The 144,179-nt window shown below is 41.6% G+C and overlaps 1 protein-coding gene and 1 long non-coding RNA gene across 5 annotated transcripts; both read right to left on the bottom strand.

Moving 5' to 3' along the window:
• Window positions 1-79,251: 79,251 nt before the first annotated feature.
• Window positions 79,252-86,972, bottom strand: LOC140844273 (uncharacterized). Its single transcript, XR_012122422.1, has 3 exons — window positions 86,744-86,972; window positions 83,320-83,407; window positions 79,252-80,524 (listed from the first exon to the last, which is right to left on the bottom strand). It is a non-coding gene; the product is annotated as an uncharacterized lncRNA (long non-coding RNA).
• Window positions 86,973-91,231: 4,259 nt separating this feature from the next.
• EHF (ETS homologous factor) lies at window positions 91,232-132,444 on the bottom strand. Of its 4 annotated transcripts, none has more exons than XM_017666702.3 (9): window positions 132,277-132,444; window positions 111,482-111,581; window positions 107,468-107,713; window positions 105,215-105,277; window positions 102,515-102,583; window positions 102,321-102,389; window positions 97,167-97,229; window positions 95,715-95,910; window positions 91,232-95,615 (listed from the first exon to the last, which is right to left on the bottom strand). In XM_017666702.3, the coding sequence occupies exons 2-9, from the start codon at window positions 111,576-111,578 to the stop codon at window positions 95,516-95,518; spliced, it is 903 nt and encodes a 300-aa protein (XP_017522191.2). In that variant the 5' UTR covers window positions 111,579-111,581; window positions 132,277-132,444; the 3' UTR covers window positions 91,232-95,515. The 4 variants fall into 4 exon arrangements, with proteins under 4 accessions (XP_017522191.2, XP_017522193.2, XP_017522192.2 ...); XM_017666704.3 differs by having other exon boundaries at window positions 97,167-97,226; XM_017666703.3 differs by having other exon boundaries at window positions 132,286-132,434.
• Between the last annotated feature and the right edge of the window lie 11,735 nt (window positions 132,445-144,179).

Here is a 144,179-nt window from a genome sequence, read left to right as displayed (position 1 = left end):
GGATCTATATTTTAATTTCCATTTGATACCTCCTAGGTGTAAAATTTATGAACCAGCACATTAGTTTTTGTCTGGATGGCTGTAATGTTCTCCTAGCTGCCATGCCTGCCATTTGGCGTCAGCTCCCAAATCTGCCTACCAGGCCAGGTTCCCTTTCACCCTTTCACAAAGCAGAACTCCATCCATGAGAAACAAACAAACAACAAAAACCCTACTAAGGAGACTCCAATTGTGTCCCATTATCCTTTGAGTAAAGTCAAACCTGCCTGGTCTCACATCCAAGGGCTCTCATTACTCTAACTCAACTTTCTTTCCCCATTTGTTTCAGGCATCTCCCTTGATGCTGCTGATGACAGTGCCTTTGATCTCAGGCTGTTTTAGGACTCTTGCCCAGCGAGTACCATCTCACTGGACTGTGTAACCCATGGCAGTGTCTGGCTCACAGTGGACTCCAAAGTGTTTGTCCAGTGGTGCTGCCTTGCGTAGAACTCATGGCTCCAACTGCAGACCCAAAAGCATGCCTGTAATGTCACTGCTGTTCTCCCTCTAGCTGCATAAAAGTAGGAGATTAAACCAGGGGAGATTTCTCTAGATGACAAGATTCTGTGATTCTGGGATTTTACCAAGTCCACTGGGTCCAGAAACTCCACATGGCTCATGGCACGGCTCCACCGACACCAGGGGGTTGAGAGGTATAATGGAAAGAGTGCAGGAATGAGAGTCAGTTGTCCCAAGTTCTAGTCTTCCTTCTACCATTCAATATGTACCCTTGGGTAGGTTCATTATTTGAGCCTCCCCTGCCCCTTTTGGGACTCTAGGATGGGGAGTGACGAGTGACCTAATGATCATGGAGATCAAACCTAGAACCACTCAGTGAGACTGAACTTCACAAAACAGTAAGCTAGGTTTGCTGTTCCTTTTTTGTTGGCAGGACCTTTGCCCTTCATATTTTCCTGCCTGTGCATTCAGTGCTCCTAGCTACAACCCAACGTTTCCTGCCCAAACTGTCAATGCCAGCATCTAGGGCATAACTGGACCACCAAGTTCCTGCCAGTAAGAACCTCACCCAGGGGTGGTGAAGAGTTGGTCTCTAGTAACATATTTGCTTAAAGCGAAGACACAAACATTCCGCTGGTGGTAGAATATCCACCTAGCATACAACAGTTACAAAATTGGCAAAAGTCAGACTGCATTTTTCCATAAAGGAAATAAAATCTCTATCTCCATCGCAGAGACACAAATCACTTTCTAGCTCTATGACTTCATTTTTCCTTGACTCTATTTGCTTATCTGTAAAATGGGACTAATAAAATGTCTATCTCAAAGGCTTTTTTATTTAAAAAAATTAAATAACTAATGTAGAACACTTAGAATTATGTCTGGTGCACAGGAAAAGCTCAACAAATCTTAGCCATTATCTTTATCCTCATTAATGCCATTAGCAACTTTTTAGGGGATGCAGATAGCCTTTAGGGATGTGGGCTCCACATTATATTCTATAGGTTTTACATGCTTACCAAGTTCACCAAATAATTTCATTTTCTCACCCTTAAAAGCACATTCAAAATGGAAACTGCCTTTAAGTGCAAGCAGTCTTTGTTCTCTGTTTTCTTGGAAATGTAATTTTTTAAGTAGAGAGTTCATTTCTTTGGTCTCCCATCCCTTAGGTCCCATTCATGACTGTCCCCCATGGGTAACAACAGAATTAGGCAGTGGACTCCTTGTACCATGTTGGGAAGAAGGGAAGTGAATTGGCAAACCTTTGGGAGGGCAGAAGCTTAGCACTCCTGTATGTGCCCTTCACGATAAGTGAAGGAAGGAGCAAAGAGAAGAACAGTGGCCACAAACAAAAGCTGGAATTGTTTGAGAAATGGACCCTTTTCAGAAGCCTTCAAAGCCACCCTTTCACAAAGCCTGGCAGGGATACAGTATCGAGCCTGGGTGACAGCCAAGCATGGCCTTAATTTATTATTGCCAAACTGTTTGTTGTCTTTATTTGCCAAGACTTACTAATTGAACTTTTGTTGGTCTGGCTGCCCCTGCAGAGAACTGGAGCTATTGTTACTGGCTCCATGAGTCCTTTCACGGAATGTGCCAAAACTTGACCCAACGTGTGGCTGATTTTCCGTCCCTCTTTAGTTGCTCTTTTTTTTTTTTTATCCAGGCTGTTGTTGTTTTGTTTTTGTTTTGTCTTTTCAATTCCAGCTCAGAGTAGGTGTTTGGCCTGAAGTAGAATGAAGTTCACTGACCCAAGGGGACGATCCCTAGCTGAGAGATCAGGGAGGTTTCCACAAAGGCCTGCATGGAGGTGCCTTCCTTGATGGATCCATCATGCCTTCAGTGACAGGCATCCCCCCTCAGCTTTTGCCACACAGGGAAGGGAAGCTGTGGATGAATGGTTCTCAAAGTGTGGTCCCAGGAGTAGCATCAGTCTCCCCTGGGAATTTGTTACCAATGCAAACTCTTGGACCTTACTCCAAAACTACCCATCAGCAACCTGTATTTTAACAAGCCTTCTGGGTGATTCTTAAGTATGCTAAAGTTTGATACTAGTGTTTCAGGCTGGGGTTTCTCAACCCCAACACTGCTGATAATTCGGGCTGGATGAGTCTGTGCAGTGGGAGCTGTCCAGTGTATTGCAGTATGTTAGGCAGCATCCCTGGCCTCTACCCAATGGATTCTGGTAGCCTCTCACCCCCACTCAATGTGACAACCTGAAATGTGTCCAGTCCTTGCCAAATGTCCTAGAGTGATGGAAGTAAAAATGTCCCTGATTGAAATAATGAGCAAACTGCTTGTGGTCTCTCTGGGCTTTTGCGTTCTTTCTACCATATTGACAAACAAGTGTCACACTATCTGAGAGGCTCCTTAGTAAACTGTGGGTAAAACTGCAAAATTTCCAGAATCTCTCACCTGGCCTTAGTGTATCTCCATATCAATAGGTGTTTCCAAGGGGTGGAGAGAAGTAGTCCATCTCCATACCAACAGCTAATAACAAGGGGGAGTGAGAGCATATCTGGACCAGAGAGGTTGGGTGGGGTCCCTTTTTCTACAGCTGGGTCATGAGAGACATGGGTGAGCGGAAGTGGGTGACTGCTTGGTTTCTTCCACTTTATTTCTTCCTTTGAATGATTGCAATTTCAAATGTATTTTGCCCCAGGATTTGCCCCCCAGAGTTACATCTGCTGGTAGTTGGCAGGACCTCTGAACCCGAAATCTGTCTTCATGGGTACAACCTTTGGGCAGGCTGCCCCTAGAGATGGTAGGGAGATGCCTGGAACCACCCCTGTGGATGATGGGAAGGCCCCAGTGGCTGCAGCAGTGGAGTGTGCAGCTTCAGCTGAGAGCCCTTATCTCTGGGGCTTCCAACTGGGGAGCCCCTAATCAGGAATTGGTCTACAGTAAAGCACCTTCCTAGATGCGTGATGCCTTCCCCAGAATTGGGGAAGGGTGGAGACACTGGAAACTGTGGAATTAGCCCTCCGCAAGACGAAGACTGCTTAGAGGCTCTGAGTGGCCGTGTAGCAACTGGGATTGTGGAATGTCTGCTTCTCGAGATAGTGGAAAGGGTTATTGAGGGAAGAGAGAGATTTTGACAGGAGAGAGACATGCTTCAGCATTGCTTGGAGGAGTTGGGCAATGACCTAAGGGATGCCCTTTAGAAAGAGAGACAGTTATTGAGAAGACAGGTCACACTCCTGGAAGATATGTTAGCAGCAAGGGAGGAGGCATTAAGAGAACCCAAGTTGCAGGAGGCCATGGGGGAGGGGAAGGAAGGAGTGGTGCCTTCAGCCCCAGAGATGGTAGAGGAGATGTCGGCAGAGGATGAGAGGGTGGGGCTGAGAGCAGATCTATTGGTGAGGCCACCGCCTGAGGCACTAGCCTCTCCCTTATTAAAGGCCAGCCCAGTTGTAATTAAGAAAATAAAAACTCAACAACCACAGGCTCCTCAGGAGAGGAGCCGCTCCCTCCCCAGGTTGTGGAGCACTCCATGCTCTGCTCCTACACCCAGGATGAGCTGGTGGACATGAGCGTCCAGTTTCGGCAGAAGCTGGGGGATCCTCTGCCTATATGGCTTCTGCTTCGCTGGGATACGGGGGTGGAAAACATTGTTATGTCAGATTCTGAAATGGGTAGACTTACTTCCCTGATGACTCACCCTTCCCTCTGGCAATGGTTACAAAGTGCCTGTCATACCTCAGGGAATCAGGCACTTTGGGATTAGCTGACAGCAGCCATTAGGGCAGTTGGGCCTAATCAGGGTGATTTACCATATTTTCCCAGTAGTTGGAAAACAAATGCAGAGCTCCAGCAGGTATTATGGGAGTTGGACATGAAAAATATCTGTAATATGGACCACCCCCAGGGCCCTGATGAGGAGTTGTTCACTTTAGGAATGAGAAATCTGGTGCTGCATACAGCTCCCCCATCTCTCTTTGGGTCCCTTGTGACTATTCTTGCCCCCCACATAAGGCAGCCCATAAGTGAGGCTACTTGTACTTTAGCAGATCTGGGGGAGGTTGAAACAATAAGGGCACAGAACTATGGGCTATGTGCCATGTCCAAGCTGTGTCCCTGCAAGACTTCCTGGGGAACAGAACTCAGGCTCCATGTTGGCCCTCACCCCTACAGGAGGATGTTTGGGTGTCATGGTTCGATTGAGGGGAGGGTCAAGGCCCCCAACTTGGGGGACATGGTGGGGACTGGTGGCCACATACAGAATTAGCAATTAACTGGTCCCCTGTGAATGTACAATGTGTCCTGGCACTGGTGTGGACAGAGGAGCTGAGTATTCTCTGATTTATGGCAACCCTGAGCGTTTTCCTGTGACCCCTGCTGTGATCGATGGCTATGTGGGTAAGGCAATTAGAGTGAAGAGAGCCCAAATCCCACTGGGGTTGGACATTTACCCCCAAAGGAGTATACTGTGCACATTTCTCCCATCCCAGAATATACTTTGGAGGTAGATATCCTGCAGGGCCCATGGTTACAGACCACTGCAGGTGAGTTCAGACTTGAGGGTATGTGTGGTAAAGGCAGTTCTGAGGGGGCATGCTAAGCACCAGCCTGTAGCTCTTCCTATACCTTGGCAGGTGACAAATACTGACCAGTAGAAATTGCCTGGGGGAACAAGGAAATTGGAGAAACTCTACAGGCGTTGGAGAAGGTGGACATCACAAAGTCCACTCATAGTCCTTTTAATTCCCCAGTGTGGCTGGTGAAAACGCCAGACTGCTCCTGTCGTATGATTGTGGATTACAGAGCATTAAATAAAATCGCACCCCCTTGGCATGCTGCTGTCCCCTCTATAGGACACCCTCAGTCATGAACTAGGGCTATATTATTATGTTGTGGATCTTGCTAATGCTTTCTTCTCTATTACATAGCACAGGTAAGTCAGGAACAGTTTGCCTTCACATAGGAAGGCTGGCAGGAAACATTCACTGTCTTTCCACAGGGATACCACCTCAATCCCACCATTTGTCAAGACTTGTAGCCCAGGACTTGGCCACATGGACGAAACCGCAAATGGTGTGGCTGTATCACTACATTGATGATATTATGCTCGTGTCTTATCCTCTTGCAGATTTAGAATGGGCAGCTCCTAGACTGCTGCAACATCTACAGGAAAAAGGATGGGCTGTGAATAGCACCAAGGTTCAGGGACCTGGTTTGTTAGTAAAGTTCTTGGGGGTTGTCTCATTAGGTAAAACTAAGTTTATCCCAGAAGCAGTCATAGACAAGTCCAGGCTTTCCCTATCCCTACCACTGTGGCAGTATTATGAGAGTTTTGGCATTTTTTGGGCCACTGGAGAGTGTTTATCCTGCACTTTGCACAAATTCTGAAGTCCTTATACCACTTGGTACAAAAGGGCATCAGGTGGGACCAGGAGGAAACATGTGCAGCTGCTTTTACTGCTGCTAAGCGAGGAGTCGAGGCTGTACAGGCCTTGAGTGTAATGGATTCATTAAGCCCTGTGAGCTAGACGTTCATGTAACAGAAAATGGTTATGGATGGGATCTTTGGCAGCAGCTTGAATGGACATGCCAACCTATTGGATTCTGATCACAACTATGGGAAGGAGCAGGGGTCCAGTACACCTTGGTAGAGAAGCAGCTGGCTGCTGGGTACCAAGCCTTGCTGGCTACAGAGCCCTTCACCAGAACAGCTCCAATCAAGGTAATAACAACCTACCCCATCGTGGAGTGGGTATGAGACTGGATGCAAAGGCCAAGGAGTGGCATGACACAGATGCCTACACTGGCCAAATGGGGAGTATATCTGCAGCAGCATAAGGCTCTCTCTCCTAGTCTCTTAAGTGGAGAACTCCAATGCTTATTGGGGCAGTGATGTATACCAGTGGGAAGCAGGAAGAACTTGCTTTTGATCCAAGAGTCCTTATCAGGAGAGAAAAGCCCCTATACCTAAAGATGCTTGGTATACAGAGAGCTCCAGTTATGGGAAGTCTCTGAAGTGGAGGATTGTGGCTTTCCATCCTAATACTGAGACAATATGGATGGAGGATGGAGAGGGGAAGAGCAGCCAATAGGCTGAGTTGCAGGCAATATGGCTCATGATCACCCAGGAACCCTCCCCTATAGTTGTCTGCACTGACAGCTGGGCCGTCTATCAGGGCTTGACCCTATGGCTACCAACATGGTACTATACCAACTGGATGGCTGGTCACCGGCCCCTTTTGAGGGCAAGAGTTGTGGCAAGACCTATGGGCCTCTGGTCAGACTAAGATAGTTACCATATATCATGTGACTGGCCATTTGACTTTGGCATCCCCAGGGAATGATGAAGCAGACACACTGGCCCAGGTGCATTGGCTAGAAGGAAATCCTGCCTGTGATGTAGTCCAGCGGTTACATCAGCATTTGCTGCACGTGGGGCAAAAGACAATGTGGCTGTAGCCCATCAGTGGGGCTTGCTGTTGACCTTTGAATAAGTCAGCAGAGCCCGGAATGAGTGCCTTGTGTGCTCTAAGAAGGATTTATACCAAGTAATGTGGGAAAATAGTAAAAGGGCTGATACCCCTTGTCAGCTGGCAAACAGACTATATTGGGCCTCTGCCCATATCAGAAGGTATCAGTATGCCATGACTTGTGTGGACACAGCTACTAGATGCTTGGTCACTTTTCCTGCACACTGTGCAGATCAGCAAATGACCAAAAGGAGCCTAGAGCATCTCTTTGTAGCCTATGGCTGACCACAGGTGATTGAGATCAATCAAGGCATCCACTTTACTGGACATGCATTACAAGAATGGGTGCAGCAATTAGGAATAAAGTGGAAGTTTTATGTACTATATAACCCTACTGGGCAGGCATGATAGAGTGATACAATGGTTTGTTGAAATCTGGCCTGAAGTCTGACACCAATAGTCTACGGTGCTGGTCAGTTCATTTATGGACAGTCCTACCGTGTTTGAATGAGAAGCCCTGAAAAGGAGCCTTGAGCCTTGTAGGTATGCTAACACACCTTGCTGCCTCTCCTATATAACTGTATGTGCAAACCAAAGAGGAGTTATTGAAGCCAGGATATGGCCAGCAGAGCAACATCCTGCTGCCAGCCCCTACTGCATTAAACCCTGGAGACAGTGTTGAGTGGACATGGCCCTAGACATTTTAACACAAGGACCAGCAATGGCTGGCCCTTCTGGCACCTTGGGGAAAATGCCTGGAAGCTGGCCTCCTGTGTGTTCCTGGAGTAACAGCAGAATGGCCCCCAAAGATCATGGTAGTGTACCCAAAACATCCAGAAGGTAAGAGCATCTTACAGGGAAGTTTTGTTTATCTTTATGGCCAGTGCATGTACCTCCTATAGCCCTATATATCGACCCATCTGTAACTCCCACAGGGAGGGGGTGAAAGTCTGGTATACTAGACCAGGACAAGATCCATTCCTGCCACTATCCTATCACAGGACAACTCTCTTGCATGGATCCTACTTGATGGACAAGATTTGCCTATGATGCTGTCATTAAAACATGTATCTTACTGCCCTTAAGGTTATTTTCTTCTACAGTCCCTGTGTTGTGGATGCGCCCCATGGCTGCACCTGCCGCATGATGATTGCTCTGAATTTCCTGTCTGTTCAGCTACTGACCACCTGTGGAATGAGTGAGCTTTGGACTAAATCTGCATAGGACTTTGAATTTAGCTGAATCCTCCAGCTTGAGGATTATCATGATTTTACTGCTGTTGTTATTGTACATTATTAGTCTCATTACAGTGCTCCAGTTTTCTCACACAGGGGCCAATGCGAAGGATGGGGAGCAAGTAGATTGTGAGGCAAGATTTCCAGAAGGGTGGGCTGTGGGTAAAATTGCAACATTTCCAGAATCAATTGCCTGGCCTTAGTGCATCTCCATATCAATAGGTGTTTCCAAGGGGTGGCGAGAAGTAGTTATCTACATATCAACAGGTAATTACAAGGGGGAGCAAGAGCATATCTGGACCAGAGAGGTGGGGTGGGGTCCCTTTTTCTGCAGCCAAGTCATGAGAGACACAGGAGAGCACAAGTGGATGACTGCTTGTAAGAAATAAATGGGTTTCTCGCACTTTATTTCTTCCTTTGACTGATTTTGGTTTCAAAGGTATTTTGCCCTGGGATTTGCCCCCTGGAGTTATACACACAATAGTGAGCACAGAACGACATAACCACCTAACAGTATATGTTTTCCATACTTGATAAATCTTTCCTTTGAATCCACCCCCCTAGGCGAGAGCACATGACTTTGACTGCAAGAGCTAGTTCTGCTTAGCTTGCTTGGTATTCAGTCAAAACAAAACAAACCTTCAGAGTCTGGGCTCTTCCCATCTTCTTATTTGTTTGCTACCCCCAGGGCAGAAAAGACAGGAAATGAGTTTGGAGGTTCAGTGATATACCTACCATCCAGTGATGTGAATGGTACATACTTATATCTAATGTGCTAATCTTTCCATTCACCTTTAAAATAGATGATTTCCTTGTGCATTTTCAGGCAAGTGTTTCCCAACATTCATAGAGTTCCCATCATTGTTCTTAGTGTTGTTGCATTTGTGATTTGCATTTGAAGGGACCCAAGCCAGGAAATTTGTTATTAGGCTTTATTTCCCCCACTGTCATTTCAGGGTTTTGACAATGTTTCCACTTGAAGAAGCTGGACTTCTCAAAAATCAGCTTGCACTGACTCAGCCAAACCTCAGTCAATTGCTCACACAAGTGCTAACTAAAGGTCACAGTTTATTTGCTCATTTGGTTGGAATCTGTTGAGCACCTACTACATGCCAGCACTGTGCTAGATTCTCAAGATGTAGAGAAAGAAGCATAAACCTCTTCCTGGAGGGAGCTCACTGTCAGACATAGAAGCTATTTCAAACAGAATGCAGAATCTTTGGCAAGAGAGAAAAGCACAGAGCATCCTGGGAATATGCTTCCCTATTGAATCCTTATTGTCTGGCACATAGTAGGGGGCTTAATAAATATTTGTTGAGTGAATCTTAGAGGGAAACCATTCTACATAGACTGGGACAGTTAAAAAAAGGTCTAGCCAGAGAAAGTGCTCCTTATATTTTCAAGTAGAAAGCAAGAGTGACCCATGCAGAGAAGAGTGAAAAGGCTATTTAGATAGAGAAAGTAGCAGATACAAGAACAGTGGATGGGAATACACATCATAGTCATAGCCTTTGATGGACTTTAAGAAGGTCTGAATGAGTTTCCTGAAGAAGTGATTTTCTGGTTGTCTATTACTGTATAACAAAGATTAACCCAAAACTTAGTGGCTTAAACCAGTCATTTTGTTTTCATTGTAATTTTGTGGGTAAGGAATATGGAAGGTCTTGGCTGGATAGTTCATCTGTCATTCACTTGGCATCAGCTGGAGCAACTGAGGATGACAGTGCACTTCCAAGATGGCTTTTTCACTGATACCTCTGGGGCCTTGTGTGCCTTAGCTGCTCCTGCTCTCCCCATGGCTCATTATCTGGTGCCACTCCATGTGCTCTGCACTTCTCAAGACATGGCAGACTCAAATTATTTGGGCTTCTTACATGGCCTCCAGCTTCCCCCAGAGAAAATATTCCTAGAGTGAATATTCCAAGAGGCCCAAGTAGAAGCTGCCACTGGAATTTCCAAAACATATTTTTTCTATATTTTAATGATCAATAAAGTCACTGCAGCCAGTCCAGATTGAAGGGGAAGGGAGAAACCACCCCTTCCCTTAATGAGCAAATGGCTTGCATACAGAACAAGGAAAGAAATGTGGTAGGAGTCATCTTGGAAAAAAGCTTCCTCAGTGGGTTCTGGGATTGAAGAAGTGGGAACTGGATAAATGAGCCTGAAGGCCTTGGAGCAGAAAGCTAAGGAGTGAGAGAGATTTACCCTGAATTCTATTAGAAGCCATGATGAGGTAGGGCAGGGACATGGGACAAGCATAATGATTAACTTTTCCTGCCTATGATGAAAAATGCCAAGATATAAACAGCAGTAAGAATAGAAGGGACTTCATCTTAAGGCTAAACCAGGGAGTTAGGAAGTAAGATTCTTAACATATTCTTTGGTAATCAGCCAACAACTGCCCCTATCTTAGGGTAGGGCAAGTAGTCCTAAATGATATGTCCCCACTGCTTGAGGGTGGCCAGTATCTTAGAGAAGAACAGGATCAAGAAATTCCTTCTGTTACGTTTATCTTACAGAATATCTATGGACAGACTATGGATAATGACACAATGTCTCTCACCAGACAGAGACATCATGAGACCACATGTTAAGCCTAAGAGCACCCTCCCACCCCTCACTCTGCCCTTTGCCCCACTCTTGAAAGCTTTAAAAGACAGACTCCTAAGCCTTTGAGAGTTCCTCTTCTTTAAGGTTTCCCACACTCCCCTGTCCTTGAGTGTGTACTTTTTGCCTTCAATAAAGCCCTCTCACTGCTCAACTTATTGCAATTTGTCTCTGTGCTCTTTCAGTGGTAAATATTTGTCATTTTGCTATTTATTTAAATTTTCTAGACTTAAGCATAAGTCTTCACTCTCTCTGTTCTACTTCAGGAAAGTAGAAAAGGACTACTGAGATTTCTGATTTGGGCTTGCAAGTTCCCCTCACCTGGGTGATCTGGACAGGACTACAGCTATATTATCATGCTCTAAAATGTCTCCTTTCTGTGCCTTTGGGAAGCTCTCAGAACAAAATCTCACTCCATCCAGTTCTCTGCGGCTCCCCCAAATCCCGGGGTGGCAGGGCTTAGTTTCTATGCTGTACAGATTCAAGTGGACACTGGACGCCAGGTGACTTTGACTCCAGGTGTTGGCAAGGGATCTGCTCCATGCCAAGCACGAGTTCAATGAGCTTCCCTTTACTCCCTCTGTTCTTCCTTGCTTTCTGCTGCCTGCAAGGGCAGCTGCCACTCACTGCTACTTTCACTTTAATGAATACTTTCCTCACCTACACTTGTCTGACCCATTTGAGAATTCTTCCTCATTCAAAGTCAAGAACCCCCTTCCAGGTTGAGGTCTCACCAAGCGTGCAGGGAGACCTCACTGGATTGGATTGCCCAACAACAATGGAAGGGTTGAAGCAGCAGCATGGAGTTAAGGTATGGCATGACTGGATTCACTTTAGAATTATCCACCTCTGACAGCTGTGGAGAAGGGGGTGAGGTGGGATGGGACTGCAGGCAGGGAAGCAAATTATGAAGAGATTTTTGTAGTCTTAAAGCACACAAACAATTTGGGAGTGGGGGTGAAATTTGGCTGTTGGGCAGGGGTGTCATATAATGCTAATATGAGGAAAACCTGTTATCTGAGGGCTTCTGACACCTTTCCCCTGCACAACCAAAACTATCTCCCTTTAAAATGAGAGAAGAAAAACATCCTTTTTCCTTCCAGGAACTAAATGAGGGTGTGTAGAGGGGTGGTAAATGGCAGCTGGCAACTGAGCTTGCCCTGAGAGGCTTAATGGCCACACTTTTTCAGGTTTGTTAGGAGCTGCCATTGAGGAAAACAAACAGGACTGGTGTGAAGACAATTAGAAAAGGCCCTCAGAACAATGGCTCCATTTGGCAGCTGTTGCTCAGAGCTGAGTGATATAAACAAAAGAATTTGTTGAGCAAACATGAAAGGAGCCTAATTGATGCAATTAAGGTAAAATTAAATAAGGGAAGGTTTTAGCCTGAAGTTCATGGCAAATTTTTCACCAAGTTGTCACTGAAATAGTCATTTGGGGCTTTTAAATAAAGAAAAGCACAGGATGTGAGAAATTAGCCCAGTTGACCCTTAGGAGTGGATCAAATCAAGTGTGGAAATATGGACTCCACGTGTGCAATTGTTTGTCCCTGCCTGCCCAGTCTTGGGGTGGGTGGGGCAGTAGGCTGGGTTCCGGTTGTACTAGGGAGCAATGGGACAGAGGCAGCCACAAAGGGACCTGTTCCACAGGACCAGAATCTCTTGGTTATCACATTCTCTGTTTTGTTTACTTTATAACACCACAATCTGAGATTATCTTGTTCACTGTGTGCTTACTTGTTTACCATATGTCCTCCTCATTTGAACACACACACACACACAAATACACACACACACATTATGGAATTCTGGGTCTCCTTGGAAGACAGCTTTGGTAGTGGTTATCTGGCTGGGTTACGACCCCCAATTACTGAAACCCAAAAGCTGATGCCTAAAATCAATTCAAATAAGTATAGTTACTTAACAAACAATTACATAGTGCTTTTTATATGCCAGGTACAATTCCAACATTTTACAAATATCAACCTAATCTTTATAATGAGCCCATGAGGTAAGAATACACTTATCTTCATTTTACAGATGAGTAACAGCGATAGAAAAGTCAAAGAGGTTGTCTGAGCACAACGTGGAGGAGCCAGGATTTAAATCCAGGCATGGGGATGCCAGTAGCCGAACTCTTTACCCTTTCATTAGGCCCCCTTGGATTGTAGTCAGGAGGTGGCTCACAGAGCTGGATGATGAAGTGCTTTGGTGTAGCAAGTGGGATCTGAGTCCTTGGTCTGCTTCCCGCACAGTACAGCTCTCCCTGGCATTCGCTGCTAAGCACAAGCATCATCCTCCTGTCCTAGTGGTGAATCAGAGCAGAGACATCTAGACAGCCTGAAAGCACATACGATCAACTGTTGGGCTGACAATGATTAGAAAGTGGGCCTTTCAGAGTGAAGGATGAGTGCATTGTGAGAAACATTCAGCCCTTTACAAGTAAATGTATAAAATTTAAAAAATTTGATCAGGGAAAAATTTGGGGCTTAAAGAAAAAAAAAGACCACACAGATAAAATATACTGGTAAAAGGGAAAAATATAAACTTACAGTTAGAAATAATTCATCTGATTCCCTCTTTTCACAAATGAAAGAAAGGCCAAGATCAAGATTTCTTAAAATGTAATGGTCATTAAAAATGCTCAAGGAACTTGTTAAAAATGCAGTTACTGACCATTAATCCTTAACCCCTATCAGAGATCACAAATCAGTAAATATCTAATTCATCAATTCTAGTGTGAAGCTCAGGACTCTGTCTTTTATTGGCAGATTTAAAGATCAGGAGTGAGTTTTTGGGTGACTCATGCAGGTGGTCCAGGGACCACACTTTGAAATATACCAACCCAGTGATGAAGGACTTAGTTCAAGCCTCATATCTGCTCAGTGTCAGGTTCCTCCCACCTCAAAGCACCGGGGTCTTGTCTAATAGTGATGCCAGGGTTCTTGTTTGCGGAGTCAAAGAATGGATTTAGCAAACAGTCAAGGTAGGAGAGCCAGGTCAGAGGCTTTTATTGAGAGATACTGTGAGAGGACAGAGCTCCTGGCTCATGCCAGGAAGGGACAAGAGAGTCTGGGTTGGTGCATTGTCTAGGGGGTTTATAGGCAGTTGAGGATTTTGGGGAATTGAGGGCTTAGGGTGTGGGCTTGTACCACCTTCCCTGCCCTCAAGGTGGGCTGGGTTGTCTGTTTGCTAGGGCTGTTTACAGTGAAGTCACGGGTTATGCTGAGATACCCTTGCAGAACACTCAAACACTCCAGGCCAAGTTGCTCCTGGCCTTTTGACTTTTAACTGATCTCACTGAAGATTTCTATATTCCTAGTCTGGTATCTTTACCCTAGAGAATTAGTGTGACCTTGACTTTGCATAATGCTGAACACAGAGTTTCAATAGGGACTTTACATTGTTATGTTGCTTTGACTGTAAATATCCTGCCTTGTTTTTTCTGGAGGCCCTCACCCTACTCTGACTACACCCACGGTCCCTGTCTCAATAGGTTATCTTTTAAATAGTTTTTACAGATCTGAATTCACTTAGGCATTAAGGAACATCATCTATATCATGCATAACTTGCTTAACATAACATTATTTAATTCTTTTTTCCATGTTTACAATTTGAAAAGCTCAGTCAGAATGGCTAGTATCACAGAAAACAAGAAATAACAAGTGTTGGTGAGGATGTGGAGAAAAGACCCTCATACCATATTTTTTTCTTAGTAAGTAGAGGTCAAGGTTTATTACTTTGTTGATCTTTATAAAGAATCAGCTTTTGGTGTAACTGAGTGTTTTCTATTGTTTTTTAATTCAGTAATTTCCACTCTGATATTTATTTTTTCTTCTTTCTATTTACTGTGGATTTTATTTACTCTTCTTCCTTTGTTTCTTGGGCTTGAAGCTTCAATTATTAATTTTTAATCTTATTTTCTTTAGACTATAAACATTTTTTAAAATTTACTTTGGTATCCTTAATCTACAATTACATGAAGAACATTATGTTTACTAGGCTCCCCCTTCACCAAGTCCCCCCCACATACCCCTTCACAGTCACTGTCCATCAGCAGAGTAAGATGCTGTAAAATCACTACTTGTCTTCTCTGTGTTGTAGAGCCCACCCCGTACCTCCTCCACATTATACATGTTAATTGTAATTCCCTCTTTCTTTTTCCTGCCCTTATCCCTCTCTTCCCACCCATCTTCCCCAGACCCTTTCCCTTTGGTAACTGTTAGTCCATTCTTGGGTTCTCTGATTCTCCTGCTGTTTTGTTCCTTCAGTTTTTCTTTGTTTTTATACTCCACATATGAGTGAAATCATTTGGTACTTGTCTTTCTCCACCTGGCTTATTTCACTGAGCATAATACTCTCTAACTCCATCCATGTTGTTACAAATGGTAGGATCTGTTTTCTTCTTATGGCTGAATAATATTCCATTTTGTATATGTACCACATCTTCTTTATCCATTCATCTACTGATGGACACGTAGGTTGCTTCCATTTCTTGGCTATTGTAAATAGTGCTGTGATAAACATAGGGATGCATATGTCTTTTTCAAACTGGGCTGCTGCATTCTTAGGGTAAATTCCTAGAAGTGGAATTCTTGGGTCAAATGGTATGTCTATTTTGAGCTTTTTGAAGAACCTCCATACTGCTTTCCACAATGGTTGAACTAATTTACATTTCCCACCAATAGTGTAGGAGGGTTCCCCTTTCTGCACAACCTTGCCAACATTTGTTGCTGTTTGTCTTTTGGATGGTGGCGATCCTTACTGGTGTGAGGTGATATCTCATTGTGGTTTTAATTTGCATTTCTCTGATGACTAGCAATGTGGAGCATTCTTTCATGTTGGCCATCTGAATTTCTTCTTTAGAGAACTGTCTATTCAGCTCCTCTGCCCATTTTTTAATTGGATTATTTGTTTTTTGTTTTTTGAGGTGTGTGAGCTCTTCATATATTTTGGATGTCAACCCTTTATCGGATCTGTCATTTATGAATATGTTCTCCCATACTCCCTTTTTGTTCTATTGATGGTGTCCTTTGCTGTACAGAAGCTTTCAGCTTGATATAGTCCCACCTGTTCATTTTTGCTTTTGTTTCCCTTGACCTGGGAGATATGTTCATGAAGAAGTAACTCATGTTTATGTCCAAGAGATTCTTGCCTATGTTTTTTTCTAAGAGTTTTATGGTTTCATGCCTTACATTCAGGTCTTTGACCCATTTTGAATTTACTAGACAATGATCCAGTTTCATTCTCTTACACATAGCTGTCCAGTTTTGCCAGCACCATCTGTTGAATTGAGGACTGTATGATTTCCCCATTGTACATCCATGGCTCCTTTATCATATATTAATTGACCATATATGTTTGGGTTAATGTTTGGAGTCTCTATTCTGTTCCACTGGTCTGTGGCTCTGTTCTTGTGCCAGTACCAAATTGTCTTGATTACTGTGGCTTTGCAGTAGAGCTTGAAGTTGGGGAGCGAAATCCCCCCCACTTTATTCTTCCTTCTCAGGATTGCTTTGGCTATTCGGGGTCTTCGGTGGTTCGATATGAATTTTTGACCTATTTATTCCAGTTCATTGAAGAAAGCTATTGGTAATTTGATAGGGATTGCATCGAATCTGTATATTGCTTTAGGCAGGATGGCCGTTTTGACGATATTGATTCTTCCCAGCCAGGAGCATGGGATGAGTTTCCATTTGTTAGTGTCCTCTTTAATTTCTCTTAAGAGTGTTAGTTTTCAGGGTATAGGTCTTTCACTTCCTTGGTTAGGTTTATTCCTAGGTATTTTGTCCTTTTTGATGCTATTGTGAATGGAATTGTTTTCCTGATTTCTCTTTCTATTAGTTCATTGGTAGTGTATAGGAAAGCCACAGATTTCTGTGTGTTAATTTTGTATCCTGCAACTTTGCTGAATTCCCATATTAGTTCTAGTAGTTTTGGAGTGCAGTCTTTAGGGTTTTTTATGTACAATATCATGTCATCAAATAGTGACAGTTTGACTTCTTTACCAATCTGGATTCCTTGTATTTCTTTGTTTTGTCTGATTGCCATGGCTAGGACCTCCAGTACTATGTAAATAACAGTGGGGAGAGTGGGCATCCCTGTCTTGTTTCTGATCTCAGAGGAAAAGCTTTCAGCCTCTTGCTGTTCAGTATGATGTTGGCTGTGGGCTTATCATATATGGCCTTTATTATGTTGAGGTACTTGCCCTCTATGCCCATTTTGTTGAGAGTTTTTATCATGAATGGATGTTGAATTTTGTCGAATGCTTTTTCAGCATCTTTGGAGATGATCATGTGGTTTTTGTCCTTCTTTTTGTTGATGTGGTGGATGATGTTGATGGATTTTCGAATGTTGTACCATCCTTGTAGACTATAAACTTTTAAGCTACAAACTTTATAGCTGCTTATTAAAGATTTGATTACATTGAATTTTCATTTTTCTTTTAGTTCAAGATATTTTCTAATTTCTTTCGTGATTTCCTCCTATATCATGGGATACTTACAAATGTGTTAATTTCCAAATAGTTGGAAGTTTACAATATTGCGTTTTGTTGTTGATTTTAAATTTAGTTCTGCTGTGGTCAGAAAACATACATGTGATGATTTTAATTCTTTTATATTTACTGAAAAAAAATTTAATGGTCTAGATTGTGGTCTATTCTGGAGAAGACTCCTTGGGTGCTTAAAAAGAATGTGTACCCTGCTGCTGTTGGGTAGAGCGTCCTATAAATGTGTGTGTTTTGGGGTGGAGAGTGGGGGAATAAAATGACAAATAGGACATAATTCTTGCTCTTTAAAAGATTAGATCTTGTAGAACAGTGGTTCTCAACTCAAGGCAATTTTGTCCCCCAGCGGACATATGGCAATATTTGGAGACAATTTTGCATGTCATAACTGGGGGTGTTTGCTATTAGCATCTAGTGGGTAAGAAGCCAGGGATTCTGCTAAACATCCTACAATGGACAGGATACCCCCTTACCCATCCCCCACAACCCCCACCCCCAGCCCACCAAAACAAAGTATTATCTGGTCCAAAATGTCAACAGTGCAAGAATTAAAACCCCTGTTGTAGAGGATCTAGAAGGCAAGTAGTTATAATTCAAAGCTTCAGACTGTAATTTTCGTCCTATGGGAATTACTCACTGTGGCAGAAATTAACCAAGCCTTTAGCAGTTACCACATATCTCACAGATTTGTCTGTCTTTCCTACTAGACTGTGAACCTCATGAGTGTTGGGATCTACCCAAATTTTTATGGTGGTTAAAAGCAGAGGATCTGGAGTCAAACAAACTTGTATTTCAATCTTCTTCCTACATTCATTAGATGTGTGATTTAGGGCTAGTTATTTGACCTCTCCAAGCCTCAGCTTTCTCAGTTGGATAATGTATAATCTCATTTGTGACAAACTAATCAAGGAAGACACATCCTGGTACATATAATGTTACTGTTAACTGCAGCACCCAGTGCCATGCAAATATATGCAAATAAATGAATGAGTAATTGAGTCATCTTCTCTTGCCTTCCCTACCTCCACAATGGGGCACTGGCTATACAGAGTAATCCTCACTGGGATGAAGACTACACCCTCTTAATGCTGGACGAAGGCTTAGTTTCCAGGAAATGGACAGGAGTCCACGTAGGGCAAACAAGTGCAAGACCAAAACAGGCTAACTTCAGTTCCACCGTTTAGCCTCCTAGCAGCCTGCTAAGAAATGGTCATATGGGGAAGCAGCAAGGTTCATGCCCCAAGGCACCCCATGATCTTGTTTACCTGGCACCACTCTGGGCCATCTTCCCCAGTTTTGCTTCAGAGAAGCAGTTCTTTCTTCTTAATTGCGGTTGCCTGCCACGACACTCTCCACCCCATTCCTGAGTCTTGGGCACTCCCTCCACACGAGGAACCTCCCCCAGATATTCCCACTGTCTGTTAGGCAACGCTTTTTGATGAATGTAAAAAAGCCTTTGGACCCCTCCCTAAGTACGTCACTTCCTGCCCCATCTGCTTCTAAGAGAGCTGGCAAAGGTCACATCTGCGAAGCAGTTTGCTGACTTTCATAATGGCGAGTGAGGGTGAAGCTTTGACAGCCTGATTTCTCACAGTGTTTGCTTTTTAGGGAGGAGTTCATGTTGAAAAAAAGGACATCTGAAGCCTCCAAAGAACCCGTTGGTATATAAAGCAGGATTCACCTTCTGCCTGAGAATCACACCCACCGTCCCGGGAGAAACTGAGAGAAGATAGAGTTTAGAGGTGAGGAAGGGTCAAGTCCTTTTAACATAGAGTGCAGGACTCCATTTTACTACCCGGTTCCTAGTGTGCCTTGGGTTAGTAAACATCTCGGGGGACAAACACAGGCTAGAGCCATCCTCCTTTTTGAAGTTCATTTATGGGTCATTGATTGATGCCTTTAATCCTCATAACCAAAAAATGCCGTTATTGCCTTAACAGAATTTATATATTTACCTAGAAACTTGCCTTCCCTGATGACTGTATACAGCAGAGAGCAAGACTAAGTATGAACAAAGTGGTCTGAACCTAGAGGAAATAAAGATATGAGTAGCAGAGAGGATTAGGGACAGAGTATTGGCCTTTTTAAAAAAAAATCACGAAAAGGATTTTCCATTCTCTGTTGTTTTAACATTAGGGATTTAGAACAAATATTTCTACTTTGTTTGACTCCAAACATAATAAGGTAAATAATAAAAACTAACATTTTTGAATGATGATATGTCCTAGATACTTCTTAAATCCTTAACATGTATAAATTAATTTCACTCATTTAACAAATATTTCTTGACCATGTGAGTAAGGGTCCCCCCACTGCTCTAAGTTCTAGGCATATAGCAATAAACAAAGTTCTCGAAGATCCCTGCCTTCATGGATCTTACACTCCTTTGGGGGAATCAATAAACAAATAAATGAGCAGATTATACAGAAGAAAGAATTCAGGGCTAATGAAAAAAAGTAAAGCTGGGCAGCAGGATAGAGAAAATTGAGCGTGGGATGCTGCAAATTTCAATCAAGTATCCAGTGAACGCCTCACTGAGAATCTGTCATTTGAACAAAGGTTTGTAAGAAATTTCACAATTAGTAAGATAAAACCCAAATAATGTTGCAGTTGGCTGTTTTTGTTTTTTACTGAATCCATGACCAGTACCTTAAGCCCATTGTGAATCTGTAGGGCCTCTACATTTTGTAAAATGATTGAACCAGGGCCAAATACCAAGCAAGCCAAGCATGAAGTCACCCACATGGTCTCTGGTCCCAGTTCATGGTAGATGTAAGAGCTGTTGATTGGATGTTGCTTAGAGAGACGAGGGTATGCCATTGAGGAGGCATCATGGACTTCTAGAGGGGGTTTTCTCTAGATCCTTCTCCCCAGATGGATCACAAAATTTTCTCCTCTTCTTGTAACTTTCCTATTCCCCAGAATTGGAATTTCTTACTGATAGAACCTATCTGGATTCTGATACTCAGAACCTCCTTGCGTTGATAGGGAAGTATTTACATAGACAGCCATCTAGTCCAGGTGGCTCCCTTCTGCTGCTCTAGTTAGCAAAGATAGCAGAAATTCCCGTTGTCCCCCTCCCCTTCATTCCCGGCTCTGCCAGGCAGGCACTCACTCCCTAAACTCACTCCCTAACCTCACTCAATAAACTTACTCCTCCTTGCTTGTTCGTCTGCTGTGCAGGTAGAAATGTTGCAGATCCAGAAGCAGAAGATTTATACTGCTCCCCTTGCCTTTGTTCAGGGCTCACACCTTGGGAGATTACCCCCCTCTGAGCCCGCCAGTGTAAAAATAAAACCTCAACATTCCAAGACCTCCGACTGCCACTTGGTTCTTCCATCAGCAATCCAGTCTGGGTTTTTCATTTTTTTTCCGTAACAGCGTGAGAAAAGAACAGAGACCAGGCCTTCCAAGGACTCGAGAAGGTCCCAGTCTCTAAACTGTGAACTGCTCATGACTTTGCTTCTGCAACTCTGTTTGGCTTCCTAGGCTGTGGCTTTTCAAGTCCTTGCAGACCCCTTCCCTGTCTCTCAGCTACCTCCCCTCCAACACTGTCTCACTGCCCCAGCCCAGACCACACCAGCTTGGAAAGATGTGACATCAGTCATGCATATCTTAGTTTGACTTTTCAGTTCATCTAAGGGTGCACTCTCCCTTAAAGTTGATTGTGTTTTAAGGCTTATTTCGAATGCTGTGAGTGGAATTTTAACCATCAAGGAATCAAGAAGCAAGTAAGAAAAGGGACAGACGGCCCTTGGGAAGTTTTGAAAAATTTTCCCTGTGGTTGATTACTAGGCATCTTGCCTTCTCTGATTTGCATGGTGTGATGGTTTCCCCATCATGAAACACAGGAAGACCCCAACTGCTGCAATACTTCCCATGTGAGTTGGACAGGATAGAAGTGCTGGAAGTGCTTTTGCTTATTAAGAGACTGAATGGTTCTTTGCAAATTCAGTTTTAGGTTTCTCCTGCAGCTCTTGAGTCAATGAAGTTCACTTCTTAGCCTTTCCTCTAACAAGGACTTTTTAAATAAATTTACCCATTCTCTCTTATTTAAAAGATTTCTCTTTCAAACATTTATTCCCCTGCACTAATGTCTGCCTGCCCACTTTCTGGATCCTGGATGGGAGCAAAGCAGCACGTTAGGCACTGGGGGGATTCCGAAAGGAATAGAAGACATGCAGCTCTGTGTTGGCTTCTGACCCTTCCCTCTATGGCTTTTCCACCTCTCCACTGTGTTCCCTGCATTTCCCAAGTAAACTACTTGCATTCAAGTTTTGTCTCAGTGTCTGCTTCTGGAAGAACTAAAACAACGACACTGAAGAAATGGTGGAGGTGGGTTTGAACCCAGATGTCAAACCCAGTTCCTCCATTTACCAGTTATACGACCTTGGGCAGACCATTAACCTCTCTGAGTCACAGTTTCCTGCTCTGTAAAATATGCAACTCCCTCATGGGGGGGTTGTTGTGACTATAAAATAAGAAATTGTATATGGCACAGTGCCTACCTGTCATGTAGTAATCATGCTGTTATTATTATTGTCAACATTATTTTTACTGTGAATGAATGACAATAAGCAGATAATTGGAAAAGGGTTGTGGATTCTGACCTGTATCAGAACACCTTCTGCTCAAAGTATGTTTGCTAGAAGGTTAGCAAAGTCTTTGAAGATCAAGACTCTTTGCCTTATTTATTGGTAAAAAGTATATGGTATGTTTGTGTGTGTGTGTGTGTGTGTGTGTGTGTGTGTGTGTGTGTGTATGTGTGTGGTGTTGGTAGGATGCTAAGTAACATTCCTTTTAGTGGAGGAACTCATTGTCCGAAATCTTTCCAAAGGAAAGAGACCTAAAGGAATATTTTAATTACTATCTGATCTTGGTGGGTTTAATACAGCTGCTGCACAAGATTCATTTGGCAGGAGAGTGAAAAGCAGGTGAGGATCCTTCCAGATCCAAACAACAGCCACTGGAGTCCCAGAGGCTTGGTAAAGGAAAAGCAAGTCTTCCATTCTTTTGAGGCCCAAGTATTGCTTGCACACTCTAAGTGTTGGCAAATTGTGCATTTGAGCAGAAGCCAACAGAACGTCTCAAGTGTTAAAGCCAGGGTGCCTCTGAGTATCTCTCATCCCTCACTCTGACATGGGCTTGCTGGGATAGTCACTGAAGTTGCTAGGCCCAGAATCTTCAGGGAAAACTCTCCAGTCATGGGACTCTAAGAGAATCACTGAACTGTGTGAGACACCAAACCTCATGTACCCCTCTACACATAGTTACCTGATATATACTTACACAAAGTAGTGTGGATTAGATATTGTGCCTCGGAAGTACACAGTACATCTTGGAGGAGGAGATTCTCTAAATAGAGGATTATCTGAGATAATCATCTGAGATTTCTCTTTGTAGATGTTGCATACATGTCTCCCTGTACCAAAACCCTCACTTCCCAACTCCAGTGTATCCACTGAAAGATAGAATCTAGAATAGAGATGCTTGTCTCATCTTTTATTGGGTACTAGAAAGTTTATAACCTACATTATATTTTAATATAATCAAAGATTGTGTCCCACTAATCACTTCTGCTAAATATATATGGTTGAACTTATTTTTCAAGCTTCAGTGATCCAAGGATGATAAATTTATTTTCTTGCTCATTCATTTATTCAATAAGGACTTACTGAGCAGAGAAAATTTATGGGCATGGCTTGACTGTCTGAGGCAGGCTGTGGAAGAGGTTACTCAGGGAGAAGCTGGACAGGACTCTGGCATCCTCCATAATTCTGTAAGACCTCACGCATTCTTTACCATGCTTCCTTGATGTCTGCTTGACCTCAGGGCCACTCCAGTACTGTTATTAAAGGAAGGTCATCGAGCAACTTTACTCACTTTTCAATCTATTTCTACAGATAAATGGAAAACTTTCTCTTCCTAAGTTTTTCTTTGAATTATTTTTTCTCTCAAAAAGTCTGTATCTTGGTATAGAAAGAAATGATTTGGAGTTCAGCACTTTCCCTGAGAACAACTAAAAGATTAAATTCAAAATAAAACCTGAAAGATAAATCTGCTTAAATCCATCAGGGAGCCAATGAGATAAAAAGGATTCAGAGGCTAAGTTTGGAGAAAATGGAGAGAAGTGGAGAGGTATGTTGATCACCCACATTGCTCTTTCCAAGCAATTAGCATTTGCTGATTCTAGGCAGAAGCCAGAGGCTGCGAATTTAGGCTTTGGCCAGACAAGAATTTTCTGCTAAAGAGCAAAGAAGTCATCAGTTTTGGGCAGTCAGCACTTTAAAGGGTTGGAATAAGAAATGTAAATGTTGGGGATCCTTAAAAACATGCCCAGTTTTTCCCTAGGATGTTTGTTGAATTCTTAAGCTGTGTGAGCAGGCTGCTAAAAAGCAAAGGCAAAACTGGGAGCAGGGAAAGTAAAGTTCTGTGGTATCTTGGTTCTTAGACTGTAAGATCAGAATTCCAGACCATCCAAAAGGAGAAGCCCCAGTGATCAAAGCTATCTCTCCACTGAAACTCCTTGAGAGCTATTCCTTATGAAGAAGAATAAACTGGAGGTAGATGAGTCTCAGCAAGGCTCCAACCCAGGCTTGACTATCTTAGACCCTGACTGGATTCAGGTAAACAGTCACACTCTATTTCCTTAGATAAGAAAGGAAAACCCTTTCTGGAATTGCTATTATTTTTACATGGAGTGTGGCATGTTCTGGAACAGGACCACAGATCAAAAGTAAAGAAAACAAGCAACATAGACAAAGCAAATGAAATAGAGCTGTCTGTGATCCAGATATTGGAGCTAGCATATAATAATTGTGATTCTCATGTTCAAGGAAGTAGAGGAAAATATAGAGAAAATGGCTGAGAAGATGGAAAATTTTGGAAGAGATTTGAAATCTATAAAACATAATCAAATAGCAATTGTAGAATTGAAATATAAAATATCTGAAGTAAGTACTCAGTAGAAAGGTTCATTATAGATTGTACCCATGTAAGATAGGATTAGAGAATTGAAAAGCAGGTCAACAGAAATTATTCACAAATTGAAGCATGAAGAGGTGAAGATGGAAAATATAGAATGGAGTATATAAAACATGTGGAAGTATATATGGAGCACAGTGAAAAAGTCTAATACATGTATAATTGAAGTCCTAGAAGAAAAGAAGAGAATGAATTTCATGAATCAATCCTTGAAAAGATGATGGCTGAGAATTTTGATGGAAGGCATCAAATGCAAAGAACTCTGTGAATACTAGACAGGATCAATTTAGAAAATGACATCCAGACATATCAAAGTCAAACTACTAAAAATCAAAGACAAAGAAAATATTTCAAAGTAGCAAGAAAAAGGACACATTATTTTCAAAGGAACATCATTGAGATGGACAGTTAACTTCTCAAAAAACCTAAGGGAAGTTAGAAAACAATAGAATGACTTCTTTAAAGTAATCATAGAAATGACTGCAAACCTAGAATTTCATACAATAAAATGTCTCTCAAAAATAAAGATGAAGTAAAGCAAACAAACCATGAGGTAATTTTTGGCCATCAGGCCTGAACAAAAGTAATGCTAAAGGGAATTCTTTGGGAAAAAGGAAAATAATTCTAGATTTATGTCTAGAGTATGTCAATAATGTGTCAATAATTATGGTAAATATAAATAGATTATATATTCAAAATAATAAAGTTGTCATATTGTACTAAAAACAAAACCCAGTTATATGCTGCTTATAAGAAACATACCTTAAATATAAGTGTTCTGAAGCCTTGAAGATAAAATATCATGGGAAGATACATCCTCAAACACTAACCAAAAGAAAGCTGGACTATGTTCACTAGTACCAAAAAAACAAACAAACTTTAAAATAAAAGCATTGTTAGAGATACAGTAGGACAGTTCACAGTGATAAAGGGGTCGGTCCACCAAAGATATCATATTCTAATTCTTTATGCACTTACAACAGTTATTTAAAAATATATAAGTCAAAAATTGAAATAATAAGAACTAGAACATCCTCATCATAGTGGTAGATTTTAATGCATTTGTTTTGATAGCAAATAGAACAGACATAAATTTGGTATGGATATAGAAGCATGAATAAAACAATAAATTTGACCTAATTGAAATATATAATGTACTGCACCCAGCAGCCATTGAATATGCATTCTTTTCAAGTGTTCATGGAATATTTACCAAAACTGACCATATGTTAGGTCATAAAGCAAGCCTCAAGATATTTCAAGTGGTGGAACTAGTACAGAATATGCTCTCTGATCAGTGGAAGTAAGCTTGTAAAAATTTTTTTTAAAAAAGATAAAATGCCCAACTGCTTAGAAATCATGTACTACCTTCTAAATGATACATGGAACAAAAGAAGTGGCACAATAGAAATTAGAAAAAAAGTTTTAATGATAATGAAAACAATACACATAAAAACTTTCAGAATGTAGTTTAAAAAAGTGTTTAGTGAAATGTATAGTCTTAATGACTATTGTAGAATATAAGAACGGCTAAAATGCAGAGATCTAAGTTTTCACATGAAGAAGCTGGTAAAGAAATCAAATTATACCCAAACAAAGTAAAGAGGTGTAAGTAAAAGTACAGAAAACAAAGCAGAAAGCAAAAGTACAACAGAGAAAATTAACCCAGCCAAATGTTGGTTTATCGATTAATAAATTGATAAACTCCTAGCTAACTAATCAAGGAAATAAAAGAAAAAAAATGATCAGATCTTGACTGAAAAGGAGGAACATCACTGTAGAAATTAGAAAGACAGTAACAGTATCTTATGAACCACTCTACTTAAATAAATTTGACAATTAAGATGATAGGCAAATTTATTGAAAAGCACAACTTACAAATACTAACAGAAGAATACAGTAAAAATCTAAACAATCTTATATGTAACAAAGAAATGAAATCAATTATAAAAGATCTTCCATTCAGAAAACTTTGTTTTTGTCCAAGTTGGTTTCACCAGTTTATTCTTCCAAACATTTAAAGTGCCAATCAACTAATCATACAAGAAGGTTTTCTAGAGAATAGAAAAAGAAGAAACAGTTCCCACCTCTTTTTAGGGATACAGAATAACCTTAAAACTAAAATTTAACATGGAGTTTATATGAATGGAAAAATTACAGCCCACTTTCTCTCCTGAACATGCCTAGAAAAATTATGAACAGAATATTGTCTATTAGAATCTGATATTATGTAACAAAAATAATATATTATCACCAAGTAGAGTTTATCTCAAGCATTCATGTGTAGTTTAACATTTGAATATCAATCTATGCAATTTATGACACTAATAGGAAAAAAGGAGGAAAAAAGCACATATCATCTTCAAGATACAGAAAAGGCTTTGATAATATATAAAGTCAATTCATGACAAAAAAAATCCTCAGCAAACTAGGGATTGAAGGAAATTTTCTTAATTTGTAAAGAACATCTAAAAAACCGAGAGCAACCCCATGGCCAGATGGATTTACCTCGAAATTTTATCAAAAACACAGCAAAGATATAATACACACTTAAAGTTTTCCAAAAAATAGAACAGGAGGAATACTCCCAAACTCATTCTATGAAGCCAACATCACCCTAATACCAAAACCAGGCAAAGACCCCACCAAAAAAGAAAATTACAGACCAATATCCCTGATGAACATACATGCAAAAATACTCAACAAAATATTAGCAAACCAAATTCAAAAATAGATCAAAAGGATCATACACCATGACCAAGTGGGATTCATCGCAGGGATGCAAGGATGGTACAACATTCGAAAATCCATCAACATCATCGACCACATAAATAAAAAGAAGGACAAAAACCACATGATCGTCTCCATAGATGCTGAAAAAGCATTTGACAAAATTCAACATCCATTCATGATAAAAACTCTCAACAAAATGGGCATAGAGGGCAAGTACCTCAACATAATAAAGGCCATATATGATAAACCCACAGCCAATATCATACTGAACAGCAAGAGGCTGAAAACTTTTCCTCTGAGATCGGGTACAAGACAGGGATGCCCACTCTCCTCACTGTTATTCAACATAGTACTGGAGGTCCTAGCCACAGCAATTAGACAAAACAAAGAAATGCAAGGAATCCAGATTGGTAAAGAAGAAGTTAAACTGTCACTATTTTCAGATAACATGATATTGTACAAAAAACCCTAAAGACTCCACTCCAAAACTACTAGAACTGATAGCAGAATACAGCAAAGTTGCAGGATACAAAATTAACACACAGAAATCTGTGGCTTTCCTATACACTACCAATGAACTAACAGAAAGAGAAATCAGGAAAACAATTCCATTTACAATAGCATCAAAAAGGACAAAATACCTAGGAATAAACCTAACCAAGGAAGTGAAAGACCTATACCCTGAAAACTATAAGACACTCTTAAGAGAAATTAAAGGGGACACTAACAAATGGAAACTCATCCCATGCTCTTGGCTAGGAAGAATTAATATTGTCAAAATGGCCATCCTGCCCAAAGCAATATACAGATTTGATGCAATCCCTATCAAATTACCAACAGCATTCTTCAACGAACTGGAACAAATAGTTCAAAAATTCATATGGAAACACCAAAGACGCTGAATAGCCAAAGCAATCCTGAGAAGGAAGAATAAAGTGGGGGGGATTTCAGTCCCCAACTTCCAGCTCTACTACAAAGCCACAGTAATCAAGACAATTTGGTATTGGCACAAGAACAGAGCCACAGACCAATGGAACAGAATAGAGACTCCAGACATTAACCCAAACATATATGGTCAATTAATACATGATAAAGGAGCCATGGACATACAATGGGGAAATGACAGTCTCTTCAAAAGATGGTGCTGGCAAAACTGGACAGCTATATGTAAGAGAATGAAACTGGATCACTGTCTAACCCCATACTCAAAGTAAATTCAAAATGGATCAAAGACCTGAATGTAAGTCATGAAACCATAAAACTTTTAGAAAAAAACATAGGCAAAAATCTCTTGGATATAAGCATGAACAACTTCTTCATGAACATATCTCCCCAGGCAAGGGAAACAAAAGCAACAATGAACAGGTAGGACTATATCAAGCTGAAAAGCTTCTGTACAGCAAAGGACACCATCAATAGAACAAAAAGGTACCCTACAGTATGGGAGAATATATTTATAAATGACAGATCTGATAAAGGGTTGACATCCAAAATATATGAAGAGCTCACACACCTCAACAAACAAAAAGCAAATAATCCAATTTAAAGATGGGCAGAGGAGCTGAACAGACAGTTCTACAAAGAAGAAATTCAGATGGCCAACAGGCACATGAAAAGTTGCTCCACATCGCTAATCATCAGAGAAATGCAAATTAAAACCACGATGAGATATCACCTCACACCAGTAAGGATCACCACCATTCAAAAGACAAACAACAACAAATGTTGATGAGGTTGTGGAAAAAGGGGAATCCTCCTACACTGCTGGTAGGAATGTAAAGTAGTTCAACCACTGTAGACAATCCCACTTCTAGGAATTTACCCTAAGAATGCAGCAGCCCAGTTTGAAAAAGACAGATGCACCCCTATGTTTATCACAGCACTATTTACAATAGTGAAGAAATGGAAGCAACCTAAGTAGATGAATGGATAAAGAAGATGTGGTACCTATACACAATGGAATATTATTCATCCATAAGAAGAAAACAAATCCTACCATTTGCAACAACATGGATGGAGCTAGAGGGTATTATGCTCAGTGAAACAGGCCAGGCGGAGAAAGACAAGCACCAAATGATTTCACTCATATGTGGAGTATAAAAACAAAGAAAAACTGAAGGAACAAAACAGCAGCAGAATCAGAGAACCCAAGAATGGACTAACAGTTACCAAAGGGAAAGGGACTGGGCAGGATGGGAGGGAAAGGAGGGATAGGGGTGGGTAAAAAGAAAGCGGGCATTACGATTAGCATGTATAATGTGGGGGGAGCACGGGGAGGGCTGTGCAACACAGAGAAGACAAGTAGTGATTTTACAGCATCTTACTATGTTGATGGACAGTGACTGTAATGGGGTTTGTGGGGGGGACTTGGTGAAGGGGGAGCCTAGTAAACATAATGTTCTTCATGTAATTGTAGATTAATGATAACAAAATAAAATAAAATAAAATAAAAAAACAAGAGCAAACCACATAATCCATGATAAATACTGAAAGCTTTCCCCAGGAGATCAGCACTGAGACAAAGATGCTCGCTGCAAAATCTCTATCCGCAGTGCACAGGAGGTGCTAGCCAGTGCAGTTGGATTTCCATATGCTAGCTATAACCTAATAGAAAATGAAGCTCTAAAAAAATTACCTCTTACAACAGCAAAGAAAAACAAAAACAAAAATAATCCAAGTACCTACAAATAAATCTAATGATGTGTATAAGACTTCTACACTAAAACTTACAAAACACTGTTGAGAGAAATCAATGAAGACATAATAAATGAAGGAATATAATTTGAATTCATTATTCAAATGAGTAAACGGAAAGACTCAGTGTTGTCCAGATGTCAGTTCTCCTCAAATTGATCTATAGATTGAATATAATTCCAAATCAAACACCAAACTGATTCTGAAATTTATATGGAAATACAATGGGCCAAGAATAGATAAGGCAGTCTTAAAGAAGAAGAATAAAGACAAGAGACTTCCACTACTAAATATTAAGACCTATTGTTACAATTGATTGCTACTGGGAGAAGCATAGCAAAGAGACCAAGGCAAGAGAATGGAGAATCTGCAAGTAGATTCACATGTAATTGCACAAATATGATACGACAGTGTGGAGAGGGAAAGATGATCCTTTCAAAAAAATCCAGCTGGGCCAAATATATAGATAAAAATAAATGTTGAGCTTTCCTTTCTCTGATATACACAAAAGTCAGTTCCAGGTAAGTTTTAGGTTGAAATGTGAAAAGGTAAACAACCAAGCGTTTGGAAGAAAACAGAAGATATTATCTCCATGGCTTTGGGGTAAGTAAAGATTTCTCAAGTGTGCTTGATCATAAAGGAAAGCTCTAATCATAAAGGAAAGAATTTATAAGTTAAAATACCTTAAAATTAATAACTTGTTCAACAAATGACACCACAAAAAGAATGTAAAGACAAGCCATAGAGCTGGAGAAAGAATTTGATACACACATACATGTTTATATATGGAACAGGACCTCACATCCAGGAAATATCCACACCCTCATATGCAGGTCTAATACAGACCTCACATCCAGAAAATATGATAGATTTCTACAAATTAATTTTTAAAAATCAAATACAAAAACAACTTGAATAGGGTATTCTTAGGAAGATATCAAATGAATAATAAACATATGGAAATATGTTCAATTTCATTAATGATCAAGGAAATGTAATTAAAACCACAATGTGACACTGACTACATACCCACCACCTGGGATGGCTTCATGGCATGTGGCCTGTGCTGTCACACAGGGCTCACCCTTAAAAAGACCCTGAATTTGGTTTACTGTCTTTAAATTCTTAATAATTTTAATAAGGAGCTCTACATTTCTATTTTGCCCTACTTTCTCTGTGTAACTAAAATGAAAAGACAGACAACTGAAAATGTTGGTGTGGATATAGAGCAATTAGAATGCTTGTATACTCCTAGTGGATATATAAGGTTTCAACTACTTTGGAAAACTGTTCAGCAATATTATAAAAGTAAACATAGGCAGCACATATAACCCAGCACTTCCATTCCTAGATGTGTATCTAAAATAGATGTGTGTTTATATTCACCAAAAGATATGTCCATGAATAGTCATAGTGGCAGTATAGTGGCATATAGCCCCAGACTGGAAACAATCCAAATGTCAATCAATAGCAAAATGGAGAAATCCATTTTGGTATATATTTATAGTACCATACACACATCATTGAGACAACACAACAATATGAATGAATCTCACAATAAAAATTTGAGTATATAGGCTATGATTCCAATTATAAAAAGTTCAGAAACATGCAAAAATAAATAGTTTTTAAAAGTCAAAATATTCTTCTAGGGGAGGTAGAAATTGGCAGTGAACTTCGGGAGGGTTTCTGGGTGCTGACAGTGTTGTTTCTTGATCTGGGTACTGATGGCATGAATCTGTTCTCTTTGCGGAATATCATTGATCTGTACAGTTGATTCGTGTACTTTTTTGGTGTGTATGAATGTTATCATTCAACAAAATGTATTTTTAAAAAAAGAGCCAAAGCACTTGCACATTAAAGCTTTTGTTTTCATGAACATTTTCTCTGAACTAAGCAGTTTTGGAAGGCAAAAACTGAACATTGAATCTCAGAGCTCCACCTTTGCTAGCTCTTTGATCTTGGATAAGTTATTTAAACTTTCTGTGATTCAATTTCCCCATCAGCAAAAATGGAGACAATAATAGTACTCTTCTGGTAAGGTTGCTAGAGAGAGTAGATGAGATAATAGGAAAAATACTCAGAACAATGCCAGGCACTTAGGAAAAATTCAGTTAAATATTTAAGTTGTTATTTCTGCCATTTTTGCCCAACCCTCTTCGGACAATTGCTTCCTCTTGCTTGAGGAAGTAGAAATAAGAGATCATAGTATATTTTGAAGTATCATCTTGCTACATCCTTAGAATCTGAGACTTGATTTTTACAAAGTCTTCTTAACCTATGTACTTTGGATACATTAACATTCAAATGGAGAAGAAAATAGAAGACAGGATGCTTGGACCTTGAAAAAATTTCCTCCCATCACTCAGTAAGGTCCTTCCCAATTGAATCCCAAATTAGAGTCAAGTCAGCTTTCCAATGGTCTCTTCCTCAGAAAGATGGCCCTAAGGAGGTGATTCAGAGAACAGAACCTGACATGACCTCGTGTCCTTGGTGTAAATACATCAGTGATGCAGTATTTTTGCTGGAATATTTCTGCCCCTGAGACCTAACCCTTTCTCTGCTCTACCTTTTGGGAATTCTAAAACCTTAAAAGCTAGCTCTGTTCTGTTTTCTTGGACATTTGCCAAGCTAATCTCCCGACATTGAAGAGTATTGTGAAAGTTAAGCTGCATGACAAGGATAATAATTTTGCTCTACTCTATATGGCTTAGGGTCAGTACTGCCTTTATAAATTTGTGTGTTTTTTTTGGCAGCTGCCAAATAGTTTTTCTAGCCACCATAACTTTACCCCCACGTTACCACATCATTGAGCTATTTGTTCAGTTTAGTTAAGTTGGCTGAGGAATCATGCCAAAAATTGTTATTAGGGAGCTAATCTTATTTACCCCAAAGCACCTAAAGGATTCTCAAGTGGTTTTCTCTGAAATTTTTTTAAGTCTTAAAAAAAATATCTCATTTTTCCTTCTCTTGTTGAAGCAAGATAAAGAAAAAGTTCCAGAGATGTTAAGTCACTCAGTTATAGTTTATGATGGGAGCAGAACTAGAATCCATCCTGGCTCTTCCATGTCTCAGATTTTAAGATTTGTATTTTAGGTTTAAAAAAAATAAGGAGGTAAATGAAGAGTTGAGAGTTGAAGGTCTATTTTGGTGGCAAGTCATACAAAAATAAACATTATTTTATGTTCTACAATACGTCATATGAAGGCTCCCTTTGGGCCGTCATGGACACAGCCTGGATGAGGGAGGGAAAATATCACCTCCTGACACAGGAAAAATTATCCCTAAGGTGGTTGACCTTCAGAGGACAGACTGGAGTTGTGTGAGATTCTTTGGACCTGCCAGCAAGGACTTCTTAATTTCAATCATTTGATGAGCATGTCTGAGAGTTCTGGGCTGCTGGAGTCAATAGCTACGAGGTTTGCAGAGAGGGAGAACATTTCTCACCAGTGTGGGGCACTGATGTTTGGCCAGCTATGGTGACTCAGTTTCTCTACATCATAGTACCTTCCTTTCTTCCCTCCTGAGAGGAGATTTTCCTTTCCTGTAAACTACTCATCCACAGTTTTTCTGTATTGAAAAATGTCCAAAAGGTTCTGTTGATGTTTGTTTCTTCTCCAATCCACAAATTTTTCTTTTCAACCCTCAGAATGTAGAGGTTTCCCTAAAATGGAGGGGAAATGAAGCCAGTCTTTGGAACCACCACTGCTCTCCATGCTTGGATGGTTTGGAGTGAGGAATACGGACCCCCGTTTGTCTACCAGGGATCCTTCCATGCAGTGGGAGAGAACTGCTAACCTACATTCACATTAAGAGCCAATATGTATCCTAGAGCATGGACTCTTAAGGTATATACACCTGGATTTATTACAAAACATGTCCCTTTCAGCAAGCAACTGAACATCTTTTAGCCTCAGCTTCCTCATCTGTAAAATGGATATGATAATAATAATAATATTTGGTATAATTGTTCATCTCGAGGTGCTTGGGTGGGAAGAGAATAGAAATATCTCCATTTTATGGCGGCAGAGTAGACTGTGTTACAGTAATGTGATCTCCATCAGCCTGCCAATGTAGCCCCAGATCAGGAGAGGGGGCTCATGTCTCCAGACTCTTCATCCTTTTTTCTTTGACATGGAAGCAAAACATGGCTGGAGCTTTATCCTCCTGCTAATAACAGCTCCAACCCAAGTGCCTGAGGGCCCAATTCAATTGCTTCAGCTCTGGAACCAGATCACGACGTTCCCTGTTTCTGTTTTCTAAATACCCAGTGAGCCAATTTCCACTGTTATTTTCCTGGGAATTGGCAAGATGTGATTTTAAGAATCCTGCTGTGATGGAAAAAACAGTGGCCTATGGATTCCAGTGCCTGGACTTCCTTCTGAGTGGCAGCATGGCAGTGTCCAGAAGCTTAGGATTTAGCACTGTGCCAAACCAGGACATCTCAGTGTGTGGATGCAGTCCCAGACTAATTAGTAGTAGTAGTAGTACCTTTTTCCCTCTCAAAACTGCCCCAATGTGGAGTTTAAAATATGTGGTCACCCTAACTCTAGAGTCAGAATGCCTGGACTCAAATCCTAGATCCACTACGTACTATTTGCATGGCTCCATTGTGCCTCTTTACTCTACTGTAAAATGGAAATGATGATAATAATAGGACCCACCCTTGGGATTCTTGTGAGATTTAAATGTGTTAATAAAATGATCAGAATAGTGCCTGTCACATACTATATGCTATGTCAGGGTGAGCCACCATTAATCTCTTACTGGCAATACCAATGGACACCTTAGTCCCATTTGAAAATTTATGAAATGAGAATTGAGACATCTGCCTTCTTTATATTATTGAATTCTTTTGGGAGTCAGAGGAAATATTGTAGTTAAACATATGGAGCAATGAGTTAAGATATTACTGTTATTCTGGAAGTATGAATAATACAAGAGACAATGGGGTATGGAAGACAAAGCACTAAACATGTTTATGGGAGCTATGGATCCCTTTTCTCTCTTTTTTACAAATTACTCTTAAATTTGTAATTGATCAGACATTTAAAAATGCTATTTCTCTCCATATCCCACTCCCCTTCTTCTCTCATCCCATAGATAATCAGGTCTTAATCTTTTCATAGGGATGTATTATTGCAAAATAAGCATTGTAGTTTTTCATTTGTTGTGTTAACTGGTTTTATTTGTTAATTAGTTATATATCTCATTCGATTTCTTAAGATTATCACTGAACACTGTAGTTGTTAGGCTCATCCATATGTCATCTGAATGTGTAGTCTTTTGCATGTGATGACTGTTCAATACCCCACAGTGTGTGCCATGTTTTATCATCAGTGGATGCTGAGCTTGCCCCTAATTATCTGCCACCATAAAAAGTTCTGCAATAAACAATTAGTCATATGTCCCTGTATTGGTCAATTTTGCTGCTATAAAACAAAACAAAACAAAACACCTCAGTGTTTGTTACACTTTGTCACACTTACAACCACAAAGCTTCCTCTCCTGCTCATGCCCATGTTATGGCTGGTGGCAACGGGTCCCCTCCTGCTCCATGTATCTTCATTCCAGGATCCAGGCTGAAGGAACATCCTTATTTGAGACAAGCCCTGTTCCTGGCAGAGAAAAAGAGCAAGAGAGCTGGTGGAAACATGCACTAGCACTTGAGGCTTCTGCTCGAGTTGGCCTACATCACTTCCGCTCCTGTTTCATTGGCCAAAGCAAGTCAGCAGCCACGCCTGACACTGGGGCAGAGAAGTACAATCTCTTACAGCCATGTGCTGAAAATCACACGGAGATGGGTGGAGATGTATTGGAAAAGGAGAGCAAATAATTGAGAACAGTGATGCTATCTACCCACTTCAGAGTTCAATAAGAATTTCATTGGTATTTATGCCCAGGAGTAAGATTGATAGGCCACAATTTAATTTAATTAAATAACCCAGGTTAAATATTCCAGATACACTCTCATCAGGGTAATCATGTACGTGGCTTCCTTCTTTCCTAAACCCAACTAACACTTTCATTGTACCGCTTTCTGATTTTTCAAACAAATAGGATTAAAGGGATATCATACTGATTTGTTTATTTATTGACTATTAATGCTTTTGAACATTTCTTCATTTATCTATTAACTTTTAAAGTTTCTTCTTCTGTAACTATCCATAAGGTACTCTTTTCCCATTTTCCTGCATGGATTTCTCTCCTAGTTGAGTAGCAGATTATTACACGTTATATACAAATATCTTTTTGATTTTAGATATTACAAAACTCTTTATCTTTCCTGTCACCTCCCTATGTCCTTTGTTGAAAGGAAATCCTTATTTTTGTTCATGAAATCTTTTCCTAACCCAAGCTCACAAACACATTTCACTTTTTTCTCTAATATTGATATTTTATCTTTCACATTTAGATCTTTAATTCATCTGGAACCTCCTTAGGTTAGGATCTTGTTTTATTTTTCCCCCAAGTAGTGAAGCAGTTTCTTCTACTCCATCTCCTAAACAATCTAGGCTTTCCCCATAGAACTACAGTGAACCCTCTGCTATGTTCCATATACATGGATCTGACTCTCATCTCTCCATATTGCTTCATGGACTTAATTGTCTATTCTTGTTTTTATTACTATCACCTTGGAGTACATCTCAATGACTGGAAAGACAATTCTCCATTTTCTTCTTTTCTAAAGTTGACTTAGGTATTCATGGATCTCTTTTCCTCCAAAGACATTTTAGAATCCAATTTTCAAGATCCTAAAAAGTCCAGATGGTATCTAATTGCATTTAATTTATAGATTAATCTGGGAGTAATTATTACCATTATGATTGGAAGTTGCCTATTCGAGAGCATAAAATATCTCTAATCTCCACTTATTCAGATCAGTTTTTATGTTTTTCACTGGAATTCTGAAATTTTTGCCATAGAAGTCACATGTATTCTCGGTTAAATCATTTCTAGATACACTCTAATCTTTGTTGCTTTTGGGTATGTGCCTTAATTTGTATGACACTTGGATTCTAGATTTTGCTCAGTCACTGGTTATGCTGTATGACTTTAGGCAGGTCATTCACTGCTTCTTGGTGTCAGTTTCCTCATCCATTAAATGATGGGGTTGAAGCTGCTGGTCCTTATAGTACGACAGATAACAATAGCAATGACAAACGCAGATTAAAATCTCAAAATGTGCCTTTCTTTGCAGAGGGGAGTGACTACATGTACCACATGTATGCCTGGTACATAAGGCACCCAATATATGCTAACAACCACTGTTATCATGCCTATTTAAAATTGAGGAAGTAGACACTCTGGGAGGTGAAGTAACTTTTCCAGGCTCACCCAGCTACTGTATGGCTGGATTTGGATGGAAAAACCTGTAGATGAAACTCCTTGGAAATAACCTCTGTCAACACTACAACCCTGAAGTCTTGAATTAGTAGCTCAGAACTACCTGTCAATGGACTGCTTATCTTGACTGCCAGAGCTCGTTCCAAGCTCCTGAACCCCAGAAGTCATGAATAATGTCCAGGGCTTCATTGTGTGCAGGGCTGCTAGGGTTACCATCAGCTCCAGCTGCATGCGTTTGTTCTTGTAAAACATCATTTTTTTTTTCCTAGAAGTCTGGTGTGTTCCTGGATGCTGCTGTCTGATAGTGGAGTCAGATAACCACCTGGGAAGGCAGCCGAGGTTCCCAGGACAGGAAGTGGGTGCCATCCAGCCAGCTGGGTGAGAATCAATGCCCCTCTCAGAGTGCACATGGAGACTGAATGGGATCGGTGGAAATCTCCCTGGAAGGAATGTTTCTCTCCTCAGCAGCGAGGGCAGGTAGTGCTGAAGCCTGTGAAGTCCTAGCCTGTAGCCAGGTACAAGGAGAGAATGTGGTGCCCTCTCAATGGGTCTTCCTGCTTTGGGGTTATAACCCCTCTGCCAAGACCCTTCCAACTGCAAGAGACAGGAACTTAATAAAAACTAGCATAGGCTGGCTCAAATAAAAATGGAAATGTAATTAGCTCAAATAACTCCTGGACAGTTTTAGGTCAGTTGGATCTCACCCCCTTCTCTGCCCCATTCTGTAGGCGAGCTCTCTCTGAAGGAGGAAAACATACCTTCTGGCAGCTCCAGCTTTGTATCCTCCTTGAGATGGAGTCTCTCTTTCACACTCATGTCAATCTCTGTAAAGAACTTTGGTTCTGCTTGGGGTAGGGGTCTGCATGCAGAAAATGGAAGGTTGGGCCATGTAATTGGGACCAGTAGAGTGTGAAAAGAGCAGAGCCAAAAGGAAAAAGAAAAGTGGTAGATGTCCAATGCCCTTCTTACACTATTCATAGACCTGGTGGGCATGCAGAGCCCTAGCTGACTGTGACCTGTTATGGATCATTTCCTGCTACCCCTACCCTCCTGCCGTCCACCCTGTGCTGTAGATATTGGATCACGGGCTGTTCAAATCATGTAACACCTTTTTCTTCACATCTCTGAACCTCTGTGCTTGCTGTTGCTGAATGCCTTTCTTTTACATTGTGGTCAGCTCCTTACTAGAACTTTCTCTGACCCTCCCAGGCAAACTGAATACCTCCTTACAGCAATATGGGCCTATTTGTCATTTTGTATAGTAGTCAAAATTTTGGAGAAGGTGATATTTGTCTCCAGGTTAGACCTGAGGTTATTGAGAGCTGGAATGAATTCTTGTCCTACTGATCTTTGTATGAGTAGATACTGTTGTTCCCCCAATATCCACCTGCTTCTTCCTTTCTGCCAATCCCTAACTTGTAGCACTTTGTACCCATCTAACTACTGACTTTCTCAGCCTTCCTTGCAGCAGTAATGGGTATATGACACAGTTTCTGGCCCATGAGTTCCGCTGAGGGGTTTCTTCTGAGGTGGAGGCAGTCTCTGAAATAACTTTTACTTCCTTGTTAAAAGTGATCAGATGAGGGTGCCACCATGCTTTCCTCCTTCTTTCCTGCTTTGTTCACTTCATATTTGGAACTGCAGCAGCCGTCTTGCAAACAGCAGGACAAGGTCAAGGCAATCACCTAGGCAATTTTGACATGGTTGGTGTTCTGGGTCAATGTCTGTGAGTCACCTTCCTCTGGATGTTAGGTCAAAACAGTTTCCCCATCTCTGTGGTTTCCCCTCCATGTGAAACACTCCAGACTGTTCAATAGCCTCAGTTTTGTGAAAATCACTGCGGGAAAGGGAATTAAGGAAGCAGGCCCCAATCTGATTCCAAAGTTTGAAGAGCTGGACAGTGTCAAAAGGCATATAGATCTTATAAGTGACTGTGGTTATTTAAGAATCAAACATTCTTTTCTTTCCATGTATGTAGATTTTTTTTCTAACAGCTACTGAGTCCTAACAACTTAGTTAGAACTTAGTTACAAATATGCTTATTAAGTTGTATGGACCTAACCACTTAATAATATAACTGTGAGGTGTTACATTCTGCTTAGGACAGTGAAAAGTTTACTGACACACTAAGGGTGCCTTTACTGGGAAGGTTTGGGAATCTCTGACCAAAGACATAAATGAATAAACATAGAAGGAAGTTTACATGTGTAAGGTGGAAAGAGAAAATCACTTGAAAAATAGTAGAGGAATTATCTTATATTCTTCCTGTTTAAAAGAGAGTCCTCTTTACAAAAGAATCCTGGACGATTCTCCTTTTTAAACAAGCTCATAATGGTCACATGACCTGCCGCTGTGTTTATTTGCCCATGACTTGTGCTGCAGCTGCTGTGCTGCAAGGTCCTGGCCTCATGGTGCTTCCCTCTCCCACTCTCTTTGCTCTCTGAGAAGTGCGCCTCCTCCATGAAGCCTCCTGTGAGTCAGAGGAAGTCATGGTGTTGTACCTTCCTCCCCATCTTCTCAAACACAGGAACACAGCTCTCTGCTTGCACAGGTTCATAAGCTCAGGTGGTTCTGCTGGCTTCAGCTCTTACAGTGACTATATGCTTTTCTGTCTCCCTAGCACAGACGTCTCTGTTTCAGACTGTAAACGCTTGGGTGAGTGCTTGAACCAACAGAAAGCCAAGCTCACTTTTAAAAATTCAACAACTATTTATTAAGGACCTACTATGTGTCAAGCATCTGATGACTAACTTGCCAAGGATAGCCCTTGCCCTCATCTTGGCAGCCTGAGCTGATTCATAGGCTGTGCATGCCGTGCCCATACTGCTCCAGGGGTATGACTCATGTAGACAGGGAAGGTGGTGGTATGGCCTGTGAGCTGTACATCACGGCAGCCTGGCTGGCAGCTCTTATTGTTCAATTTCTAGTGAATGTGAGATAATTAAGGACCACTGAATGCAGTGATTTAAATTTAGGCTTTGGTTCCAAATCCCAGCTCAGTCATTTACCTGTAATGTCCCTCCATACTCTGAGCTGCTCTTTCCTCACTTGGAAAACATGAATTCTGGAGCTTCAGAGTATTGTTGAGAGGATTAAATAAAGTAACATATATGTAGCTCGCTCTTCACACTATAGCACCAGGAAAGGACCTGGTAAGTGTTAGCAATTATTATTCTCACTACTGTTAAATATTTAACAAAACTAATAGGGGTTATTAATTCCTAGGGATCTTCTGTGGGCAGGAATAACTCAAGGTTACAACATCGTCTTCTCCATTTTTAGGATGAGTCTGTTCACTGCTGCCCCACCTAGTCCATGGCCTAGCACGTAGTAGGTGGTTGATAAATCACTGTTGAGTTAATATATTAAATATTACATTTTCATAGTTCTTTGTACATTCAGTACATGACCACACTTTAAGTTTAATTCAATTTTAGTAATAATTGTGACTGGAGGTACATGAGAAGGGCCTCATGCTGAAGGAGGAATTGCTAGATTTTTGGTACTTTGATTCATATGCATTATTTCATTTAATATTCAACACAACCTTGAGCCCCATATTATAGGTAAGGAGACTGAGACTTCAAGATGCTCAGTTCCTTGCTCAGGGTCCCCCAGCTAGCAAGTGGCTGAATGAGTAACAGTAGTCACCGTTCAGTAAACATTCATTCAACTCCAGCTGTATGGCAGCTGGAGCTACGAACTGGAGTTCAGAGAGTCAGCGGGCAGGGGGCAAATGTACCTCCTTGGGGGGCACGTGACAGCTCACTTTTCTTGACCAAGTTGTTCTGCTGTAGCTTTATGCTGCAATATTTTCTGGTCAAACCTGAAAATGACAAAAAAAAAAAAGACGTCCATCTTCTTTCCACAGCACCTGGGGGGTCTGTGTGTAAAGCTAGTGTTAACAGCTGCACAGCGGAGGAAAACCCAGATGAGTGAAGCATTTGGCCGAGACCACTCAGTGTGTTACGACGGGTCAGTCTCGGGTCAGGAGCGCCGGCCCCAAGTGCAGGGGTGTAGACCGTTGACTAAAAGCGCAGGCACTGGAACCAGGCTGGCTGGGTTTGAGTTCTGGCTCCACCACTTAAACACTGGAGTGAGTCATTTAACCAGCCGGGAATTCAGTTTCCTCGTACGTAAAGTTGGATAACAAAAGTTAAGTAATTCACAACCTGGATGAATCTCACAAGCATTATGCTAAGAGTAAGAAGCCAGAACAAAAGGCTACATCCTGCAGGCTTCCGTTTATGACATTCTGGAAAAGGACATAAAACATATCAGTGGATGCCTTAGGGGAGAAGGGACAGGACTGATTATCAAGGGGCCTAAGCACACTTTCTGGCGTAATGGAGATATTTGATATTTTGCTTGTGGTGTGGTTATATATATGTATATATTTGTCAAAACCCACCATATTGTACACCTAAAAAGTGTGAATTCTACTGCATTTAATGATATCTCAATAAAAATGAGTTAAGAAAAATAAATAGTTCTTGGGTTCTTATCACCATTAAATTAAATAATACCTAAAGGCACTTGGGCAGCAGAGGAGATAGTCAGCCTAGGAGTGCCTTTCTTTTCTTTTTTTAAAATTTTTTTATTAAGATATTATTGATATACATGCTTATGAAGGTTTCACATGAAAAAGCAATGTGGTTACTACATTTACACATATTATCAAGTCCCCCAGCTAGCAAGTGTCCCCCAGCTAGCAAGTGGCTGAATGAGTAACAGTAGTAACCCATACCCCAATGCAGTCACTGTCCCTTCGTGTAGTAAGATGCCACAGATTCACTATTTGCCTTCTCTGTGCTACACTGTTCTCCCTGTGATCCCCCACACCATGTGTACTAAACATAATAACCCTCAGTTCCCTTCTCCCTCCCTTCCCACCCACCCTTCCACACCCCTCCCCTTTGGTAATGGCTAGTCCCTTGGAGTCTCTGAGTCTGCTGCCATTTTGTTCCTTCAGTTTTGCTTCATTGTTATACTCCACAAATGAGGGAAATCATTTGGCACTTGTCTTTCTCCACCTGGCTTATTTCACTGAACATAATATCCTCCAGCTCCATCCATGTTGTTGCAAATGGTAGGATTTGTTTCTTTCCTACGGCAGAATAGTATTCCATTGTGTATATGTACCACATCTTCTTTATCCATTCATCTACAGATGGACACTTAGGTTGCTTCCATATCTTGGCTATTGTAAAAAGTTCTGCAATAAACATAGGGGTGCACATGTCTTTTTGAATCTGAGAAGTTGTATTCTTTGGGTAAATTCCAAGGAGTGAGATTCCCAGGTCAAATGGTATTTCTATTTTCAGTTTTTTGAGGAACCTCCATATTGCTTTCCACAATGGTTGAACTAGCTTACATTCCCACCAGCAGTGTAGGAAGGTTCTCCTTTCTCCACATCCTCGCCAGCATTTGTTGTTCTTAGTCTTTTCGAAGTTGGCCATCCTTACTGGTGTGAGGTGATATCTCATTGTGGTTTTAATTTGCATTTCCCTGATGATTAGTGATGTGGAGCATCTTTTCATGTGTCTGTTGGCCATCTGAATTTCTTCTTTGGAGAACTGTCTCTTCGTATCCTCTGCCCATTTGTTAATTGGGTTATTTGCTTTTTGGGTGTTGAGGTGTGTAAGTTCTTTATATATTTTGGATTTTAACCCCTTGTCAGATATGTCATTTACAAATATATTCTCCCATACTGTAGAATGCCTTTTGTTCTGTTGATGGTGTCCTTTTCTGTAAAGAAACTTTTTAGTTTGATGTAGTCCCATGAGTTCATTTTTGCTTTTGTTTCCCTTGCTCAAGGAGATGTGTTCAGAAAGAAGTTACTCATGCTTATATTCAGGAGATTTTTCACCTATGTTGTCTTCTAAGAGTTTTATGGTTTCATGACTTACATTCAGGTCTTTGATCCATTTCAAGTTTACTTTTGTGTATGGGGGCCTTTATTTTCTTACCAAGTCACTTCAGTCAATTACATCCATGTTGGAAAGGCAACAAGAAGCCTGCAGAATGCTGGATGAAAAAATTTCTTCTTGAATGCCTAGTTTTTTATATTTATCACTTACTGAGAGATGAAAAGAGAAATACTAAATTCAGTGGAATAATTGTATAATCTTTTAATGTACCATTGAAAGACCAGCACCTATCACCAAAGTAAAAAATATAAATGGATAAGAAATTAAAATGGCAATTTAATTTGTAGTGTTTTCTGGCTGTGTATAAATAACTATTTATTTAAGAGGGTAAAAGAAAACAACAACAAAACACTTGGGCCAGTCAAATATGCAGGCTACTCTCTCCCTTTTTCCAAAACCAACATAAAGTTGTTTGATTTCTAGGACTTTTGAGATTGCATTTGTGTCCAAACTCTGTTAGCCCTCCAGCCACCCCAGGCACATAAACTTGACCCAGATACCAGAGTGGGATTGGCATGGACTGTGTTCACCTGCTAATGAACCATTGCTCTCCAGCTTGTAGAATTCTACAACCCCTGGAATTGGGAGGCAGACATGCTTTGGTCAACTTTCAATGTCTTCCAGCTATAAAAATTCTCCAGGCTGAAATTTCTCATGTGTAAAATAGGATAATAATAACAGACCCCACATTTTCTTTGTGATAAGCAAATGAAATCATGTATGTGACTTCCTCCCTATTAATAAAACAGATTCCCATGTAATCTTAAAAAATCATATTCTTGTTTCATTTATTCCTAAAGCACATCTGGTCTTGAATCTGTGTAATCATAGTGTCATATGCCAAGTATCATGGCCTGGTGAAGGTGCTATTTATTCATTAGAAGAGAGTTTAAGTAAACGTGAAATTATATCAAAGGTAAATTAGCTCAGAATGCTAAAACCAACCTCTTGCTTTTTTAGATATCTCAACAGATTTTCTGAAGATTTCTTTACTCCTATTATTTCATTAATTCATTCATTCAACAACAAATTTTTGATCCCTTCCATGTGCCAGGCAGTGGTAAGTATTAAGGGATACAGAAATGAATCAGACATTGTTATTTGACTCCAAAAGCTTCCAGGTGAGTGGAAGGAGACACGGGGCCTGTGAGACAAGCTGTGCAGAGAACATTAGAGGTCCACAGAAGGGTATGGTGGTTTCTTCTAGGGAAGAGTCAGGAAAGGCTGCATAGGCAACTGAGGTTGGACTTGAGTCATGGAAGATGAGTAGGTATACCTCAGAGAGGGTTGGTAAGGAAGGGAGCTGCATGCAGAAGGAGCAGCATACACAAAGGCCAGGAGATGTGCCATATGCTGGGTAATCTGGAAACTACACCTGGGTCAGGGTGATAGGAGTGTAGAGCACAGTGTGGTGGGCCAATGGGAGGCAGAGCCGAAAGTCCTAGACGGGTTCTCTAAGCAGATGCTGATCTGCTCATGAAGGGAGGACATCAGATGCTGCACAACGGTTGGTGACAACAGAAGAGGAACTCACTGTGTTCTAACTCAGCTGCCAACCATCCACACTGGGAGATCATAGCTCTGTTGTGTGTGATGGATCTAGATGTGGTTCTCCTGAGTTTACCAGGGACGCACGCAATTGGACTGATTTCTTCCTAAAGCAGGTCCTCACTAGAGACAGCACAAGGTGGAGGCTATTTTTTTGAATTCCGACACCACAGTTGACTTTTTCTTGAAAGTGGGGTCATATTACTTAAACTGTCTGCAAGTTCATTGCTCAAGAACAGGTCAGGAGTTACATATTAAGAAATAAATTTGTTTTTTTATGAGATGATGATCCACCTTTTTCCAGTAAGATGAGATGAGTTGTCAATAAGGGACCCAAGAGTTATCAAACACCGAAAATGTACTAGGTGCTTTTTAACCTGCTCTGTACCTCTCCTGATAATCAGATGTATACCTCTCTGATTCTGAAAGCTGTGTATCCCACCTTGCCTTTAACAGATCTCAAAGAGCCTTGGGCAGGATTTAGCTTTTCACTCCTAAAGAGCCAAAATGAGAGGGAAGTGGTGAGAATAAATGGTCTTCTCTCCTCCATCTCATCTCAGTTACTGAGCAATAAATACCCAGAATTTCAGGTTTAGATTCAGGTGAGGAAAAAAAATCTCAGCTTCGGTGCTGATGAAAGAGTATTGCTAATCTATTCTAAACCTACAAAACTGAGAGAAATGCCTGGGATATTTTGACTCCTATTCCTAAATGGAAAGAAGGAGCGAAAAGAATATACACTCAACTCTTGAACAACATGAGTTTGAACTGTGCGGGTCCACTTCTACTCGAGTTTTTTTCACTATAAATATATTGGGAGATTTTGGGGAGATTGGCAACTTGACAAACCATTTTTTTTTTCTTCAGCTTACTTCACTGTAAGAATACAGTATATGATACCTATTACATACAAAATACATGTTAATGAGCTCTTACATTATCAGTAAGGCTTCTGGTCAACAGTAGGCTATTGGTAAAGTTTTGGGGAAGTCTAAAGTTACATACAGATTTTTGACTGCATACGATGGGGCAGTCAGCACTCCTAACCCCATCATTGTCCAAGGGTGAACTGTACTCACAGATATAGCAACACTTTGGAACAAAGATAGATGGGAAAGAAGGTAGCAAAAAGAGCAGAGATTCATCTCTTTCAGAACCTATGACTTCTCTCATGGAGAGATTCTTCCCCCACTAAACAGTATTCTCTTTCTTAGGCCTTTGTGCTTTCATTCCTTCTGAGAACTTCTTTTATTCCTTCTTTTCATTCCTCTCTTCTCCCTCTTTCTTTTTCTTTCTTTCTATAGCTCTTTTTCCTTCAATCTTTATCTTAAAGTTCAAATTGAAATGCCAGCCTTAATCCCTGAGAGGCAGCTCTGTTTTCCTACCACCTCATTGCACAACCTGTGGTATGGCTCTGTGCCACCATTAGCTCTGTGGCGAGGTTTTACGTGGCCAAGGAACATCTTGTACAATGCCACTTTTTATCAAAACCAAATAGCATAACAATGCATACAGGGCCCCGTTCACATCAGCCTCATAAGATTTCACTATGATAAAAAAATGAAGTTGAAATATAAAATCCATCTTCATTTGAAAATAAATAGTCCCGTGCCTCTCCCTGCCCACCCCTCCCTCCCCAGTCCCTCTCCTAAGGCTCCCACTCCTCCTCCACTTGCTCACCTCCCCACCCCCTTGTCATCAAGGGTGGCCTTTGGCCTCCAAATGTTCAGGTTCCACCAGTCTGGTGACCCATTAGGGTGGGGCTGCACCACACTGGGGTGGGGCTTGAGGGGAGGGAAGGAAAAGGCTTGAGTTGAAAGCCCCACTGAAGCCAGGTTTGACTCCCCAACTCTCATAGTCCCCCCATAATTCTGGCAAGGCAGGAATGTCAGAAATGAGTGTTCGCATTGTGGGGATCAGAAGGAGTGGGAGAAAAACATCCACAGATGGAATTTTCAGCCCTTGGTTCAAGAGGTACCTGGCCTTGCTCATCAGCTTAGAGGTGACCTTAGCCAGAGACCTCCAAGGCCTGGAGAAGCACCTCCTGGACAGTCCAGGATCCATGACACGGACCAGGTTGGCATGGTATTAGATTAGGGAGGCATCTATGAAGGATGGCTTTTTCCCCCAACTGATGGCCTCCTAAATTATCCTTAACAATAGGACTTAAAGGGACTGAGATCTCCCTCTGCTTTGACATCATCCTGGCCTCAATGCCCTGAAGAGTCATAGGGCTTCCAACAGAGAGGCTTCCTGAGCTCTCCCTGAGCACGGAAACAAGGTCTTCAATGCTGGTGAGGTAGGAGGGAAATGGAGATGACCTGCTAAAGGCCCATGAGAAGGATAAATCCTCAGTTAGAAAGTCCTTGTTCTCATCCTGCAACCCTGGCTCAATACTTAGCTTTCCTACCTGTCTAGTTTGTGAATAACATTCATTCATTCAAGAAATAGGTTTTGGATTTCTACTGTATGTCAGCACTATTTTAGGCTCTGGGGGTAATTACACAAGACAAAAGTCTGTGCTTTCATGGCAGAGGAAGATGCATAAATAAATAAATTCAGGCAGTGAGAAGCACTATTAAGGTTTTTTTTCTTTCTAAAAACAATATGGGAAAGAAATAAACATGAGAAGTATGTTTCTGCTTTAAATTAGGGTAGAGAGGGATGGCTTCTCTGAAGAGGTTCATTGAGGTGAGACTTTTGTGAGGAGAAGGAGGCAGGGGAAGAACATTCCAGACATAGGGAATGGCAAGAGCTAAGACTCAGAGGTAGGTGCAAGCCTGGCATGTTGTAGAAATACCAAGACATTTCACTGAGGCTGAAGTGAGTGACAGGGGCATGAAGGGTGTGCGTGGAGGTTACAGAGGCATGGCCCACCCACCTCCAGCCTCTGTCCTGCCCCCCAGCCACCAGGCCTAGTTATAATGCCCTGTCTCTCGCTCATGCTTGGGTCTACCCTTTTAAAGTATTTTTGGGGCTGGGTTGGAGAGTGGTTTCTGCTGTCCAGAGGGACCTTTTGGCTCCATGTGGCCTTTCCTGGAGAAAGCCAGCCCCCCACCTCCCTGCCCACGAACCAAGCACAGAGATTAGTGAGTGATTTCTCTGGGTGTCAGCCCTTGGGTGTGAGACTTAAACTCTTAATTCCAAGCCATTACGACATGGGTATCCAATTGCGGCTGATGACTTCCAATGGTGTGCTTGTGTGTGCCAGATGTTTTGTCAATGAAGGATTTCTCTCCTGGCTTTGGTTTTAAGTGAGTCTGATGTTTGCTGAAACTCAGGTTTAATTAAAAACAAACCAGATGGGTGACAGAATGAAAAGGACATAAAATACCTCATTAAAAGTCTCCAAGGAAAGGTATATGGGCCCATTTAAGGAAAGGAACGTGCACACATTAGCTTGTATTATTAGAGTGATAGAAAGTGAAGCTGCTGAGAGCATGAGCTCTGGACTCAGCCATGTAGGGTGAAATCCCAGCTTTGTCACTTGCTGGACACATGACATTGGGCATGTTACTTTTCATTTTGTGCCTCAGTTTCCTCATCTATAAAATTTGAAGAGTAACAGTATCTTTAGTATGGTTGTGATGATTAAGGGAGTCAATACATGTGAAGTGCTTGGAGCAGTGCCTGGCAAGTTATAAAGATGAAGTGACTGTTAGCTTTTATTGTCAACAGAGCAATGTTGGCATGCTCCTGGGCCTGTGCTCACAGTGGCTAGGTCAGTGGGGTAGAGCAGGTGGGACCCCAAGGCTGAGTGTGAGCTCAGCACCCCAGACCCAGTGTGTTAGCTCAGTCTCTTTCTGGAATCATACCACACTCCTAATCCCAAATCATCAATCTCATAGACAAAGGCTTTTGGTCCCAGAAAGGAATAAATAAGATGTAGACAGTGCATCAAGAATCCATTTTTTCCTTCTGGAAAGAAAAGCCCAAGACCATTGTAGTGAGAGGGGTCCTTCTCCTGCATGAAGGATACTGCATTGCACCTTGTAAGGGAGTCCTTGGGCTATCGAGAGAAATCTAGTCCCTAGAGAATTATGTCAGGGCCTGTGCTTTCAAACTTCAAAAAAAAAAGTTTTTCAAGTAATTGACCAATGAAGTGAAATTTAATGAAATCTCAGCAGGAGCCCCAACAAATAAAATCAATAGAAGTGTTGAAGAGCTGAACCTTCTCAGAGACCCCTTTTCTGTCTGTGAAGGTCCCTGAAGCACCTGGAAAGAACACACTTTAAAAAAAAAAAAGCATCACAGGCTTAGCTATCACATGCCCCCAAGAGAAGTCTCCATCAGTTCTCTCAATTACTCTCCCTCTGGCACTTTTATTAATTTAATTTTTAAAATATTATGTTACATAGTTTTTCAAAATTTGTCTTATAATGGAGAACATCAGTCCCTGGTCTGCTCCTACCATTAAGTCACTCTGCCAAAAGCCAGTAACTCAACCTTCTCAGCTATCTCTTTGCGATTCACCTCTCTATCTTGAAATGACATGCTTATACTGCTAGTTCTTAGTTGTTCAATCTTAGATATTTACTTGACTTTCTATGTGAAAGATGAGCATCCAGCTCTTCATGCCACTGTTTTTTTGCTTGTCCTGCATCCTCCACAACATACACACCTCCCCTCCCCTTTCACGCACATATAACCATGTCAATTTTTCACTAATCCAATGTTAACTGTCTACTTCATAACATCTATAAAAATACTGTTCACAAATGAGCCACATAACGTATCATGATTATATTTCCTTTCTTGTATAATTTTTTCCTGTAGTTAACAATTGACTCATTTTCCCTCCGTGGTTCTGTATACTTAACATTAATTCAGTCTCAAAATTCTCACACACAGCTATAAAATTCTCCCAGCGAGTCAAACCCACCATATGATAAAGTATTCCATTTCTTTTTGAGAGAATATATCCTTCCAGGAGGCCTTTGATCTTGCTCCTACCCTCTAGATTGGTTGCTCTATAAGTTTTGCTGTGCTGCTAGTCTTTTGTTCATTGTCATCCTAAGAATTCCCTGAGCCTCTCTCCTGGGCTGGATTCCTGCATCCAGGATTCCATGGTTTGCTTTTCCTTGTTCAATGAAATGCACCCTCCATAGCTTCCCAAGAAAAGCTGCTTGGCAAGTGACTCTTTTGAGCCCATGCATCTCTGAAAATATTTTTATTATATGCTCACATGATTAATAGTTGCCAGGTCAATATTTTTCCTTACTGTCAACTTAATGGCACTTGTTAGACCCAGGTATTTTGCTCTTTGTTTGTCCCAGAGTTGAAGAATAGGTATGTATGTAACTCTATATATGAAGCATGATTCTCCATCTCTCTTGTGAAAGGATTCCTGAAGACATATCTGATTATGGGTACATGATGTGCCATGTATAGTTAGATAAGGAGAAAGATAAAATTAACACTGCTCTTCATCTACCATCTATACTGTCACTTAGCAAATGCTTGCATAAAAGTGCCTGTGGTTATGTGCCATGTACTGTGCTCGGTGCTGAGACTGGTTTTGATTTTGGATGATTAGTTCACATATATTTATTTTGACAGTTTCACACGGAGCCCTCAGGCCAGAATAGCAACACTAAGACTTTTCTTTCAAACCACTCTCCTCAACTAGGTCAGCTTCCCTTACTTTAGTCAGCAGAAGCCAAACTCAATAGATGAGCCTGCCAAGAGGAGGGCATAACAATGAACGCAGACTCTTGCAGGTGTCACTGGGCAAACAGTATACAAGACCTATTGTCTAGAATTGAGGGGCTCTGAGGGGTCAGGAAAAGCTTCCTTCACCTGCTCAGACAGGGAATGTACGGAATTTCTGTGCTATGCTCTGTGGGAAGTCAATAGACGTCCCAGCAAATGGCCTGCCCTTGGAGGGAATCTCAGAGCAAGAAAATGGTACAGAAGCTATAACAATGGCAACAATAACAACATAATAGTAGCTGTTGTTATTTTTGTTGCTACCATAGCCAGAAGGGAAATACCACTTTAATACGGCTATTTGCAGTGCTAGTACTGTGCTAGGGGCTCAACTATAGTATGGCATAATGCTCACTTCTGCTTTGGTTCTCAGACATATGTTTCATTGCCAGAAAGAGAAATTATAATAAAAGAATCCAACCAAAAGTCAGGGCTGCTGTACTTCCTTTCTGACCCTGCAACACTACTGGTAGAATTTATTCCAAGGAAATCATAAAAGATATGAAATGCTATTGCTAGAAATTATGAAATAATGAAAGACCTGAGAAAAGATATCATCTTAAAGATATTTACTGAAATACTGCTATAAATTTAAAAACTGAACATAGCCTATCTGCCTGATCAAGAATTTGGGCAGTGCCCTCATTCAGTGAAATGCCAACTAGTCATTAAAAATTATGTAAGAGAAATGTGCTTATTGATGTGGAAAGATGTTTATAATATATACTATTTTTCTGCAGGTATATGTACATATATACATATGTGGGTATATTATATGCATTCCAAAAAAGATAAATTGATAGGGAAAATACCAAGTTAAGAGTGGTATCAGGGAGTTAAGAGTGGTTATCTCTGGGTTGGTTTTCTTCTTTTTTTTGCTTTTCCACAATAGTCCTACTTTGCTTTTTTAATAAGAAAAAACAATAATAAAAACTGTTTTAAGTATCTGAGATGAGGAAGAAAGTAAAGGCTTTAGCAAGCTAAGGACAAATCTTGAAAGAGACTTCCCAAGATGCACAATTTCCCAGCATCCTTCTTTGCATTCCTCATTCCAGAATCTTATGGTTTCTGACTTGTAGCACAGACTTGAGCAGACATGGCTGCAGGTGGCTAGGAGATGAAGCATTAGCTGTGGTCACAAGCGTCCAGCCACCCACACAAGGTTGATGAGTCAGGGCTTGCTTTGTGCTGTTGCAAGAAGTATCCCGGCATGGAGCCTGGAGGTCAGAGAGAGGTCACCAGAAGCCCTTGCAGTGGTGCTGATCTGGTAGAGGAAGCTTTTCCTTAGGGCAGATTCTGGAAACCACCCCATGGTCCTGATCTGCCTTTCACCTGCCTTCCAATTAACGTACAGCTTAGGTGCAGCCATGCTCATGTTCATGCAATGGGGCACCATCTGCCCAACCTAAAACTGCTCATTCTCAGAACGAGATATTGACCATCACTGCTGTCTATTGATCACCTACAATGCACCAGACACCATGCTAGGCTTTATATATATTGTTTCTCAATCTGGCAATTCTTTAGGCCAGGCATTATTATCTCTATTTTTCAAAGGAGAAAACTGAGCTCAATGATTTTCCCAGACATCTCAAAGGAGCAGAGCTAAAATTTGAACTATGTCGGTGTCACCTCACGGACACAAGGCTGCTTTTCAACGCCTCCACCCTGCTGTCAGTCGCTTACATTCAAGTATCAACCATATGCTGCCTTTGGTGGACCTTACTGTTCTGAGCTGTGTCAGGAGCTGTGTCTTCCTTTCTTTGGACCTTACTAAGTGCCCAGCAATGTGCTGGACTATTGTGGATGAATGAAATCAAAGTTCAGTGCTGGACATTTTTAAGGAAAATTACAGATTTTCTCCCATCTTTCACTTCCCCTACCTCTTGCCCCATCAGCTCATATCAGCCTTAAAGTAGGAGTAGAGTTCCTAAATTCCTATGCTAATATTCAAAATCCTTCCAAAGCTTGTGGTTCTTCTTGGGCAAGGTCAAGGAGGACACCAAGATCTCCTCGGATTGTTTCCTTACCTTCCTGTCCTGCCTGTCACCTATCTCTCCCCATCTCAGTCCTTAAGCCCAGTCAGCCAGGGCTGTCATTTGTTCCTGAACATTCCCACCTCCAAGGCCATGGCCCCACCATGCCCACTGCTTGGAGTGCCTGACACTGAGGAGGCACTCAATAAATAGTTATTCAGTAAGTTAATGCGTGGTGAAAGGGAGAATGAATGTCTTCTGCTTCATCCAGTCAAGTCCTACCCTTCCTCCAGGTCGAGCTCCACCTGCACCATCTCTGTGAGGACTTCTGCCCTTTGCCCCAGCCCCCAGAGCAAGCTTGTCACTCAGAACACGTAGAATATGTGAAGTCATGGTGCCGAACTGTCACTCAGCATGTGCTGTCCCATATGTGTAAGGTGTTTTCTGTGTCCTCCTCTATGAAGGTAGGGAGTGTGTTGCATTATTTGGTGACTGGAGTCAGAGAGACCTGGGTTCAAGTCCCCATTCCATCATTTGCCAGCTAAGTGACCTTGAAAGGATTGCTTAATCTCTCTGAGGCTGTTTCTTAATCTGTTAAAAAGTTGTTATGAGACCTAATGCCTTTTCTTACAAATGTCGATGAGTCAAATCACAAACTAATATGTAAAAAAAGATCCCATTTGCATAAAAAGAATAATTTCTTTTTGTAAACTTACATATTTGTAAGTGTGTTTGTGTGTGAATGTGTGTTCAAGTCTGGAGAGACACATACTAAATTATTAACACTTAACAGTTAATCCCACTGTGACTATTCTGTATCATAGCTGTGTGTATGTCCTATTTCCTTCCCCAAAGACTCTAAGATTCTGAAAGGCAGAAACAGACTTTACCTGTTAGAATGGGCTAAATTATGCACTGGTAACCACCTCAAAATCTTAGATGCTGAAACAAGGTTATTTCTTGCTTGTGTTACCTGTCTGTTTCAAGTCTGGCAGGCTATACACATCAAAATCACTAAGGATGCAAGCAAGCTCTTAGACTGCCACCATCTTGAACATTATCAGGTAGCATGTTGAAGGGCAAAGAAAGAGAGACAAAGCATTTGTTCATAGCTCTTGGCCAAAACAAGTCACATGGCCACACTGAACTTCAAGTAGACAGAGAGGCTCAATTTTTTCATGTGCCTGGAAGGAACAAGAGTCCAAGTATCTGTGTAGTACTTGGCTGACTACCCAACTGACTTAACTGTTACATCTCTGCACCTGAGACAATGCTGGGCATGTCATGGCCACTCAGTTGACTTAGTTCAGTGCAATAGAATTCAGATACTGTTTGAAGCTCTGGAGAGAAATATAAAAATGAGTAAGACTTAGTCCATTTAATAAGACGTTAGTGAGAGAAAAATATACATATCCAAGCAATTACAATGGGTACAGTGGCACAAATGTTATAATAAATTATAACATCCTATGAAAGTGTATTAGTTTTCTATAGTTGCTGTAACAAATAACCACACAGTTAGTGGCTTACAACAGCACAAATGTATTTTACAGTTTAGCACAAGTCTCACTGCACTAACATAAAGGTATGGGCAGGTTGCTTTCATGGAGGTTCTTGAATCTGCTCCTTGTTCATTCAGTGGATTGACAGAATCTAGTTCCTTTGTGTTGTAGGACTGTGGTCCGGTCTTTTGCTGGCTTCCAGCTGAGAACTGTTTCCAGTTTCTAGAGGCCACCACATTCCTTGGCTTATAATCCACTTCCTCCATCCTCAAAGCCTGCAATGGCGGGACCAGTCTTTCTCATGGCACATCCCTCTGATCCACTATTCTGACTTTCCCTTATACTTTTAAAGACACAATGACCAGATTGAGACCATCCAGATAACTCAAGAGAATCTCACCATCTCAGGGTACTTAATTTCAGAAAAATCCCTTTTACATGTAAGGTAACATATTCATAGCTTCCAGGGGTTAGGGCATGATATCTTTGAGGAACAATTCATTATACTGCCTTCCACAGGGAATTTAAAAAAATGTATATACATATGCAGAGATAGTATGTGTGTGTGTGTGTATATATATATATATATATATACACACACACACACATATATATATATTTGTACATATTGTATATAAATGGCACATGTATATGTGTGTGTAAATTGTATGTTTGTGTATATATACATATGAATACATCACATATATTTACACATATATATTTAATCAAACACAGTTCGTTGTGACTGTGAGGAGTGAAAGATTAATTTCAAATAGGAAGACAAGGGCAGGCTTGAGTTGGGCCAGAGGAGTTTTACTCAAGCACCAGCAGGCGGTGGTGGGGCCGTTCCAAGCTGAGCACCAAACATGCGTGGAGAACACAGTGAGTCCATGCCTGGCACGCTCACAGGGCTGGGGTGCCTGTGGTGGGGGAGCTGAGCCATGTGAGCTGAGGCAGCACAGGAAGGTGAGGCCCAGTTCTGCCATTCAGCTGTGTGATGATGAAGGTACTCAGCCTCTGTAAATCTCAGCTGCTTCAACTATAAAAAGAAACTGCTAATGATAACATTTATTTCACAGGGTAGTTAGAAAGCTTGATGAAGGTTACATTTAAAGTGCTTAAAATTTAACAAAGGATGCTTAAATTATTACTACTAGCCATGTCCCTCCTGGGCTGTGGTTGGGCCACTTGCACTGAGGGACAAAATCTGGGAGAACCAGACAGATGGGCTGTGCAAGAGTTCTACCCAGCGTCCTCTCCTAAGTCCAGTTCCAACCTCCTGGTTGCTTGGCTGAGTTTCCCACACACCAGATGCCCTTGTGGCACCTGGAGGGGAGAGTATGGTTCAGTCTATAAAAGGTCTGTCTCCCTCTGTCCACCCTGAACTTGCCCAGCACTGTGGGTAACCATGAGAGACAAAGGCACAGGACCAAGACTGGTACTCAAACAAAATCATGTTCCTGTGTCCCGAAAGGGGGCTTGTGGACTCCTTAAATCCCCAGATGCTTTAACCAGTTTACTCTTCTATGACCCAAGGCAGTGAGCCTGGTATGTCTGGCCCTTCATTTCTCCATCTGTGAATTCTTGACCCTAAATACAGATGGGAATGTCACACATAGCTGCATTGGGATCAAGTGTTCAGAATCCATCTTCAGAGTAGTAGGGGAAGGACATAAATATGAATGTATGTGTATGTGGACATAAATACAGCAAATATGCATCACAGAATTACTGATTTTGATACCCTTTATGATCCTAAGCTTAAAAGCAAATGAAAGAGAGAAAGCACACGTACCAGAATTGACAGTCAGTGCCCAATTCTGAATTTGCTTTGCAGGGCTTTTGAGCAAGTATAAGCCCAGCTAAGTGAACAAAACAACGCTTCAAGCCCTACCTGCCCAGACAAACTAGGCAGCCGGTGGGAGCAATGTGTTTTATCTTCAGCACCCACACCCTCCACCGCATCTCTGACTTTTTGCATACTTACCAAAATAATAAGTAATAAGGAAATAAGGATTACTAAACCAGAAAAAAATAAGGCTCGTTTACAGACCCACCTCCTAGATAAAACCACAATTAATATTTTGTCAGGTCCTTCCCATTTTATTTCACACAAATACTCTTCAATTTACCCAAAACATAATGACTTTGCACATGCTATCTTGAGAAAATATTTATTAAGCCCCTTATGTTACCTCCCTGAACCCTAGTTTCCTGCTCTGTATCTCACAAAGTATTTATAAGTTGGTAATATAAATGTAAATATATATGGTGCATGTTAACAATTATCATTATCATAAACAAGAATCATAATTATTATTATCTTACTTAATCATCATAGCAACTCTGCCAAATTATTACAGATAATAGAACCAAGGCTCAAAGAATTAAGTCACTTAATCACTTACATAACTTGTAAGGGGTGAATTCAGGATTTGAATCCAAATGTATTTAGTTCAAAATCCAATCTCAATGCTACCTCAAATTATAAGGAAGGAGAGAAAGCAAATTTTCCACAGGAGATTTGTAGTCTAGGATAAGACAGTTTGCTCTAGAATCTTCTCAGGGCGTCAGCTAAACTGATTTGTAACTGGTTATGTACACCTGGATTAATTGCTCCAACCTCTGGTTTGGATAAAGATTCCCAAGAAAACCATGACTATTCAAGATGGCATCCCCACACCCTAGACACCCTCAGTCCTGTGTGGTTCTCTTGATTTCCAATCACAGTCAATTCCTTTTTAATAATAATACTTTGAGCACAAATAAGAAGTCTTCCAGTAAGCAACTAGCTACTCCTAAACCTCTTGTAAATGCTTTGGGATTAGCCACTGCGTCCTGTGTCTCCAAAGCCATGATTTACAAGACCTAATTGAGAACTGACAAAGTTCAACTGTCATTGTCATCCATGTGCACTTTATTAGACTTCTTTTGGTTCCCATGGGCCTCCAGACCAGAGTGGTTTGGACAGGATTCATCCCTCAGGTGGTCACTTTTCCTTCTCTACCTCACACATACACACATACACATGCACACGCACACCCCCTCACACACACATGCATTGAACCACCGTGAGTCATGTGTTTGAGTATCCCAAAATCTGGCATCAAAACCTGGGCTGGCCCAGATCACACCAGGGCAAAGGTTGGCTTGGCACACTTGGCTGTCTGAGGGATATGGATTCAAATAGAATTAATTACAGCTTCCAGCTCTTAGTCAGGGCAGGGTGCTGCATGTCTCCAGTCCCTAGAGACTGAGCTAATGACCAAGCCTGAGCAAGACAAGGGGCTTGGTGGCAGCATACTCCAGGAGGGCCGTATGAGCAACTTCTGCCCAAAGAGTCCCATTGCTAAAGTAGCTTGTCTACTGATGGTGATAAGTTGCCTGAAATTCTACTATTAGTACTTCATCCTTGTGGACTAAAACTTTGTTGCTGCAGAAGACCCTCTGTTTAAGTGAACATACCTGTGGCGGGAATAAAGTAAGGCCTATAGATCAGGAATGCATTAATGTAAATTATTGCATTGGACTACCTCATTATTTAACATGGTTCTCAGAGCACCAGCACACAGGTTTGGATGGGAGGCTTTGCCAAGATAGGTGGAGTGGGGAGCAAAGCAGTATGAGAGCATCGGACATTGAGGCAGAAGGTGAGAAGGCAGGGCTGACTTCAGAACCTTGATTTCCACTGGCTGGTGGTGGGTGGAACTGGGCTACAGACACTGCTGGGTGATCTTAGGCAGATTCCTGGCCTGCCTTGGTGACTCAGCCACACCCTAAAGGTGGTCAAAGTGACCTACTTGACAAGGGGACAGCTGGAGGCAGAATTAATGACTGTGAAGAAGCCTGAAAATACCTGGCCTGTTGACAAGCAAGGCATGATTATTAAGTCATTAAGAGGAGTGGTTAATTATCATTTCAAAAGTAGAAGGTGGCACCCACCTGTTGCCCTGGATGGGGAAAACCTGAGAGAACTTTGCAAAAAGATGGGGAAGGTGGAAGGGATACAGGTGTAGCCTTCACCACTTGCTCTCAGCCTTTCCTGGAAAACTGGGTCTTTCCGTATCCAGAATAGCCCGCCTATGGGACAATGGAGGCATGTATTAGGATGTAGCAGGAGCAGCAGTCTGGAATGGGTTTTTTGGGCTTCTGCCTGGGCTGTTGGTCTTTTCACCATGACCCTATCTGGTAATTAGGTGCCCGCAGGAACTGGGAATACCAAGCACTAGCAAGAGAACTGGTCTGCAGGGACTCCATACCTACCATCCTTTCTTGGATGATCCAAGTGGTAGGTGTGACCAAGTGCCCTGGAGACGGTGTAGGGAAGAGGAGACCAATTAAGGCGTGGCCCAGCTCAGCCACTAGAGGGGTATATGGCCTTGTGCAAATTAGTCCCTTAACCCCCTAAGCTCAAGTTTCTTTATCTACAAAACTGGGGGTCACAAACCCTATCTCAGCTTTCTCCTCCTAAGGCCGATGTAAAGACTGAATGAAACAACAGATATGGAAGTTCTTTGTGCAGCAGACAGTGATCTCTGTTATGATCTCTATTACTGTGAGCTGCATTGTCAAGGGCTGAAACAGTATTTCTCCCAGCTTTTTCAAACTTTATTTGGAAACGGTGAAGTCATTAAGTTTGACACAATAAATAAAGAAGATGCCTCTGGGGCGTCAAGTGAGGAAACCTTATTTGACCCAATGAATCTCACCGATAGACTGTGAGCTTGTTAAATTTTGAGAACTTGTCAGTGTTTTCATTTTAAAGGTTTTCCTCCTGAAGGTTCATCTTTAAAATGCCTCCATAACAGTCAGTGCAATAACCAGATGAAGGAGGGGTGCAGGAACTCATGAGTGCCTACTGACAAGCCAATGTATCTTGGTTCCTCAGCTAAGCCTGTTCTCTAGCAAGACCCTGATCTATAGGACTTGGTGTGAGTAACTTTAGATGAACGGGAGGGAGAGCTCAAAGAAGCAGGAGCCAGCAAATGTTGGGTGCCAAAAAGGTGCAGAGAGGGGAATTCTGCAAAGGGAAACATATTGCTACTATCAATATCAAGACCTGTGTATAATGCTTTGCATATAGGGGCTTTGGTGCATATTTCCTCTCCTAATCCTCACAGCAACCTGGTGTGCTATTATTTCCTCCTTGCAGAGAATAAACTGCTACCTAGAGAGCTTAAATGACTTGCCCCAAGTTGCAGATCCAATGTGCCACAGAGGCAGGACTCTGATGCAGCTCAGGAGTCTCTATTCTGTGCTCTTTCCACCACACCCTTTTACCTGCACTTCGCGTTTCACCTGGAGGGAATATTCTTTTCTCATTTAAATTCACCCATCCCTAAAGATTTTATCTTTCCTTCTCTTAGAGAGTGACTGAGACACTGGAGATACTCAGTAAGTAGCTGGCTCCCTTCCTCTTCTGTCCCTTCTTAGTGGGTCGCTGTCCAATCTGTTCAGTGGAGTACTAATAATACTTGACATCTGTGGACAATTAATATGTGCTGGGTGTTTTGCATATCATATATCTAATTCTTACAACAATCTGTAAGACAGACTCATATATCCTCAGCCTACAGAGGCAGAGACCAAGGCTGGAGAATATAAACAGTTTGCCCAAGGTCATGTAGGCCATCAGTAGGTGTGTTAGAATTCACACCCAGGTCTGCCTGTCTTTAAAGCCCACGAAAAAGGCGTCATCAGAACACAAAGACTAAGTGGTATCTGCCTCCCTCCACTTTTTAACTAGCTATTTTAAATTCCCTTTCACATGAAAGTTAAATCCTTAGAAACCACCTTTACTTACACATACTTTCATTCCTGTTTTCATGGGTCCTACGAGCAATAGTTTCCCTACATTATCTACCTATAAGTAGAATATCTGTTTCCTATAATGAAGGATGTTTTCAACTTCGGTAGGTAAAGTGGTACCAATTTATGCAGCTACCTGTAGTATATGATAGAACTACTGCTTGCTCTTTGCAACCAAAACCTGGCAATGTGAAAATTAAAAAATTTTCCCAGTGTGTGGTGTGAAATGGTACTGCATTGTTGTTTTAGTTTGCATTCTCCTTATGACAGATGCAGTTGAGCACCATTTTATAGGTTATTGGCCATTTGTGTTGCCTCTTTAGTGGAACACCTATTCCTAGCTTCTGACTGCTTTTCTATTGGATTATTTATCTTTTTTTCTTGATTTGTAAAGGTTCTTTATATATTAGACACTCTGGATACTAATTCTTAGTGGGGTGTATGTATAGCATATCACGATTCTGTTTTGTGGCTTGTCTTTCACTCTGCAGTGTCCTTTGGTGAATGTATTTTATTTTTAATTTATTGAATTAATCAATTTTAAAGGGTTCTGTTTTTTTGTGCCTTGTTTAAGAAATCCTCTGCCACTTCAAAATCATATAATGTTTTCTATTTTTAAGAGCTTAAATACAGCAATGTTTTTGAATAGTCTCATTAATTTTAGTAATTTGTTGATAAATGCTTTTGGTAGGAAATCACATTATTGACTAACAATAACATTTGTGCTTTTTTCAATACTCACATTCTTTACTTGTTTTTCCTGATCTACTGTGCTTACTATGACCTTGAGTAAAATGTTCAGCAGTGGTATTTTGGTAGACAGTGGGCACTCTTGTCTTGTTCCTGATTTACCATGGAATAGGATGTTAGCTGTAGGTTTTAGTTTGCTGTAGGTTTTTAACTTTTTTCAGAATAAGGAATTTCCCTTGTAGACTAAACTTAATAAGATGTTTTTTACATGCATATAGTTGAATTTTATCTACTTATTCTGTATCTATTGAGGATATCATAAATTATTTTTTAATCTGGTAATGTGGTGAGTTACATTAATAGTTTTTCTATGTTAAACCAATTTAGCATTCCTGGCATGAAGTCATACCATTTTAATACAGGTGGTTTACTAGGACATTGAATCTGTGTTGAGTTAAATTAGTTGTATTTCCTGTGTTTATACTGCATTTCTCTGATTTTGGTATTAAAATTTATACCAGCTTCATAAAATGTATTGAGGAGTATTACCTCTCAGCCTAACCTCTACAGAACTTTATGTGAGGATTAGGATGATGGGTCCCTGGAATATGTTTGCTAGAATTTCCTGAAAAAGCATCTGTATCAGGTGTTTACTTTTGGGGGGAAATTTTAATTCCTGATTTATTTCCTTGACAATCACAGAGCAATTCAGATCTTTCAATTTTTTATAAATTGGTCTTGTTGATTTGTATTTTTCAATATTGGTAATTTTGGATTCTTTGGTATAAATTTTCAATTTATTTGTCTTAACATCATCAAAGCTTTTGCTGCACCTCAGTTTGGTCTTCTGTCATTTCTCACATTTATTTAGGACTTGTCTCTTATTTTCTCCACCCATCTTGTCTTTTCTTTCTAGGTGCTGTGTGGTTTATTACAGTGAATTTAGCTGTCGATTTCTTTATATTTATCCTGCTTGTGATTTGTTGGACTTTCTGAACCTAGTTGGTGTATTTCTTAAAACATGGAAAATTCTTAGTTCTCAATTTCTGTATTGCTTTTTCATCTTTCTGTTTTCTTCTACTACAACTCCATTTGAATATATGTTAGCTTTTCCCAGTGCACCACCAGCTCAATATCCCTTTCATCTTTCTGTGTCTGTTGATATTTTTTTCATACTCTTTGTATCTTAATCTGTATATGTTACATGTATGGGTAATTTCTTCAGATCTATCTTTGAGCCAAATAACTAACTCTTCAGCCAGGATGTTTTGATTTCTATAGGGATTTTGATGACTCCTTTTTTTTTCTCTTCATTTCTAGAAGCCTTACTTGATTATTATCCAAATCTGCCTGTTTACCATGTTCATTTATCATACTTTTAATATTAATTTCTTTCTTTACCTGTGAGTCAAATATCTTCATTCTTTGTGAGTATATTTCTCATCTATTGTGGCTTGTTTTCTCATGTACACTGGGGTTTTTATTTATGTGATCATTAAGACATTACCCATGGGTAATCTTTGTGGTTGGGTTTAAACGGCAATCCACCAGAGAGGATTAGCATTTGTTCCGGACAGTTACTTGAGAGACCTAACTTGGGAACTATTTTTGATACTTGGGTTGAGGGGTTTATACCACACAGATAGCATGAATTTGAGTCCAACTTCACATAGGGCTTAGTTGTGGATGGGAACTCTTGGAGGAAGCAGTTTTCCCCTCTACTCAGAACTGAATCTGAGACACACCTCCTTCCTCACCAACCTCCTTCCTGAGGGGATCTTGTTTTCCTAGACATTGTTCACTGAGGGAGTAGCCTTCTCTGGGTCCTATTTTCATATAGGAATCTCTGTTCTAACTTCTACATTGAACATTCTAGAGTTCTGTCCTTGTCTCCCTTTGTTACAAGTGTAGCTGTCAAAAACAAACAAAATAAAGCAATCTGAGTTATATTCCAATTTTGGACTTATTGCCTGAGGAGTTCTTTTCTTTTCTTGCAATATCAGTTAGGTTGCTTAAAATATTTTTTACTTTACATGTTATCCAGCATTTCAAATGTTTCCCTTTTCTTCCATTCCCTGCCTGGCCTCTCTTTCTTTTTTTTTTTCCAGAAGGATTTTACACTACCCAGTTCTCCATACTGCTGGAAATAGAAATCCCCATAATGTTCTTTATCTCCCTTCCCAATCTGGAAAGTCCTCATTCATCCTTAAATTTCTCACTGAGTTGTCATCTCTTTTCTGGGGAACATTCACTATCCCACTCCCTCTGCTAATGCAGAATAAATTAGTCCATTGTCTGTGTTCCCATATACTTGTAACATGCCTCTAATAAAGATCTTCCACAATTTATATTATAGTTCTTTGCTTATCTGCTTCCCCCTACTGTTCTGCAAGATCCTGGCAGAGTGTTTTAATTAATATTTTATATTTCATATTTAACACAGTGCCTGACACAAACTAAACACTTAAATGGATATTTATTTGAGTTTGAAGAAAGAAATGAATAAAAACATCATTGTTTACCAAATGAAGTCCAAATTCATTAGCATGACATTCAGGTACTTCCATAGTCTAACTGCAACCTACTCTGCCAGCCTTATTTCTCAGTTAATGCATGGTTAATTAATGCATTGGTTACCTATTAATTAATTCATTCATACATTTATTCATTAGCCAAGCATCTTTTGAGTGCCTATTATGTGCAAGACTCCTGGCCAAGTGGCGGGAATATCTCTATGAACAAGACAATTGTGATCTATGCCTTCATGGAGTATTAGCAAAGAGGAGCAAACATTAACAAGTAATTCCATAATTATGTAATTATATGGTGATAAATGTTATGAAGGAGAGGTAGAAGCCCTATGAAATGCTCAGCAAAATGTTGTCATGTGCAGGTGGGAAGAGGATCCTGGACAAATGCAGTAGTTTATAGGAAAGTCCTGAGGAGAGAAAGAAACTGGTGAGTTCACCAACTCCTTCTCACTCTGTGAGGCGATTGTTGCCCCCTGACCAGGTACAGTGATGCCTGGGCTCAACTTGTTCCCTTTGTTTGACCTTTTCCATTCTGATCTGTCAAAATGTCAAGACCTCATTTCTTTCTCAAAAGTTTGGTCCATGAAGTCTCCCTTGGTCTGGGATTCATTTCACTGCTCCTCATTCCCAGTTGGTATCTCCATTACTGTACATATCTCATAATTAAACTGCTTATGGATGTGAACTATGTAAGGGCAATGGATATGTCTTATTCAGCTTGATAAGTGTCTGCCATGTGGAATCTCAGTTTGGCCACAGTTTACTTCTGTGGCAAAGTTACAACCAGGTTGTGCCATACCAGAAACCACAATGACGTCAGAAAAGAACTTCAAACTGGTTTGCCTAGAGTAGAGTTTTTGAAAAATCAACCTTGCCAAACCACAGGTTCACAGGGTTTTGGACAAGTAGCCAAGACCCAGGACCTTTTCAAGCTTCCTTAGCATTGTTGACCCACTGATCTGGCATGAAATAAAAGCCCTGAACTATATGGTTTGATTTGGCCATGTTGGATAATGCCAACTCTGCAGGCAGGGAATCAGTGTGGTATGATTAACTCCTTCCCTGCCCCTTCCCTAAGAAGTGGATTGCAAGGACTATCTGCCCCAAATCATGCTGGATTGGAGGGCAAGGTGCCAGGTGGGAGGACACTCAGGTGAGCTCAAAGCAAGAGTTAAAATGGAAGACCCACATACCATATTTCTAAATATTTACAAATTAAATTCACATACAGTTAAGTGAAATAAGTTCTATCCTCCTGCCTTGACAAACACACTTTGAAAATAACACAGCAGGCCAGGGTCCAGTTTGGAGCTCTCTAGCACATGGCAGCATGGCAGCTCTGGAAGACCAGTCCTTGCCAGTCCCCAGGGGCACTCCTCCTCCTCCTCCTCCCTCTGACTCCATCCTACACCGAGAGCGTCTTGCATGCACGTATGTGTAGGCATCCTAGCCCAGGCATCCCAGTTCCATCACACCTTTCACAAGTCGGTGCCCCTTGGCTTCCTCTGCTGGAGGCACAGTCTGTCCTCAGAAGAATGGACCTAGGAAAGAGGCCGTAAGCATAGCAGACCCAGGAGCGAGTTGAAGACTGTTTGAGTAGATAATTATTGGTCTTGAAGGAAGGTTATGAGCCCCTTCTGTTGGTCCCATGGACTCTTAACCTTACAGGTGGGGTCTAGCCAGGGAAGGTCCAGGGTGGAGTATTCTATAATGATTGGCCTAGGTAAGGAGTCCCCTTACTTGTACCTAAGGTCAGTCCTATGGAAAAGGGCTATGGTCTGGGTACTAAGTAGTAGAAACAAAGAAGAATGCAGTTTCCAACACTTCAAGGTAATAAAGTCATAACCAATGTATCTTAAAATATCTGAAGATATGCAGACAGAGTAACAGGGTTGTCCTGGGGGATGGGGGTGCCTATCTATTCTGGTGGATAAAGGTATCTTCTCCTTTGCATAGGGACCCCAGCTTCAAGTGATGTTTAATGGCTAGTGGGGATCAGACATAGCAACGTTGTCTGCTAGAAGTAGCTTCACCTTGCAAATTATTCCTAAAGTTATGAAACACACACACATTGTTCACTCTTCTTAAGCACTGTTGATGACTCCCTATTACCCACATGATGAAGTCCAAAAATCTAAAGTAATAATTTGAAAGTCCTTAACAATCTTATTCAGACTATCTTCTTTAATTTTATCTGATACAACCCATAATATTCTCTACCACTGAATGGCCACTGAATTATTTGAAAAACTTTTATTTAATCTTCCATGAAATTTTTAGTTATAAAATCCAAAGGCCTTTCTGAATACATATAATGCCTCCAAATGACAAAGTTTTTGACCCAGAAATTCCAGTTTTAGAAATTCATCCTAAAGAAATAATTAAGGGTGTGAGTAAAATGTTGCTATCAGAATGTTCAGGAGAATATTGCTTAACATATCTTTATTCATATGAAAATAAAAGCCTTTGCTTAAGCCATTCTTTTTTTCTGGAACACTTTTTTTGTTCAAAGGATGTTATCCCTACATGGAGATTTTACCGGATAACAGGACACTAATCACTCCCACTTCAGTGTTTTTACAATACTTTCTCTAATCTCCGTTTGCTTAGTCATGATGGATGTAACTAGCTATATGTCTTTTTTTTCCTCTTAGATTGAGAGCTTTTAGGGCAGGGGCCTCATCTTTGCATCCTATCTCACCCTCAACTTCAGCTGATGATCTTTCCTATTTCAGAAAGAAAAATAGAAGTAATTAGAAGAGAAGTCTCTGGTGTCCCCCCTCCATTGCCTGTACTCAAACCCAGATACTTTGCTTCCCTCTTGTTATTTTTGATGAGCTCTCCTTAGAAAGGCCAATTCCTCCATCTGTACTTTGCATCTCCATCCTCACCCACCCCGGGACTTCACTTAGTGATTAGTGATTCCACCTTCTCTCTTCCACAATATCAAATTTGTCCCCTCTATTAAACATTACCATAAGTAAATAAACACATTGCTTCCTTTTCTTTTCTTTTTTTAAAATCTCTGTCCTGGACCTCCATCTGGCTTCAGTCACTAGCCTCTGCTCCCACTCTCCTGTACAACTGAATCCACCAAGTTATCTCCAGTTCTCTCTTCTTGTTCTCTCTACATCACTAAATCCAGTGATCGATCTCATCCTCTTGTCTCACCACCAGTATTTGACATAGTCAATCTTCCTCTCCTGCGCAGACAGTGTTTTCTAGGTCATCGCATTTGCCTGGTTTCCTTCTTAGCCCTCTGGTCTCTCCTCACAGCCTTCCATCCTAGAGCTTCCTCATTGACCCTGCACGTCCAGAGGTGGACTGTCAGGGCTCCATCCTCAGACCTCTTCACCCTTACACTCACACCTCAAATGATCTCATCCAGTTTTCTGAATTTCAGTATCATCTCTATGCTAACAGCTCCCAAGTTTTTATTGGTACCTCACTCTTCTCCCTGACACCAGACTTGGATATCCAACCGCCTACTAGATATCTCCATTTGAATATCTAATAAGCATCTCATGTAACAGGTCCAAACCTGAGCTCCAGGCTTCTCCCCTCTCAACCTGCCCTCACATTTTCCCTGTCTCAGATATTGACAACTCCATCCTTTCATTATCTCAGGCCAAAATCCTTACCATCCCTGACTCTTCATTTTCCTCAAATCCAACAAAAAATTATGACATTTTATCTTCAAAATAAAGCCAGAATCTGATTACATATCTGATTATTTATCACTTTGGCTGCTACCCTCTATGGTTCAAGCCACCATCATCTCTTCCCTGGAGTATTGCAATACCCTCTAGCTGATCTTGTTTCTGTCCTTGGACCCTCTGTTTCCCACTCCCAGCACCACTCATCTTTTCTCAACACAGCTACCAAAGTCAAATTGTAAAACATTAGAGTATGTCACTCCTCTGCCCAAAATAATAGTTTTGTATCTTATTCAAAGTGAAAGCCAGAGACTTAACAATTCTACTGGCCCCATGTGATCAGTCCTGCTCCCTATTTGCCTTCCCTCTTAGGTACCCTGTCCCTCTCCAACTCTGTCCCAGCCACCCTGGTCTTTTATTTGAATACATTAAACAAGCTTCTGCTTCAGAGCCTGTACCCCTGCTATTTCTTGTGCCTGAAACACTATTGCATCAGATAACTCCATTGCTTACTTCCTTACTCTCTTCCTGTTGCTGTTTAGATGCCATCCTATCATTGAGGCCTTCCCTGTCCAGTCTACATAAAATAGTAGCTTCCACACATACATTAATCTCTGCTCTCTGTAACTCTCATTCTTTTTGCTTTACATTATTTTTCTCTCCATATTTTGTCACCATCAGACATACTATATATTCAATCTTTAAAATGAGTTTACTATCTGTCTCTCCCACTGACGTGTGAGCTCTGTGGATGCAGAACTTGGTTTCATTCACTGCTCTACCCCTGGTGTCCTGACTGGGGCTTAACATATAGTAGACATTCAATAAATATTCTCTGAGTGGATAACTGTTGCCTAGGAAAGCATGTACGATCAGGTAAGGTTCAAATGTACAGAAAGTAGAAGTAATGTTCAAATATATAGAAAATATAAATAGTTTTACAATATATAATTATACAGTCAACATTAGCTTCTACTATTAACATTTCACTATGTTTGTTTTATCACGTATTGTGATACATTGATACCGAAGCCCTAGAAAACTAAAACAATCCTTATACCGAGTTTCATTGCAGTGAAGTCTTAAAACTTTGTGTCAAAGTCATGCACATTTCATCTGTTCTATGATTGCTTTGGACATGCTAAGTTATTTGCTTTTTCATATATATTTTAGAATCAACTTGCCAATTTCTTTTTTTTTTTTTTAAGTATGTTGGGGTTGTATAGAATCTATAGATCAGTTTGGGGAGGACTGTCCTAATCTTAATGAGATTCAAACCCTTCATCATGGTATAAGACTCTATGTGCTAGAATTTTCTTTTATTTTTCTCAGCCCTGTTATGTAGTTTTTAGTTTGGAGGTCTTACACATCTTTTGATATATTTACTTCTAGAATTCTATGTTCAATCTTAATTATTAATTAATTTTTATTATTTAATTAGTGAAATTATTAAAAACTTTAATATCTAATGATTTTCTTCCAGTATATAAACATAATTGATTTTTGAATATCAACCTAGTATCTTGTAACTCTGCTAAATTCACATTAGTATGGTCAGTTTATAGATTTCTTATGTACGAAAATCTGAAATGCAGTTTTCATCACTGCCATGCACTCTGTATGCCTTTTATTTCTGCATATTGGATGTTATTATCATTTTATGAGTTCTAGGTAGCAGAATTCATTCTCTCAGTTCAATGTGTGATCTTGCCCAATGGTGAATCTTCATGGGCTTTCTTGCCTTTGCTGATATCTTGATATCTCCTATTACGCAGAGGTAGGCAGGGGCTTCCCTCCTTGGTGTTTCATATAGGCTGCCTTACCACTGACTCATTTTGCTTCTCCCTAAACTGGGGGATCATAGTGAAAAATCTCAAGAATATGGCTGCTTACATTCTTTCTCCAGCATTGTTTATTCAAGGCAAGACAGAGGTCAAGAATGATGTTGAACTGTCTTAAGATTTTCCCTTTCTTTTCTTGTTCTTACCTTTTACATCTTCTTGTGTGTGTGCACAACTACTGTATTTCTTTTCGTTTCTTTTAAAATTCTTTTTGTTCATTTTGTTCGGTATTTAGGCAAGGACCTATGAAATGACTTCCTTTTTCTATCATTATCATATTTTATGTATTCATATTTCTACCTTTAGAGGAGAGATCTTAAACTTAAATGCCAGAGTCTAAGAGATAACATATATGAAAGAAATGGGCTGCCTGGGGACTGTGGGAAGTGGAGATCATTGGGTTTATCTCGAAGAAGCAGTCACCACTCTGTCTGCTCCTAAGAAATGTTTCCATGTGGAATGTGGCCAGATCTCATGATTTAAGAGAAATAATATTTTTAAAATATAAAATTTCTATTTCTAAATGCTGGCAACTAGTGCAAATTAAAAAAAAAAATCCTGAGGGCAAAAATAAATACTTGCAGGCTGGATATAGTTGTCTGGCTACCAGTGCCATTGGTGAACCACATCATGAAGGTCAGCCAGTCCCTTGGGGCTCTTTTACGAAGGAATGGAATTTTGACTTTGGTAGGTCATTATGATGCAGTGAGTGAGAGACTGGTGGTCTACAGTCAGAAGTGCAAAGAGAGACAAGATCTATATTTTAAACAGCATATTCCCATAATTTTCCAATAACACCTCCCTTGGATGGCATTAAAGGAGGGCCTTAAAGCCAACTCTCTTCCTCTTTTGTGATTCACACAGTCACATATCTAGCAAAATTAGCTTCACGGCAATGGTGGCCAGAGCAAAGTATACATTGCCTTCTCCAAGACTGAATCCAAGAAAATCCACTGACTCAGTGATACTAGTTAGTGCACACTCTACAAGGTAATCAAGCAAAAATATATGGCAGTAGATAGGTGCCTGAATGCTTGGCTCTGCTACTTACCCATGTGTCCACCTCCTATAGACCCTCATTCTCCTATCTGTTCATCCACTTCACCCATCGATCTGTCCAACCACCCTAGTCTCCATTAAAATGGGGAATTGGAATCTTTGCAGTGGTTCCCAACCCTGATTATACCTCTGAATCACGTGGGCAACTTTTCCAAAATAAAAGGCACACAAAAATACCAAGAGAAATTACCTCACAGACTTTAAGAACACATCTAAATATATCTAAAGGAAATGTTTCAGTAAGCAGAAAAGCAAACCTGTAAAGAAGATGTGAGAGCAATGCTGAATACAAAACTGTATAAAATATGCTGATAAATTTAATTAGCAAATAACTGTTAGTTTGAATTTTCATTTTGTGTATTTTAGAAGGCAAAAGTAAGACTTCAGATAACACATACAAGATGAGGACTATGCAAAGGATAAATTTGACATGTGCCAAGTTCTAAGTCTTGTGTATGAAAAGGCAAACAAGATGTTGACTAACTTCAGATTTTATTTGAAAAAATATATGGTTATGTATGTGAGGCAAATTATAATTCTATTCAGCATATTTTCTACTTCTTGTAAGTTGCCCCCCTTTTGGAATAATAATGCTTCTTTGAATCACTGACATTAGGCTTGGCCATTGACTTCTTTGGCCACTGATAGGTAATTGAGAAGAAGGCATGTCAGTTCCCAGTGGAAGCTTTCAGAGCCAGTATGTACTTCACCATAATCTTTTTCCTTCTGTCTCCAAACTGGGGTTGCCAGATAAAGTGCCAGTACCCAGTTAAATTTGAATTTCAGATAAACAACAGATAATAAACAATTTTTAGTATAAATGTATCCCACACAATACACACTAAAAAATTACTCATTGTTTATCTGAAATTCAAACTTAACTGAGATACATAGCCTTCACAAAAATTGTCTCAAAATGAATCACAGACCTAAATGTGAAATGCAAAACTATAAAACTCCTAAAAGATAACATAACAGAAAATCTAGACAACCTTAGGTTTGGCGATTACTTTAGACACAACATCAAAGGCACAGCCCATGAAAGAAATAATTGAGAAGCTGGATTTGTAAAATTAAAAACTTGTGCTCTGCAAAATACAATATCAAGAGAATGAAAAGGCAAACCACAGACTGGGAGAAAATATTTCCAAAAGACACATTTGATAAAGGACTGTTCTCAAAATATGCAAAAAAAGTATTAGTACTAACAATAAGAAACAAATAACCTGATTTAAAAATGCACCAAAGACCTTAACCAACACCTGATCAAAGAAGATATACAGATGGCAAATATCTGATAAGATGCTCTACATCATATGTCATCAGGGAAATGCAAATTAAAATAACAATGAGTTACTACTATATACCTACCAGAATGGCCAAAATCCTGAACACTGACAACACCAAATGCTGGTGAGGATGTGGAGCAACAGGAACTCTTATTCATTAATTATAGGATTATAAAATGGTACAGCCACTTGGAGAACAGTTTGGAGATTTCTTACCATATGCAATATATCTTAGCATATGATCCAGTAATTGCACACCTTGGTATTTTTACTCAAGGGACTTGAAAGCATGTTCATACAAAAACATGCACTTGGATGTTGATAGCAACTTTTTTCACATTTGCCAAAGCTTAGAAGCAACTATGATGCCCTTCAGCAGGTGAATGGATAAATAAGCTGTGGTACATCCAGACAATGGAATGTCACTCAAAACAAAAAAGAAATGAGCTATCATGCTAAGAAGAGACAGAGAGGAAACTTAAATGCATATTACCGTGTGAAAGAAGCCAATCTGAGAAGGCAACATATTATATGATTCCAACTATGTGACATTCTGGAAAAGACAAAATTATGGAGGCAGTACAAAGATCAGGAGTTGCCCAGGTCTGGAGGGAGGTGGATGGCAAAGGAGCACAGTGGATTTTTAGGGCAGTAAAAACACTCTGTACGACATTACAGTGGTGGATATATGTTATCAGACATATTCCCAAAGCCATGGAATGTATGCCACCAAGAGTGACCCCCAAGGTGAATCATGGACTTTGGGTGGTAATGATTTGCCAATGTAGGTTCATCTCTTAGAACAAATTTACCATTCTGGTAGGGGATGTTGATAGTGTAGGAAGTTATGCCTGTATGGAGGCAGGGAGAATATGGAAATCTCTGTACCTCCCTTTCAATTTTGCTGTAACCTTTAAACTGCTCTAAGAAAAGAAAATCTTTATTTTCAAAAGAAGGCAAATCATGTATGAAATATAGACACTTCCCACATGATCCAAAAATGGTTCATATCCAGAGTACATTAAAAATGCTTATAAAGCAATAAAAAAAATAATCAATGCAACAAAAAATGGGCCAAGGATTTTAACAGACAATTTATAGGAAAGATACACTTGAATAATAAATATATGAAAATGTGTTCAACCTCACTAATTTTTGTGGAATGCCAATTATAACCATAGTGAGATACCATTTCACATCTATCATATCCATAAATATTCAAAATTATGGCAATGCCAAGTGTTTGTGAGGACATGGAATGATGGAAACACTCATGCCTACTGGTGGGAGGGCTAACTGACACCACAGCTTTAGGAAACAGTTCAAGAATATCTAGGAACACAGAAGACATTCATACCTTCCAATAGAGCATTCTGGAGAAATTCTAACGTGTACAAGCAAACATGTGCAAGAATGTTTATTGCAGGTTTTCCATAGGAGCAAAAGTTTGGAAGTATTTTAAGTATCTAAAATTTTAAGAATGGCTAACTGTGATACATATACATGTAATGGAATACTATTCAGCACTTAAAATGAAGCTGAGAGCAGCACATATCAACATTGATAAAATGTAGATTACAGAATGATACAGACAGCATAAGACCATCTATGTAAAGTATTTTAAATGTACAAAACTTTGCTGCACAGCTTAGGGATTGATATATAGATAGCAAAAAAACATAAAATTAAGCATAAAAATTCAGAAAAGAAGGAAGAGAGTGGGACTGAGGATAGGGCACCTAGGGTCTCCAGTTGTATCTGTCATTGTAATTCTTTACTTCTCAAAGAGAAAAAAAAACTATATTTCTTTATGTTTGAAATATTTCACAATTATTTTAAAAATCCACAAGGAAAAGTAAAACCAAGGTTTTAAGTGTTCATATTTAGGTATGTGAATTTATTTTTTTGTTGTTGTTTCAGGATTTCTTTTCCTTTTTTCGTCTTCATTCTTGTTGCTAAGAAAAGGTAATTCTTTTTATTTTCTGAATATGAAATAATTAGAGTATGACCCTTTCTGAATATTTGGGTGTGTGTGCACATGTATGCTTTGCATGGTAAAGCACATACTCCTTTAGCAATAACAGTGGCAGTTAACACAATTGGGTAATATTTTTCACCATCAGTCATCCAGAAGGTTTGATGGAAAAGTGATTTTTCTGGACTCTGGTGATAATTTCATAAAGGCCTTGGAATGTGTAGAATGACTTCACCCACGGTGGTTTCCAGGGTTTGGATGGAAACCAGTTTCTTGTAATTTCACCACCTCAGGAGGCGTGAGAGGTATTGCTCCAGGGGTATCCAGTCAGCACCACATGTACCTTGGAGGCCCTGCCCAGCCATGCAATCAGTTCTGAAACTAATGAGATCAGCAGCTTTTCACAAAACCATGACTCATCCTTTTTCGTGAGGATTTCCAGGAGCCTGAGTGCCTTGAAGTGCCAGCTTTACCAGATATGCTGGCATCGCCAACCCTCCCCCTAACACCGAGCACCACATCTGAACCATTGCCCATGGTCATGAGGTCACCAAAAGCCAAAAACCTTGGGTGAGGACCTGCAAAATGAATGCAATCCCAATTAAGATTCCAGTTAGATTGTTTTTCAGGAACTCGATCATCTAACATTTATATTGGTTTATGACTAATCAAAGCATCATTACTTTTAAGACATATTAGAAGACCAGTAATAAAAACAGTGTGGTATTGGTTCAGAAAGAGACAAACCAGCCAGTGAAAGAGAAGTAATTAGTGTCAGATAAAATAGATAGATGATTAGATAGATAAATAGATTTACAGATTCATTGGGAAAGATATTTATTTAATAAAAACATTGGGAAACTAGAAAGGTATTACAGAAAGAAGTAAAGCTAAATTCTTACCTAACTCCATAAACAAAAGTAGATTCTAGATAAATTAAAGATCTAAATGTGAGCAGTAAAGCTAGAAAATTAATAGAAAAAATGTAGAATATCTTTGTGACCCAGGGTTTGGAGAAGGGGATGGGGAGAACTAAAACTGCCAAAGCACAGAAGCTATGGCTGAAAAAAGAAAAAGGGGATGGATTTGACTATAACAAAATTAAGAATTTTTGTTTATTGAAGGACACTATGAACAAAACTAATAGGTGAATGACAGAATAGGGGGAGAAATTTGCAATCTCTATAACCAATATCTAAAATTTTAAAGGAAATTAAGTAAAAGACAATAGCTCTAACAGAAAAATGGGCAAAGGGTATAAAAAGGCAGTTTACGAAGAGGATATCAAAGGTTACTTAGTATCTGGAAGACTCTCAAAATTATTAGTAACCAGAGAAAATAAATCTAAAACTAGGTATTACTTTATACTTCCTGTACTGACAAAATTGCCAAAGCTGGACAATGGCAATCTTCATGAGGACAAGGAGCCATGAGAACCTTCATGCATGGTGGGTGGGAGTTTAGACCCAGCAATTCCATTCCTAGGTGTTTATCTTAAATGAATTCTTCAATCCCATGAGACCAGGTATAAGAATGTTTAGGGCAGTGTGATGAGTGGAGGCAGAGCTTGGAATACAGCCAGCATATCCATCAGTGGAAGAGGAGAGAGGTAAATTGTGGGAGAGACTTACTGTGGGACATCTCGTATGTATCAGTGAGAAGCAATGGGTCAGGTTTAAATGTAGTAACATGGAGAGACTTAAAAATATTATACCTAGTTTTAAAAAAATAGAATGAGATATATAATCAAATACAATTTACATAAAACTTAAATAATGCACATAAAAATATGTATTTGAAGAACACGTATTAAAAAAGGCCTAAAGTGAAGCACCACAACAAATGCATTAAATAGAATAGAATGGCTGCCCATGGAAGTGTGTATGACAATAAAAGACAATAAATATGTAAAATAAAAAAGAAATCCTTGGGAGACCAATAATAATTATGTTCCATGAACTGCAGAGTATAATTAGTTCTGCAACTGAGGATATCCTTGCTTCCAAGTGTTCACATTCTCATAAGAGAAAAGATACTACAGAGTCAGAGATGTTAAGGAATACACGTGGTGTCTGACAAACAGGAGATGCTCATTATACAGATGTTCCTGTTAAGCCAGGCGACTCTGATGAAAGCCATAATAAAGGATGTATTATAACATAACACAGAGTTACCGAAATCTTTTACAGACTATGCTCCCTAGATTTCTTTCTCTGGGGTTATATCAATGGCAGTTTATTCAGCACAAATCTAAGCATGAATTATCTGAGCCAACACACCACAGATGCATGTGTAGGGATTGGTGAAAATACATTAAGGGTGCTGTGCTCATTGCAATTTCATCTGCACTTTGGACTGTGCACTGATAGTGAGAGAGCAACTTAAGCATGTATGTAATACCAATAAGCCACTTGTTATGTATATTTGCCTGTATTTCTACATTTTGTGAACACCCTGTGGAAGAACAAAGCACCAAGAAAAAAATGAGCATTTCTCATGTGCCCATTTTCCCTTCCATCCCTAAAACTTCTCCCCCATGGTCTTTTAATAATTGCTCCTACGTTACATGTATGATAAAAACACTGAAATAACAAAATGCCCAAGGACAGGGGAACAATCAAACCAATGATTTTTCTCATTTGATGGAATATTATGAAGTCAGGAAAATTTGTTAAATGAAAAGAGAAGGACTAAGGGCTCAGGAGACATGATGCATCTGGGCCAGGAACACTGATTTTCTCCCGCTGAGTAGTTTTGGCTGGTATACTGGTAATTTGTCTCATCTGCAGTGCAAACAATGTTTAATTTAACAAATTCCACACCTCTACCAATTCTTTGGGAATTCAGAATTATTGTTGCTGACAACAGCAAGTCATGCATGGAGAAAATATATTAAACCAGGTTTTTCAGAATCGATTGGGTAAGGGTGTAGAGATTTGGAGAGGTATAATAAGTAAGCCTGGCCTAATACTACCAAATTTCATCTATGCTAATTGTTGTAAGATGCTCCATCTGTTATTTTAGGTGTCATTAAGTAAGAAAAAACACTCGCAGTTAAACTGTAACATAATGGCATCCTTAAGAAAAACAATAATACATGTTTGGTCTCTTGGCAAGATGGGGATTATATCCCAGCTCTTCCACTTCTGGCCATGGGCCTGTGAACAAATGAATTAATCTCACTAAGCCTCAGTGTCAGCATCTGTAATAAGGAAATAGTAACAGTACCCGCTGAAAAGTACCCACTAATAGTAATAAGAAAGTAAAGGAGATAGTGAGTGCAGAATGTTTAGCATGGTATCTAGTGTGCCCTGATCATAAATACCTAAAATATATTAGCAATTTTAAGATTAATGACAAGTTTGCAGCACTTGGAAAGTGTTCATGGTATAATGATAATGAAAGAGCAAGATATAAAATTACTATAAATTAATCCCAACTATGTATTTTTAAAAAGTAGTACATAGAAAACAAAGCTGCAAAAAAAATACCAAAACATTGACATATAAGTTAACATATATAACACATAGTTGAGAGGTGAAGCTATGTATTACTATTTTTTCTTTTCTTCTTCATATGTTTCTGGCTTCCTAATTTCTCCATAATATTAATTCAAATGGGAAAAGAGTATTTGATTATTTTTACAATTTATTCTGAGATGCATCTTCCACACTTGGGTACTGCCATTGAAAGAGTAAACAAACGCACCCCAATGGTAGGGCCAACAAGGGTGCCTGCAGAGCATCCATCCTGCCGCTTCTCCTTGCAGCCCGAGAAAGACCGTGCCAATCAGCCACAGCCACCTGTGATTCTCCTCCTGAATCCTACCTGAGACTTAACAGTCCTTCTCACACAAGAGTCCAGCTCTTACCTTTCAGTCCACTGAAGTAGCACACTGGGTGAAGCCTATCTCTGGTCTCATGTATTATTCCTCCCCAGGATTTGTATATGTTCACCATTAAAATATTTGATCTCTAGATTGAAACTTTAGGCTAAGCACAAAAAAACTCAAGGTAGAATTTTAGGTGGCCAATATTTGGGAAAGGAGATTGGAAAGAGAGGCCTTTCAATTACAACAACCTCATTTTACTTTACCAAAGAATTATTATAGGATTAAGTGGCAGCATCCCATGTCTTAAACCTATGGCAGAATTTCAGATTTTCCTAAACAGCCATAATATTGAATTTTCTACTACTTGTGCTGGCCAGGCGATGTATTCCAACCTCAGTTTAGCCTCTAAGTTCATATGAACTCATGCCTTTTTATATTCCAGGCACTTGGCTCTCAACAGATTCTAAATCAATTGGCTATCCAATGATCAATTTCTCCTAGCAAAAGGAGATTCTTTTCTTCCCTAGCAAAGCCATGAATTCCCCTTGCTCTCAGACTTTCTTCCTTACTTCCTCAAAGCTACTCTACTAGCATGGCATAGTGCAGGTGACCGGCACATGAAGTAGGCCTCCCATGTGTGTCTTATGAGCCAGTTTCCTGGGAGACAGAACAGGTGATCAGGGCCATGCCAAAACTATGCTTTGAAAAGCCACTGGAAATGACTGATGGGTGAGTCATGTGGCTGTGACATTGTGTTTGTTTAGATGGACCAAAGCTACATCTGTGTCCAAGCTTGTAGATTCAGAGTAGAAACAATATGGGGGAGGGGAGCGGAAGGCTCATACTACTCCACAAATTGTTTGCAAAAGGTAGGGGAGTAGGCTGCCCATGGGTCGAGGTAGAAGAGCCTTTGAAACTCCATGGAAAGAGTGCAGGCACCTGTCTGGTGTAGTGGGTAGTTTGCAAAGAAATGTTTTCCTATGAAAAGGCTGAAGAAAAGAGAAGATTTGTCCTCCCATATGCCTGGGGGGTAGAGGAAATGAGAGGCGGTTCTAGTACAGTCTTTGGTGTAGCAGAAAGAACATGTGCCTTCGATTTCAGAAAACCTGCATCCAAATTCCACTTCTGTAACTTAATGGCAGTATCATCTTGAGAGAGTCTCTTTTAATTTCCCTTACCCTCGGTTTTATCATCTGTAAATTGGTGATGATAATTATCAGGTGTTGAGATGTCTCATAATTGAGACACCTTATTTGGACCTCCTGGAATGTAGTAAGGGCTCAACAAACATCATAGTCCTTATCCCTCCTGTTTCCAGTTTGTGCAGATACGGAAATACTTGGAGAGAGTCTCTGATTTGCTGACGGTCTCCCACATCAACAGTAGATGATGAGCATTCATGTTCTGTCTGGAAAGTAGGAGAACTAGAATTCAAGACCAGTTAGTTTTCTGATTTAAAATTTAATGCCCTTTCTGAAAAATCTTTTTGCCTTCTTGTCTATCGATGCCAGCCAGTGGAGGCCTGGTTGGAACTGAGGCTGAAGAGGGGAGCACACATTGTTTGGACCAAACAAGGAGCAAACCCAACTGGAAGTGCTCACTGAGGACAGCCCTGAGCCCTGTGGCACCCAGAGAACCAGGGGTGGGGGGGATGACCTGACATCACTGCGTGTGGGAGCTCCCTGCGGTTGTCTGACCCAGCGCCACATCTCTGTAATAGCAATAACCATATAATGACAGCTCCCCAATCCATGTAGCCAGCCCATCACAGGCCAAATAGTCTCACCTCACGAGGTTGTTGTGAAGATGCAGTGAGGCATCGTGTCCCAAAGCCTTAGTAGAGCTTGTGGCAATAGGACGCATTCAACAAGGGGAGCTGCAGGGGCTCCACATGCGGGTCTCATCCTGACTTCGCAACAGTTTATCAAATGGTTAATACTATTGTCTCTATTTTACCAATGAGGCACTCAGGCTTACTGGGATAAAGGAACTTGGCGATGGTCAAAAAACTGGCAATCAGTGGAAATCAGGACTTAAACTAGATCATGTCTGCATCCAAAGCCCGTGCTTTTAAGCAGTAGGATATACTGGCTCATGGTGTGATAGTGGAACCTGGAACTGTGCTGAACAGTCCCAGTTTAGTGTTGCCAGAATTTGCCCTTTTCCGTGGGCCATGGGCACAGCCAGAGGGCAGCAGGTGCTGTATTGCGCCAAAGGGGGTCTGACTCCACACTCACTCTTCATTGCCCGGAGCCACTGAGCCTGCAGACTGCCAGCTCAGGAGGAAGCAACTGGAGTGCGTTTCATAGCAGGGACCTGAGAGTTCCTTAATCATCAAGGTCAGTGGACCGTGTGTGTTGCGGTTTAATTTGGTTAAACTTTGCTCTGGAATGCTTCAAAAGAAATTTTATAGGAAAATCCAGTGTAAAGTCAAGAAAAGTGGAACCATCCTATTAAAAGTGAGTGGGAGGTGCTGAGCCTCACCTTCTCTAGGGAGCCCTGACATGCATACTTCTTGATTCAAAAAGTGTGGCCATGCAGTTGGGGACTGAAGGGCTATGTCATCGACGTGTGGATAGAGACAGTACGAGTAGTGGGAAGTGCATGGGGCTCTGAAGTCAGAAAGTCCTGGGTTCTTATCTCATCTCTGCCCTTTCTGAAGAGTGTGACTTGGGCAAGGAAAATGACCTTTCTGTGCAAGCTTCCTTCTGTGTAAAATAGAGCTCTGATCCCAACTCAAAGTTGTTGGAGAAAAGTACAGTAATAGATAAAATGTCCTCAGATAGTAAATGATACACAGAAGCAGAGAAACAACTAGTATTATTAGATCAGCAATCTGGGTTTGTTTTGTTTCTGTGGTTTGTTTTATTTTGTTTTTGTGGAAGAAGGAAGAAAGTTTTGGGGGGTTAAAGAAAATATATCTTAAAACAAGCATATATAATCACAAAGGCTGAAAAACACATCCTTGCTTTCATTCAACATTCACCGTATGCCCAGAACTGTGTGGTTCTGAGCTCGAAAAGACAATATGACTAGTGCCTACCCTGGAGGAGCTTACAGTCCCTTTTATGTACAATCACAGACACAGGAGAAATTTCCAAACTCTTCCCAGGGTGGCAAATTACGACAGTGCAGCAGCCTGGAGTCCTGTCTTGGTTCTTATTACAGCAGGAAAACACCAGCAGCTTCTCATAATGGTCCAGCTTTGCTAAGGTCTCAACAGCTCAAGCCTGTACCTTTCCTAGATGTAGTCATTATCAACCTCAGCCTTTATTTTGCCAAGATACTGATGTGACAGGATGACTTGAAAAGCCTTTCTTCTTTCCCACAAGTTTCTCTTCTATCCCAACCTACTCTCTGGAAAGAAATATGAAGATCAGAATGCAACGATTTAAAATGACACTCTCCTCAGGAGTTCAGACATCAGCTTTCTTAGTTCTGTGTTGAAATTTGTAATGAAAACAAGCCTAGAGGGAAACAAGTGTTCCTATAGCATCTGGATACATAATAAGGCCGGGATTATTATCTCTTGAAGAAAACAGGCCCAGTCATTGTGGTAGAGGAGGACAACCAGCCCAGATGAAGGAACCCACAGTCTAACTCATCTTGCCCCATCTGGCTGAAGGCAAAATGTGAACAGGAGCAAGACCTGGGGAAACACTATGATCAAGAAGGCAGATGGCAACTCAATGATAAGAAAGAGGCAAGTGTGGCATCTTGGCAAAGTTACTTAATGTCTTGAACATGAGATGAGAAACCAAATATTAAATTATTAATAATAACTTATTCTAAAATTATTTCACATCAATTAAATTATCCACAAATGTTTATCAAGTAACTTTTAAAGGATGTAAGTATCTATTGCTGCATAACAAATTACTCCAAAATAACAAACACACTCTCACACCGTTTCTGAGGATCAGGAGTCTGGATGATGCTTTGCTGGGTCTTGTTCTCTCATGAAGTTATAGTCAAGCTGTCAGCCAGGGCTTCAAACATCTGAAAACTTGATTGGGGCTGAAGGATTCACTTCCAAGCTCAATGATTGGACCATTGTCTGGAGGTCTTAGGTCTTCACCATGTGGGCCTCCCTGTGAAGCTGCTCATGACACAGCAACCGACTTCCCTCAGAGCAAGTAATCTGAGAAAGGAAGAAATAAATGCCCGAGCTAGAAGCCTCAATGTCTTCAGTAATTTAATGTCAGAAAAGACATAACATTATTCTGCCATTGTCTATTGGTCCTGCAGACCAAACCTAGTACACTGACAGAGCAGACAACACAAGGATGTGAATTTCAGGAAGTGGGGATCCTGGGGAGGCCATCTGGGAGGCTGGCAGCCACAGGAGATAGAATCTTCCATCCCTTTGCCCTGAAGCCCTGAAGCAATGAACCAGACCGTTGCCCTCCCAACTCAGCCACTGTAGAATTCCAAGACTTTATTTATGTGAACAAAGAAATTTTTCCACTGTCCTTCATCCAACAATACGAGAAAGGTAAAGATTTTAAATGAGGTCTAGCGGCAATGCAATTATCCCTTCATTTATTGAGTGCTCACTTTGTGTCAAGCAATGTACAGACTTTACACAGGTTATCACTGGGCTCTGAACTACTTGAAAGCAGTGAGTTTGTTTTCCCAGAGGCAGAGGAAATGACTGGATTTTCTTTCCAGGTCCTTTCCAGACTAGAATAATTTTCCTTCTTCCTGAAAAACTTCTTACAGTATTTATTTTACTATAGGTCTGCTAGTGACTAATTCTATTCCTTTTTGTCTGAAAAGCCTTTGTTTGGCCTTAATGTTTAAAGAATAATTTTGTTGGATATACAGGTTTAACTTGGAATTATTTTTTCAGAATTTTAAAAAAGTTATTCCATTGTCTTCTGGCTTCCAGTTTCTTAGGAAAAGTCATGTTATTCATCTTTCTTCTTCTCTTACTTTTAAGATTTTATCTTGGTCTCTGAGGTCTTTGTCTTTCAGAATTTAGCAAAGAAAGCATAGGTGTGGTTTTCTTCTGATTCTTTCTTAGAGTTTGCAAGAATTACAGAACCAGTGGGCTTCCTCTATTTTGGAAAATTCTTGCTCATTATCTCTTCAGTGTTGCTTCAGCTCATTCTCTTTCCTATCATCCTTGGACTCCAATTACACAGGTTTTAGAGCTGTTTACTGCCTCCATTTGTCTTTTCGTTCTCTAATTTCTCTCTAAGTTTTAGTCATTTGGTCCTTGTAATGTTTTACTGAACTGTGAATGAAAAATTGTCAAGACTGAATAATGTTATCTTCCTCCTGAAAAACTTCACTCTTTCCTTTGCTAAGTAGATAGATTAGGGACTACCAACTTTCACCAATCAAGTATTAATTTGAAGTAGATTTTCTATTATGGAAAGAACCTATCATTTCTGGTTTGTCTCTTATTTCTGGAATTCCCAATAAGAGCCTGGGGTATTTATTGAAGATTTTTCTAACTGCTTGGTCCTAAATCCTCATCCTTGGCCTTTGGCATTTTGACACTAACAATATTTCATTCTGCTTTTCACAGTGTAGGTTGCTTAGTCTCCTGCCATAAGCAACTTCAGAATTTGGCAAATATTAGGGGTATAGAATCTGATGGAGTGTTTGGGATCAGTTCTCCAGCCCCTTCTATTCACCGATATTCTAACTCCTCAATTGTTTTCTTTTTTGTCTCATCAGGTCCACAAAACTATCAAAATCTCTGTGGTTTCTTTGACTCTTAGTAGATGTCCCCTGCCTGGGCCTTTTGTCTCAAATCCAAAATTGAAAAATGCCCTGAGATTTAAGTCACAAGAAGTCACCTGCTTTCTTGCATGATTCCTTCTTCTTTGGGACTTGGTCCCTTTAAGTCCTGGGTGCCTTAGCAATTCTCAATACCTTCAAACTTTTCTGGTCATTCTGCTGGGAGCTACTGTATTATAGTTAGAAGCAAAAATCTATAGTGTTATTTAAAATTTGAAGAGTTAGACCATTACTTTATTTTATTTTTATGAAGGGTAAGAATGGGAAATGCAGCTGAAGAGTTTAATCTGTTAGGTAATGGGAAGATTTTGAAGGCTTCAAAGCCCAAGGATGGCATGACTGGAGTTAATATATTTTGTGGAGTTTCTTGGCAGAAGTGCAGGGAGAATGGAAATGAGAGAAACAAAATGCAGAGACTACTTCTTGTCCTGGCTTAAGAAATGACTCAATCTTTCAAAATCCTGCATCTTGATCTGGAAAAATCAGGAGAAGCTATTCTCCCTGCAGCAATGAGCTTATGGGCAACATGCCCTAACAGAAGTGATAACAGATAGTTCAGGGGTACAAATAAGGACTTTGAAGCCAGATGAACTTGGCTTAAATACTGTCTCTACCACTAACTAAATTTGAATTTGGTAAAATCACAACTTTTCTGAACTTCATGTTTCTATCTACAAAATGGGAATACTAAACCCACATAGAGTTACTTCACAGATTAAGTGTATTTAGTATCATGGCTGAGCCAGGATTCAAACCCAAACAATCTGGCCCTGGATCCAAGTGTTTAAGTATTACAATACACTGCCTCTCTGAGAATCACAGATTGTGGTTGAAATTCCCCAAGTCAAATATTTCCAAAAGACAATAATTTCCATTGTGTAGGTCAATTTGAAGGCAGTTGGGATCCTTTCAGGGTCACCCAAGTCCTTCATTGTTCTGGCTGATAGTTTCAATCTGATCGGAAATCAGTAGTTCCAAAGCTAGACTCTTCCAGATTACAGGGAAGGGCTCTGCCCTGTAGACAGAAAACTGCAATGAACATTTCTGATAAAATGTTCTCACCTTCATTAGTATGATTAAAGGTTTCTCATACTCAGGATTCTGTCTCTACTTGTCCCAGGACTGAAATGTACCCAATGCCTTAAAACATTCCACAAGAGAATAAAATGGGCCCCATCTATTTACCAGCACAAGTCTTTCTCCCAACTCCCAGCTCTCCCACTGGGTTCTTCTTGGATCCCTTGCATTTTCCCAGTGCCAGACAACAATCTTCCTGTAAAGAAATAGACAAGTTGTTAACACAGTGTTCTACTCCTCTTTAACAAGAACAAAGCCCCTTGTAATTTGAGAAAACCAAAGACTAAACCACATACTCTCTGTTTTCTGTCCTCTGAAGCTTTGTTCATGCCATTCCTTTACAGGAATATCCTTTCCATAGACCCTGTCACCAGGTACCTTCACAATTATATTAACTAGTATTCTTCATTGTACAGTCAAGAGAAAACTCAGAAATCTAGAATAAGAACTATTGACTCCTGTAACTGGTAAGTCTAGTAGTAGGACAGCTTCAGGTATAGCTTGATCCAGGGGCCATGATGTCATCAGGGATCCAGCACCAGTTCCCTGAAATTTGTTTTCTGCCCTCTTCAGTGTACTGGCTAGTTCTGTGATTCACATAGTAGTGGTTCTGTGAGTCACATCCTCATGTCACATAATCTTAGGAAGAGATTTCTAAGTCCCAACCTTCCCAGAAAAAAGTCCTGAGACTCACTCTGCACCAGCTTAAGTCACAGAGATAACCTTCACCTAGGATATAGAATGCTCTGATTTGCTCACCATGGGTCAATGCGCTCCTTACTTGCAGTTGAAAAAAGAGCTAGTTTCTTCAGAACTACATGGATTCCCCACGGGAAATTGAGAACTACTAGAGAGAGAGAAGAGGGGGCTGTATACTTAGGCAGGACCAATAGGAATTCATTACATTAATAAAAACAGACATCCAAGAAATGAATTAAAATAAAGAAATATGGAAAACCAGGGTAAAAGACTGATGGCAAATACTTAACGCACTTAAGCTTATATCTACGATGAAACAGCTTTGAAATCTGGATTTTGATTTTGTCAAAAAGAATGAAAGTATTTCATCTTCAGGAATGAAAAAAAAAATACTAATCCAAATCAGTAAGTGGGGGAAGGGAAATACAAGGAGCAATATGCGTTAATTTTACATTTTTCAGATCAAGGAGTCAATCAGTCCTGTCTGAAATGGAAGCATGTACTTTTAAAAAGCTTAATTACCCCAATGTCAGTATTTTAGTACTTTATTTTCATGAACTTAAAGGTATCTTTTTAAAATTTATATTTTATATTAAAGAAATATTTATTTGAATTCAAAGATTCCTTCCATTTCTTTTTCTTCAAGTTGAAGTAAATCAAATTGGATGTTTTTTAATTGCTAAGTAGCATGTAAAATTCACATTTTTATGAAATTCTTTCTACGATGCACTTACCTATTCTCTTTCTTTGAATAGCTAATACATTAATATGGTTCAGATATAAAGTTTTGTAGTGAAAAGCCTTGCTTTCACCTATATCTTCCACCTCCCAATTCCCAGCCCTCCCTCCATCTATCTTTCTATTATTCTAAAAGCCTAGAATCATGGCCACCAAACGTGTGCATTGGCTATTTTGAGTGGTGGGATTTGAGATATTTTTTAACTTTCTTACTATTTTTCTATATTTAGTTTTTTAAAAATAATAATCAGATATCATTTTTTAAGTTATTTTATTAACAATGAAAATAATTTCTTTTCACCAATGGCCAATTGAATCCCATTCTTCTGTGAAGGCTTTTCAGGTTGTCAGGACCAGAAATGACCTTTCTCTTCCGTGTCATCCTGTATCCCTGACACTGCGCTGCTCACATAACACACACATGCTCTCAGAGATCAACATTATTTGTGGATCTGTAATGTATTCCTACTGCAGGAACTCCCTGGGAGTCCAATCTGGGGCTCCACGATTAGCTTTCTGGGACCAATCAGACTGAAGAAACAGCTATAGCTCTTACAAGTTTTGAATTTCAAATTACACTCAATGCCCCAGGGAGCTGTTTATTTTTGCACTTTTGGCAAAATTCTACTTCCTGTTTCTAAGAAAGTCTACTCAAAGAAAAAGGGACTTTCCTGAGCTGTTTAAACCTCAGGGGATGCTTCCTTTAGCAGCTTAAGAGTTTCTGTGATAGAAATGTCATTGCTCAGGAGCTGGGTTCAAGTCCTAATTCTGCTACTTGGACAAATTATTTAATCACTGTCAGCCTCAGTTTCCTCATCCCAAGGCAAAGATGGTAATGATGATATTACCTACTTCATATAAGTATAATGAGATCATGCACAGTATTCAAACACTAAAGAAATATCAACTATCACTGTCATCAATGAGCCATACCTCCAGGGAGCAGCTTTACCGCATGGAGACACTGTTCTGAGATCCAAAAGGGCAGATTCTGTTGGAAATGACTACATATGGGCAGGAATGCAGGCTCTGCTACTTTTGTTTCCACTCCCCTCCCACCTCCACAGTCCTACAGACCCACCAGAGATGAATGCATGTTTCCTTTAACTTCCCAACCCTGGGAATTAAAAAATTTTAATCAATTTTGGACCAGATTCAAACTTGCTTTCATAAATTCCTGGAACTTTCTCTTTGGAACAATCTCAGAGATGGTCTAGTCCAACCTGTCAATTTACAAATGAAGAAACCAAAGTAAGAGAGTCTCAGAAACCTTAAGGGTCAGCTAGTGGAGGAGTCACGACGGAACCTAGGTTCTGTCTTCCTGCATTTCCCTGTTACTGGTCGCACTGCAGGGCAATACCCTGGTTGTTGGCTGTCTCCCCCTTAAAGCATGAGCTCCAACTTAGAACTCCTGTGAGTTCATGAGGAAATTGAGGTTTAAAGAGGTTAAATTACTTGATCAAAGTCATCCAGATTTTAAGTGAAGGTATGAGATTTGGAACTGGGATTGCTCCAGCTCAAAAGCTTGTGCTTTTTACTCTGTTAGCCTGTTTCCCAGTGACTTAAAGATACCTCGTTCCTAAAGAAAGAATGGGCGCCAATGGAGGCAGCATGGCGGAGTAGAACTGGGTGTCCAGCGGGCTCGCTAGCCTGCGGTGTGAACTTGGTCTAATCACTTGGCCTTGCCTATTGCCTGTCTTGTGCTCAGCACCGGGCACAGTGCCTCAGACCTTGCTTGTGATCAAAACACATTTGAAAACTGTTGAATATGTGAAGCACTTTTTTCCCACACCACATTGCTTCATCTTTCGCTTCTTGCTTTCCTTTTCACAGGGAACCTCAGCAGAAAGTCCAACATGGGCTCTGAATCCTGTGTATCCCCACCAAGTGAGATGTGTCCTCAGGTCAAACTTGAGAGATCACCTCTGTTTTCACAGCTTTGGTAGGGATCACTGACTCTGTTGAGTGTGAATACACTGTTTGTTTTCCCTCTTCTCTTTCTGTTTGCCATTGGAAAAGTCCATTAGTGCTGAGTGACATGACTAAACAGTCAAAGGGAGAACAGTTGATGTGTTAATAACTCTTAGGTAAATACCATTTGTTATTGTCACCACTGAGGCTTTCAGAGAGGTGGCACCATTCCTAGTCTGGGACTGTCTTCTCTTCAGCTCTTGGTCTTGCAGCGACCTGGAAAGACAGGTTCAGAGAGAGAAGGAGTCTGAAAGGGCCTGGTGAGCAAGAGGAGGGAAAGCAACAGCGACTCTGAAAGAGATACAGAGGTAAGAGAGAGGAGGGCAGGCGCGCGCACACACACGCGCGCGCGCGCACACACACACAATGAAGCAAAAGAGAGATGTCAGAATGCTGATGATTAATGCGACCTTTTGCTAGATTCCGTGCTCCCTCGTGCCTCTTCCTCAGCAGTGCCAGGGATCTCTGCATTTATGACTTCATAGCTGCTCTGACTTGGTACTTCTGGTTCCACATCTACTTTCCCACTAATGTCTAGGATGTGCAGTTTTTCCTCCTAGAGCCGGCTGGGTCCCAGAAGGGAGGTGATGTTGGCTGGATTCAAAGAATCAACATAAGAAGGTCACATGGCAGAAGGAAAAGAAGCTTCCCTGAGGATGTCTCCATGTTGGGGTTGGAAGACCACTGTGATTATGAGGAACCCATGGTCAGCAATGCTCACACTTGAGTGAAAGGATTCATAAACTGCAAAACTACCTTCTCCTGCTAGCTAAGGACAGAAAGGATCTTCTCCGCCTAGCTAAGACCTTGGGTTTGTTCATTAAGCACTCTGTACTCTTATAACAGGAATTTGCATCAAATGATCTTCCAGCTCTAAGCATCTCTGGGGCTCTGATTTTTGGGCAGACAAGACACCAACTCTTCTTTGAATCTTAGTTCCTCCCTGGCTAGGGATGATCAGGTATGACTCTAACACAGGGCAAAATGGCTTAAAGACCCCCATGTTGGCCAGCTGTCATTGTGTTCCCTAACTAGACACTCTAAATACCTCTCATTGAGTTGTCACAAATTTAGGATATGTGCTTAACTCATTTCATAGCATTTTCCAAGAGAGAAAAGAGAATATCATGATTAAGACCCCAACTCTGTACTCAGCCAAGCAGGGGTTCAGTTCTGGCACATTCCCGCAGGGTGATCTCAGGCAGTCCTCTGAGTCTCTTGTCCTCATATGTCAAATGGAAACCACAATAGAACCTGTCTCATAGGGGCTAAAGTGAGGATTAAAAGAAAAAAATAAATAAAAGCAAAGTACTTAGCACAGTGCTTTCATGTATAAACCCTCCATAAGTTATAGAATGTTCAAACATTGGAGTATGCCCACTTAATTCCCACAGCACCACTGGGAAGTTGGTATGTATCCTCACTTAAAAGATGAAGAAACTAAGGAATGAAGAAATAGTGACATCTCCACAGTATCCAGCCAGTTAAAGTTAAATCCAGAACCAGAAACAAACTGCCTGTTCTTTTCCCCAACATCATTATGAAGTCTCTGAACTGCGCTCTCAGGAGGCTAAGAAAAGAAGTAAGTGTAGGAGAGAAAGAATGTAAAAAGAGGAGAAAAAAAGGCTGAGGGTTTAATCTTTAAAGTACAGTTAAAAGAATGGGAAGAGTAGGACTAAACAATCAGCACTCAGAAAACAGAAAAAGAAAAACTGTTGTGGGGAAAAAAGGGAATAGATCTTTTCCAAAAGTAGAGAGGAAGGTCACCAGTGTCATAAATTTGAAAGTCAAAAGAAAGATCCTTCATTTATTCAACAAATATTTATGGAGTTGGGTACACATGTTAGGCACATTCTAGCTCACATAGAGCTAGGTCCCTGATCTCCTGGAGCTTACATGCTACAGAGAAAATAAATACTATATAAGTAAATCAATAAAGTAAGAACATAATTTCTGGTAGTGTAAGTTGTAAGAAGAAAACAAAATGAGGATAATACATTGTAAGTGATGGGGGAGGAGGGTGAGCCACTAAGTTGGTGTGATTAGAGAGAGGCAACTTCTTGAATTGAGACAAGAAGAAGCTAGCTCCATGAAGGTCAGAAGAGCATTTTAGGGAGAGGGAACAGTTTCTAAAGCAAAATCTCTGAGGCAGGGAAGTTTGACTGTGACCTTCAATAGGGCATTTTCAGTGACTTGGTGTGAACAGAGGCTAGATCATAACAGTTAATGTAAGAGAATTGACTTACAAGGAAATAGAAAGCCTACGGGTCAACTCCTTATTCAAAACGTTGGTCTTGAAAAAAAGGAACAAAACAATATGCGTGCCATTTGTAGCAGCTAATGAGCAATGCCAGCCATTCTTATTTTGGGACCTTTTGTTTCCCTTTCCATTTCAGTGACCTCCCCTCAATGCCAATATTCTCAACCAGAAAGCCACATCCTTGGACTTTCATATTAATGACTATAGGGTATTTGGGGGGTTAGAGATAAGAATAATCAAATCTTCCCACCCTAAGTCTCCACTGACAGCATCAAACTTGTTTGCACTTGCAGAGACTGTCACCATTCCAGCAAATACAGAGATACTTGCCTTGAAATCTTTATTTGTCTTGTTCTCTACAATTCAGGGTCACCTTTGGTTTCTAAGGCTCACTGGATCTTATTTCACTGTTGGTAGTTTTAGTTTTGCTCACTGTCCCTTCCACCCTTACTGCATCCTCCCAGTCAGATCCTAGGGCAGTTCTGTCCAAAAGAACTTTCTTTGATTATGGAAATAGTCTATATCTGCATTGTGCAATACAGCTAACACTAGCCATCTGTGGCTATTCACCACTTGGAATGTGGAGAGTGCAACCAAAGAACTAATTTTTTAATTTATGTAATTTTAATTAAATTCAACTTAAATTGCTAGTGCCTATAGTTTTGGACAAATAGTTCTAAAGAGGACTGTTCCTAGTTTCTAAAAGGAGCCACTTTGCAATTACTTTGTGATTACTGAGCAATGCATCAATGCAAATAAATAATGCCTAGGGCAGTGAGGGAATTTCTTCTCAATGAAAGACAAAGTGCAATATATTCAAAGTTGGGCAAAGTTGATGTGCATAAATATCAGCATACTAATTCGGCTGGAACAAGAAAATACTATTTCTTCTAAATCAGAGATGTAATATCTAATTTAAAAATCTCTAATCTAAAAGTCATCATTTCCCCAAGTGTCTAAAGGGTGCAGGTTTCATGAAGTCTTCTTTGATGAAAAAGATCCATTGTCAAATAAGTTTGAAAAATTAGGAACAATTTTTCCCTCTCACAGATTCACATCATCATAATAAAGGCTCTGAGAAGTCCTCCAGTAAATAACTCTGCAAAACATTGTTTAACTCAGTATTACTCCAACACTTTTCACGATGAAAGTGTGTTTATGGGGGTGGATGTAATATTAGCACCTCAACAAACTAGAGAAATATTAGAGTTAATATTATGAACTTGGGGAAAAGGGAAATATGGGTGAATAATACCAAATCTACCACTTATTACAAGCTGTATAACCTTGAGAAAGTCATTTAACCTTGCCGACCTTCATTTCCTTCATTTGAAAATTGGAGATAGTATCTGTATGTTTGAGGCTTGAATGAGGATTAAATGTAATAATGAATATAAAGAACATGTCACTGTTCCTGGGACCAGGTGAATCTTCCCCAGATGGTTAGCTGTTACTATATTATTATTTATGAGGTTAAGTGACTGAATGACCGAGACTTTCTGAGCCCCAAGAGAAATATGTTATGAACTGGTAGAGCTCACTTAACTGCCTTGAAATATTTTTAAGTATTATACTGGAAACCTGGATGTAGGAGTGTTCTTTTCTACCTCCCTTTGTGTATCCTTCACTAATGTACACTCAGCATTGAGTGCCTCTCTGAAATTCATTCTCAACACAACAGCCAGGAGGGTTCTTGTAAACCATAAGTGGGAGCATGTCACTCCTTTGTGGTTCCCCATTTCACTCAAAAGAAAAACTATAGCCTTCATAATGGTCCCCAGGTACACATGATCTGGCCTGTCTGTGCCTCTCTTACATAATGTCCTGCTATTGCTTATTCTACTCTGGCAAACAGACTTCCTTGCTGTTCCTTAGACATGTCAGGAACCTCAGGCTCTTTGCACTTGCCAGTCCCTCCAGTAAGGCATCAACCCCCAGTTATCCACATGGCTCCTTCCCTTACATTCTTCAGGTCTTTAATGAAGTGGTTCCTTCTGAACTCTGCCTAAGTTTGCAGTAGACTCTTACATACTCCTGCCTTCTTCACTCCTCTTCTTTGCTCTACATTTCTTTACTACATATCTGATATGCTATGTTTTATTTATCTGTTGGTTGATGTTTTGTCTGTTTTCATCCTGTAAAAAATTAACTTCATGAGAGCAGAGTTTTTGCCCCTTCCATTCTCTAGCATAACTCAGTGCCTAGGACAGTGCCTGGCACAGAGTAGATGCTCAATAAATGCTTATTGAGTACATATATGCAGGAACTGTTCATGTTTTGTGCTATAGACTAAGTGACTTTCCTCTAAGCCCAGTTTTGAATGACTAGTTGAAGCATGAAACACAGTTGCAGGCCGGTCTCTGTGGTTTTTATTAGTGTTTCCTGGGACCCATCAAACAAAAAAAAAACATATTTGAAAAAATATAATCTTTCTAAAACAGAAATACTTAGTTTGGATTTAACATAGTTTAAAGGGCAAGATTTCTGATTTTTTCAAAAACAGTGGCAGTAGGGTTGTTTCCCACAACTTTTCAGTCGAGAAGCCAAATGGGAAGAAAAGCAGAAATTATGCAGATGCTACTACAAGATTAATCCCAATTAAGCTAAATTTGTGAAGACATACATTTCAGTGGTTCATAAGGCACAGTCTCAACAGGTTCTTAGTAAGTGCTCTATCTCTTACTCCAGAACTGAAATCCTGAGAACCATCCTGAGGATAACTCAGCTCGGATGTTGTGATTGCTATGCTGATCTTTCTTTCACACAGTACGTATCCACCCAGTGGGTTCATATGGAGTATCTAATAAACACCATATAATCAGATAAGCTCCTTACACGTATGGTTCCATGCTGTACACATAGTATGTACTCAACAAATGCTTTTTTAACTATTGAAGACTAGTATAATTGCCTTTCCGTCTTACTACTTTAGCTTTTCCTGTATTTTATACATTTGAAACACAACACACTTGCAGAACTAAATCTGACATGTATGACTAGCCTTACCAAAAGATCCCTCAGTATTTTTCAAAAAGAAAAAAATATAGATACCAAACTGAACACTCTAAAACTTAGGCCTCTTTTACACTTAAATAGAAATTTACATCATATAAACACATTTATAATCTTCATTGGTTAAAACAGGTCATTACTGGCTTCTTGTACCAGATAAGTCTCACAGCTCCTAATAAGGCAACAAAATTCTCATTCCATGTATGTTGACTTGTGGAACCAAGCAACTTGTTTTGGTTTCATCTCAGCACAGGTAGGAAGGCAAAGGGGAGTGTCACAGTAAGATGTTCATCTCATCAGTAATATGTCCTTGACAGCTTGACCACTGTACTCTTATTCCAGTGAAGAAATGATTCACATCCCGATTATGGATATGGCCTCCTGATCCAAGGAGTCTTCCAGAAGACATTTATTCACCCACTCAGCAAATATTCATAAAGGATCTATCTCATGCTAGCTACTGGGAAAACAATATTGATGAGATACAGTCCCTGCCCTCATAGAGCTTACAGCCTAGCAAGGCAGGAACTTTGAGGAAGAAACAATGTGTTCAAAGGAAATCTCATTATCTAGGTCTTCCCTGCTCAGAAGTCAAGTTCAGGAATCTGTAGGTATATCTCTGGGAACCAGGGCCTTGCTTAAGTTTCATCAAGTCAAGTATCTAGGAGCCTTGGTTGACCTGAGTCTGATAAAATCTTAGCAAACCATTTTTTTGCCTCAGGTTCCCATGAAAATAATGATAACAGCCCAAGCCTTTAGTGTAAGGAGCAGTCAAGGGGACCAGTGTAGTGATCATGTGTACACCCAGGACAAACACGTATCTCAAGTAAGAAGTTGTGAGTCCCCAGAGGAAGGGGGCTTCACCTGTTGCTGACTTTCTCTGGGATTTTGCTTTCCCACACAACACTGTGGTAGGAAATATTCTGTTCATACACCAAGTTGGCATGGATTAATTATTTTGAGTTCTCCAAGTCATAAATAGCTCATAGAAAATACATCAAACTCAAGCCAATACAACAGAGAGAGATGCTAAGAACTTAATACTCCAGCCTATTTAAGCAGGAACCAGTTGTCAAGAAACTGTCACTTTCAACAAATAACACCATCTGCTAATTATCCACAGAACTGTTCCATTTGGTACTCCCCAGACTCACTACACAACAGGGATTGCTCTTCTTTGGAGAAGGTGAAGAGAGAGCCAAGGGCAATTTGGAGGAATGTGAGAAACAGATTTGGGGAACAGTGAAGTTAGAGAAGGATTTAGCCACCTTAAGATGATGAAGAGGCAAAGCCAGGGAAAGAACAGCAGAGTGAGAATTAGCAGCTATCTCTAATAACTTTACACAATTCAGACACACAAACATTCAAGCATTGACACCAGTTCAAATATCTGGATGTTTAATTTGTTCTGTGCAAAGTGTAGTCAAGTGCTGGGATGGCCTCACCATTCTATAGCCTTACTTGGAAAAGGTGTGCCTTTGATGCAAGGACATCTCAGATCTGTGCTGTTCATTGTTATTTCTCTTAGTTTCACCAGTAACTGTGACTTGACAACACTAAATAACACCTTTGTGGAGGTGACCAAGCCAGGCAGAAATAAAAATGGACTTGGTTGTACTTTCAGAAGGTCATCTCACTAAGCTGGTGCTATAAGGTCACCATCCATAACGGATCTTATTAGAATTAGGAAAAGTCTTAATTCTTCCTACTTCCAGTCTCCTGAATACATTGCAAAGACTTTGCAACCTTTGAGTATGACTCAATCACCTCCACTGGGTAAGATACTGGTAGGTGCTCCATTAATTGATGAAGAGTGCTCCTTACTGGTACATGTCCTCATCCCCATTTTATTGCTCAAGATAGAGAGGCAGGAGGAAGAGAAAGCCAAGGATACAGCGAGCCAAAAAGAAAAGCTGCAAAAGGAATCTGGAGGTTCAAACCCATTCTCAAAGTGTCTACAGGTTCATGTTCCTCCCAGATTGCAGAACCCAATAAGTCTCCAGGTACCCCGGGACAGGCTCATCATTGAAGAAGTCTCCAATTCCTTTCTGACAACAACTCCTGAGCTGAGCTTTCTGTTGTTCTCTTCCACCCTTCCTTCCTTTTCTTTCTTAAAAAAAAAAAAATGATTGCAAATCTGGACAATGCAGCATTCACTTTTGGGATGAGAGATTATCCAAAAAAGAAAAGATTATAAAAAGTAACATCAGCAAAGCTTTTCCCTAGAACACTGTCCTTCTCTCTCTCTCCCTGCCTTTCTCAACACACACACGCACTCTTCTCTCCATATTTCCTTCCGCAAAGTCATTTTTACTCTGCTTTGTAATCCCAGTGAAAATGTCTCCTGTTGCAGTTCTCACTACATTACTATGTTTGATTTATCTAATGTTGCCTGTCATCTGGGATTCTGGAAAGAAATCCCTCTAGCTATTTCAACCCACTGTTCCTATCATTTTAAAAATTAAAAATAGATTGCTTTGATGTCTTGGTTTTGCTTCATGCTATGGACTAAAAGACTTCATACATCTTTTTGTTCTGAGACTAAAACGCCATCTTCATCTTGACTGGCTACATCAGTGGTTCTCCATTAAAAGCAACGTTGCCCCGCAGGGGACATTTAGCAATGTCGGAAGACATTTTTGTTCGTCACAACCTGGGGAATGGGCATGCTATCTGCGTCTAGTCGGTAGAAGTCATGGCTACTGATGAACATCCTACATTGTACACAGCAGCCAAATAATGCACAACAAAGAACTACTCAGCCAAAAATGTGCACTGTGCTAATTGAGAAACTATGGATTATAGAAATACAAGAGCAAACTCATCACCACTTCCTGTTTCCCATTTATTTTTAAGCAATTGGCATAAAAATAACCAAGGCTGTACACTCTCATAAATAACTGGAAGTGAGCAGAGGAGGAAATTGAATTTTTGTTACCAGTCATCTGAGGGGGAGGGGGAAAGATAGCCTTGGCATCAGGTAAATCATTCCTGAATTTGTATAAAACCCCCCACCATCATTCTTCTTGCTGATTTAAATATTGCAAGTCAGGAGATAATGCAGTGATTACAGTCCACCTGGATTTTGGAAGTCTTCATTCCCACCCACTGGTTCTTAAGGTCAGGCTAAACTTCCCAGCATCCTCTGGTTCATCCCGTCAATCTGAGATCCTGAGTTCCTCCTAGCAACCATGCTCATCTCTCTTGAGGAGGCCATGTGGATGCTTATGTGCAGAGGACACATCACCTTTTTCTAAATCATTTTGCATATAAAAACATTTAATGCCCTCTTATTTTTTTTCTTTCTCTCAGCAAGAAGCACAAACCCTGCTCTTGCAGCAGAAAAGAACTTCACAACAGAGGAAAAACAAATCACAACCACATACAGCATCATATTTCACAGAAAACTGTGTACGTTTGTTCCCCACATAGGACATACTTCAAAGTAACAAAATAATTTTATCAACTGTAGTGTTCTTTCTTCCCTTTAGAAGTAGATTATTTCTCCCATCATGGTACATAAATATCACAGGAAAGTAGTCTTTTAAATATTTACGTCCAGGAGTTCTTGATTTTTAATCATTTGGGGGCATGTTTTAGTTTGTGGTCAAAGCGTCGACAGCTTCAATTTTCATTTTCTCTCCATCCACGTGCATTCTTCCCAAATTTATATACCAGTCTTCGTCCATCCACACGTTCCAGAATTTCTCTCTTGTAGTAATACCTGTAACAGAAGATATGGCGTAAGGGGCTGTCAGACTAAGATGCCAGGGAAACAGCTGGTCCCTTGGCCTTGCCATGCGGGGGACTGGCAGCCCCTCACCTCATCGCTCGGCTGAGCTTCTCGTAGGTCATGCTACTATTGTTTTTCTTTTTCCCCCACAGCTGAGCCACAGCTTCTGATTTCAAGAACCTGAAGATGCCCTCTGAACGGTCTTCCCACTTGATTAACCCTGGGTTCTTGTCTGGGTTCAGAAGGATGTCTCGGATGAATTCCCATAAGTGTGTCCCTCGAGGATCTGAGGAGAAGTTAAAAAAAAAAGGAATTTATTAATGGATGAAGTCATCACAAAGAAGGGAAAGAAGAAGCACGGGGTTGGAACACCTTCTATCAAGTAGGAGAGACTGAATTCTCTGCTACCTGCCAGCAAAGCCAGATTACAGAATCACAAATAGTGGATATGACAAAAGAGGCATTTGAGAATGAACTGGCACAATTTTTTAGTCTATGAATCATGAAACAGACACAGAGAATTTAAGTGACTTGGCCAAGGTCACACAGTTAACTTGTGGCAAAGCCAGGACTGACAGATCTTAGACCTACTATGCCAGAGAAGTTTCTTCTAATCACTGTTGACAGATTGCTTGGGATTTATTTCAACTTGTTACTTCCCAAGAGTGCACATTTCAGCCACTTTTATTTATCACCTCAATCAAGTAAATCACCCCCACCCAGTAACAATGCTTCTGCCAAATACACATCACTAGGGCTCTAGAATTTTAACTCCTAGAATACACTGGGGCAGGGTCTTACAGGGTTGAGGGTCCAGTTTGAAAATAAAGCATCTACTTTAACGAGATTAGCAACCAAATTCGATTTTATCCCCACTAGACTTGTAACACAATACCATACCCACATCCCCAATTTGGCAGGTTGTGTTAATTCAGTTCTGTGGGATGATCTGAAATAGAAAATAGTAAAGATGTCCAATTCCCTATAGTTTCTAGATTATACCATCTTGATTTCTTTTTATGCTCCCACCAACTCCATGTCTCTGCTATTTCATATATTGTCATTTGTTTTTATCACTGAGGTAAATACAACTTCCAAACAACACTGTTGAGTCTTAAGAATAAACTGTCATTTCTTGGATCAACACCTTCACGAAGGTAGAAAGCCAACATTCAGCAAGAGAAAAATGTAGTGCATCTCGGTTGTTTCTTCCCATCTTCCTCTTCTTCCACCCTTTTCTCTGGAGGAAGAGAAATTGCTAAGCCTGTGTCTATAGGAAGTTCTTGTTCATTTGCTCTCTCCATTTAAGAACACATACAACAGCCCAAGAAAGAAGTATCCAGTGGGTCTCCACTTGGAGAAATAAGTGCAGAAGAGGTTACTTTGCCGGCAAGTACTGCCTCTATTTTCTCACCCTACCCAGTCTGTAGTGAAGAAACAGAGGCAGCAGGCAGAGGCAATATTTGTCTAAAATAAGTGGCCTTCAGTTATGCCCAACTTAAAGGGAAGGGCTAAGGGCTGTCTGAAAGCTCATCAACTTACTGTGCTTCTTGGTATGGGACTTGGCAGGGTGATCTTGTTCCTTTTTCACCTCAGGTGACTCTGCTAAAGGGAAAAAGGAGAGCTGCTTAATTTACCTGTCCCCTGCAATCATCCTTTTCATTCATTCATCCACTCAATAATATTTATTGAGCAGCTACTACATGCCTGGCACTGCTCATCTATGTGGTATATGACTCAAACAAAACAGAGATGAAAGGACTATAGAGAAAGACATTGCAGGGCAAGAAATGGGGATAGAAATAAGGAGATGGAAATAATTTACAATTTACTAAAAAGGTAGTGGTCACAGCAGACCTCTCTGATAAGGGGACCATAAGAATGTGAAGGATACAGTGATGCAGAGAGCTTGTGGAAAAGCCTTCTGTGAATGAGAATGGTAAGGTACAAAGGCCCAGAGGTTAGTGTGTGGTTTGTATGTCCACACAACAGAAGGAAGCCAGTGTGGTGGTGAGTAAGGGGCAGAGGGTAGGTAGGATATTGAGGTTCATATCATTAAGGCTGTTAGGAATCTTTTTTTTTTTTTTTTTGGATTTTAGCTTTTATTCTGAGAGGGAAGGCACTGAAGGACTTAGGTCATTGAAAGATTTGGGATTTTTTTGTTTTGTTCTGTTTTTTTTTATATAACACAAAAAAATGGTAAACATTTATAAAAAAGAAAAATGGCTCTTAAGCCAGAGGAGTGCCTTTTTTTGGCATGCAAAGTTACATTTTAATCAGCCTGACAAAGGGGCCATTGACTGATCTGAGCTTAGTACAGAGAGCCACCATGGACTATGGAAACACAGTTCGGCTTAACAAATGATTCATGATGGTGACCCTGTGACTGCCACCAGAGGAGATGACAGAGGCAGTTCTGTGAAATAAAACTTAAAAGAAGCCTAAATGATCCAGCAGTGTGTGTGTGTGTATCCGTCAGCGTGCACTTCCAACATTGGGAGAACCACGGCAGACCTTACCAAAAATTTCCATAATCAAAACTCTGCCAATTTTAAAACAGAGTAGTCTCTAAATGCAGGCCAACCCTGTTAAGAAGCTGGGCCAGTAAAACCCATCTCTTTTGTGTGCATTCCATCTGGGTTTCCTGACCTAGGGCCACGGACCCACGGATGGTGCAGCATTCAAGAGCATTTCAGACTGAAACTGCCATAAGAGGGGAGGGCCCCTAGCACTCATCTGATTGTCAAGAGTGGTCTATCATACAAAAACTTTTGGATAACCATTAATCCTAATCAAAATGGTCAAGAAGAATAGCTACTGTTCATTGAGCACTTACTGCATATGAGGTGCTATGCTACGCACTTTACACAATCACTTTATTTATCTCACACAACTATTATGCGCTATTATGATGGATGGTTCACAACTACGGAAGAGCTGAGACACAGAGAAATCAAATGACTTGTCTAAAGTCACACAGCCTGAAAGCAGAGCAGGGATGTAAACACAATTTGAACCAAAAGCTTTACTCACAACCACTAATCTATGCCATTTCCAAAGATGATGGCACATAACAGATTTCACAGAAGTCTTCTCTACCAAGAATCAGTTCTATAATGCTCTAGTCGGTAGGAATAAGCAATTCCAATCTGATGATTCCTTATTTCTCAGCATGCATGGACACATTCACTTATCTGATCACCCAGCTTGTCACAACCAAGCTCTCCCAGCAGTTTCTTTGAAAGCCATGGTGGATGGAGGCAAGGAATTTAGTAAGATCTGGCTATAAGAAAAATCATGTACTCTGGTTAAGAATTTCTCCCTTACCCTTGTCAGCAGGAGGACCTGCACCTGACTTGGGTTTCTCTGAAATCTGGAAGGACAAATTCACAGGAAATGTAAAGAGACTTCACTCTCCCTCCCTGCAGGTTTCAGGGTGAGGTTGCAACACCCCATCAGGATGTGACAATATTGCGACAGGTCTGGCACCCACCCCGGTTTCCAAGTGATACATCACTCTGACAGGACCGTGTTGTTCTGCAGACAAAGAGTGGCATTTACCCAGCAGGCCACAAGCAAAGCTCATTTTCAAATGGCATCCAGGAGAGATGCAGGGCTATTATTTCAGAGCCAGGGTTGAACTTAGAAAGACCCGAATGTCTCTCAGTTTATTGGCCTCAGTCATTGTTCAGGGGTTCCAAGCTGATGCAGAATCAGTCACTTTGGGATTAAGGTACTGTTGTGACTAAGATGGAAACCTTGGGCCCTCTCTCCAGAAGAACGCACATATGTGTATGCACATGAATCTATAAACAATTTCAGGAGCTTGTGGTTCACTGAGGAGTCCATGGACTCTAGATTTAAAAACCCCAGACCAGATAGACTATGAGAGAATTTTCTTGCAATGTCAGCCATTTACCCAGGCTAGACCTCCAGCCAGATTAGGAAAGATAAAAAAAAAAAATCCCCAAATAAAAATGTTTCTGTCACCACATGGAGAATTATGCAGCCAAAGGCAAAAGAAAATTCCAATTTCTTCTAGCATCTCCCCATTCCCCAGTGTGCAGAAACAGCTGCAGAATTACTGGGCAGTCTAACACCACAGTCTTTTGATCTGAAACTTCATTTTTATATGATGGCCTCTCCCCCTATGCCTTCTCCTCTCCTCCAAATAAAAATCAAAACTTTTGAAGTTAGCCATATGGTTAAGTGATTCATTCTTATAAAATAATGACTTGCTCTGGGGAATTGTCCAGCTTGGCTTTCTCTCCATCTGCTCCCAGGCACTTCAGGCCAAGGTCCAGCCCAGGCAGGGGTAGCACCAAGCCACAGGGTTCTGATGCAAGTTCTAGAACATGACTTCAGCTAAGCTGCTTCTCAAGAAGAGAAGATTAGAAGCATTTGCATATGATTCAGCTGTGAGCCATTTCTTTACGGGATATACAAATGTCAGTGTTATAATAGACCGTGCCACCCTAGCTTTAGGCTCAACAAGTCAGTGAATAAACACATCAAGCCTGAGTTGGCGTGATTGGCTCGAGGACTATCGGGCAGATCAGGAACACTGGTGGCAGCATTTTATGAAATGGACAGATGACAGAGAAATCAAAACAAAGCCCGCTTCCCCACCTACGTTTATCATAGAGGGCATCAGTTTATGTTGGGCCTCGCCTTAGCTCAGCTTGTAACTTGCATTAAAACATAGAAAGACATTTAACTGCTCTCAAGTTAATGGGAGCTTGAAATCTACAGACTCAGACAAATGGCAAAGGTCTTTTGGGGATTAAAGGGGTGTGGGGGGGTGGCAGGTTTCTGGTTCTATCCAGTAGAAACCGAATTATCCTGAAAGGAATTGGCTCATACAAGGCTGTAATTAACTATCCCACTGGAGGGCTGTTATTCCAACCCCAGACACTGAATTGATTCTTTAAGGGATAATTCTGACAGAGGCCCTGGATTGCTTATCTCACTTTCCAGCCAGTGCTATAATTGTAGAATAGGAATGGGGAACATGAGGAATCAAGGATCAAGGCAGGGTCAAGGAAAGCACTTTTGTAAAGCCCATTTAAGAAGGATTCTTCAAAAATAGAATGGGCAAGCTCAGGAGATAGTGCATTCCCTGTTACTACAAATGTGAAACAGAAATTGGCTGCACTGATTCTGAGATACTAGAAGGTAAGTCAGGATACAGAAGAGAGAAAAGCAGTCTGTGAGGGCAGCAGAGCTGTGATGGTGGCTTTAATAGGTTTCCCAGGTACCTCAAGACCTAACACCCCTGAGGCTTGGGAAGTGGTTGGTTCAACTTTATTCTCAGTTGGAATCTTTTGCCATAAGCCAAAGACCTAACTGGAAGGACATCAGAGGTGGCACCTTAGAAAGTGTGAAAGGAAGTCAGAGGGCAATCAGAATGGTTTCCTCAGCTCTAAAACCCTTGGTCTTGACTGGGTGGCAATGATTGCCACAGAAATTTGGCCCTGATTGGCTCAGTTCCCCCAGAATGGGAAATCCACTGCAGAAGCTTTCCAGTGTTTGATCTGTTTCCTAATTTCAACAAATACTTAGAGTGACACAAAATGTGATGAGCTGCTGGAAGGAGAGAGAAGTAGAGAAATGAATCAGCCTCCTCTCTTAACCTCAATTACAGAAGCATTTACACTGGCTCCCAGCCCTGTCTCATTCAAGGGGCTTGATCCGAACAAAACCTCAAACCAAAAGCTTTCATTATTTCAGTTCTCAAAAACACACTCAACAAAAGCAAAAAAAAAAAAAAAAAAAAATGAGGAGGGGTTGTTGTTTCATTCCATGCTTTCTTTCACAAACACTCATTTAAATCCCAGTTTTGAAGTTGTTCCAAACTCAATTCCAGGAAAAGAGCAATTCACTTGTGATAGGTCTAAGCCCCATTTTATAGACCCAAACAGATCGACAAGTTCACACCCAGATCAAGGGACAACATGAAAGCCTCTATTCACCTCCCCGTGAGTTCATTCCTAACAGTACATGCCAGTGTCCCATTTGTAAGGGGAGGGGAAATATAGTTTGCTAACCCCTCTTCCAGACTCCCAACAGACCAACCCTCTCACTAAGTGCCACCTTGATTGACAGTCATGGATGGCTCCCAGTTGCATCTATTCTTAATCAAATATATCAGATGTGAACAGAATTCATAAAGCATAGGCGGTCTGACTATAGGTGGTCCTGATGAGCCATCAGGGTCAAACTTAAAAACTGTCCTATAATTCTCAGGGTTCTAGAAATTTCCAGTTACTACCCTTCTACCCAGAGACAATCACCACAGTTTCACTGAGCTCTGGATGCCACTGTGAGACATTCTTTCTCTAACACCAAATATAATATACATTAAAAATCAAATACAGCCTTCTTCCCCCATAAGTATACCCAAGTATGAATAATTTTATCAGATAATCTCCCAAGAGCAAGGTTTTGTTGAAGAGAGAGTGACTTGGTTTCACAGGAGAACAACACTTTCCCTAGAGGCATCATTGCTGGTCATTTTTAATGTACAAATATTGGCTTAAAAGCAGACCTTTTATAAATACTAACTCTAATCCTTCCCTAGTCTTTTAGTGAGAAAGGCACCAGCAAAGTGAAAACATGGGATTTGGGTAATGCTCATTAATTTTCAGTAAGCACTTGCACGAGGCATACTCAGCCTCAAATGTCAGGACTGCTTACCAACAGAAAGGTGACCAGTTGCTGTCATAGAGATCTGGGCCCGGCAGAAAGTCTTGCTGTCCAGCAAATCTGTGACAGTTAAAAGGTAAAGGACATTAAGAGCCCCCTCCTTACAGTATAACCCTGTGGCTATTAAAAAAAAACAAAACAGAATAAGAATGTAAAAGGGCCACAAGTGTTAGGGAGTTAGTTACCTACTGTGCCACCATAGTTGGTATCATATAAATAGTTTTCTTCTTTCCAGGTGTTCATGATGGAAGGGTCTACAAAGGACAAAAAATGAGAACAGTCAGCCATCAGTTTCCCCTGGTGAAGCGTTTGCTTTTTCTAACTCACTGTTCACCCATGAGGCATGGAACTTGGGGATGGTCCTCTGAAAGAAGGGATACGATTCTGCTTCAGCCCCATATTACTGTATAATAATGTTACCTCAGTTTTCTTCCAGGGTCCTGGGGGAAATGGCCTGTGCTATGGTGCTATCCATGTGTTCTATACTTTTTGCCTTTTTAGGGAAGTTGCAACAGTGAGATCTTGTCCTAGGCCAATGCTTTGGCTTCCTGGAAATTTTCCCAGGCTGCTCATGGCAGGGGGTGGGTTCAGGAGCCTGGCATTGTCTTGCATTCTACTGCAAAATCACCAAAATACTTTTACATTAGAAAAAAATCATTGTTAGGGACAAATAAATTCATGATTAATCAATATGTGTTCCTAGTGAAATTTTCCTAGGAAAATTAATTATGTTTCTTTCAGAAAAAGTCTGGTCAGTCTTATCACAGTGTCTTCATTGCTGAAATCTAGAGTCTCTCCTCAGGTTAGGGGATAGCCTCCTCCCTTCAGGATCTCTCCAATTAGCTTAAGGGGTGACATATAATTCCCAGAACAAAACTGAGGAGAAGGAGAGGAGAGTGTTTCCAAATAAAACAAAAAACTTTAAAGAATAGGGCCCCATTGCCCCATCTCGGAAAAGGAAAGAGTACCCAGTCTGTCTCTCTCTCCGTCTCTCTCTTCAATGTGTGCTGGGTAAGCACGTCTCACTCTAATTGACTCTTCAGATTTCAGATTCAAAGGAAATTCCCCTCCACCTACCCAAAATGACACCCAACTCCTATACAACCCCATGTCTGGGCTGGTCTCCAACAGAAGCATTTTCTTTTCTGGCTGGCCATGAGCTGTAAGACCTGGCAGGAGTTCTCATCTGTCCCTTCCAGGACTTCCTGCTTTCCCCCTTCACAGGTCTAGGCTGCCTTTGGCTCTCCTCCTGCCCAGGTTCTGAATTTCAGAGCCAGAGTGGTAAGCCATGACCGAGTTTCATTTTGTTTTTATAGCATAAATGGTATAAAACCTGACTCACTGGCTAAGGCCTCCTGTTTACGACATAGAGATTTAGCTGGTATTTTAACTAATAGCTACGTGTTTGGGCACCCCAAGCCCAATCTCTTGGGGTTACACCCTCTCTCCTTGTTGGGTCACCTCATACACCTGTTGTTGTCTCTGAAAACAAACTGAACCAAAAAGATTTGGGGGTGTTGGTCTCTCTATGAGCCTCTTCTCCCTTCCTCCCAGGGTGGACCTTCTTCTCCACCCTTCGGCTCAACTTTTCTGAACTGGCAACACAAGAATGTCTGGATAGTCAAGGAGGAAATATTGATTTGTCTGGGACCTCTCCAATACCATTCTGGCTCCTAGTTCTCTGTCAGGTCACAGGGGATAGGGCACCATCCTCTTGGCCAAGTCCTGTGTCAGCCTCTACACCAGTCAGAACCTCAAACAGACCATCTGTATAACCCAACCCCAGGTCTCTGTGAGGGGAAGGGCAAAGCTAGGGAAACCTAATTAACATGCTTAGCAGCTATTGTTTTTTGTTTAATAATAGCCAACTAGATCCCTTATAAAAGAGTAAATAATTGTATGGGGCCAATTTTGGTGCCTAGTGACTCACAAATCACCTGAGGTCAAATTCTGTCTTTGGTGACTAGCATGCAACCCTCAGGGAGGCCTGTGGCTCTTCTCGCTGCAGTGGACATGGGGAGTGACCACGGAGTGGTGGCAGCTGCACGGTGTTTTCATGGACAGTAGACTTTGGGGGACTCACAAAGCTCTCCCTAGACTGAGAGGTCATAGGTCAAAGATCAGTATGTCAGGAGCTCTGAGTGTTGCCAGGCCTTGGGGCACAATGTCTTGAGGCAGTTACTGCCCCCTGCAAGCCCAACTAAATCATAGAAGGTCCCCAAGACAGAGATTTGGGACAGATGAAGGATGGGTAACTAGGCAGGGGATGAGAACATAATTGAACGTAGATGCCATGAGGCTGCAGACCCTACTCAGAGCCCAGAACAGGGTCTGCTAAAAGTGCACAGAAGGCAGGAATTGGGTCCCACTGCTGCCTTTGAACACTCATATAGAAGCTCGTAGGGCCCCCCAGAAACTATAGTAACTTGATAGCAAGCCCGCATCTTCCTCCATTTTGTGAAACACGCTCCCACCAAAGGAGTGTGGGGAGATGAGACACTGACCCTTGTCTTCTCCTCTTACTTCTCCTACCTGGGCCATGTCCAATCCCCTGACTCTCTTGGTGTGAGAGGGAGGACCACTTACACTGCACTCTTCCTGGCTCCTGAACTGGATGGAGCCTGGGTGATGCCCTGACCAGCAGTGAGCAGCAAAGAGTATGGACACAATTAGGCTCGCCATCAGTCAAGACATCAGAAATAGTTGGCAAGGAATGAGGCTCGTGGAGGGGTGGCCCAGTGGACACAACTAGGAAAGAGGTGTCCCTGGGTTTCCTGCCAAAACACGGATCCATCCTGCTCCCACACTCCCTCTAGCGCTCCCTCCCCATTGTCTTCCCAGGGCTTTTCCTACCAGGCTGGTTCCCTTCATCTGTTACTACTCACCTGTTTGTTCTGTCTTGACAATGACATTGTGTGTGGACTGGAACAAGTCACTGCTGCACTGGCCTGTGAAGGACAGATTGGGAAAATCAGAGTGGGCCCACAGGGAGCCAAAACCTGATGCTGAAACAAGGACAGAGCTGGTGTCTTGGAAGAGCTTCTGCCAGTCCCACTGCCTGTTCACCTTTGTTTGCTTATGGGACGAGGCTTCCCTCTCAGCAGCTACAAACTCAAGCCTGGAGTCCTTGACCCAGAGAAGCAGTAGCTGGGGCCCCCTCATCAGATGGAACTACTTGGCCTTGCACAGGGAAGACATCTAGTATGGAGGAACTAGAACCTCAGAAGTCAGAAGACCAGTTTTTTCACTAAGAGCTGCACAGCGCTTCACCTTTCTGGGTCTTGGCTTCATCATCTGTAAATTTGGAGGATTAAACTAGATAAAGTCATTAGATGGCCTCTAAGGTGCTTTCTAATACTGAGATATGATATCAAATGATAACAAAAATACAGGGAAAACCATTTTAATTTAACTAGCTTGGTTCTTCTTTGGTCTTAAATTGAATCAGAATTTTGATTGGATCCAATCTATCAGGTATTCCTGGATAAATGCATTGATCTTCCTTTGTTTATGCCTGCAACACTTCTCTAAAAGTATCATACACATAAGCACATATGTACATCTGAATGAGGCTAGGGTGTTTTTCTTCCCCAGCCAGACTACAAATATCTCAAAGCATAAATATTATCTCAGAGATTATAAATGACTTCAACTTAACTCTCTGATCTTCAGTTTTCCCATCTGTAAAATGGATACAATATTTGTTTTCTCATAAGGTCATTAAATGAGTCAATCCAACTGGAGTATCCAGTATAAGTAAACACTCAATAAATGTAAGCTCATAGAACATCTACAAAAAGGCAAACAATGAAACAAAGGTGAGAGATCTGGTCATTAGGCTCTCAGAGGCACCAGCAGCATGCAGTGGGGCATGGAGCCAAACAAGCCATGGAACGTCCAAGAGGGCCGGAGCGCCTCCCAGGCCTCCCTGCCTCAGGCTTTAATCAGGGCAAAACTTCAAAGAAGAGGATTTAATTGGAGGTGGGGAGGTGAATATTTTTAATTTGTCAAGTAAATAGGCTCTTTCTGAAGATTCCTGGGGGCTAGTCATAGAGCCTTATTTGGTTTGGTTATAGTAAAAGAAAAATGAGCAACCATCTTTGTGAGGTGGACAGAAGGGAGTGCCCGGCTTTAGGAGCTCATCCTGAATGGCCGCCACAGCGGCCGGCTCCGCAGCCAGACTCCGGGTCCTCCTCGGTGCTGATGGCAGCTGGCAGGGTCTCAATCTGGTTCACAGCCCTGGAACTCATGCTGCCCAAGCCCTTGCTACTTGCCCAAACACAGGTTCTGCTGAGACAGACATGCCTGTTCTCATGTGGACAGGCCAGCTCACTATTCTTCAATATCACTGCTTTTCAAGTGATCATTTTTTACTGGCATTACCAGGAGAACCTTATGCCAGGGTCAAAGACACACCACGATGAGTTGTCTACCCTGCCGTGCCTTACAAGCCAGTATAAAATGTGTCCATGTGTGAATCAGCTATCACGAATGGACAGCATTTGGAGTGGTAGCCTATTTGTATTCCAGGTGAGGCCTCGAGAGACATGTTTGGGGCCCTAGAGCAGTATCAGTTCCAGAAATCACTGCAGAAACATCCCTCATATGTCCAGACCATTAGTCCTAAATCTTTTTTTTGAGTTTTAGATCTTTTAAGGATCTGCTGAAATATTGTGAGCCTCCTCCCTTCCCAAAACGCAAACATAGACCTAATTTTGCATTACCTTCTTACCAGCCTTAGGGGCCATTTTAAGAACCTAGGTTTAGAAGTAAAAAAAAAAATAGCCATGATAATCTTAACAAACAGGTGATTGGGAATTTAATTACTGAGCCCTGTTTTCAGGGGAAAGAAGAAAAGTTTTCCTGAGAGTAGCAAGTATTCTGTGGATCCCTTGCTAGACCTTGTCTCCTTGAAAATTAACCATAGAAGAGAATGAAATCACACTGGGTTTTATGGATTAGACACACCACATCCTTGAGCTTTGCTTATCTTCTCTCACCTTCCTTCTCCCTCCCTACCTCGGCAACCAGTATTTGGAGGTGAGACCATCCTTTGATGTCCCTGACAAGGAACCCTGCCACTGTGAGTCTGCACTCCTCCCAGCAGGCTCCTAGTGGGTAGGGAGAGAGGTAGTCACCATTCCACTTGAGATGCTGCAAGTTGTTGAAGAGGAGCTGCCCCGCCGTCCCCGCTGCCCGGGTGAACTCTTGCAAACTCATGCTGCAGAGGTGCTCGCCATTGATATCGAACTCCTGGAAAGGGATGCAGCTGGCGTCCAGCTGGTTGGTGTCCAGGAGATGCTGGAGCCACTCCCATACCTGGTACTTGGTCCAGTACTGAGGATGGATTTCATGCCACTGGCCTCCAAAAAACCCGCTGGAAACTGCAAAACAGGAGGTGGTCCTGTGAGTGACCCGTGCTTGGTCCTGGGCATACTAATCTCAGATGTGGGGATGCACTGCTGGTTGCCACATATCATGGGGAGCACAGGCACAGTCCGTGGGCACCAGTGTGTGGATTGGAGCATGAGACAGGCTCTGGGCAGGAGGCTCTGAGAAAAGGTGGTTCTGTCCCCACTTGTGGTGGGGCCAATCACATAACCTCCATGCATCTTCATAACCTCCCTAGCATAGAACTTACCCCTGGGTGCTAGACCAGGACACAGAGCTGAAATGCTATCAGGTCAAAAGCTTGTTCCCCACCTCCTGCAAAGTACCATGAAACTAAAACATTGCTACAGTTTCATCAGCTGAGCTTATTGTCCACACCCACATAGTTCTCTCCCTCTCTTCTTCTTTTTTCTCTCTCCCCCATTCTTTCCCTCTCTTTCACAAGCACCTAGACACATACATACTCAAATTTTAGACCATTTTCAAGGAACAATGAGACCTTAGAGTAAGGTTCTTTTCCCTGTGATTACTTTGCTTCTTCCCATAGGGATCCAGATCATCCATCTGTCAACTGTACTGATGTGCCCCTGCCCTACACTGGTTATTATAGCTGTACTATAAGGTCACTTCCCTATTCAGTTATCTTCACTCATTCCCTATTATCCACTGAAATTAGGTACAAAACTGCTAAGCCAGGCACTGAGGCTCTTCACTATTCTTCAAGTGACCTATGACGTCTGCCTTTTTTCCTATGCTGTTCTTTTAACCTGGTATATATTCTGCCAATCACTCCCTGTTGGATTCTTACCCAGCTTGCAGACTTTGACCACCCTGTGAGGCCATCACCAATCCCCACAACCTACTGTGAAGACTTGTTATCCCCTGAACTTCCAGGAGACACTCTTGTATTTCTCCTAATAGCTTTTGTCTTGTTCTGCTTTTCATCAAGGGTCTCTTAAGTACTTCGTAAATTGTGTGCTCAAAGTCATAGACTCTGTCTTACTGATCTTTGTTTCTTCTGTTAAAAACCACCTCCGTGACTTTGCCATTATAGGTGCTTGCTCTGTATTTCTTTAGTGGAATTTGTGGCCAAAGAAAATATAATGTAGGAATCTGAAAGAATTGTGGGGTGCATTCACGAGATGGCTAAATCAAATACCAGTGTCTAAGTGAAGCTTAGTCAAGCCAATAAATACTGCTGAGCCTAAGTTGGCCTTGCCATCCCTGTATGTGACTCTCTCATGTTCACTTAAGAGAACAGCACAAAGTCAGCCCAAAGTCCTGGGGGGCTTGGCAAAAATGCAACAGGGCTGAGAGATCTTCCAGTTCCCTTGAAAACAGAGGTCAAGGGAAGGAGCTCTCTTCCAGGAAAGGTGAGAGGCAGGGACAAGGGGAAGACACTGCTGCAGCCCACCAAGCTGAAGCAGGGGAGCTCCAACTGAACATGACACATGCGAATATTCCCCACAAATTCAAGGATGGACCAGTAGAGAAAAACATAATGCAAGAATATTGTCCCTAACTTTTTCTTCAAGATCGTGCTAGATCAATACCTCTCTAACTGTAATGTAATTATGAATCACCAGAGAATGTTGTTCAAAGGTAGAATCTGATTCTATAGACCTGGGGTGAGACCTGCGTTTCTGCATTCCTAACAAGCTTCCACATGATGATGATGATACTGGTCTGTGGATACAGTCTGAGTGACAAGGAGCTAAAGAGCTCCAAAAGGTTTGATTCCTCTAATGGCCATAGCCTAGCCCTCAACACCCCTGGAGGAGAGCTGAGGCAGGAATGTTTCCAGCCCAATTCCACTTTTGCTCACCCCCTCAGAATCCACCCACTACTTAGAGACTTCAGAAGCACTAAGAGCAGTAGGTCTAACTAATTTGGGCACAAAGGTGTCTGCCATGGGTAACACCTGCCACTCACACTATACGCTTTACTTCTCATACCTCATGGCCAGACGAATCAGCCCTAAACCCTCAGCTTGCACTCTGAAGGGGAAGTCAGTGGAAACAGGATGGGAAAAATCTAGTCCAAAAATTTAATTATGTAGAAATATCCCTAAATACACACACACACAAAGCTTAGATTGGATATCTCCATTTCCCTCCATTTCGATGGTGTCTCACAAAAATAACTGTTTAAGGATGGGATATATTTTTTGTGTATCCCTGAGTCTTCAATCTTTAATTATATATATATATATATATATATACATATACACACACATATATTTTATATATTTATATTTGTCAAAGAACTTTAAGAATTATGCTGCTGTGACAGTGCAGCTCTGGGTTTACAAAGAAAAAGCAACTCTCAACAACAGAATAATAGACCTGGAACAATTTCTTTTCTCAACTTCACATGATCTAGATTCAAGGACAGTTCCTGATATTGTGCCCTGTCAGAACTTGGGAGACCAGAGAACTTTGTCTGAAGTTAACTGGGGGATTCTCCTTATTAGCCAGCAGACTCACCAGATTCCTGGAGTTTCAGGAGAAACACTGAAAATTCTGTGGGTTCAGCTCTTCTCTGTGATTCAGCTGGCCTCCCCCACCTCATCAGTCATGACCGGGAGGTAGCCCTTTTTTGAGTCCTCTGGAAGTTAAGAAGTAAAAGTGGCACCTAACTTCTAGTCCCTGTTAATACATTGCCCCAGCTTTCTCCAAAGCAAATGGGGGCCACTGCTTTAATACAGGGCCCAGGGGTCTGGGGACTTGCCAGCCTGAAGAACCTTTTTGCCCTGTTTGGAGTTCTCCTTTGAGATTCCCACAAGGAATCTAAGATCTGCAGCAAAAAATGTTAGTGCCCAAAAAGGGGAGCAATCTGGTGGGGCAGGTGATCAAGGTCACCTGATCACTCTATGACCATGTGTGGCTGGGGTTCCAAATCGAAAGAGATGCTGCTGCACGGGGACAGGCTGCTTACTTAAGATGACCCTTCCCTTATCCTCCCACTCTGCTTCCCCGACTCTGCTCACCAGCAGGCTATTTTCATTCAAGGAAAGCAAGAGCAGCAGAGTCTCTGGCAAGGAAATTAGCAACAGGTATGGGATGGGAGAAGGGCCCCAGTTCCTTAAACTCACTGCACTGTGATGCACAGAAATCTGCCTAAATTGAATGCCTTCACAGTGTGGTGGGGGGCTAACTCAGCAACCACTTTATTTAGTTCAGCTTCTACAGTTGGCTGTGAGCTTGATCACCAAACCCTCTATAAGCACCCCCACCAGACCCTCCCTCTACTAATCAATCAGTTCTAGATTAAGGCACTAAAGGAGGATTCATGGTCTCCTAACAAATCTCCCCTCCCCTTACAAAGGGAGATCACTGGAAGATGAAACAGAAAGAGTAAACTGCTATAACCCTCTCCACCTTAACTTGCATGCCTCCGCACAACACACACATGTACACACACTCCTTTGTCTCCTATTCTATCTGGATATCCCAGCCAAACACTGTTAAAAGCTTCAACGAGTAGCCTTCCCTTTGGGCATCTCTTCTGCCACCCTCTCTGCCAGGCTACCAACCCAAGGTCTTGAAAATTGGGAGGAAACAATAGAATATCTCAAGTGAGTTTCTGTTTGGAGCCCCGGGGATCTGTGAGGACCTCCAGCATAAAGAGTTTCTCTGGTTCCCACAGCCCCTGCCAAATAAAACCTGCATTTTTCAGACATTAGGTTGGGACATGAAGCCTAATAAAGCAAAGGAAGAAACCCCGTGAAGAGCGACACTGGCACCCACCGGCCCCCTTACCATTGCACGTGGGATAGCTGTCTGTCCAGGCTGGCTGCTGGTGGAGGAGGTTGCTGTTGGGGTTGAGATTCATTACACCACTTCCTTCCAGAATCATGATCTGTAAGGGGATCAACAGCCCGTTCAGTCAGTCAGCACCTCTTGGACAAACGTCATTTGAGGATACAGATCATAGAGTTAATTTAGGAAGGAAAAAAAAAAGAATTTGTCCTTCCATCTATTGCCTCCAAAGCATGTTACCACAGCCCTTTCAGTAAAAGCAAAACTCACTGGCAATTAAAAATTTCCAGGCTCAACTTTCATATGCATGAGGCAAGTTTTTACAGCCACCCATTCATAAATGAATAATCTCTGATCAGGAATGAAACAGGAGGAAAATGCAATACCTGCTTACAGGGCGAGTCTGGCCAGCAGCCAAAGGGTTTTTTTTTTTTACAAAAGTGAAAATGCCAAAGAGATCTTGTTTAAAGTGGAATTGCAATCAATGAAATCCAAGCTGGTAGCAGTGTGGACCGGGCACCTGTGCAGGAGCTCTGACCTGATGTCAGACATTCGGAGGTCCCAGCACACCTGAGCAGCCCCGTGCCCAGCAGCCAGAAGTCTTCTCAGCACATGTATCTGCCATGGGAAGGGCTGGTCCCAGAGGACCTTAGTCATGTTTTACCTAGAGTTCCTCAAGTATTCAGCTCCATGAGAATATCAGGGATCCATTGGTTTCTCTGACAACACACTGCCCCATCCCTTCCTTCCTGGTGAAAATTCTGACCAGCTTTCCCTCTCCCTGTAGAGCCCTGGAGAATACCTCTGGCTACAAAGCTGACCTGAAGGTAACTTTCTCAGTCTGAGGGCACATTTTCTCTGTGAAGGACCAGGAGAAGAGCCTTTCTTCCATGGGCCTGTTGGGATTTTTTAAACAATGTGAAAATCTTACACTTTAGAAATATTCACCTCTATCATCCAGCATCTACAGTTTTCTCTTACCCTCGAGCCAGGCACTCTAGAAGTGTGCTCAATCATTCAAAAGAAGAGCAGCCTGTTTCCAGAAGATGACTGAGCATTCCCCACAGCCTATAAAGGTAACTTGCTCTTTCTAAAATGTTTAGAAGGAGAGAGGGGAGAGGTAAGGAAAGCAGGCTAGCTTTATAGCAGCAGCCACGGAAATTTTTCCACCTGTTTGGGGGATATCTTGCATCCTCAGGTGTGAACAGTGCCCCAGGATGGAAACTGCCCAACCAGAGTGGTTCCAGCCCTCAGAGCCCTGCCCTCCAACTCAGCTCCTGCTCCTCTGGTTCTATGTAGGGCTTGAGAGGGAAGCAGAGTGGTCTGGAAAAGGCATAAAAATTCATTCATGCATTCATTCAACACATACTGATTAGTCCTACAAGGGGCTGGGTACTGTTCTAGGGACTGGGGCTAGAGCAGTGATTAAGGGTTGAACTAGGCTAAGCAGGATCATGTATGATGATTATTAACATTATCATCAAGGCTGTTGGACAAATAATTAGGCCTGAATGCAGCCTAAGAAGAAGGTAGAGAAGGAAAGACAGCATGGGAATGATAAACACTGTAACAGAGCCGGGGTGACAGATCTGGGTTCTATGGGGTGGGAGGGGTCACCACAAAAATGTGAGTTTTGAAGCCAGAAAGAGATGCGATTGATTCCAAGCTCTACCACTTACCAGCTAAGGTTAGTACTAACTCAGACAAGTTATTAGCCTTGCCGAACCCCAGTTTCCTCATTGGAAAACTGCAGATCCCCATCTACCATGTGTGTTGGTTAGTGATTAAATGAGCTTCTATACCTGAAGCACTTGGTACAAGGTAGGGCTCAAGTGCATGGCAGGTGTATGAAAAGAATCATACACCTTTGGATAACCCAAACCAGCAACAACCTGGGCCTCAGTTTCCCCATGAAAAAATTTAAAGAAGGTGACTAAGTTGATTCTTAAGTTCCCTTCCAGAAATCTCTGTGATTCTCTTTCTCAGAGAAGGAAAACCAACTCAAGTGAAACCCCCCTCTCCTTTTCATAGTAACTAGTCCTTTTCCCATGGGCTTTCTAGAGCAATTTCCCTAAGCTAAGAAATGAGATGGGGAACTTTAAGGCAAGAGAAAACCACCAGGCCCCCAGAGGTTGGGAGAGGGGGGCCTGGCCCCAGGCTCCTGTTTGCTCAAGGCTGGGCTGGTTCCTCGCCAGCATTTGCTCAACCACAAGCAGTAGAAAGGTTACTGTTTAACCCTGAAAGGGCTGAAGCTCAGAGCCCATCCCATCCGCATGGAGGGTTGCTCAGCCCTCCAGGGTGCGGGGGATGGGTAGGAAAGGCTTCCCTGAAATTCTTTGTGTGGGGGGTTGTTTCAAAGTGGCCCTTTCACTGGAAGCAAGACCTGCCTGGTCAACTGTGAGCTACTCCTCAGCAGGCTCAGGATTTCTCTTCACCACTTCCCAGAAAACTAGAAGGCAGGGTAGTGTGAGGGCAAAGCACCCCAGCTTTGGTGGTGGGGTGATAAGGGCTCAGGCCTTAGGTTCCCTGCTTACTGTGCATGACCTTGTGCAACTCCCAAGTCTGTCTAGCCAAAGACGTCTGATCCTCATTTTCACCACCTCTAGAAGGCAAATGACCTCAAACTGAAAGGGCTCTGACTATCAAATGAGCTTGTCCATGTAGAAAGCTTAACAGGTTGCAAGACAATGCAGACCAGTTCTTCCCTAGTGACCAGATGCCCACAAGCTCCTCTTCCAGGGCAGACAGTATTTTTCATCATGACCTCCTAGAGGCATCAACCCACAGAGAAGCCTTTACGACTTGGGGGTCACAGCTGCCCCAAGGTCCCTCAGCCCCCCAAGAGGCTATCCCGGACCCACAAGCCTTGTTCCCTGTTGGCACCCTCTTTCCTAGGGAAAGAAGCCAGCATGGTAAGGGGCCCTTTTTTATAGGGCACAGTAAATGGTTACTATCCATAAAAGTGTTTATGTGACTTAACCCTTAGTGAGTCAGAGCTCACCTGAGAATACCCACATTTGTGATGAAAGAAGGTCAGCTTGTCAAGCCCCACATGGTGCTGCAGGGACAGTGCCCTTAGGGTGGGCACAGGAGGCCCCGGACTAGCATAGGGCCTTCCACCAAGTCCCACCCACTCAGAGGCTCAGTTCTTCAGGTGCAAAATGAGGACATTTGACCCCCACTACCGACAGCCTCACAACACTTTTGAGGATATCAGACAGGATAATGGATTATAAATGTGCCTTGAGAATTGTAAAAAAAGCATTATTATAACCCACACTCTCATATACTAATATGGTATATAGTAAAGACTTTCTATGGTACACACTGATTACTTTATGTGGTATAAAAAGCAATCCTTTTAATTAAAAAGTAGGGGGATTATTTAATGCCCCACTTGAAATTTCCTACCTTACCTTCAGCATAGCTTTAATTATTTCCTTAAAAAATGTATCAAGTATGTGAGGAAGAGACTTTGGAATCTTTGAGGCCTGGGTTAGAATCCAGACACCCCATCTTTGAGCCACATAACCTTGATCTGTTAACCTGTCTGAGTTCAATTCCTTCCCTGGTTTAGAAGGGGGAGTTAAGGGGTATGTCAACATCCTCTAAGCCTAAGGGATGTTTGGAAGGATAAATAATACAATGGGTTTAAAAGTGTCTAGTCCGGCATTGGCACCCAAGTCCTCAGTTAAAGTCAGTTTCCTTTCCTGTTTTTAAACATCACTTCACAAGGTGTTTTCCTAACACATTTTACTTCTTCCAGGAGTCCAAGAAGAAGTAAATTCAGTCTTGATAAAAATGATTCTACCTTTCAATTTATGCTCAGTGAAACAAGCCAGGTGGAGAAAGACAAGTACCAAATGATTTCACTCATATGTGGAGTATAAGAACAAAGAAAAACTGAAGGAACAAAACAGCAGCAGAATCACAGAACCCAAGACTGGACTAACAGTTACCAAAGGGAAAGGGACTGCGGTGGCTGGGCGGGAAGAGAGGGATGAGAGGAATAGGGGGCACTGCGATTAGCACACATAATGTGGGGTGGGGGGCATGAGGAGGGCAGTATGGCACAGAGAAGACAAGTAGTGACTCTATAGCATCTTGTTACGCTGATGGACAGTGGCTGTAATGGGGTATGTGGTGGAGACTTGATAGTGTGGGGAATCTAGTGACCACAATGTTGCTCATGTAATTGTATATTAATGATAAAAAAATTAAAAATAAAAGATTCTACCCTTCAAGTCAAAAACAAGGCTGAGCTAGGAACCCAGCTCTCCTCATCTCTCGCTCAGGGGGATCCGTGGAGAGTGGCCCTCAGTTGTCCGTGCTCGGAGAAAAGCAGTTTGCCCCCCTCTGCAGGGTGACGCCTTGGGCTGGGCTGGCTCTGTGCTGCAGGCCATCCTGGAAGCTGAATGAGCTTTAGACACAAACCCGGCCTTTAGCCACTAGGTGCTAGCAGCAACCCGCACCTGCCCATGACCCCAGGGGGCAAATCACCCCCCCTGGGAACACTGGTTAAAAGTAAAGCCTGTGAGGCAACAGCTCAGGCTTTGATCTTGCTGGTGTGAAGAGCTGGGGCTGTCCCCGAACTTTTCTGAGCTGTTGTATCCTCTCCTGGGAACCAGGCATGGCATTAGTACCTCCACATAGGCTTGCTGGAGCTACGGGGTTTTCAAGTCCCCAACAGGGTACATACAGAGGGACTGGCTCATAATGGGGGTTTTAAGAAAATGCACTGGGTATTGGGGCCACCTTTGTCTAGTCCTTTGTATATTCTGGGGATATAGATAAATTTGTACTTGGGCTATCAAAAACTGTACACCCAAAAAAACCCTGTAAGTTTTCTTTCAAACCCAAAGTGAAATGAAATGTGGACTATCCAGGGATTTTTTTCATCTACACTCTCTTATCCCCCTTCATAAGTAGGAACAATTGGAGACAACAGCATTTGATTACATGCCCCCATCGACTGTTCAGACTTTCACGTTCACCCAGGACATCACCCTTTGTACAGCACTTTCTAAGACTGACACTTTTGGAGACAAACATCTGCTCTTCATTTGAGCCATGCCAGCTCCCCAAGAGATCACAGTACAGCCGAGTACCCATGCCTGGCTCCCTCCAGGACCTGTTTAACCTTAGGCAACAAATCCCCCCACAAATGATGGACCATCAGGTTTGGCCAATCCAAAACCCATGTTTACAGAGATAGCCCTGTGCCATGCTACAGTGGCCACAGCCTGTGTCCTGGAGGGAAAGATAGGCCCCTTTCTGCTCCCCACTTGGTTAGCAGGTAGTTTCAGGTTAAACACAAACTCTCACAGTGCCCCAAGTTGTTAAGGACTTGAAACACTTCTACGCCACCCATGCATAGAGACAATCTACCAACCCTGTGGCCAGTCCTCCTCCAGGTTTTCACCAAAGGGTAGGTTTCCTTCCTGCCCCAGCTTGACCACAGTGTACTGGAAGCACCGATGGGATGGGGTGGGGTGGTGGCAGACCGCCTGGCCTGACCCTAAAGTTTAACAGAGTCTCACATTTTGGCTGCTGCTCAGTGGCACAATGGGAGAGAGGGAAACCTGAATCTCACTGCCATCTGAGCTTAAGGACATATTCAAAGTACAGAGGGCATCCGACCCAGACCAGCATTGCTGCATTTTCTTGAGAGCAGCTCTGAGGAGCAAGAGCCCATGATTCAGACGGTGAGCACTGAAATTTTGATTCTGCACCCTGGCAGGCTATGCTGACGTTGGGAAAGTACTAACCTCTCTAAAGCCTCAGTTTCCCCGTATGACAAAAAGTGGGAGCAGATGGAGTTGAGAGGATTAAATGAAAATGTAAAGTTCTCAAATATTATCTCATATATGGCAAGCATCCATGAAATATTAGCTATTATTACAGGGTCTGCCCATGAGTTTCTTTTTAAACTGTGTTGATTGGCTTCGGGGACATTCTTGGGGTCGGGGTAGGCCCTTTGGAAGCAGGATAGTGGAAGCTCCAGGCTCTGGAGTCAGATGGCCACAGTTCAAATCCTAGCTTTGCTAATTTACTATGGGCAAGCTTGGACAAGTGATTCAACATCTCTGGGCCTCAATTTCCTCATTGAAAAGGTTGAGATGATATAAAAAGGGTTGTTGAAAGACAAAATAAGATAACTGCGAAATGCTTGTACAAGCGTTTGACACATAATAGGTACTTGGCAAATGTTAGCTGGTTTTTATAATAATTATTATTGTTATTTATTTACTGTATTGTTACTATTATTTTATTAAATCTCCAAGCAAGAAATTGAGAGCCAAGCTCATTTCAAGCAAGACCTGCAACCTCTAGCAACTACATAATATTCCACAATACCAGCTGTTACAGTTGAGCCTAGGGCTGGATTTCCTGCCTCCCCAACCCCATTCTGGGCTGTTGCATGGGGGCACCCTTAGGCTGAGCTATCAAGAGCATCTTTCAGCATCTGCTCACAGAAGACATACTCTGCCCTTTGGCCATAGTCCCTGCTCAAGGGGCTGAAAGCCATCCTTCCTGCTTCCCCCTCCCTGACCCACTGTGCCTGAGGCTGCCAGGGGCAGTGGAGGCACACCTCGGCAAGCACGGAGTTCCCACCCCAGCATCACATTCCCACACACCACGGCGGGGTCAGCAGGTGCAAAGCAGCACATCTAAAATGGAAGCACCTGGCAGAGTGAGACTGAAGGGTTTCACCTCTCCTACAAGGTCCTTTAGCACAAGGAATGCTCAATTACTGCAAAATTAGGGTCTGGGATTTGAGTTCATAGGGGCAGAAAAGCCAAGGGAAATAGACACCACTGGGACTCTGGAGCTGCAGCTATGCACCCCCGAGCCCAGGAAGCTGCACCTATTCTCAGGGCTCCTGACAAGGCCAAATATACAGAGAACCTGCCAGCAGAGATCAGCATAGCCCATCTTGGGCATGTTCATCTGGAGGGAGGTATGTGTTTTACTCTATGGTGGGGCTAATAGAACCTAGAACTAAATGCTATAAAATGAAAACAATAACTACATCATAGTCATTAGGGCTTATTGAACATTTAAAATATGCTGGCTTTCTGCTAATAGCTTTAGATACATTATCACAGAATACTTACAATAACTCTGTAAGGCATCATACCATTTAACGGATGGCTTATCTGAGGCTCAGAGAAGTTAGGTAATTTGTTCAAGGTCACACAGCTTAGCAAGAATCAGAGCTAGAAGAGATAGAAGTGAATGCAACCTAGGACTGTTGAGTAACAAATTTTGGGAACTTAATCACTTTCTGCTGAGAAGGAGATGCTTCACCAGTGAAGAAAGTTGCCCCCAATTCTTCCTCATCACCATTCCATACACAGTCATAGTATTTTCCCTGTGCCCTCTGGACATTCACACCTTTATCAAGCTTCTCCAAGGTTGTAAAACTCTCCGGTTCATTCAGTTATGCAGGGACCCTGATTGAGACCCTCTTCCCTCTTTGCCAGAGCAGCCTGAGGCCATCTCTCTTCCCAGGATATCCAAAAGTTCCTTTCAGGTGAGAGAATAGAAAGCTGCCTTCATTTTGCCACTTCTATGATACGCTTAGGTAGGAATATTATCATGGTTCAAAATCTGGGCCAGTTTTATTCATGACACTCTTTTAGTCATTAAAACATATCTATACATATATGCTTACATGTCATATATAAGAATATGTGTACATACATATGTAATATAAATAATCTACTATGACTCAATAAAATTATTTTTATTTTATATTTTGTAAATAAACTGGCCCATAATTATTTGTGCGTCATCCAAATTAGACCTCAGGCCAAGAAGCACGCTTTGCTCCTGCTGTGAAGGTGAAGAGACACTGGCTGCTCTCCGGGCCACAGAGCAGATCTTAAGCAGGGCTTGTCCCCAGCCCCAGGGGATGGAAAGTCAAAGCCAGTCTGCCTTCTTCTAGGCTCCCTGCTCCTTTATTCATTCAACCACATCATCCCCAAACTGACTGCCTCATGGGTATTTTTACTCCTCAAGCCAGAGAAGCAATTAGGCATTTAAATAATTACTTTTGCGATGACAACGATATCCAGACCATTCTCAGACCTTAATCAAAGTTACCAACAGGTGAATTCACAACATTTGCCCTAAGGATGTTGCAACTGCTTACCGACTTCCTGTTTCAATATGACTGTCATTTCAAAAGAATTACTCCCAAAGAGAAGAAAAGAAAATCCATATCCATGTTAAATTTAACTGAATGTAACACAAGCAATAATTCATGTTTTTCATATGAATTAAAATGTGAATCAAGTTTGAAGAATGTATTTCATCCTCTTGGGATTACATCACAGGTAATCTCACATCCTCATGTTTTGAAACAGACATTTCATGTTCCCAGGGGCAACATCGGAAGTATTATTCCTGGGCTTTCACACATTTCCATGAGCCATAATGCAGTATTGAAAGACCAAGTGTTGATCCATTATAGATACAGTTTATTGATTGTAAGCCTTGAAAATATACATATTATGCTGATTTTATCATTCTTGGTACCAGACCTAGACAAGATGCAGGTACTGACAGAGGACAGGCACCAAAATACATGCTCAAAATATAAGATTACCTTATATGACCCCTAGGGCTTTTATCATTCTCATTCAGATGCGACAAACCAAGAAGGATAGGGCAAGCTTTGAATCATCAAAGCTTACAGAGCCTTTGAGAACTCAACGGAAACTAGAGCTCTCTCCTACCAAAAATGCACATCCACACCTGGTTTTGCATGTATTTTGTGGAACCCAGGCCTCTAAAGAGCATCTACGGATCTATGGGCACCATGGATCTTTAAGAAATCTCTCACATTCCTGTTGGATTGAAATTTTAATAAATCTTTGTAGTGGGGTCAGAGTTGGAAGACAGAAGTTTACTCCAGCCTATCAGAAAGAGCCTGTGAGAGTCCATTGTCAGTGTGGGTGTGGCCTCTTTCCCCTACAGTGACCCAGAAAGGGCCCCACTGTCCCTCTCCATCAGCAGCTGAACTAGGAACTAGGAAGCTGGTCATTCTGGACCTCTGTTGGCAATGCAGTGAAGAGTTCAGCACTTTTCCCACCACCCTGAACCTTAGCATCCGTTCCCCATGAATCCCCTTACTGTTCTAAAACCAAAAAATCATAGAGTCAAGATGGTATAGCAAAATAAAGCAGACCTCCCTTCTATTTCAACCATAGGTCTTTGTAGGTCTTTGGAAAGGCACAGGTACAGGGACTACAGCACCAGGATTACTCTGGCAGTGTTTCTTTTCCGACTTGGCTGAAGAGGCCATACAGGTATTTCCCGAAGTTTGGTCTATAAAACCACCTATATCATCATTAGCCAAGGAGGGGTTAAACTTGAAGTTTCCTGGGGTTCCACCCCAGACCTCTGAATCAGAATCTACACTTTTAATAACCTCCCCTAAGTAATCCTTAAGCCCTCTCATGGTTGAGAACTTCTGGTCATAGACTCACCTACTTGTCTTCCCTCAATTTTCCACAAGATAACTAGCTCCAGGAGATATCAGCCTTGAAGCAAACATCCATAAACACCAGGAAAACCTTGTAAAGTCAGAGACACCACATTCAGTCCAGAGAACTTAAGCTCTAGTCCTTCTCTGGAGAGTCTGTCATTATATATTTGCCAACTTGAAATAAAGCAGGTTCCTAATGCTCAGTGCCACCAATTTGCTCAGCTCAGCAATGCCCAGCTACTTGCAGGTATGAGTCTGAAGGCTGAACAAACAATCCGAGCCTCAGAACAGCATTTGCAGAGGATTTTTACTTCCATCAAGAGAATTTTGTGGTTGGCTGAGTCACCCCTTCCCCAATCCCACACCCACCTTAGCCTTTCAAAAGATTACTTAACCACCCTGGATTTTAGCCCTCATATTCAAGAAAACTGGTGTCTTGGCCTTTAGCAGAGAGAAACTATCAACAAGAAATGCTTGTCTCATTAATATAAATATTTATTCATCCCTTCTAATTGATATATATTTATTGAATGTCTATTAGGCAGTGGGCACTCTGCTTGGTGCTGAACAAAACACAGACACTGCCCTGCCCTAATATTCAGCAAAGACACCACTTCCAAAACAATGGTAGCTCTTTCCCAAATCGGCGTAGCTTATTCCCCACCTCCTGTTGGGAACAGAGTGGAGCAAGAGCAGAAAGAGCCAGGCACCCTGCTCTGGCATTTGGAAATTACCAACATTGGGAAGAATTTAGACTACATTTAAAAGTGGGACCAGTCCCCCTCTGTCCTGCACCCCCATGCCCTGGCCTTCACAGGAAACCTTTTCTGAGAACCTTGATTTGGCAGACAAGGTGATGCCCTGAATTTCACAAGGCAGCCTCAGCCAAAGCCACTCAGGACAGAATGAAGTCGTTGGCTGTCTGGGTGGCTGACTGTCTCTCCCAGAGACAATGGTATGTTTATGTGTCAGAGGGGTAGGAGCAGGTTGTTAACATAAAACCCACCGTAAACAGAGCTGTTAATTCAGTTGCTGGCAGGGGCTTCTGTTATCTTCTGAATACCAAACAGAGGGTAGAAGCCCTATCTTTTCATTTGAGTTGGCAGCAGAGTTATTTTTTTGCACCTGTTGCTCTGCTCCAATAACAACGCAGTTAAGCATTGATTTGTTGGAAAATAAACAGAAAAAAGCAAAGAAAGGCATCTGCCCAAACTGCCTGAGCTGGTTTGACTGAGCACTCATGCCAATTTGTTTTTCCTATAAAAACCAAAGAAAACCCTGTGCTTTCAGTTTGGATGCTGCTCTCCCACTCTCTCCGAAGAAAAGGAGGTGTCGAATAGGCCAGCCAGAGCTGCCAGGGCCAAGGAGCCAGAAGACAGTGTACTTTTCCATTGGCTGGCTCTGTGAGGGCACTGAGGGGTGTCCAAGATCTGCAGAATGACATGACCAGCCCCCAGGCAGCCCAGGTGAGATCATGAATCAGATTAACAAGGAAAGAGAAGGGCCTGCTGGGGTAGGATCAAATCCCAAACCACACTCTTCCAAATGGCTGACTTCTGAAAGTCAGCATGGTTCGGTGGGTAGGTGTGGTCTACGGGTCGCCTCCAGAAGCAGAGATTCAGTGCGCCTGCATCTCCGTCTAGCCTCTCCACAGACCTCCTTTATCTGGCTCTGGGCAATGAGCATGATTTGAAAGACCCTCGTCCCTGGTCTAATGGAGTAAGGCTAGGCGTACCTACCTCAAAGGCAAGCTGTGTAGACTCACTCATATCCTGCCAAGTGACTTGAGGTCCCAGGTCCCAGGTGGAGAGGACCTGAGATGTTCAAGGTGTGATTTCTGCATTAGATCAAACATCACTGCCTTCTCTTTTCTCATAGTTTGTCAATACCACATGACGAGCTCAAGCTAAAAAGGGCCACAAAGGCTAAACAAATCACTCAAATGGAGATCATGACAATGCTAATTAAGCAATGGCATCATCACCATCCTGCCAACACACACACTCACAGAAAACCTCTTATCTCTTTTTAAGCCTTGAGAAGAAGGCACAGGAGTGGGCAATGCTCCAGGTCCCCTTAGATTACCACCTCCCCATTGTTTTCTCTCAGCCACTAGCCCTTTGCTATCACCAGACCCCTGGCTTCATGGGGGAGTCATGGCAGTGGGGGGGAGGCCTCGGAAACACTGCCTTTCAAGGAGCATTAAGAACAGGGTGTTCCGACAGAGGAGGGATATGGCTGGCTGAGCATTCCCAAGCATTCTTGTCATGAGCAGGGCAGGGAGTGGAGTGCCTCAGAACCGAATCGGGTAGCCAGAAAAATAAAAGATTTAACAACACCTTCAGTTGACTGAAAAATAAATAAGACCTATTGCACAGGAATGTGGGGAGGGTGGAGAGAGGTAGGAGGTGGGTGTTGGAGCTAGGAGGCATTGGGATGGACTGGGACAATGGATTTAACCATTTTGAGATTCAAGTTTCTTCCCATGAAAAGACCAACATACTCCAGCCAAAGAAAGACCAATAACTGTCAATCTGGAATCTCATAGGCCCATATAATTACAAAACAATCAAAACTATGACAGTGATGACAGTTTATATTTATTGAGCATTCCCAATACACTAGGAATTTGCATGAATTCTTATTTAATCCCTGCAAAATCCCCATTTTACTTATAAGGAGGCACAGAGAGGCTAAGCAACTTACCCAAACACACAGAGCCAGTTAATGGACTGAATATATTGTAATAAACATACCAGGGAGGTAGGAGGAAAGCGCAACATAATTCCATGAGCTTTGGAAATGGATCCTTGTATTTCTAAAGAGGGAGGTGTCTCTTAGGACCTCACCCTTTTATTTTTGAAATTGAGATCCTTAAAGGACAGCTCCCATAATTTTTTCCTTAAGTATGAAAGGAGGCATATCAATGATCCTTGTGCCCTAATATAAAAGTTCCCTTTAGCATACATCTGTCCATATGCTACAGAACAGCCACTCAAACCCATTTGTCAAAGCTTCAGTCTGGCTTCCTCTGAAAGTCCCAGGTTGACTCAGGGGTTAGGTGTGGCTGCCTGAAGCCACCTCAAACGTATTAGCCATGGTAAAAGAGCAATGATAATAACAGGAAAAAACTGTTGAAAAATTAAGGGGAAAATATGGCTTCTTTGGAAGAGCATCTCATGTCTGTGCTGTCACACAGGGTCCTGAGGACAGATTTGCTGTGTATGGACATCACACTGATGAGAAAAGCCTGTGGATGTGTCTTTCTGGGAACTTGAATTCCATCACTCTGATAAATGAATCTAGGAAAGTTCTCCCACATCTGCACATGTCCACCACCCTGAAATTGTTTGTGAAAATGTGGCTGTAAAAACACTGGCAGAAACCCATAGGGCTTATTCCAGTCATCTTTGCAGTTTCAGAAGCAAATAACATCTGAAGTTTCTCACAAATTTAAGATCCTCTTCTTTAGAAGAAGTAGGGCTTTATTTTTATACAGAAAATCATCAAATGACAGTAGAAAAGAAAGTCATGCTCCTTTTTAGCACCTTCCAAAAGAACAATAGACCACCGGCACCCCAGGTCTCATTTTCCCTTCCAGAACAGGCTTTGCTCTGCTTCCCCTACCTCACTAGAAAACAACAATGAAAAAACCCATCAGCAAGGGAAGCACCTCCCTACCAGAAAGATTTCCTAAGGAATCAAGTCCTTCCAGCCAATTGCTCCAGTTGCTTCAGAAGAAAGCTTAGACAAAATTCTCAGACTCATCAACTCAACCACAAGAGCATCCCTCCTCAACAGGCCTCAGCTTTCCACCAAAGGTCAGCTATATGAGCAGGGTAAGCGGGAGCAGGGCCCTCTCCGCAGCAGCTTCCCAGCTCCCAGCCTCAGGCACCGTCACACATTGGAACAATTTTTATCACATCCAGAGGCAGGCCCAGCGTCATAATTTGTAAGGCTCATTGCAAAAGGAAAACGCGGGGCCTCTTGTTCAAAATATATTAAGAATTTCAACAGCAATAGAGAGCACTAAACCATGCACAAGGCCTTTCTAAGTGTTGGGCCCTATGTGACTACCCAGATTGTGTGCCCGTGACTCCAGCCCTGTCCAGGGAGTCAATCCCAACTTTGCCTTCACCTGCACCAGTATTCTGCCACCATGGAGGACAGGGGGAAACCTTTTCTGTCTTTGCCCCACAAACAACCCCCTGAAGTAGTTGGGAGCATTAAGCAAAACATGACATTGAACATGTCTATAATAGCACCTGGCTTACAGCAGGCCCTCAACAAATGTTAGCTATTATTACTATCTTTCTTCTTATTATTATCATCATTATCTTCATTAAGCTGAGGTCCCTGCACAGCTCCAAAGCTACGCATAAGCAGGAATAGTGAGAAAAACATATACCCCTATTTTATCAGAGACGTTCTATTAGCTGACGCTGTTCAATGGTCATTTCATTAGCCCTGTGGGGGAGAGCACTATCAATTAGGGAGTCTTAGCCTTTTAGTTATGCCAAGGACCTATTTTATAGGCTAGTGAGGTCTGTGGACCTCTTCTCACAATAATGTTTTTAAATGCCAAAGTGAAATAATAAGATCAGAAAGGAAGCTTATTTTTAAATGTAAGTATCAAAATACTTTTTAAAATAAATGTGTGCCATCATAATACATGTGCTTCTTTATTAACACATTAAATAAGAATATCTAGTGTAGGCCTAATAGCCTCCATAATAACAAAGTAGGGATATACCGATATTTTGAGACACCTTCAAGAAGTGTAATGTGATAGGAAAATGTCTATAATTTCTCCTGGTGATAGTCACAGATTTTGCTAATGCTACTTTGGAGTTCTGCCTTCATTCATGTTGAAAGAAAACAGTACATTTTAGTTAGATTACTGAAAATAGAGACATAATTTTTTTCTCATTCAAGTTCACAAAACCCCTGAATCCCTTCGATGGACACCCAGAGATGCTTGGATCCCAGGTTAGGAACACTCGCTATTTTATCAACATCAAAGATAACTCAAACACCTCTAGAAACTACTTCCACGTGGCTAGAAGCTCATTGGAACAATTTAACAAGAGGCAGACTCTGTAGCGTCTTGGCAAAATACTAGGATTTTTTCTCAAAGCCTGTAAAATACCCAGGATGGTACCTTAGCTGCAGTCAATAGACGTCTGGAGACACTATGAAAGAATTTAGGGGTAAGCAGTGGTATGTGAGGTTGCAGTTAGTCATGTGAACTGCCTGGATGGGGATGAGTTTTTCTGGGGCCCCCCACATGCCAGACATCAAGACCCAGGGATAAGAATGTGCTCTGCGCCCACCCAGGTCTGCCCTGGAACTCTCAGGGGATGCAGTTTACAGCAAAGCTCAAGTTAAGCTCCAATTTTTTGAAAGCCCCACATTCACATGATTCATCCCATCTCCCTACTGCCCATCTCCCCCAGTGAAAGCCATGCTGCATTTCTCTTTCCCGAGGTCACAGTGCAGAACCAGGGTCGGTCATTTAGAAAAACAAAATTCCAGAATTATTTATCCACTAGAGTCAGTTGAGTCCAGAGTGAAAACACCCATATTAAGGATTTATCCTCAATTTCCTTCCAAGATTTACTAATTATTTACTCACAAGCATTTTTCCAGGTGCTCTCATATTCTTTATCTTATTTAATCCTTACAACAGCCCTGGACAGATGTTATTAACCCCATTTCTAGATGAGAAAATTTTTATTCTAGGGCTTACATAACTCATACAAAATCACTCAGCTACTTAATGGCAGAATCAAATTTGAACCCAGGTATTCTGACTCTAAATCCAGTGTTCTTTGTGCCACATCTCAGCTGCTTCCAGGCAACAAAATCTCATAGCCTCCTGCCCCTTCAGATACACAAGCAGTCAACATCTATTCTTCATCAATGTTCCTCAACTCACAGCCTTCTGCCCGATGGAGTTAAGGTGGACAAAAGCTAAGCTAGGTGCTCCCTGGTTTTCTTTCTTTTTACTTATTTTTTATTAAAGTATCATTGTTATACAATCTTATGATGGTTTCACATACATAACACAGTGTGGTTCAGCATTTACCCATATTATCAAGTCCCCACTTCTTCGATTGTGGTCACTGTCCATCAGTGTAATAAGATATTATAGAGTCATTAATTGTCTTCTCTATGCTATACTTCTACCCCAGTGACCTACCTGTATTGTGATTGCAAATTATAGTGCCCCTTCATCCCTTTTCCCTTCCCACTCACCCTCCCCAACCCTTCCCCTTCGGTAACCACTAGTCCCTTCTTTGTGTTTATGAATCTACTGCTTTTTTTGTTCCTTCTGTTCTGCTTTGTTTTTATACTGCACAAATGAGTGAAATCATTTGGTACTTGTTTTTCTTTGCCTGTCTTATTTCACTGAGCATAATACCCTCTAAATCCATCCATGTTGTTGCAAATGGCAGGATGGTCCCTGGTTTTCTAAGTGTACATAGTGTAGACAGAGTCTGAATACGAGTTAAATGTGAAGCCCACTGCAAAGACAAAACCAGTATTGTTGACAGCCACTCTGAAGCCAGGGCTGAAAAGAGCCTTCACCTTTCAGACCCCACTTACTTCATCTACCAGGATGTGTCATTAGTCCTACTGAGGGACTTTTTTTAAGGTTCCTAAGAAAGATCCTAAAATAATCTCTATGAGGCAACCATATTCTCCAAGCACCATTGTTATGTACAAAAAGTAGATGACCCTCTTTATATTCCACGAAGAAATCGGGCTGAGAAAGGACTGGCTGGATGGCTGAAATTTCCCAAATCCACAACTGGGCCAAAAAGGGCCCAGTCCCAAGATTGTTTAATTGTGTCTACGATATTGAGTGAGGGGAAGGTGGCAAAATATGAAATTTTAAGTTCACCACAATTACAACAACATCAAAGAAAGCATCTAGACAAAGTTGTACAAAAGTAAAAATAAGTAATTATATGAGAATAGTACAGTTAACAAGGTGGTCTATCAATTTAATAAACAAAATATTACTTTAGGCATTTTGGCTTCTTTTTATTCTTGGCTTTGTTTTCACCAAAAAGCATGTTTTGAACAGAATTATGCTGGCCATATTTTAATAAATAGGCTGATACCCTTAATAACGAAGAACACACTTTTGAGAAAGGCAGGGAAGGAGGCCCTGGGGTCAGAGGGGAGATTGGAGGAGAAGAGATAATGTGAATCCAGTGAACCAGAGCAAGGGGCTCAGCCCCATAAAACAAATTGAAGACAGAGTGTGGTTAGGTGCTAGTGAAATCAATTTCCAAAGGAGTATTTTACAGGGTGTATCTCTTAAAACAAGGCCAATTACACCCTGGGAGCCTCCTTATATGGGCCACTCTGCTGACCCTCCAGCAAGCTCTAGTTGCCCCAGACTCAGGCTGAGGCTGCCTGGGAACCCCGGAGTCTCCCGGCCGGCTGCTCACCGCCAGGCCAGCCACGCTCACTTCTGATTACCCCTCAGGTCTTCCTTTAGGAGAAGTGAGTCCACGTCCACCCCGGCTACCCAATAAGTCATGGACAGTCAAGTGAGTTGATCAGCACCACACAAACCAAAGGGGCTCCATGGGTGTCTGAATGTTCACTTCTTAGTGGGCTGCTTTGGTGTTTTATAGAAGATGTCATTAAAGTGCCTGCTCGTATACACCAACCGCTCCCTGTGGTCACAAAGCAGTCAGCTTCGTCTATTTTTATACTCCCACCTCTTCAGAGATGTGAGGCAAATTGATAAAAATGATATGTTGTCATGGGAGCAGACCCTAACACCCCTAATAAAGGCTCCAGGTATCCCATCTCATTACCTCCACCAGCTGTATCCCACTGCCAGAATTCTGGAGGCCCTAAGGAAGCCCTTAAAGGGCTCCTACTGATCTTCTTTCCTGTCTTATCCCTAGGAGCATCTCCCACCCCATTTCCCAAACTCAGGCTATACCTGCTGACTTCCAGGCACAGCTACTTTACCCTAGTCAGAATCTGAGGGTGGAAATGGATCTGAAAAATGATCAGATTCAAACTCCTTCATCCAGATGAGAAAACTAAAGCTCAGAGAGGTGAAGTGTATTGTTTTGGGCACACAGCTTTGCCAGACTAGAAAACCAGGTCTCCTGACTGCCAGTCCCGGCACTGTCCTGCACACCACCTCATGCACACTGTACTCCAATCACTCAAAATCTGGAGTCTGAAATTCTTCAGAGAAGATTCTTAAAGAAATATATTTTTTTCCCTCCTCTGAAGCCCATTAAATTTTTTATCTAATAACTCTGGAGGATCCATGGAAATTTCCACTCCAGCACATGTCAGCATCCTGACATCGATGCTATTGAACTTGAATCTATGTCCCATCCTAATAGTAGCTGCTATGTGGCCATTCTCCCCACTGCCTTATTTGCTTCCTGAACAGCTTAACAGTCTGGCCCTTTGAAACCCTGTCCAGTTTAAATAAATGCAATGATTTCTAGTAAGAGCACACAAATGCCTGCTGCTTAGAACAAATCATATGATAAAAAATTAGATAAGAAAACATTGAAGTTTATTATCTTCCCTGTCTCTTCAGTTATCAGCAACAGATTTAAGAGAACCTGGCAAGATATGGCTGCCTTGCTGCCTCCGTCTTGAGTGGACAATCCCCACGGAAGACAACATAGCAAGCTGAAAGCCAGCACACCGTCAGGCTCCCAGGAGAGAAGCCAGGGCAAGAGTCTGTAGTCTCTAAGCACCGAGACTCCCAGCCAGGGCCCCACCCACAACAGAAACAATTGTCACTTCCATTCTACCAGAGAGCCATCTTAATAAGAGAAATGGGCTGAAACATGAGAAATGGGAGACGAAAATGTGGCACTGAAAATAAGGTTCCACCTTTATTTTGGTTTCTTAAAACCATGGCATTGCTCCTCTAGTGAATTAACAATTTCTACCATGGCATTCTCGCTATCCACCCTACCCCATCTCCCAGAGGTCTTCGAAAACTACATCTGTCTGAAAAGACTTAGGGATGACTCTATCTGGAGGAAGGGGGAAAGAATGAATAACTTTTTAATGATTTGTATAAACTTCTATGTCCGTGCTTGATGCTTTAACATCAAACAACATTCTTAACACTTGGCTTTCAGAAAAGCAAGGTGTTTTCCTGAACACAACTAAATGCTAAAATTCCCTAATTTGGCAGGGAGTGGTGAGGACACAAAATACTACAAGATTCCAGAAAGCTGAATTTTACTTCCTAGACATGAACTTTGGCCCAAAGCACTCACATTGTTACCTAGGACCTGATATGAGTTCCTTCCAGTTTCCAATTAGCTAATTGATTGCAGTTGAGTAAGTATTTTAACCTCTCAGTTTCCATTTCATCTCAGACTTTCAAGGATTCAAAAAGATGTTGAAAGAGAAACTGGGTAAAGTTGGTAAATTAATAGGAGCTTAAAGATAGAGGGGTAAGTGTAGATGTAGCTTCCCAGCGCATCTCCAGTTTGGAAAGTTTACAATATATTTAAAAATGGAGAAAAATATTTAAAAAGCATTGTTTGAATTTAACAAATAGCTGATTTTTAACACAAAAGGACAAATATAATTACATCTGGGAGATTCATACATATGAAGCCTGGCTCAAATGCATAGCCCAACCCACAGCCACCCTAAAAAGGTCCTGACTAATACCACCACCTTGAACAGTAAGTAACACAGAGAACTTAACAGCACGCTTGTTCCTTCAAAATTACTTGCTTTTAGAAATCCGCTGTAAACTACTTTGGAAACATGGAGGATTGTCTCCATTATATTTATTATGTTCTCACTTGTGATCACAGACTTCCAAATGACCCTCATTTTATGTTCCCATTGTTTTTTTTAAATCTACCCATTTGATCCATTAGTAATTGGTGTGGAAATTACATGATCCTACATGACTTCGGATTACAGGAAGAAGGAATTGATGAGTTATTTCATGGTCTCAGAATCTGAGGTCTCAAAAGAGGACAGGGGCTCCTACTGCAAACTCCACATCTAACAATTAAAGACAGCCTGAAAAATATCTCAAGATTCTTTCTAATAGCTTCTTTTAATCATGAAGTTCTTAATAACATGACTTCTTTTCTGTTGGAAATCAACTCTCCCCATGACCTCAGTGGAATCAGCATACAGCCACACATGATCCCCAACCACCCTTTTACACACTGAAAGGCTCTATCTTAGCACATCCTCACACCCATCTTTACAGAACCAACTCCTGAACCAGACCCTCCAGTGGAAAGTTCTCAGTCCAAACGCTTTCTCCCTGTTACTAAGGTCAGTGCTGATAACCAGCAGAGACACTGGTTGACTGCAGACTCACAGAAGCTTCTGCTTCACCTTAAAAAGATATACACTCACACGGTCCTGGGAGTATACTAAATCTGGGCAAAGACAGAGGGTGAAAATGTCACTTCTTATTTGCCAATAAGAAGATTAATTCCCCACTGTTCATAGTTCTATCCACACTGGGACCAACACTTCTCCATGGAGTCCAAACAAAATCAAATGAGTCCCTTAGAAGCCATTTGGTGCTGCTGACTCACGTCTACCTGTCTGGTCATAGTTTCCCATTATGGGACAAAGGGTTAGTTTGTCCCCTTGCAATATGACAAAATTGGTCACAAAAAGATTTTTTCTTTCTCTTTTTTTCTAGACAGAGGGCTTTTGAGATTTGCTGTTCTCTCCAATGCCCTTGCCTACTGGGGCGGCCCAACCACTTCTCCCAGTGTGGATGTGTATGCCCTTGCCTTTTCCCAGCCATTTTTCAATGCTAGCATATACTGAAGATGAATCTGCCTTTCCCTACAACTACAGAGTCAGAAGAATTACCAACAGAAGACATCTCTAGTAAGGGATATCATGGGCTTTAAGCCCCAACAGCTATTTAGCCAACCAGTTAGTTCTACACGGAGCTACACCAGGGTCACCTATCCTTAGCTGCCTATTTGTTTCAGAATTCAACCCAGGGAAACGGCTTTGTCACACAGAGAGGGAAACCCCAGGGCTGTGAAACTGACAGTGATTGGAAGGCCAGACTCAAAGCAGGGAATTCACAGATAACATCCAAAGGAGCCCAGCTTCCCTCCAAAATAAAATTCCTGTAAAGACTCAGGGAGGCAAGCCCAGGTAGAGAGCTTCACTTCCTGCCAGCTGCCTCTGGGAGTCTGATTTAGTTTCATCTGATTCAAGGCAGGCTTCTCTTTCCACACAGGTGTTTGTATTCCAGACTCAAAAGGTTTTAAAAAGAAGGACTTACCTCATTTACCTAAAGATTCTGGGTGGGAAATCCAACAGCTGTGGCTAATGGAGGGGATGCAGCAGGCAGCTCTCACACCAGCTCCTATGGGGATAGGGAGCCAGGGGTGTTATCACGTCTGAGCCCTCATCAGAGTGAAGATAAATGCATATGACAATAATTTTAAATCATTTTGTATGATGTTAAGCAATAAGCCACCAACCGGGAATTCCCTAAGTCACTTCCCCCTCTTCTGATTGGCTGCCGAGCCCTTTAAAAAAATAAAATAAAGGATTACAAACACTGGCTCATTTGCATTTGGCCAACTCACACGTTAGTGTTCAAACAAAACAGGTCTAACCAGGTTATGACTGTGTCTCAAGAACAGAGAGACAACCTGCTAATGGAGGAGGAATTGACTTGGTGGTGACTGTTCTTTTCAGCTTAGAGGCTGTTGCAGGTGAAAGGCACCACGCATGCTCCCCAAAGGCAGCATCAGGAAGGAAGAATATAAAAACAAAGCGAACAGAGTTGCCATGTGGAGGAGACGATGGTATGGGGATAGAGGGGCCCTCCTAAATGTCTGTCTTATGTCCTAATCTGGATGTAGTCTCTTTGCCCTGGCATCAGGCTCTTTGCCCTGGCTGTGCAGGAACCAAGTTCTGAAGGGCTCCCAGCCACGTAGCCTGGAATGTAGGTTCTCTCTGGAGGCACAATGATTGCCTCTTTGACAGTGACCCTTGGTGATTTCAATGGACTTTGAAAAGCCAGTCTCCCCCAGCCCCAGGTAAGAGCTCTGGGAAGTTTGAAGGGAAGGTTCTGGGAGGGAATGTCCACTCAGAGTTGTTCAGATAGAACAATCAACTTTCAACAGCACAAGGGCTGATGATCTGGTTGGCGCATTACCCAGGTTCTTCACTTCCTCTTCACACGTACCTGGTCTTTTTTATTTCATATTGGCATTCCCTACTGGAGCCAGAAAGGGAAAGACCGAGATGCCGAAACTAAAAATAAAACAACACAGTCTGGGCAAGAAGGTGGAATCTAGGGGAGGCCTATGGATTTCAAATGCCCTGCAATCCCATCCCCCCTGGGCCAAGGACCTGCTTCACTGGGTCCCAAATGCATTTACCTGTGCAGGTGAGCGATGGCTCCTGGCAAAGAAAATACCATCCCCTAGCCATTAACTTTCTGTCTTGGCTCTTCCTGGACACTGGCTGGGCATGAGCTAAGCATCCAGGCAGATTTCTTAAACTCATCAGGTCTCCCCTCTGTGAGAGAGGAAAGAGAAATTAAGTTTGGCAAAGAGACAAAGATTTTTGTGATCAAAACCAAGAAGTTCCTTGTATAAAAAGTAGAAGTCTATATTTGGGCAAAGATTGAATAGAACAAAAAGTAAGAGGTTGTCCTATTACGGTGGAATGGTGAGTGAGTTGTAGTAACATTCCTTTCCTGCTTATTTTCCTAGTTTATGCAACATGAATGCAGAGGTTTTTGAAAGGATAAGACTTGGTGAGAGGGCAGTAGTGGATCTGGGAGGGTTTTGCAACACAAGCAGATCTTGAAGGTTTTGAAGTTTGGAGAGTACAATTTAGAGGGACTCTGAGAAGCTCCTCTGCCTCCCTGGCCTTCACCAAACATCCCCACTAGCCCTACCTGTCACCAGTTTGTTTCCCAAGGGCCTTGTTATAATGAAGATGTCTGATAAAATTAAAAAAACAGTAAATGTCATTATTGCCTTTTATCACATTAGCCCCAATTAGTCTATCAGCTCTAGATCTGAGAACAGAGCCCTGAGGGAACAGACTGGTGACATTTTGCCTGAGAGATGAATCAGGAGCAATGTGAAGTAGCAACTCCACCCACTACAGGGGTAGGTGGGAAGTAGAGGTTGTGTGGTCAAGAGGTGGTAAACTTCAAAAGCAACTCAAAAAGTGATGTGGCTTTCTGGTCCAGTCCCAACCACCATTAATTATAGGTCCTTTAATTTCTAGCTGAAGAGTTCTGATTACAGCTCTATTTCTTTTTTTTGTTTATTTGTATGGGTGTTTTTTGTTTTTTAGTGTTTTTGTTTTGGGGGGGTGGTTTGTTGTGTTATTGAAGTATAGTTAATATAAAATATTATATTAGTTTCTGGTGTACAACATAGTGATTCAATAGTTATATATATATATTACAAAACGTTCACCACAATAAACATAGTTACCATCTGTCAACACACAGTTATTACATTATTGACTATATCCCCTATGGTGTACTTTTCATTTCCCTATTTTATAATTGTAAGTTTGTCCTTCTTTATCCCCTTCACCTATTTTGCCCATACTCCCAGTTTGTTTCCTGTGTTTATGAGTTTATTTCTGCTTTGTTTGTTTGTTAATTTGTCCTGTTTTTTAGATTCCACATGTAAGTGAAATTGTATGGTGTTTGTTTTTCTCAGTCTGACTTATTTCACTTGGTATAGTACCCCGTAGGTCCATTTGTGTTGTCATAAATGACAGCCCCTCTTTGTCTGCTTTTGTCCTGCCCATTTTAGATCAAAGAACTGCTACACTGAGGCACTCCTGAGAAGTCATTTTGTGGTGACGGTGGTAAAATGGGATGGAAATATGTCACCTCATACTTACAAACCACTTTATTTGTGGAGTCTTTATGTATCTAAAGTACCTAACAATGTGCTTGATACTTAGTGGGTTCTTATTAGGTACTGGCTCTTCTCTTGAACTTGGATTTAGTTCAACCTCCCAGAAGAAAAACAGATGTGATGGCACACGCACTACACACACACACAGGAACTCAGTTTTTTTAAACAGGTTACATCTACAGAGAAATTCCTTGGGAGTAGAAGGTCTTTTACCCTAAGGCCAACTTCAACAAGACAGCATTTGCACCAAAGCTGGATGGACAGATAGATGATAGGTAGATATTAGATAGATATAGATAGATAGATAGATAGATAGATAGATAGATAGATAGATAGATAGATAGATAGATAGATAGATAGATACAGATGGTAGAATGGATGGAAGTCCTGATATTTAATGTCAAAAGTTGAATTGGATGCTGAGACCTTTTACTGTAAGAGTCTCAAATTTATCAAGCATATCTCTCATTGGTAAGAAGTTTAAAAATGTGATCAAAAAACATCAAACACATCAGAGCCTTCATGTGGACACATTGTTAGTTTCCTAAGAGCCACAACCTTCAGGCAAGAATTCAAAGAAGAATCAGGCAAGAGTCTCATTATCGTATCAGATGTCCAGCCCAAACCTAGATTCGCCTTGTACTCTGCTCCCAGGCTTCCCTGGGAGACGGACACAGACAGGGAAGGCAACAGAGTGATGACAAAGCTGAGGGCCTGGTTTACGGATGCAAGGACTTCAGAGAAAGAGGCAACGGAGCATGCCCTCAGGGCAAGAGCAAGGTAATACTGGGAACTGGAACCAACTCTACAAACCCCATTGCTTTGCCTAGAACTCTCCCTGGTCTTCCCTACAAACCAAGGCCCTATCACTGCATTGAATCAAGTCCTGATGCTGGTTTCTCCAGAGGAAAAGGGGGGGTGGAGCAAAGCAGACCAGCTTGTGTGCAGAGGCCTGGGGACCCTGAACTCAGCTGGATTGTCTACTGGAAGATCCACATCATTGAATCAAAGAATCCCAGGGACCTTAATTTCTAAATAAAATCCAACACAAAGAATCTCTCTAAGCCAAGTGTCAAGTCCTAAGGGGTCTGAGTCTTAATATCAACACTGGCTATGGTTACAAGGTTAATAAATGTTATGTACTTGCTTACTTTACACAGCACCTTTTAACCAGAGGCCCTGTATTTATTTTTGATAGTAAGTGGGTGTTTGTATGTGTCTCTGTCTGTCATTCCCTCTTGAACACATGGAATTACCTCCAGGGCAGAACATGACAACTATTTAGTGAAAGCCACACAAGACTATCTCTATTCCTATAGGACTGAAAGGAACAGAATCTCCAGAACATCTGGCGGTGGGTGAAGGGAGGCAGAGTTACATACAGTAGAATACTATCACCAATTACCTTGGCTAGAGACAAATAGGCTTAATAAATATCATCTTGTCTCTTAACCTACTCCCCTCTAAAAGCCACAATTCCAAAGTCTTTTCATTTTAGCTTAGATTAGATTTCTGGGAATCTTCAAATCCTCTGAAAAAAAGTGTCATGGGCTCTGAAGGTGACACTGAATTCTATTTGGGAAGTCTGACGTGGACGGCTGACCTAACAGATTTGCACAGCACCTTCTAATCATCTTTTGCCATCACGTCTGTGCCTACATGTTGAGCAAATCCTTTGCCAATGGCACATACCATTGAACTGCTGAGGCAGGGGACAACCTTGGTGCTGGAATAGGAGAGGATGGCTTACCATTTCTGGAAAGAATGACCGACTGCAATATACACATGCACTCGCACCCTCACAAATACCCTTCAGACATCTGGATATGTCACCAACCGTACCTATGCACCAACAATGTATTTTCTGAACTCCTTCATACTTTAATCTCTCTCAAGACATCTCTACCCTTGCCAGATTTAACTCACCCCTGCTCTGTTCCTTCTGCCTCACCTCTATCTTGTTATTCTCTTTCTGAGCTTATCTTTCCTCACAAACAGCTTTACGCGGTGCCCTGATTTAATGCCAATTTCACTGTTGGGATAAGCACTTTGGTTCTTAAATCAAACTACTTGGAGTGTTTAAACAGGCCTTCCTTCAAGTCTTCAAGAAAGCTCACTTCTCAGTCTCTGAGCAGGAGGGTGGACCAGGCAGAAGTCGGCCATTGCCAGGTAACCTTCTTGCAGTCAGTATTTTCTTCTTTTTTGTGTGAGGAAGAGTTTCTTATAATTATAGCAGTTGTTTTTATATATCATTTTAGCATAAGAACTCTATTTCCTCTATCATAGCACCACAAAATAGAGAACAGACTAGAGATCCTCCTGCACAGGCTGGAGGCGAGGCAGCCGCAGCCCCCTAACTGGTTGCCCTCCCTGCACCCGCTGTCACTCAGGCCCCTCTGCTGTGTCATCCTTCTGACCCGGTGTCCTTGCTCTAAGTCAAGGGGTGTCAACATCATTTACAGTGCAGGATTTCCTCCCCACACCTTCCAAATTGGCACCTCCTGGGTGGTAACAGAGACAATAAAAAATTTTGCATGAATCACCAACTATTTATGTTCTGTGGGCTCTCCTATTATTCCACCAATGATAAAGTATCCAAGAGTACATTTTAATGGAGCCAGCCTTGAGTCCATATTTCAGTGCCTGGTCTCTTTCACCCAGGAGGCATGAGAGACAACAAACTCTCAGACCCAAGTAGAAAATGTGTAAAATCACCATCTAGATGCCTTATTATTCAGGAGAATCTGTGGTGTTGGGAGACTAAGGGTACTCAGCACCTATCCACTTACCCTAAAAAAACAAGATGACTCAGTTTTCTCAGAAGCAGTCTGGTCAGTGTAAAGGACATAGATGTTGGAGCCAGAGAGATCAGACAACCTTACCACATCCACTTTAACTGGTGTCAGTTTCCCCATCTGCTTATGGGGGATATAAATTGCTCAGTGAGATGTTTGGAGAGTTAAATGAGAAATTGTATAAAGCATTAGCTGCGTGCCTGGCACTTGGTGGGCTTACAGGAAATGTTTGCTCTGCCCTTAAAGTATGGAGCTTGAATCCCAAGACATCCCCTTCATGAGATGTGAAGTTGCACATGGGAGGTCAGAGAACTAAGTCTCTGTGTTTCAAAAGACAAAAGTAGGAGAAGGGGATGAAGCTGGAAAAAGAAAAAATAACACTGACCTCTCACACTGATGAAGTGCTAATCGTGTTCCAGTTACTAGACTAAGCATTTAACTTGCAGCTCCTCATTTAATCTTCACAAAACTTCATCAGAAGGGTACTACTTATATTCTTACTTTATAGATACTATATGCAAAGTATACTTCATGGATACTATTCTTACTTTTCAGAGGAAACAGAGCCCCATAACCCCGATAAGTAAATGGCCAGGGTCACACAGTAAAGCAAGGGACTGGAGCTCAGGCCAAAGTCAGTGTCATTCCACAACTAGAGCTCTTAACCACCACTTTCTTCAAAAAAGAGAAGTTTAAGAGCCTGTTGAAATTTGGACTGTGATATCTTACACAGACATGGAAAACCAAGCTCAGTTCTGGAAGGCAATTGTAAATGTGAACGTTTCATAGAGGGAGATTGCAACGCTGAAATGAGAAAAAGCATGAAATAGACAAACAGGTCTGGATCTTATCAAACTGTCTTCAGCCCCTACCCTTCAATATCAAGTATTTTAAAACCTGAATGTTCAGAATAGGAGTGAGGGGAAACCCATTGGAAAAAGTTGTGACTTGGTCTTGTCTGGGAAACCATAATTCTCTTTTGACAAAAGGTCACCTTGCCACCCAGCATGTTCAATAACTACTAGGCAGGTTAAATACCACAGTGAGAGGCAATTAGGCATCTGGATCCAGAAATGGCAGAGGAATAGAGCAAAGAATTGAAATGATGATAAAGGCATTAAATATGAAGGGTGAGGGCAGTAGTGGAACCTAGTTGGGGGTTGGGGGTTCCCATTGGTTTCTCAATCCCCAATCTTTGTAACTAATTGGAGCATCTCAAGAAAATGTAAAATGCTAATCAGTCAGACTCTGCTTCCAAATGCCTTCCAGGTAGAAATCAGTAATTCTGGATTTACTCACGCCTCTGGAAAGAATGCATCTAGAAACCTCCTGGAAATGATAACTGAGAGTTGACAAGCTCATCTTTGGGGACGATGCAAAAAAACTCATTTGTGTAAGTAAATTCAGTCCATTCAGCCCATTCAAAACATATGCACCTACATGTTGGTGGAATGTCAAGAAAAAAACCCCTGGAATTATTTCTGAATAATTCCATGTTTGGGGAAAACCCAGATGAAATCTCCCCACATGTATTATGACATGTATATGATTTTTCTGCCCTTTTTCTCCCCAACCCCATTCTCAGCAACCACATGTGAGTTCAGGTTTTGGAATTAATCAATCTCTCTTCTTGGACAAGGGTATTATACCAAAGAGTCCTATTTTGAGACCTAGTGTCTTTTATGACCATGCTCCAGGAAAGTTTATGAGAACCTGAATTTAAGGCTGGAGGCTAATAGCTCTGAAATTCTGAGAACCAAAAAAAAAATATTGTGTAGGTGGCTGTACAGTAAAACTGAAATAAGGAACTCCTCCCCTGAAAACTGAATCAAAAATCTGCACAGTCAGTTCATCAGAAAACTCTTAGGATCACAGCCCTGTTGTGAAAGGGAACAGCCACAGACTACCCACCTCCTTTACAGTGGAAAACAGGGAGGTCCTTGAGCTCTGTTATGCTGGAAAGAATGGGACACAGAGGGCAAGGGGCAGGAGTCACCCTGGACAAGGCAAATATGCAAGAAGGCCATGGTCAATGTGATGAGGACATCCCACATCAACACCAAAGTCCTTCGTTGATGGACTTTTCATCAACACCAAAAGCCTTCAAAGTCTTCCCAAGGTCTGTGGTTCTCAAAGTCATCATTTGTGGTTCTTGAGGGATTACCAGAACCAGTAGAGCAGAAAACCTCAGGGAGTTCAACCTAGATCTCATAATTGTGTGTGCTTGTGGTGGAGGACGGGCACCCTTGGCAGACATCTTATTTTTGGTGATACGTTTTCTTTCTAGCTTGGCAGGTCACCTTGACATGGAAGCTGAATGCCCAGCTGGCGAAATGCTTGTTGGAGGATGAGTCAATGCTCTGTGAACTTGAGCCTGGCCTGGGGGTAACATTCTTGGAACGCCCAGTTGAGACGAGCCTAGGAAGCCACAGCACTCTGCCAACATGGACACAATCCCCAGGCATCCCGACCCATTGTGGTCACTGCATGGCCCACAGCCTCACTCAGTGTGGACCTTCTGTTTACCTAGCTGTGTCCATCTGCATTCCTCAGAGCTGTTGGCAGAAAGCACGGAGCAGTAGGGAGAAGTTTCTGGGAAAGAGGGTAAGGTGAGACCGAGGAGTAAAGAGACAGAGAGAGCAGTTCCTACATGTTTGATCCTGATGCCCATGAAGAGACTGAAACACCCCCAAAAATCACCTGGGTGATATTTCTTACCATTTCAGTCACAACTAACTGTACTAGACCTTTATATGCATTCTGCCATTCCTCACATATGCAGCCTTCTCGAGAAGCCAATAAATAATTCCCTTATTCAAAACTCTTCGCCGGTTCCCATTTCCCAGAGCCGTGTTCCTCAGAGGGAAGTGTACCTACCAAGGGCAGTATGTGAGATGAATTGAAGTATAAATAATTTTTACATTAACAGTTATATGTTTTTAATCTGAAAACAAACAGTAAAGTAAAATAGAGAGTCACTGTAAGTCAATGTGAAAATTATCAAGTAAATAATATAAGTAGGTACATAGACATGGCAAAAATGGTGAAAAGAAAATATAAGTGGTTGAAATTTGGGGAACAATGGCTTAAAGACAGACAGTTCAAACTCTCTGAGGGCACGTCAAGTACTGGTCCTCCACCACTTGGTCTCCACTGATGTCTCAAGTTCCCTGGACTCCAGTGGCACCTCACAGGGTACTTGCCAGACACAGTGGACTGCGTAGCTTCTGCACACACACTGCCTGCTTCCCAGCTTCTTGGTTGTGCCACCCAATGGACCATCCTTTCCCCATCTTTGCTCAGTAGAATCTGACCCGTTTTCTCCATTCAGTCTTCCACAATTGTTTCACCAGAATTTACATCTCCCAGAACAATTTGTTTGTACAGATGGTCTCCACCTTGTGATGGTTCAACTTAAAATTTTTTTACTTTATGATGGTGCAAAAGCGAGACGCATTCAGTAGAAACCATACTTGGAATTTTGAAGTGTGATTTTTTTCCTGGGCTAGTGATATGAGTATGATGCTCTTCTTATGATGCTGGGTAGGGGTGTCAAACACAGGTCCCAGTCAACTGTGCGATCCTGGGGGTACATAACAGATATACTCACAACCATTCTGGGCCCATACAACCATTCTGCTTTTCACTTTCAGTACAGTATTCAATAAAAGACATGAGATATTCAACATTTTATTATCAAATTAGTTTTGTGTTAAATGATTTTGCCCAACTGTAGGCTAAAGTAAGTGTTCTGAGCACATTTAAGGGAGGCTCAGCTAATCCATGATGTTCAGCAAGTTAGTGCATTTTCCACTTAAGATGGGTTGATTGTGACATAACTACAATATAAGTCCAGGAAGATCTGTGCATGGAGCCATTCAACAGCCAACATTCAATAAATGTTTACTGAGCTTCTACCATGTGCCAGGCACTGTGCTTGGCAATGGGTATTCAGCCATTGGAGGAAAAAAAAGACAAAAATTCCTGCCATCAGGGATTGTAAGTTCTAATGAAATGGGACATCAGCATATTTCCTATTCTGCCAGGGAAGGTCACTTTGGGGCACTGCTTTCCCCCAGCCAGCCTGGGGAATGAGGGAACACAGGGTCTTCATTCTGCCACCCCCAGGAAGGTCTGGTAAGACTCCCTTGCAAGTAGCAGGGCATTACATTGGCTTTTCTCAAAGATGGAAGCCCCAGAGTTGGAGCTCAGGTATCTAGTAGCAGTGGCATAACCCGACACCCTGCGCTTGTATGGTGCTTTAGAAACTGTTTCCTCCCCTGCCAAAATCCTTGAGACTTGTGATGCACACAAGATGGGTGAAATGAGGACCCCAGCAGGCTTGGCATCTTTCCAGAGGTCATGCACGCACGTAACGCGTGGCAGGCAGAGGCCCGAGGTCAAGTGCATGGTTCCCAGTGGCTCTTCTTGCCACCGTGAAGCCTTTCCTCAAGCCTCAGGGAGTGTCACCTCTGGGCACACACAACTCTAATTCCTGATGGGAGTTAAACCACAGAAGATATTAGCACCTGCTGGTGCAAGGCTCTTTCTCAACTGCTGGCAAGATCAGGATGCCTGAGAACACTGATGGGAGCAGGAAAGGTCCCCACGTCTTCCCAGAAAGAAGCAGTATGAGTTGCTCCTGCTGTTCTCTCCTTGCATCCTCCTCTTCTTCTCTCTCACCCCCTAATCTCTTTTCCAGAACTACTGCCAAACCTCGGCAGGGAGGCTGCATGTACAGTAATCAACTCATCTCAGACACTTTAGCACTAAAAGCCAGGAAACCCTGTGGTTCTGGGCAAACCTGGGCAGGTAGGTCAATCTATATGTCACATAGACTGTGCTCCAGTCTCGTCTTCCCTAAGAGCTCTGTGTCCTCGGGAAGTTGCCTACCACCTCTGAGTTCCTATTTTCTCATCTGCAAATGGAGACAATACCATCTCCCAGGGCTGCAGTGGGGATTAGAGAGGCAGTGTATGTTAGGGGGCACACCAGTCTGCCATAAATGGTTGCTGGTATTAAGTCCTGTCCTTTGGAGGCTGGACTGAGGACAGTGTGAAAAGAGAGAACTGTGGTTGAATCAAAGGACCTATGAGCTGATTAATGCCTGCTGAGCCACTCTCTTTTGGAGGCCAACATGCCAAGGATCACGTGGCCACACAGACATAGTCTTACCAGGGTCGGCGAATGGCAAGAAGAAAGCAAACAAGAGACTTGCTAGCAAAGTGCCATACACTACAATGTACCTAGCTCAGCCTTATTGTTTTTAATTAAGCACTTACTATGTGCCAGATACTTGCTGCTTTTTTTACAATGCAATTTCTAGTTTAATACAACAACCCCTCAAGGTAGCATTATAATCTCCTGTTTTAAGAATAAGAGAACTGAAGCTGAGAGAGATTTAGTAACTTGCCCAAGGTCACACTGCTGGGAAGGACAGGCAGAAACTAGGGCTGCCTGACCTCAGAACCTCTATCCTTAACCACCACCTAACTTTGTATTGGAAACATCCTCTCCCCATGTCTCGGCAGAAGCTGACCACTTTTCTCCCTCCAAATAGAAGGAAATTGGCATTTGACTAGGCACTGGGCAATCCAATCAGCTTGAAGAGAAGGGGAATTAGCAGGCGAGCCCTTGCTTGCTGGGAGACGGCTTACCCTGAAACCCTGCTAGGTTTCCCAGAACCCTGGGTAAATATTTACATAATCTCATTACATTGCTCCCCAGCTTCAGACTGAGGAGAAGACGAAGAACCAACCCCAGACCAAGGAGCCATTGTAGTTCGGACAGAGTGTTTTTCAGCTCACAATAGTCTATGTGCAGACTCTTTCCTATAGACTGTTCATCACAGAGGAAAGGGTTCCTGACTTGGAGACAGACTGAGGTTTTTCATCCCAACTTTACCCTTATCAGCTGTGCCACTTTGGACAACTGGAGGCTCAGTTCTCTCTATAAAACGTGCATGGAGTTCATCCCAGGATCATGATTGTCATCGTCGCCCTTCGTGGAGTATGTAGAGTGTGGTAAACACTACACTTGCGTCTCTGCATCAACTCCTCTCAAGAACTCTTTGATGCAGTCACTATTTTTATCTCTGTTTTACAGTTAAGGAAATCAAGGCTCAAAGAATTTAGGAAATTTGGCCCAAGTCATACAATAGTGGCAGAGCCGGGTCTGAAACCCAGGCGGTCCAACACAAGAACCTTGCTCTCTACCCCTCTCTACCTCGTTACCCCCATGCGCTATCTTTTGTAACATGTACTCTAAAGCTTTCAATGAGATAGCTAACTTGCAGGTCATGCTACGGTAGCACCCTCCGTTAGATAATTCTCAGCTCACTGCTCCTTACAAGTGCCTGGGATGGAAAGACAGGAGCTTGTCCTGAGATTGCCCTCTCCCTGGGAGCACTTTCATCCCTAATTGTTTTGCCCTCCAAGGTGATAGTGAATGATTCACCCATCCTGATAGACACATGTGAGCCCAAG

This window comes from Manis javanica, chromosome 11, assembly GCF_040802235.1.
Source record: "Manis javanica isolate MJ-LG chromosome 11, MJ_LKY, whole genome shotgun sequence".
Lineage (NCBI taxonomy): Eukaryota > Metazoa > Chordata > Mammalia > Pholidota > Manidae > Manis > Manis javanica.
Note: the sequence above shows the minus strand (reverse complement) of the source record. Positions and strands in the feature narration are given on the sequence as shown.

Bases quoted from the DNA above. Each gene is read 5' to 3' on its own strand.
- EHF (XM_017666702.3), bottom strand. From the start codon at position 111,578: ATGATTCTGGAAGGAAGTGGTGTAATGAATCTCAACCCCAACAGCAAC. The intron at 102,390-102,514 runs GTAACTAACTCC...TAACTGTCACAG, and splicing joins CAACTATGGTGGCACAGTAG to ATTTGCTGGACAGCAAGACT. The intron at 95,911-97,166 runs GTAAGTTGATGA...ACTTCTCCTCAG, and splicing joins GTCCCATACCAAGAAGCACA to ATCCTCGAGGGACACACTTA.